The sequence below is a fragment of the Strigops habroptila genome, chromosome 4 (genome assembly GCF_004027225.2).
Source record: "Strigops habroptila isolate Jane chromosome 4, bStrHab1.2.pri, whole genome shotgun sequence".
NCBI lineage: Eukaryota > Metazoa > Chordata > Aves > Psittaciformes > Psittacidae > Strigops > Strigops habroptila.
This window is the reverse complement of record NC_046358.1, coordinates 11,817,153-11,956,556: the sequence shown is the minus strand read 5'-3', so window position 1 is coordinate 11,956,556 and position 139,404 is coordinate 11,817,153. Positions and strand designations below refer to the sequence as shown.

At 51.8% G+C, this 139,404-nt stretch overlaps 4 protein-coding genes across 13 annotated transcripts; 3 read left to right on the top strand and 1 right to left on the bottom strand.

The window, feature by feature from the left end:
- The first annotated feature begins 56,463 nt into the window (after positions 1-56,463).
- On the top strand, positions 56,464-75,710 carry FRMD6 (FERM domain containing 6). Of its 4 annotated transcripts, none has more exons than XM_030484883.1 (14): positions 56,464-56,548; positions 64,774-64,949; positions 65,707-65,797; positions 66,055-66,197; positions 66,892-66,968; positions 67,624-67,810; positions 68,980-69,135; positions 69,936-70,001; positions 70,098-70,166; positions 70,353-70,527; positions 71,286-71,621; positions 71,737-71,862; positions 72,575-72,666; positions 72,786-75,710. In XM_030484883.1, the coding sequence occupies exons 2-14, from the start codon at positions 64,851-64,853 to the stop codon at positions 73,068-73,070; spliced, it is 1,902 nt and encodes a 633-aa protein (XP_030340743.1). In that variant the 5' UTR covers positions 56,464-56,548; positions 64,774-64,850; the 3' UTR covers positions 73,071-75,710. The 4 variants fall into 4 exon arrangements, with proteins under 4 accessions (XP_030340743.1, XP_030340744.1, XP_030340739.1 ...); XM_030484884.1 differs by lacking the exon at positions 56,464-56,548 and adding an exon at positions 56,720-56,801 and having other exon boundaries at positions 66,055-66,134; XM_030484879.1 differs by lacking the exon at positions 56,464-56,548 and adding an exon at positions 56,720-56,801.
- Positions 75,711-79,490: 3,780 nt separating this feature from the next.
- On the top strand, positions 79,491-104,303 carry GNG2 (G protein subunit gamma 2). 4 transcript variants are annotated; one of them, XM_030484897.1, is made up of 4 exons: positions 79,491-79,770; positions 98,774-98,840; positions 100,413-100,528; positions 101,622-104,303. In XM_030484897.1, exons 3-4 carry the CDS (start codon positions 100,442-100,444, stop codon positions 101,748-101,750), a joined length of 216 nt encoding a protein of 71 aa, XP_030340757.1. In that variant the 5' UTR covers positions 79,491-79,770; positions 98,774-98,840; positions 100,413-100,441; the 3' UTR covers positions 101,751-104,303. The 4 variants fall into 4 exon arrangements, with proteins under 4 accessions (XP_030340757.1, XP_030340755.1, XP_030340758.1 ...); XM_030484895.1 differs by having other exon boundaries at positions 100,358-100,528; XM_030484898.1 differs by having other exon boundaries at positions 98,774-98,847.
- A 3,121-nt stretch (positions 104,304-107,424) lies between these two features.
- On the top strand, positions 107,425-122,783 carry RTRAF (RNA transcription, translation and transport factor). Its single transcript, XM_030484860.1, has 8 exons — positions 107,425-107,592; positions 109,488-109,612; positions 111,120-111,219; positions 112,418-112,504; positions 113,611-113,699; positions 116,764-116,832; positions 120,991-121,039; positions 121,784-122,783. The coding sequence occupies exons 1-8, from the start codon at positions 107,532-107,534 to the stop codon at positions 121,936-121,938; spliced, it is 735 nt and encodes a 244-aa protein (XP_030340720.1). The 5' UTR covers positions 107,425-107,531; the 3' UTR covers positions 121,939-122,783.
- On the bottom strand, positions 122,330-137,054 carry NID2 (nidogen 2). 4 transcript variants are annotated; one of them, XM_030484855.1, is made up of 22 exons: positions 136,738-137,054; positions 135,776-136,084; positions 132,664-132,896; positions 131,982-132,394; positions 131,185-131,334; positions 130,863-131,108; positions 130,371-130,571; positions 129,980-130,201; positions 129,541-129,684; positions 129,068-129,196; positions 128,833-128,976; positions 128,623-128,742; positions 128,284-128,520; positions 127,393-127,632; positions 127,015-127,236; positions 126,693-126,862; positions 125,736-125,865; positions 125,398-125,569; positions 124,722-124,879; positions 124,053-124,176; positions 123,153-123,265; positions 122,330-123,063 (listed from the first exon to the last, which is right to left on the bottom strand). In XM_030484855.1, the coding sequence occupies exons 1-22, from the start codon at positions 136,924-136,926 to the stop codon at positions 123,053-123,055; spliced, it is 4,077 nt and encodes a 1,358-aa protein (XP_030340715.1). In that variant the 5' UTR covers positions 136,927-137,054; the 3' UTR covers positions 122,330-123,052. The 4 variants fall into 4 exon arrangements, with proteins under 4 accessions (XP_030340715.1, XP_030340716.1, XP_030340717.1 ...); XM_030484856.1 differs by having other exon boundaries at positions 127,393-127,629; XM_030484857.1 differs by having other exon boundaries at positions 129,980-130,198.
- Positions 137,055-139,404: the final 2,350 nt, after the last annotated feature.

Below are 139,404 nucleotides of genomic sequence, written 5' to 3'. Positions count from 1 at the left end.
GTTCATTTATAAGTTAAATTATGCCTCCTGTATCAAGGATTTTAATGCTGGATGAGAAACCATTAATGCAAGATCATCATTAAAGATAACATTTTTGTAGCTGTGCTTTCACTTCCCAAGTCTTTATGCTTTGCTGAGCCTGGATCTCAATGTCCCTGTTCCCCTCCACCTTGTTTGCCTGATATTTCTTAGAAAGGTATGTCTCTGAATCTTCCTTTAAACTCCCTGGCATGCGGGATGGTTACTTCCCTCTGAATGCTGGCTGTATTAAGACTATCAACTGAAGGGAAAGTCAGGTGTTCGAAGTAGAGATTTCTTCTTGCCAGTGGCTGAAATTGCAGGGATACACGATGCCATTTCCACAGGTCAAGTTCAGCTGGTGTGTCCCTTCCCTGTCCTACTCCCAGCAGGAAGTGTTGGCACTGCAGTGACAAGGAAAGGCTGCTCACCCTGTTAGTGTTACTGCACAAAGCTTGTTCTGTTTCAGTGCAGCTCAGACCTGCTATTAGCACTATTTATGTAAATCTCTTGCACCTGACATCTTGGAGTAGCCAAGATCTTGTCCCCTGACAGACCACAGCAGTGTGGATTTGTCTTGGAATTGCAGTTTGATCTCTTTAAAAACAAACAAACAAAAAACACCCATGGAGGCCAAGTCTGGTTTTGGATGGCCTGAATTCCCTTGGTTTTCTGCATCAATGGGGAGAGCCTGGAGCCACTGGAGGTGGTGGGCATGAAGAAATGGGCAGGATATAGACTGAACATGGTCTGCAGCCGTACCACAGGAATAAGAGAGGTGCGAGGACTTGTTTGGCTCCCAAGGGGGTGTGTTGTTACTCCCCAGTAAGAACTGATGGCCAAGCAAAGCCTTTCCTACCTGTGCCTGCAGAGCCTGGCTAGTTTCTTTACATAGGCTATCTCAGTCCCCCAGGAAAATATCACACATTTCTCTTGTGGAATCTTCTTGGCTGATTACTGGACTGCAGAGCTGATCTCTTAGATGTTCGGATAAGTGGTTCTCCAAGGGTAAGTAACTGTTTCCTCCTCTTCTCCCCATCCCTTGTCAAGTATTTGGGAAGGACAGGAAGTGTGGTCTTATATGGGGCTGCTATTATTAATAATAATAATATTTCAACAGGAACTTGTTAATAACTTGAGATCAAATACTTGGTATTAAGCAGGTTTTGGTGTGGGCTCTGTGCATGCCCAGCTGATCAGAAATAGAAATTACATCTGACATGTCCCCCTTAAGCTAGAGCTTGTGCCTGCGGCCAAACTTCCCAAAGGTTTTGAGTTGCTGAAGGATCTGTTGTGAGTGGTGATGCCATAACGCAAGAGCCCATCAATGAAATCCTGTGCGAAGATGAATAAAAGCAAAATGTTTCTGAAATAGCTTTTGTTCTGGGAAAATAATCTGTGTGTAATCTCTGCGATGGTATATTTTTAAACACAGTAGTTCATAGCCAGTTTGATGTGCGTGGTAGGCGTCATCATGACAGGTTTCTAAAGGAACTGTCTGGTTTGATGCATCAGTTGTCAGAGCCCTAGACAAGGATGATCCATCCCCTTCCCGATCTGTCGAGGCTACAGCCAGTCACCAGCCCAGCGAGGAGGGTGAAGCGATCGCTGAAGCCAGGATCCCGTCTGAGTGGGATCTGAGGGTTTGGAAGTTTCTGTATGTTTTCTTAAGCACAAGAGATGGCAAGAACAAACCCCGCCAGAAGCAGTCAGCTCCCGGGGGAAGAGCTGTTTGCCTTGATGCTCTGCTGAAATTCTGCAGCAACGACTAAACTCCAAACCACCACGGGGTGGTGTAGCGAGACCTTGCTGTGCTGGAGGAGCCTTGCCGGCACAGCACCATATCAGAAGCATAATAAAAATGTCTTTTATTATTATTTTTGCAAGACATGCTGGCTGAAGTCCCTCGGCTTGCCCATGGTACCCTGAGGTACTGTTTGAAAATATCCCATTTGTCTTCTGCAGGCCCAAGAACCAAGAACCCGGCAGTAGCCTGCTGCAGGGGTTTCAGCCCTTGGTGAGGCTAGGGCTGCATGGGGAGGGGCAGTTGGGACTGCCCCGCATCAGGAGGAGTTCAAGGATATTGCTCTGCATTTGTCTGTTGTAATTAGGTAGTTGACCAAGAGCTAACACTCCTCACACTCTAAGAACTTCAAAGGCTCCAAACTGAGATCTGCTCCATTCTGGGTATACAGATTTTTTAAGTTTATTTACTTTCTTTTCTTCTTTTTTTTTTTTTTTTTTTTTTTTTTTTAAGGGCTTTGGAGCACATCTCTCAAAGGGCTGCTCTAACTTTAATCCAGAGAGTTGTGGAAGGAGTTGTGTGGCCAAAAGGCGAGCAAGCAAAAGGAGCCATCTGACCATGTGGTGGCAACATGGAGATATCACAGAAAGATTGCTTGGACCTGTGTTGCCCTTGGAGGAAATGTTACTTCTACAGAGAGATGTGAAGTAATTTCATCGCTTAAAAGAGGATGGCAAAAGCACGAAATGTAAATCTTTTCAGTTGTTCTAAAGGAGACAATAGGTATGGGAGCAATACGTACCTATGAGTAAGCTGTGTTACGTTATGCTATGAATGCCTGGAGTGTAGCTACATGGTATGGACCAAACAAATGCAAAAGGCAGGTTACAGCTCAGTGAGAACTTTCTGAATGAACAGACATTAGGAAATGAATAATTAAGACTGAGCTAGAGGAGGCGCAGCAGGAAGTCACCATGCAGCAGGATGGGGATTGGCTGGAGGTAACAATAGCAAAGGAAAATGTCTAACTCCTGCTTTGTGCTTTCGATGGATGGATTTATTTTGTGGCGATTGGGATCATCACTTGAACTTCCGGTTCTGGGAGTAAACATGAATAGGGCAGAGAATGAACTCTTTCTCCTGTGTATTTATAGGATGCTGTGAACTCTTTCTGGGTTGGTTCTGTTTTCATGCAAGACTTCCTCTTTCAGAATAAGGTGTCATGTATGTGAGCTGTATGTACCCAGCCTTTGAGTGACATCCCCTGTGTGTCAGTGTTTCACTGGGGGGATCTGCTCCTTCATAGGCAGATGGGTTGCAGCACGCTCAGAACATCCCCAGTGTTGAGGCATGTCTTGTAGCTGGCCAGAGCATGCTGTCTTCAATGGCAGGTTATATGTAAGTAAGCATATCCTGAAAAGCTGTTGCCGTTTGCCTTGCCCGGCTTTTGTTGTGCTCCTTGCTTCTTTTTCCACTGCATATTGTGCTTGGCCAAAAAGATGGAGCTGGTGGAGTAGGCAGCCTGGGAAGGTGGTGGCTGGCAGCAGCAAAGGCGGTTGGTGCCATAGCTGGGCTTCTGCAGGGCAGGCGATAGGGGAACCCCAGAGCAGGAACAGTGATTTGGCTGCTATGGAGAGAACCAGGCTCATCTCTGTGTGCCCCTCACTGGGGCTCTACGTCTGCCAGCGATGCAGGACTTGGAGGGGAAGAAAGTCCCTGGAAAGGGCAGATGGTGAGCAGAGCCACAGCCCTGCCCCAGGGTTCCTGCTGCAGCTGTGTAGCTGTTCTGCCCCATGAATGAGGACAAAACCCAGTTTTGTCTTCAGGGCAGCAAATGTCAGGGGTTTTCCCCTCTGTTTGCTGTGATGCCGTAAGCCAAATCGGCTCTGTGCCTACACCTGGTGTGCATGTCCCAGCAGTACCCCTGCTGGAGCTGCCAGCGAGGCAGGGTTCTGCTGTGGAGATGATGGAGAACATCAACTGGATCATGCCCAGCCTGTGCCAAAGGGAAGGTGTGATCCATGGGGCTGCCCTCCTGGAAAGTGTAATCCCCACTGCTGAAAGCACTGCAGAAAATGCATGCACAGTTTAAATTGCCCGATTTAGGATAAGGAGCATACAGAATAATCCTGCCCCCAAAGAAGAGTATGGGAACTTAAATTTAAATTCAGTAACTTGTTACTTAAATCCATAATTGCCAAGTTGTGAGGTAAGACCTGCTCCATAGTATGTTTTGCTTACATTAAATATATTGATAATCTGTTTGCTCCAATAATGGTGCATAGGTTGAGCAATATAACAAACCAGTTCAGCACTGCTTCCCATGAGGAACAAAAAGACATGTTTTAGGAGACTTTTCTAGCATCCTGAGGGCTGCGAGAGGAGGTTGCTGGTCCCGGCAGGCAGAGTGGCTCTGGCACGGAGCTGTTTCCAGATCCTGCTTCATCCAGGAGCAACAACTGCAGTGGAGGCACAGATGCAGGATCCTGTTTTGGAGTTTTCCCCATTCTAGTATCATTAACCCTTCACTGGCCTCTGGGTTATTTTGCCAGCTGCACTGATTAGTCACTCCCTGTCCCCTTATTTGCTTTGCTGTCTCTCCTCAATCCCTTCAATCCCAACATGTATTTCTATTAATCAAGCCCTTTCCCTGTCTGTTTTTTCTGGCTGGATTTGCAGAAGTGGTTTATTTACAAATCTTTCCAGAATTGGCCTCTTATGGTTAAAAGCGATGTGGGTGCTGGTTGAAGGAAAGCTGATTTTTGACAAACTCAGCATGAGAATGAGAACAGATGGGGGCTTTGAATTAGATTTTGCTAAATGTTGTCCTCCTGCAAATCAGCTTGGTTTTCCCTATTAGCATAAGAAGCAGGAAAAAGGATTTAATTTCTCTAAACATTTCCCCTTAATGATCTACCTCTCCAGCTTAGAGATTTGCTGCTTATCAGCAAAGCAGCTGAATCTCTTCCACAGAGAATCAACTGCAGTTTCGAGTTGATTTCTGGCACTTCTGCCTCCCTGGGCAGAACTATGCCTAGGAGAGGTGCTTACTGTTTTTAAATGGTATCAATTCAGGTTTTATATGTTTTTAGGTTGATTTAACTGAGGTTTGGTTTTGTTTTTTGGTTTAGTTTTTAGTTTGTTTGTTTGGTTATTATTTTTTAAAGGACCAAGAGGAGGCACCAGCACATTCTGGGGAGGTTTTAGGCAATTTGCTCCTGCCTGGCAGCGCTGCCACCAATCCTGTGCCATGGTGTCACAGCCTGCAGGGTCCCCGAGCAGGGTGGAGGGTATCACTCCTCCCTGCCCCTGTGCTCAGGGGCCCAACCCATGGCACCACACCTGCACCCACTGCATCCCACACCAATGCAGGACATCACTTGCAAGGCTGCTAGAGCTGATGGGCACTGTGGTAGGTATTGTCCCATCTGTGCTAAGGGCTGCCCCTCTCTCTTGCTTTTCCCAGGTGGTCCCTGCTCCTGGTGTGGATGTTACAAGATATGAACAGTAGTGTGGTTCCCGTGCTTGCACTGTTTCACCCTCAACCTGGGGGCTATGCAGAGGCACAGGGCTCTGCCACGCTTGGGGATGGATGAAGGCTGTTTTAGGTGCTCTGGGATTGATCTGCTGTGTAGTTGGGTGGTTGAGACAAAGATGGAGCAGGGGCAGCCGCTGAAGCTTTGCCAGGGCTGCTCACTGCATGGAGCTTTGCAGGGTTTGACTGCAGGCTGTGGGCAAAGGATGGAGCACATGGTGGGTGCTCTACTGCTTGATGTTGAATGCTGTTGTGTACTCCCTCCAGCTCAAAGGTTGGCAAACAACGTTTTGCCTTTCTACTTCCACGTCTGACCTTCTTGCCCCTCCTCCTGCCCTGTCTGCCACCCAAGGGCCAAAGAGATGCTGCTTTGTGGATGCCAGATACAGGTGCTGGGTTTGCCAGTGACACTGGGGATGGCAGAAATTACTCTGTTTAACTTTTTTGCAAGAAGGACTCTGGAGTCCTGAGGGAACAGGATCCTGTGCTGTTTCACAGTCCCCTTCAGAGGGACAGAGTCTGCAGGGAGGGTTTTTTAACAGTTCAGCTTTGATTATCCCTTCTGCCACTTGTAAGACCGAGCCTGGATGGTGATAAGGCATCCACTCGCTGATCCCCTGAAGGAAACTGCTTTGCGGGTTAGAAGCACTGCAGGGGTGATGCGATTAGTGGAGCACTTGCACACACTGTGAGTGATGGCTTGTGTGTGGGGGCAGGGCTCCAGGGCCAGGAGGTCTCCTTCTGTCCCATGGGACTGCAAGCAGGGAGCACCTGGGGGCTCAGCCTTTCCAAGAAGGACACTGCCTTTCCTTTGAGTGCTGGGGCTAAAAGCTATAAGCCTTGATTTTTATTCCCCCCCTTCTCTGTTCTCCTGAAGCTGCACAGCTCTGATTCATCACGTTGGTCACGCTGTCTTTAGCGTTGTCCATTAGTTTGAAACTACTGTCATCTTCTGCAGAGTATTAGGTACCGCATCTTCTCCCTCTATATTAGCCTGTCTTACCATGTCTGAATTGCTGGATAAATGGAGACTGAAGCAAAGCCTCTGCAGCCAGCTGTCTGGTAGGCATTTTAATTTCCCATGCTTCTGAGCACAAAAAGCATGTTGGGGATGTGAAGAGCTGGCAGAGCCCTGGGAGGGAGCAGAAACTTTCCCCACCTGAATGTCACCATGGATTGGTGTAAGCCCTTGACATCTCCCATCCTGCCTTCCTATGGCACCCTTGTGGTGGGGCTGGTGAGGACTCAGCACGTCATCCCTAGTTGGTGCGTGGGCAAAGGTTCCCTCCATGCTTTGGTCTTCTGCTCCCCAGGCTGCTGCAAAGCGTGAGACAGCACTGCCCGTGGAGACCCCACTTGCCCAAACCTGTGCCTTCCTCTGTGTCAGAGTGAGAGGGCCTGCTGTTGCAGTCTCTCCAGCCAAGGTTAGTGGCAGCAGCCCCTCTGGACGCTCAGCCCTGTGAGGGTAGTTCCATGTGAGGGTCTGTAATGTGGTGGCTGCTCGATTCCCAGGGGAAGGCATCTCTTTATGCTGTGAAATACTGAGTTTTGGTGGCTCCAGAAAACAGCTGGGCAGCAAAGTCCCATTTGGAGGCTGGTGTGTCACAGCTGCACCAGCAGCAAATCCCCGCTGGAGCTCAGCCTGCTGCAGCCACAGCTGAGGCTGGAGAGGGAGGGAGCCAGGGGCTGCTAATCCCGTCAGACCTGTTAACAGCTCCAAAAAGTGACTCCAAAGATCACTCAGTGTTAGACAAGACCTTCTTAATTGAATTTCTTTTCCATTTAATTTCACCCAGCTACAAGTAATAGGAAAGGGTCCAAACACAGACTAATTGGTGTTGGTGCCCAGGGCTGCATGTGCGCTTGCAGAGGCATGAGTCACAACTTTGCATGAGGATGGGTTATCCACAGGCCTGGGGGTGCAGAGACTTTGCTTTGCTGTTGCCTAAGAGCCCCCATGAGGCTCTGGCCCCAGTTGTTCTCCTCCAAAGGAACAAAAGCCTGGCTCTGGAGGTCTGATGTCTCCAGCACAACTTGTCTCTAATGATGGCCACGCCATCCCCAAGACTGATCTTGACACCCGGCTGCCTCATCACAGAGCAATATTCCCAGGCTCTCATTGCTGCTGTGGATGGGGTATTGCAGACTGGTACTGAAGATGCTCAGAGGCAGATAAATCAGCCTGGAAAGTTGAAAAGCCAACCTCTTCAGTTTTGTATTTTCAGCTTTACCTATGTGTGCTGATGACACTGGCCATGCAACGGGGAATTGCCCTCAAGAAGTCTTCTCCAAACTGCCATAGTCCTGCTGTTGCCCTCTGCTTTGCTCAAACCATCCTGAAGAGCATCCTGCTGTCCCACAGAGGGATGTTTCCCACTCTGATGAGGAAGGATTTGGGAAGCAATGTGTTGAAACATGCCGGTAAATAGAGAAAAAGGAGTCACATCTGGGAAGAGACATGCCAATAAATCCATGGGCTGGATTGAGGAGCACTCCACTGCTGTTTGGCTTGGTTGTCTGGCAGGGTGTTTCGAAGAAAAGCAGCCTGCAAGATTAAAAGTTTGGTCAAGGACTGCGCAGATGTCTTGGGCATCAGAGATGGTTCACCCAAGCTGTGGCTGTGGAGCTTCTCAGTGACAGCTGGGAAAGGGGTAGATTTCATCTCTCACACCGTGCCTAATTTAGTCACAAAGGACACTTGTGCATCTTCAGAACCATAAATCACTCTAATGGTTAGGTTTTAATCAGAGATGGCAGGCTTGTGTGCTGAGATTGCATCACATATGCTGATGATCATCTATCTCTACAATGGGAAATGAGGCATTTCTGCATGTGTATTGTGTGTTTACAGGATGAATGAGTCAAATGGGCTCTTGCTAAGAAATGGTGCTGTTTTAATCTTGAGCTTTGTGCAACACAGTTGTTATTCTGTGAGAGATAAATGAGAACAGCAACAAGCTTGTACTTCTAACGGGGGAGTGAGTGAGTCTCGTTCAAGACTTCAGTGTGCGATCTGTATTCACAATGGCTTGTCTGGCCTCTCCTCCTTGGGTTTTATGTCTGCTTTTCTGTTTTAATCATTTAATTGTATTGGATTTTCTGGAAGGAAAAAAGAGTCCCTTTAAATGAACTCCTCCTATAAGATTGAAATATGGAGTTTAATTATCTCCCATTTATTTATTTAAATGCCAAGGGCTTGCAGTCCTTAGCAGGTGCTTCTGCAAAGCTGCTCTCCTCGATTGGATGCTAAAACGAGAAGCTTCCAGAGGACATGACTCATTTGCAGTGCGAGTTACTTGTTCTGCTTCGCTGAGAGCATAAGCAATATCAGAGGAGATGCGATTACTCACGGCTGCACTTCCAGTCAGTAGTGAGCTTAGAAACTACGCAGGCAGCACAGGCGCGATCTGGAGTGTGGCTGCACGGTGAATTATTGATAAGGGAATAATAGCAACTGGAGATAATCGCTCTTGCAGAATAGGGGGAGTGAATCTCTGCTGTAGAGGCAAGTAGGTCTCCTGGTTAGAAGAACACTTCCCAGCCAGGAGAATAATGGCGGCAGGAGGGTTTCCTTGGATGAAGACCATAGAAAGAGGCCCTGGGAAACTACATGGAGCATTGCAGGGAAGGGACTTAGCTGTGAGAGAGACTGTTTTACTCACAGACCTCAATCTTCATTTGGGAACTTCAATATACTTACTAAGAGCCTCAGGTCTTCCAGGAGAATGAGGTAATTTAAACTTTGGAAATAAAACAGGCACCCCCTTACCTGTCAGGGCAGGCAGAGAGGAATGGGTGCCCAAATTAAAACTGAATAAATTGTGACTCCCTTGTCTGAGCTGGTGGGTCAGATGGCCCAGGGTTAGCCTGGTGGTGTGCTTCCAGGAGCAACCATCAGCCATCCCAGAGACCTGGCGTGTGCAAAGCCTGGTGCTTTGCATTGAGTGCTCTGCCACAGCAGATGGACAAAGAGCAGCGTGTTTGGTGGCCGAGGCAGTGTCCCAACACTCCCACTTTGCTTCCCAGCCCTGCTGCATGGAAGTGGGGAGGGGGAAACTGTCCCCTGCCCTGTGCAGCGTCTGATGGCCAGGGACTTGTGATGGGGCATCACAGCACCCAAGTGTCTGCACCACTGCTGGGGCACATCTCACTGGGAATTTTACTGAAGTGAAACTCAGCTCTTCCTGGATGGATGGGAGAGGCATCCACTGGCCCATTTTAGTGGCTGTTTGAGATATAAGGAATACACGTGTGGTGTCTGCGCCGTCGGAGCAGAGCTGCAATGTTGGGCCATCAGCGGCTGGCCAGGGAGGCAGGAGGGCTGCAGTGCAAGCCTGGCTGCCAGGTCATGGTTTTGCTGCCAACTTAAACCAAGCATGTCTGCTGGTTTCAGTAAGTTCTTCTCCCAAAGTGGTTCACTGTTCACAGTGAGGAGAGGGGAATGTCTCCTTATGCCCTGTAAAGGATGAGAGAAATGCCTCAGGAATCCACAGCTGGAGCTGCCATGTTTCAGGTACCCCATGGGCTGGCGTGAAGTTTGTGGATAAGCAGACCAATCTGTCTGCAGAAAACACATGGGAAGGGCAAGGCTGGGCAAATACTCTTGGCACAAGGACCATCTGTCAGAAATATGTGATTTGCATCAACCCGATGGTGTTTGGAGAACCAGCCTAGCTTCACTGGTTAGCCATCTGGTTTTCACAGGCTGTTTGCAACTGAGGGGAGGGAGATTTTTCTCCTAACCCCAGGGTAATGTTCTTCATGTTTGATATTGGAGAATAAAACACAGGCTGTGGTTTGGGGATGGTGCATTCATTTCCCCACTTCTGTATGGATCTCTAGCTCTCCCCATGGCAGACCACAGCCTGCCTGGTGGGCTTGCTCTGACCTCTAAGGGCAGCCAAGACTCAGCTGGAAGGGATGCAAGGTTTCTCAGTGTCCCCATCATTTTCATTTCCTCGGCCTGAGAACAGGGAGGGGTACATTGGCTTTGCTGCTGCTTCCAGCTCAGCTTCTCTGCTAGGAGGGAACCTGTCGCAAAGGTGGTGTGAATTGGTGGCCGGGGAAAACCAAGCAAGCATGAGATAGCTGCCTCAGCTGGGGAAGGGAAGAAGTACCTGCTGTAGTGATAGGACAAGGGGTAATGGTTTTAAACTGAAAGAGGATAGAATCAGACAAGATATGAGGGAAAATAATTTCTGCTGAGTGTGGTGAAACAGTGGAACAGGTTGCCCAGAGAACCAGGGTAGATGCCCCATCCCTGGAAGTGCTCAAGGCCAGGTTGGAGAGGGGTCTGTTGAAGATGTCCCTGATCATTGTAGGGGGGTTGGAACTAGATGACATTTAAAGGTCCTTTCCAACCCAACCCATTTGATGATTCTAAGTAAACAAAGTGGCAAGCCCGAGGTTTCACAAGGCACCTGTGACAGAGCTGGAAAGATAACTTGGATCTAACAGGCTTCGTGCTGGGAGTCGTAACCAAAATATATTTCTCACTTCTGCAGGCGGTGTTTTCTGCTTGGCTCTTCTCCCAGGGTAATCAAGCAGTCTTGTGCGCTCCTCTGCCTGGTGAGTCTTTGCTCTCTGTGTTGGTGCCTGGGCCCCAGAAAGATGGGCTAACTGCTCGATGCATCTTGACGTTGTGCTCAATAGCTGGATTGGAAGATTGCAGCCCAATTGAAACGAGTGGAGTGGTTTGGGTGTTGTTTGGGGTTTTTTTTTTAAGTCTTAAGCACTCTGCTCCCACATGGTAGATTGTTACTGCTTCTGAGCTTCTCGCTGCTGTCACTAGGAGCTGAGGGATCACTGCAGACCCACTGTGCCATTGCAACTACTCTAAAGGGTGTCAGGCACTGAGGGTGTAAGCTAGGTGGGCCTCTGTGGGCCCCTGAACACTTCTAGTTAGTGTATGCTGAGTATTTGACCATAAATAAAATAAAACAATGATGCCCAAGAGTTCCAGCTGTGGTCCGTGCACCCGCAGTCTCATAGGTGCTTATTGCCCCCTTTACGAACATGATGGATGGAGAACAAGGTCTTGTATAAATGGATAACCTGGAGGTACTATAAGGGCAAAACTTTCTGGCATGGAAAAGCTGAAGACAGACTCACTGGAGCCATTATTGACCCTCCTGTTGCCTTTAGCTGTGCTGGGCTTTCCCCATACACATGCTGATGTACCTGCAATCACACTCCTTTGCTGTGTGCGTGGCTGCTGTTGGTGCACGCTCCCACCTCAGTGTGGTGTGTGCAATGTTGCCCCTTCCCTAGCTATGTCCTGGGGGAAGGACAGCCTGAGGATGGCCAGCCCTGAGAGCTGCTCCTGCAATGGGACAGGTGACAGTAGGGCTCAGACCCGGACAATGACTGCAGCAGAAGATTGCTGCAAAACCCATGTGTATTCCCAGTTTCCCGTGGTTTGCAGGCAGTCAGAATTTAAGTGAGCCATAGAAGATCGTTTTCAAGCTTGGTTGTGTGCACAGGTAAGAAATCTGGGCTTTGTGTGGGTCAAATGAGTTTGCTTCCAGTATTCCTGCCACAGAACTTCAATGTTAGGGACTGGTAGGTCCCCTCCAGGCTCTTCCGCCAACCCTGTGTTTTCTCAAGCTTTTGGCCGGGTGTTGTTTGGGGCATCATCTCTTGCTGTGTGTGGCCGGAAGGGGGGAGCTGGGGAAGTTTCCCAGTCTTAGGGATAGTCATTTTGGGAGTTGTGGCTTGGCTGTGCCACTGTGGAGAACCACATCTGGACTGTATTTCTGGGAACCTATAGAGCTGAGCTCTGTGTTCTCACTCAATTACAGTGGGACACTTGTCAGCAATTTCTTGGTTTTATTTCCTGTGACTTTCCAAACTTGATTGCTTAAAAAAATCCAAACACCAAACGGGGGGGGGGGGGGGGGGGGCGAAAAAACCCACAAAAAACCAACAAAAACTCCAAAGCATGTGACATGGGTCTGAAGCGTACCAGGAATGGACTTTTTTCTGGGCAGGAATGACTACACTTCTGCTGCAGTGGTGTGTGTGCAGGGAGAAAAGGCTTCCTAGAGAGGTGGTTGATGCCCCAACCCTAACATTGTGGAAGAGGCATTTGGACAATGCCCTTAATAATTTGCTTTAACTTTTGGTCAGCTCTAAAGCGAATGGTCAGGCAGTTGGACTAGATGACGGCAGTGGGTCCCTTCCAACTGAAATATCTATTCTATGCCTGCTGTGGTTAAGAGATGCTCAGTGACCTGTTTGTGTGGCAGAGCCCAGGAGCATCTTCAGAGCTTTCAGGGCCAAAGTGGCCATAGAGTGATGTAGAATCTGCTCCCCAATACCCTGGTCCCTGCCTGTGTAGCCCTGCATCACCCTGTTGGTATGGACACTGGAGATGGGAGAATCCTTTCGCCAGACCTCTGCAACACAAAATGACTGTCCTTTTCCAGTAATCTCTGCCTAAAAGCACATAATTAATTCTGATACACTGAGATGAGAACTTTAAATTGATTTACTGGCAGGTGTAAAAGAAGAATACTCGGGTTGCCAGCATCTGCAGTTTTCAGCACCCTGATATACATAGGAGCTTTTAAATGATTACATTTGTTATTAACGCTGTCAACGACACATACATTTGAAGCAGACTAGTGCTGAATTGGTTTTTTTAAAAAAATTAATTTTTTGATTCAAAGACATCACACTTGGAGATTTCCTTATTTTGGAAAGAAACTGTTGAACCAACTGAGCTTGTTCTGTTGTCTCTCATCTCATAAGGCTTTGTTTCATCACCTTCTCCAAAACGAGACCTACTTGTAGGGCATAGCATTAACAGACCTCATAAATGTTGCAGAGCAATTACTGTCAGTGTTGGACCTTAATTTTCCCCCAACTTCAACACTTGTTGATGCACTCTGTTGGAACGAGTGCTGCAGAGTCATTGAATCTGGCTTTTGCCAGCACATTATCTTTGTGTGTGGGCATTGGGTTAAACCCCATTTATCAATGCAGTATCACAATCGCTTGGCTCCAAATGAGAGAAAATCCCTCCTGTCCTGAAAACCTTGGCAGCAGGTTGGCATAGTGGGCAGCTGGGCAGCTTTCAGCCCTCCTCTTGCATTGAAGCTTGGCTCTGCTGCCATCAGTCTTTCACTGGAAACTTCTTGCCTGGTTGGTGGGGTCAGCCAAAACAGCCACGTGCCCTGATTTCTAGGGCTTTTTCTAAGCATTTGGCACAAATGTGCATCCTGCTGAAATCTCTCGGGTATCTTTTTCTCTGTTTCTACAGAAAGGAGCATCTTCAGTGCAGACCTGGATTGGTGATCCTCTTCCTCAGGAAGACTGGCAGGAGACCAAGATGTTTCCCAGGCCCTCTGAACAGGTACAAGAAGCATTTTTCTTTGCCTGGGAGGACAGTTGGAGCAAACCTTGCTGGCAAGAAAAGTCTAGTCTGCTGCTGTAACCAGATCATTAGGGAATATTCCTTTGGGTGGTGCTACTCAAGGCCATCATAGGCTGGTCAGTGTCTGTGTCCTGCCAGCTGGTGGGATGGAGACAACTGCTATTTTCCCTTTCTTATTGGGATAGCTGCAAATCGGCATATCCCAACCTTATTCCCAAAGTTTTGTCTTGCCTGGAGCACCATCACCAACAGAGCTGGCTTTTTGTTTGAGGCTAACCATGTCATGCATCAGATAAAAAGCCTCTGTAGGTGACCATCTTCTCTCTGGCAGCAAGGGATGCAGCAAACAGCTAGGAGACTCCCATGTTCACAGCCTGGCCATGGACAGGTCAGTGGTGTCAGGATCTCCAGGGCTGCAGAAGCTGCACCAGGAATCTCATGCTTAAAGACTACTGGTAGAGCATTCATTTGTGAGCCTGTCTATTCTATTTTTGAATTTATGAACATTTTTGGTCTCCACAGTATCCTGCCCAGCAAATTCCACAGTTCAGTGATGGGTCTGTCCTTCAGTCAGTTTTAAATCAGACACCTCATAACTGCTCCAGCTGCTTCTTAGTTCTTGCCTTGTAAGAAATCCCAAATCACTTTCTCCACTCCTCCAGCGTCCCCTCACTGGTCTCTGCTGTGTGCTAGTCCTGGTCTTTAAAGCATCTCCTGCCTGCACATCTCTGTGCTTTGACCATCTTCAAACCACATGCGGACTATTTCACTGTGAGCCCTGCTCCCAAGTTGTGGAGAGAGATCTGCAAAATAAAATCCAGGCTTTCCTGCAATATTTATCACACAGGAAGGTTCAGCATCTGTTGCCTCCTCTGAAGCTCCCCAGGACCAGTGTTCAGCCGCTTTTCCAGGTCACTTCTGTGACTTCAGAGCTGGTGCTCTGCTGAGCTCCACAGCTGCCCAGAGGGTGATGCCAGCAGCTCTGAGAGCTGCTCTGCATCCTGGGGCTGTCCCATGGTACAACATAGTGTCGTAATAGCACAAAAAAGTGCTGATGGGGGTAGACTTCTGTACTGTGATTTATTATTCTTCATTTGCTTCACAAAAATCCCCATCCAAACCCCTCACAATTCTGGATTTTGAGCCTTCATGTCTCTTCTTTCCTGTTTGTGGTTTCTGCTCGAGACTAGCTTTTCACTGCTCGTATGTCTCTGGGGAGCATAAGCATTGGCAATCTCTTCTGGTATTTGGATAAAAACTTGGCTTAGATCTCTCACTGGTGGGTCTATTTGTCATTTCCCTCACACTTGAGATAGTCAATACTTTTAACCTCGTTCTCACCTCATTAGAGTTTGCCCCTCGTACTTTATCTCCCAAGTCAATCTGTCCTGTGCCATCTGCTCACTCTTGCCAGGCACTTATTTTCTTCTAGGCTGAGGAAGAAGAACCTGATATGAATGCTTTCCCATCGGGGTACCTGCAGACCTTCACCAGTAAACCCAAAAAAGTGGTGTTAGATGGAGCTTCTGGACCCTTGTTTAATCAGAAGGGTTTTCTGGCTTGCAAGTGCTGCTGACTCTAACCCCCTACATCCACCCAAATGCTTCAGTATCCCATGGGATTGCTCAACAGGGCTGGAGCTTGACCTCAGAGGTGGTCTCTCACCCTTGTGCATCCCACCCAGCTCTGCAGCATCCCATGGGGCACCCACACCCACCACGGGGATGAGTGGGGTGCCCCGTGGCTGGATGAGGCTTTGATGGGGTGCTCACCGCTTCCCGTCCAATTGGTTGAGCACCCAAGGGTGTGTTTATTTTTGGTGCTGACTGGCTGCATCTCAGGTTTTGCCCTCTCCTATTTGCTTGTCTCAGATGTCTCATTCAGACTTGGGGCTGCTCTGAATTGCAGATCCCTGAGTCCCTGATCCTGGCTTGTGCATTGCTATAATTCATGGCCCTGGATAATGGGTTCAAATACAGTCTAGGAGGAGAGTCATGGCATGGGGAGAGGAGAATGGCAAACCTCTCTGGGAACGTAACACTTTGCTTTTAGCTGATAAACCATGGCCATGATTTGAGCTGTGTGTGATGTATCACCACCTCCCTCTGCAGCTGGATGTGATTTAAGACAGCATTCTGCTTAAAAATGCAGTGCCAAGCAGGGGTCTCAGAGGTGGGAGGCACGGCCTGGCAGGGCAATGTCCCATCTGCTGCAGCCAGAACAGCCACTGCAGGCTCCTCACCCAAAACATTGGCACTGTCAGGCTTTGGGGACAATTTTCAAAGTCTGAGGATACTTCGCTAGAAGAGGCTGCTACCAGCCCTGGGGAAGTTGCCTTAGAAATGATGGATAAATGGGGAGGTAAGAGGAGAAAGGGCCTCCCTTCCCATGCAGCCCAAGATACAGTACTCCTCCATTCCCAGTTTAAGAGTGGTGTGCACCCTGTGTGGGGGATGCTCTTTCAGGATGCTCTCCTCGCTGGCTGGCTGGGGGCTGGACATCATGCAAGCACAGCTCAGTGTCACCTGCAGCAGAGTGAAGGTGTGGGAGGAATCAGCTTTGGCCCTATAAATTTTCTTCTTCTGTAGGCAGTGCCGCCCTGGGGCTGGTGGGTTGCAACAGCTGGACAGCCAGGCTGTAAATCACTGCTGTCCCATGGTTTTAGGCTGTCCCCCCCCTTCCAGGTCTGTCAGCATTGTCAGAGAGGCTGCAGGTGACACTGCTCTGGTTACTCACCATCTGTGTTTCCAGGATTGACAAGTGCAAGGGTCAGAGTTTGAGTAAAGAACTGAATGGAGACCAACTGCTCTGCTAACTTCGGAGGCTGCAGCTCTGGGAGGCACTCGGGGAGACGGGGACATGGTGTGTCCTACACTGCAGGTGCCTCTGCACAGGGACTGGGCACAGCTTTGCTCTGAAGGAACCAAGTGAAATGGAGATGTGCGTTTGAAAAAAAGAGTGGGAGAAAATAACATATTCTTTCCTTTTGTCCTGTTCTCTTTGCCTCTTTGTACTCCCAGACACGTGGGATGCAGAGGTCCCATGGGCCTGAGCAGTCTTTGCTTTGAGAAAGAAGAATTCATGATAAGGACAGAAGCCCAGAGAGGGGAGATCCCACTATAGACTCCGAGGGGATTGATTCAGCTGTTCTCTCTCTGCCTGTAAAACAGGCACAACAGGACGGTTTGGGCTTCCTGGTGTTTCGCAAGGATAAATTCTCTACACACAATTAAGTTTTCACTGACTTTACTAATTGTCGGTGCAGAGAGTTTGTACTTGCTGCAGTAAACAGGGTGAGGAGCATCTCTGCTGGTGCTGGATCAGGTCCTGCAGGTGGTCTTCGGGGGTGGCTGGTGCCCTTCTGAGCTCACAGACCTTGCCTGGGGACCCACAGCTCTTCCATCATACCACCTCTCCTCTCCAAGGTTGAGCTATTTGGCAGACATGTTGGGCAGGGATGCAAAGGGGATTGAGAAAGCAGCCTCCCCGCAGGACAGAGGGGTTTGGCATGGACCAGGCTGCGCAGAGCTGGGGGCAAGGAGGAGGCAGGCGGCAGCAGACCCTGGATCCAGCCCACCCCTTCTCCAGCAGCAGCTCACGTGTTCCAAGCTGCTGCCCAGGAGGTGCAGGGCTGGACGCCACTTGCCCTGCCAGACCCGGGCTTATCTGCAGGATGACTGGGGGTCATCGTAAGCCCATCTGATTTACCCATACGTTCCAGGGAGGGAAGCAGGGCCATGCCGGTCTGCAAACAAGATGCAGCAAGTCTCACACCAAAGTCTTAAAAATCCTCTGATCTATATCGGGGCGAGAATCATGGAGGACAGCAGAGAAGGGCTGCTCCAGGCCAGGAGAAGCGAGAGCCTGTTGGTGCTGGGATGCTCTGCAGGACCAGAGGTTGACCTGGGCTGGGAGGAGAGGAGATGTAAAGATGGAGACATGGGGGGTTCCCATGCTGTTGTTTGAAAAAGCCCAGAAGAGGCAGAGCTGAAATCTCATTTGAGGCTCTGCTTCATGCTTCCCCCCCCACCCCTTTCTTTTCCACCTCCCTCCCTTTCCCCTGCTTTTGTTATCTATCTGCAGCATCAAATTCTTCCCTTGTCTCTTGTTTATACCTCAGTTTGAAAGGCCCTAAGAGCACAAGGCAAGACTCCAGGCTTTAGAAAGGCAGAGCCAGACTAGTGGGGCAAGAATCATACCAACCTGGGGGTCAGATCAAGGGATGTCTGGCTCATCCTGGGATGGGGAGCTCTCGCAGCCCAGTATGGGGCAGCGGCAAGGGGGATGTGTTTGCGTCTGGTGATGTCAGGCTGCTGCGTGTCCTCCCTACAGTTATTAGTAAAGTTCATAAACGCATCAAGATCAATCCCTGTGCCAGCTTGGCTCATCAATACTGCAGTGCTCTTTCTTCACCAGTCTCCTTGAAGGGATTATTTTAACATGCACATTGCTCCCCAGACAAGTGTGATGAGGGACCAAGCCGGATCCTGCATGCTTTTTGTCTGCAAATAACCTGTCTGTAGCCATGCTTCTCCCTCCTTGTGGGTTTGGCAGAAGATCTCTCTGTAGCTTCCCAGCTCCCGGACACCTGTGGTGCATCCCCACCTCATGCTGTGTCAGCTGCTGTCACTGGAAAAAGCCATGCACTGAGGACAACAACTGTGTCCTGGGGCTGTGGGGCCAGCAAAGGCTCCAGACTATCTCCCCCATACGTAAGTGCCCCATTTCCTAATGGGCAGGATGCTCTCAGGGAAGGTGAGGATGAACCTTTCTGGTTTGGTCCAAGACAGCTGCTGGATTCAGTTCAGATTGGGATGACAGTGAATATTTGTGCTGCTTTTTTTGGAAACATTCTCTGCTGAGAAGGTCTCTCTTCCTCCATCTATTCCCATGGAGGATGCACCCATCCCGCTGCCAAACCGGAGCTTGCCCCAAGCCGCCTGCTCACCCCGTGCCAGCCCCACAGGACACCAGGCGTGGGGCAAGCAGATTTTGCAATGGAGTCCTATGGCAGCAAGGCTTCTGCAAGAGCTGAAGTTACTGGTGGTGTGCTGCACCTCAGCAGAGCTGGGTGTGGGCTCAAGGCGGGTCTGGGATGGTGGCCACAGGCCACAGCAAGTAGCTCTTTTCCTTCTTTCTATGACAAGCTGGAGGGCTGGGGCTTGGTTTTGTTTGTTTTTCTCATCCTTGTTTAAAAACTTATTTACTGCAATAATAGCTCTGCTGATGTTTGAAAGGTTTCCACTTTCTGAGCGACTGCTCATCACAAGAAGCAGACTCAATGGTTCAGGAAGAGGAGGGAACCCCATGTGATTTATTTTATTTTATTTTATTTTATTTTATTTTATTTTTTATTTTATTTTATCCCCCACCCCCACAGACATCCTCTTCAGCCCATACCTGCTCATTGCAGAGGGGCTAGAGCAGCCTGGCTGCAGGAAATCCCCCTGGCACCATAATTCTGTGCAAATGGCTATGTCGCTCCTGTACAACACCTTGGGAAAAGATGGTATCTCATGGAGAGCTCATCAAAGGTACTCCATGGCATGATGGGGAAGCATGACCCGGCTTTGGCGCACGTGATGCAGTGAGTGTTGGTGCACAGGAGTTGCAGGGAGCTGATATCAAAGCTGCAGCCACGCCAAGCTTTCCTGGCCAGATGTGGTTTCTGATAAAGGAACTGGGCAATTATTGCTCCATGGCTCCACGGAGTGTGTGCAAATCATTATTAAGTGATTAGTAAATCATTATTAAACGTGAAATCTAAGAAGGTGTGAGGAAGAAGTCACTCCAGCCCCAGCACCAAGGATGTTACACCTTGATGTGCAAGAGACTTTGGATGGTTCAGCCCACCTTGCAGGGGGGCATCACAAACAGAAGGGCTGTTTGTGCTCCAGGGCATCCACTGCTTTTGAGTAAGACTGTCTTTGAGAAGATGCTTGCCCTGCTAGTGTGCAAAATAGGATGTGATGAATCACAGAAGACCATCCCTATGTCCTTGACTACTGTCCCATTATTGCCAGCTCACTGGAGAAGCTGTGAGAAGGGTCTGGCAGGAGCCAGTGACAGCCCTCTGCAGTGGCGGCAGCTGTAGGGTGACAGCCAACCGTGGCTGCCCCAGCCTTTATCCAGTTTCTGCTCCAATCCAATGCACTAACCCTGTAGTGAGGGTGTCAGTGGTAACCCCATCCTGCTTTTCTGTTTTTCTCCAAAAAAGACTGCAATAGTAAGGTCAATAAATAAGCCACAATATCCTCGAGCAAATGTAGTACAGGCTGTGGAGTGGGGCGTGTGCTCCAGCTTTCCCTCCTGGCTGTGGTCTTCACCTTGACCAGACTCCCTAAGGGTGCACAACCCACCAGTGGAGAATTAATTGGGCAAACTACAAAGTGTTTTTGTTGCTCTAAGCAAATTACGGCTCAAGGAAAATTTTCCAGAAACTCCTTTCCCACAGCACTTCTGTAGGGGTGGTTGACGTGTGGCTGGGCTGTGAGCTGAGAGCTGGGGCATTATCTAAAGCATACTTTGGGGGACCCTCCTGTTAAAGATGGGGTTGAGGTCAGCCCTCCTGGTGTGCTGCTTTGAGCATGGACCAGGGGCTCTTGTGGCCCCTTGGGATGAGACCCAGCGGAGGAGATGTCTGTCCTCCATGGAGGGGACCACGGAGTGGGTCTGCAAGCCAGAGGACTAACCCCGCTCCAGCGCCGCGGGGCCGGGAAGCGCCATCTGCGGGGCGGAGCGGCTGCGGGACAGGAGCGGTGCCGCTGGCAGCAGGGCAGGGACAGGCAGAGCCGGCTGAGCCGCTTCCCACGCCCGCACGCAGAGACGCCCTCCGCGGCGGCTGCGGGCTGGAGGCAGCAGTGAGGAGCCGTGGCGGCTTCCCTCCGGCTTCTTTCTCTGCGTTCACCCCGTGCTGGGGAGGCGGGGATATGGTGTGTGTGGGGTGTCTGGCTGCTCAGAGACACCCCCACGGCTGGCAGAGGATGCCGGTGCTCTGTGGGTGTTTGCAGCTCCCCTCCAGCTCTTCTGCCAACGCTTTCTACTTCCCTCCCCCTCCTCCTTCCTCCTCACTCTCCTGCCTAATTTAAGGATAAAAGAGACCGCACAGACAGCCCTGTCTCCTGTTACCCACCCTCCCAAACACTTGGAGTCCTCCTTCCCTCTATCTTTGTGCAGAGCCTGGCACATGGTCCCTGCTCCAAAGGAGGAGAGAGGGTCCCGTGACTAAGGGAGGTGGCACTGCCCATGAGATGGTATCTGCTAGGAGGATGCTGGAGCTAGTAGCATCATGGCCCTAGGTGCTGATCCAGAGGCAATGGCATGGTGCTCTCCACTCCAGCTTTCCCCTGGCTCCACTCTGGCTCTGCTCACCTTCAGTCCCTGACATGGAGCTGCAGGGAAGGTGGCTGATGTCAGGGAATCACGGCTAATATGGTTCTCCCCAGTGCCCCAAACTCTCTTCCTCCACATGGACAAAACTAGCTCATTTTCTTCCAGAAGACCAAAAAAAAAAAAAAAAAAAACAAAAAAAAAACAAAAAGGCAAAGCAAACACCTCGGCCTTTGTTCGGGGAGACAAGGGCCGCAGCCTGCTCAGATGGAATTTATTTTGTGCTCAGTAATTCAATCCATTCGGGCTCAGGATGTGGCCAGGAGAGTTGAGCCAAAAAATGCAAATTTAAAGCAACTAAATTTTATGCTGTGTATACAGTTAAGTTTGGGGTTGGCTGAGACAAGCAGTTTCCATGGTTTTTGCAATTTCTGTTGTAGCAACAAGCTCCTTTTGCAATGGAAGGGCTGGGAAGCATGTGGTCCTCCTGTGAGCCCTGGCCAGAGAGCGGCACGAGGGGAGCCAGGGCAGCCTGGATGGAGGACAGGGCTCCTCACAAGGTGATTAATACTGGCCTGTCTGTGTGACCCTCGCTGGGGACAACATGCTTGGCAAGGGCGAGTACATCCCTGTGGTCTGGCCCAGAAAGGGCTGGATGGAGTCCTCTAAGTTTGTTCCCCCAACCTCCAAATGCCTCCAGCGCCATGCAGAGCTGCTCCCGGTGCCAGGATGCAGCTGCTGAGGTGTCCCTCTCCCTAACGTTAACATTTTTCAGCGTCACTGTAAAGCGAGGGCTGGAAAAGCTGAGCAATGCCGAGCCATAGCCCAGCAGCTGGGTTGCAGATGTGTGGAGAAGCCCACACCAGACTGCAGTGCATGTCCCCTTCCCCTCCGGCCTCATCTGCCCTCTGCACACAGGGGATGGCGCATCCTTGAACAGGGCTCATCCTTAACTTTGCACAGCACCTTGCACCTCTGCGTCCCTCTATGAGGCTGCAGAGCCGCTTTGCGATAAAAGCATGAGATCTAAACCAGACAAAATCCCAGAGCTCTTAGAAATAACACACATTCTTTTTCCCCTTGATCGGGGAATTATTATTTCAGCTTGCCAGCTTGCTGGGACCAGCTGTGCTCATCCTCTGGCCGCGCTTTTGACAGCAAGAGCTTTGTGTGCTGCCTGGTGGGTAAGAGACATCCCCTTCCCCACAGCAGGGAGGGTCATTCAGCACCCCACTGCTTGGAAGGCCATCAGGGCTTGAGCAGAGCAAACATCTGTAAGGAGGTTTTCTTGTTAAATGGCATCAAGTGGCCTTTTTTGTTTGGTGATTGTTCCCATGAAATTGCTGCTCTTTCAAGAAGCTAATCCCAGTGTCCCAAATGAGCCTAAGGCACAGCCAGCATCTTGGCTATGATTTATCCCCATTCCAGTGGTGGGCTGGATGGGATTCCCCTCCAGTTACACCCTGTGTCTTGTTTGTTACCGTAACCAGGGCCAGTTTACAAAAAGTTATCAGTTCATCAGGCTAGCCACTTCTGCAACATGCCTGCCAGCAACCCACAGGCTTGAAAGCAGTTCTCCAAATGTTTCTCATAGGCTTTGCACTTTTGACTGCAGAACAGTGCATTGTTCTGTTGAAGTTAGTCTTCCCAGCCTGTCCTCTCCCACTGCCAATGGTTCATGAGAGCCATTCAGCGCTGGATACTTCATCGTACATGTCCAGCTCAAGGGCTTCCTGGTGGGGCTCTTGTGACCTTAGCAACCCCGTGGACTTCTATCCCATGAACTTCTCCCATATCCTCTTGAACTCATGTAACCATTGCCATCTTTGGCATCCTGTGGTGGGGAGCTCAGCAAGTTACATACATGTTGTTTGGGGAACCACCTTCTTTTGGGTGCTATGAACAGGGCTCCTGCTGGCATTGTTTGACACCTGCCTGATCCTGCATCAGCAAAGACTGGGCACAGCCACTCCTTCCCAAGGCCACTGAGATTTCATAGCCCTTTTCTTGCCTTATCTTGCAGACCCAAGGCACCCCAAGCAAACAGCTCTTTCTGAAATGTCCATCCTTGCCCAGCTCTCCTTGCCTTCCCTGCACTGTGCCTCCCTGCCCTGCTTGTCCCCGAGCTTCTCTTCCTAATATAACCCCAACTTTGGGGTCCTATCTGCTCCCATGATGTTCCATGTCCACCCCAATACCCGGCACTGTTGTTGGGATGCTCCTCCAGGAAACAAGAGATCTGCAGCTTTGCTCGGCCTCAAAAGATTCACACTGTGTCAAAAGTGCCTGGTGTCACTTTGGAGGCTGTGGTTGGCCATATGTCATGAAACAATATTAGGATGCTGGTGTGTCACTTCAGCCTCTGGCAAAACCTAGCCTGCCTGTTTCCCTCCCTGCTTTTCCACCTCAGAGGGCTGGCCTGCCATACTGGCTTGCTCAGCCCCTTTGCTGCTCCCCAACCACTGCTGATCCCCATACCCTGATCACAAGAGCATTTTGCATCCCCCTTTCTGCCCACAGGTTGGAGGTGGAGGGGACTGTGCCCTGGACTCATCTGTGTGCCTGACCCATGCCTGCCTCCTCTGCTTCCTCCCCCATTGCTTCCAGCAGAGATCTGAGATGAATGTCATCTTGAGAGATGCTTGGATGTCCTGGTCCTGCAAGTGGTCAGTGCATGCCTGAAAGACCTGCATCCATCCAGCATCACCTCAAGGGTGCTTGTGTCTTACCAATGAGATACACGCCACTGCGGAGGTGACACGTGAGGTGTATGGAGACCTTCTTGGGATTGCCATGTTTGGGATAGCCTCTGCATGCATGTATATCTGTGTGTGTGGCAGGGCTGTTTACGCAAGGACAGCTTGTAGACCCACAGAGCTGCTGAGTAACAGATTTCCAGAGGCTGGCCCATAAACTGTTAACACATTAATTAAAAGAAGAAAAAGGAGTTGGTCCCATTAAGCTCACCATCTGTTTTAATTATCCACTAAAGCTCACAGAAAGCTTTGTACACACTGTAATTGCATAATTAAAACGAACTGTTGGGAGATAGATGGTACAGAGATGACTGGGGAGAGAAAAGTTCTTGCTCTTACTCCGCTGTCACTCAGGAACATCGTAATTAAGAGGGAGCAGGAGAACAACTCCTTCTGGGGCTGATCTTAGCATTGCACAGGCCCCCTTGACTTGTGATAGCTTTATGAGGCCGTTTGTGCAGTCTCCAGACTGAGCAGAAGCAACAGCATTGTTAAACCCCACTTTGCTGATAGCTGGGACGAAAGGCACATGTGCTGGTCCAGGATGAGTGATCATTTCTGCTCATTGCAAGCAAATTATGCTAATCTTGAGTTTCCAGCCCAAATCACCACCTGGATTCACCTCACTCCATTGCAGATACAACCCACTCTGCTGCAGCTCCTCTCCTGCCTTGTGCCCAGCAAAGCCAAGGAAGTTTGTTCAGCAGCTCCAAAAACAAGGTTGACAGTTCATTCAAAGGGAGCATGTCGAAAGCCTGGCTGGTTGCTCTTGGGCATGGAGCACACTGACCTATTCTCATGGCAGGGGTTTTAAAATCAAAATATAGGTCTTAAAAGATTTAAAAAAAGAGCAAAACAAACTTTGTGTGAATAGCAGTGGGAATTATTCACATTTTCTGCTGTTTTGCTTTTGTTTTTGTTTCGTGGGGTTTTTTGTTTGCGTTTTTTTTTTTATGCTTGTGCTATTGAACTGATATTCTCATGTCTTCTTGTACCTTGTTTTCCCAGATCACTGCTTTTTCACATTCCCTGCAAACCTAATCTTTTGATTAATACTTCTTTTTCTTTTTTGCCATTAAACTTCTGATCTGCACTGAGAAAACACAATGAAGTCATTGCAAGTCCTGAAAACTGGAAAAAGTCCTTCTTGTCTGAAGCCCTCCTGGGTTAAGTCTCTGACAAGAAGGAGGTCCAATATTAAAGTGTTTGTGGACAAAATATGACACAATCTGCCCACACTGGATCAGGCTAGTAATGAGTTCATGACAAGCAACACACTGGAACGTAATTAGAGAAGAACTCTGCAGCCAGCCAGAATCTCCCAACATTCTAAATGTCAGCTCAGAAACACATGACTTGCTTGGAAGGTCTTCTAGAGCCAAGGTAAACTTTGGGGAATTGGGGTGATCTGCCAGCACGCCTTTGGAGCAGTGAGGTCCTGGTACCGGATGGTCAGCTCACTGCAGCAGCTCTTCCTTGGCATGGTTGTGATGGATGATTTCTGCACATCCCATCTCCTGTGGGGTGGTATTTTGTTATAAAGCAATTTTCCTGGCAGAAAACGATGGTTTTGTCAAGACCGATGTGTTTTGCGGGAACATGGCTGACCCTCCTCACAAGGGTATGTTCTGACTTTTCCTTTAGGGACAAATTTCCTCTCCATGACAAGATGGGTTATCTTTTTTAATCAGGTCTGGAAGAAAAGATCCATCACAATGTGCAGTTCCTCTTTGGAAATGTGTTTCCTGGGAAATTTCAAAATGTTTTTGAAACAAGTTTGCAAACATGAAGCACGTTCCAGGCAATCCTGGCAGGCAGCAGCTCCGAACACCCAACAGCAGGGCAACCAAAGGACAGAGAAAACCCCTCCATCTACAATGGTTCATTCAAACAGATGATGCTGAATTAAAGTGATGCTTTTCTCTCTTTTTCTCTTCCTGATTTTTTTTTCAGACAAAAGGCTGACACTGGTTCCTCAGCTCTGCAAATAACCCTGGGGAATGGGAGATTAGGGTTGGGAAGACCGTGGCTGTTTGGGGTCCCAAGCCTGGATTTCAGTGAGGTAGGTGGCTGAAGGGGCTGTGTGGATGTGGGTGACCCATGCACAGATTTGAAGACCCAGCTGAGATTTACACAATCACATGGTCGAGACAATGCTCTGTGAGCCAGCCCCACAGCTGCTGCCTGCAGACACCCATTTCTGTTCCCACTTTTCCAGCCTGGGATGGGAGTCTGGGATTTAACACCCGGAATCAGAAATAAAGTCCAAGCAGGTGCCATTGCCAGCCAGCACAACTGATTCTGCTGTGATCCTGAAGACAAGAGCATCCTTTAACATACCCACTGGGGAGCACACAGGAGAACCAAAGACAGCAGCTTGCAATCCAAATTGTGCCAAAGGGAGTATTTTGACACTCACCACACCACTGGGCTGTGCAGCTCATCACTATGGGATGCTGCTGGGACTGATAAAACAGCCAGGCTCAGAAAGCACCTGGATGCTATGCTTGTGAGTGCCTTTTGCCCTGCTCCCAGCCCCAGGAGGTTGTGGTGGCTTTGGGCAGGCTGGATGGGTGCAGGGGCTTTACCTTCTCCCTCTCACACTGCCCAAGGTCCAGCTGCCTCTTGGTGTTTTATTAACATAAAACATTTTGCCTGTGAATTTTGGCTGAACACCACATCCTGTATTTTACCATCAGGCTCCGAGGCAGCTCAGCTGAGTCCCAGGAGACAGGTTATTAGGGGAGGCTGTAACAAGATCATTTGTTGCTAGAGTGATACACTGGATCATCAGTGCATAACAGCACCCAACCCTGCCCAGGCTTTCCTCTATTTCTTGTCTGTAAAGAGACTTAGAGAGCTCTATGGGCATTTTTACCTCGTTCAAGTATAGATAGCATTGATACCTAGTGGAAGATGCAGGAATTTGTGTCTTCCCAGAGTCATGCAAAACAGGATGAATTAAAGTAATGAAGTGGGGTCATAACAGAGCATGGTGGCAACCAGAGTCAGAAATGCCCAGTCCTGCATGCAGCAACACACATTTCACGATGGGGTCCTGAGCACCCAGAGGGCAGAAAATCACATATTTGGCATTTTCTTGGAAATCCCCCATGTGCATCCCTGTCTGCCATATCTGGACCTTTGCACGGATTGCCAGCATGAGCAGTGACCCTATTAGATGCCAGGTTTGGGGCCCCAGGGAAGTGCTTGGAAGGGAGTCAGAGACCATAACCATGCCAAGCACCAGGGTCTGGTGAGGGATGCTCACTGGAGCATCCAAACTGATGGATGCTGCAGCTGAACCCCCAAACCACCAGTTTAACTCCCAAATGGAAGCCTCCAAATGATCTTGGAGACACCCTGAACCTCAGTTGTCTTCCCAGGCTGGGTTTTCTTGCCTATGTGTCCCTTGGAAAAGTCCCAGCCTGGGACTGGGAAGGAAATCTCATGTATGGCTTAGCTCAGATGTGTTCTGGCACGGGCCCAATACTATGGAAAATTGGGGTGCAGGTTTCATCTTCTCTCCCTTCTCCTCTTAATTATATTTTAAAGTTAATTGACCTATGTATTGGCTTCGGGGGGAGGGGGGGGAAATATCCAGACAAATTTTTCATTAGAACATGCAGAAATGGGACTTTTTTGCTAGTCCAAAACTCTGAGACATTTTGAGTGTGCAGTTTGCCAAGCCATGGCTCAGTTTTGACAGCTGTCGTAATGGCAAATCTGCTTGCAATCGCCACATCCTGTGCCTCTCCTACCACTGATGTGCTCCGTGGTGGCCTTCCCTGGAGAGCAAAACATGGCAATTCACCCTGAATTGATTGCTCATGGGTCAGAATAGTAAAGCATCTTCTGGGTAACATCTCCTCCTTCTGGAGAAGGTCTTATTGGGAAAGTCCATAAGCAGCCACCAAAATGCTACTGCTCCCCTGGGCAGCACATTTGTTTTTAATGTAATTAAAATACATTGGGGTCCTCCAGCCATGCATGCCCAACATGCAGGTGGACTCATGAAGTCCAGGACCCCTGCATGGGCAGAGAGGCCAAACCATCAGCCTTTGTGCAGACCAGGTGAATGGGCTCTCTGCAATGAATAAAAACAGGAATATAAACTGCAGTGATCTCCACAGCCAGGATGTAGAGGCAATAATGCAGAAAGAGGGATAAAACCGGACTAGTGCTCTGAGAGTTGATGAGACACTCAGGATTTCAGCAGCTCTTGCAGGATTTATTAATTGGGGTGATGTTTTTCTATTAACATGTATGAACGAAAGGATCTCAGAAACAATGGAAGTAACAGGGCAGATGTGGATGCTTTCGGTGTAGGGACCAAACCAGAAAACGGGGATGGTGCTGGCATAGGGGTTCAAACCAACTGTGCTTTGGAGTTCTCAAAAAAAACCAGATTTTTGAGGGCTTTTTATTTCACTATTTTTAACAAAAGCTCTGAAAAAATGCCTTGTCTGGACCCGCCCAGGACTGCTCATGGGACGAGTGCCGAGTTTATGCTTCTGGCGTCAGGCCAGTTGTCCCTTTTGTGCAGCAATTCTTCTTCCCACTCAGGTCAGCCACTGAACAGAAAGCACTGGTTGTTTTGGAGCAGAAAGCTTCATGTAGAAAAACATACAAATGAAATGTTTCAACGCTGGGAAACCTTCCCTCCCACCCTGGCCTCGATGGGTTCTCTGCGTGGTGCAGCTCTGCTGCTCCCCAGCCTGCTCCCATTCCAAACCCGCAGCTCATCCCTGTCCCCCTGCTCCACTTGGGACATGAGGCACCTTCCCACTGCATATCCCTCTTACTGAGCATTTGTCATGCCCCATTCCTACTACCCAGCACTTTAGTGATGAGCACAGCCATGGAATGCCTCCCATCACGGAGATACTGTGTGTGTTTGGTCGTGGGTCAGCTCACCGGGAAGCCTAATGAGGTTTTTTTTTGGAAGTGAAGGCAACACCTTGGTTTTCCTTCCCAAGCAGAAAGCAGGCATCTGTCATGCTTGGCAGGTGTTACAGAGGAAAACAAAACTATAGGGCTGGAATTGCAGTGGCTCAGGTAACACTGCACAGAAATTGTCCATCCCTGTGGAATAATACAGGGAAAACAATTCCCTGTTTGCTGGATGGAGATGAGCAGTGAGGAGCATGGGCTGCCAGTGGGCTAACTGTCATACTGGAGACATCCCAACAAGCTGTGTGCTCCTCATCCTCCACTTGGCCACGAGAAACAGTGTGCAGAGCCCCTCTCCGGACACCTCCTTGGTCTGGAGCCTGTTGCAGGTGCAGAGGGAGCTGGTTTCCCACCTCCGCATCACTTTGAAGTTGTTCTTCTTGGGTTGCACTTGTAGGTCACTGCCCAGTCTGGCGCAATCCTCCTGAACCGGTCTTGCTCTTTCTCCGCTAGGACAGTCCCAGTGGATTGCACTGGTAGAGCTGAGTGTAGATTCCATCAAAGACCTCCTGGCTTCCTTCTCTCCAAATGCCAGCAAGCCATGGGCAGGACAAACCTTCAGTGCATTGGCATGCACAATCCTTTGTCCTCCCTTGATGCTCCCAAAACCAGGGACGCTTTTCTGCCCCACACCTGCTGCTTCACATAGCATATTCCTCTCTTGCCTCCTTCTCCTTGTCCATGTTGTCCACAAGAAAACAAAGGGAGATGTCTTTTGGATGCATTAGCACCCTGCAGTGATTTGGACATTGCAGGGCCACCAGCAGTCGAGATGGCTCAACTGGGATGTGTGGGACAATGCCCATGGGAATGAGCATGCTGGCAGCTCTGAAGCCAGTGCAGACCCCACCAAGAGCGAGAGGAGAGGCTACAACAGTAAAATTGGAGGCTGCCCCTACACCTTCTGTGGTGCCCCATCAGCCAGGGCTGCTGGTGCAAACCCCAAGTGGTGCAGGTTGTTGCTGGTGGGCTCCTGGCAGCACTAGGGCTCTCAGGCTTGGAAGAAGCTCTGGAGCAACAGAGAAAAACACAGCATTAATGATGCTTTCCATGCAAATGGCAGCTTCAATCCCAAAGAGCAACTCCAGCCTCCCGCATAGAATCATAGAATCACAGATTGGTTTGGGTTGGAAGAGACCTTCAAGACCATCCAGTTCCAACCTCCCTGCCATGGGCAGGGACACCTTCCACTAGAGCAGGTTGCTCAAACCGTGGCATGGCCCTGCCCAGCTGTGTTTCCCAGACCGCATGCTGCTTGGCATTTTTGTGGTCCTCTTTAATTTGGTGTTTTGTTGTTGTTTGGTTTGTTTTTTTTCTTTTTAGCTACGGCCTTTATAAGCCCATTTCAGCGTTGCAGCTTTCCCACGCTGAAACATTCAGCGCTGCCTCTGCTCCCCATCACAGCGGGAGCCACTGACCCTCTGTGAGAAGGATGGGTCCCCCTGTCCTATGTGCCTTTGCTCCATCACAAGCCAGAGCTGTCCTGCAGAGGCTGCTGGGGCTCTCAGAATGCTGGGACTCTTGTGAGTCTCTGCTGATCTCCTGAACAAAAACAAACTGGGGAGCTCATCCTTCCTCTAGCCCTCCACCTCCATCCTGTGGCATGTGCCATGTCCCGTAGCACATCTCTTCTGCAAAATACATGCCAAGATCTCTCAAGGAAACCTCAAAACCAGACAGAAAAATTTAGGGAAAAACTACATTGGAATGATCTCCTTGATTGCATTTCCATAATCCTCCCATACCAGCTGCAACCCAAAGGAGGGGAGATGTAATAAATTGTTTAAAAAGTCATGTTTCAAGTTAACAAACCTTTTCTGATGCTCCAGAACAGCCTGTGCTGGGCTGAGCTAGAGTCTTGGAAGAAAAGTGAAGGGTTGTTCTTGCTTGGTCTGAACTGGTTCGTTGAGTCATCCTCTTAGTTAATACCTGGCATCGGCACAGCACACAGTCCTGCTGGCAGGGAAAAACTCACTCAGGGAAAGTTCAAGCCATTTGTGCTCCTCTGAATGGGGGGAGCAGACAAAGACTTCTTGTTTCGCAGGCAGGGGAGAGGAGTGAGGAAGAGGCAGGCAAAGGCAGGCTAGGTATGGTGGGAAGGCGCTGTCGTCCCAGGCTGGAGAAGAGGCGGATTTGGGATGCCTGCCCGTGGTGTGCTGCTCACCAGCTGGGACACATTTTTGCAATGCTTGAGCTGTGTCAGGAAGAGGCATTCCCCATGCCAGAGGGCTGAGTGCCTCAATGGAGCAAGATGAGAAAAAGTGCAGGTCTCAGTGGGATGGGAAGAGCAGGGGTTTGGGAGGGACATCGGGTCCCTGGAGAAGTGGCGCTGTAAGCGGGAAGAACTTGGGATGGAAAGAGGGTGCCTGGTGCATTGGAAGTGGTCAGGCTTTCCTGGGCAGCCAGGTTGATGGATGCTCTATTGGTACAATGACTCAGAGGCAAGCAGAGGCTGGAGTGTCCCCACAGAGCAGACACAGAGCATTTCACTTGGGAAAATACTGCAGGGCCCTGTGTACAAGGCTCCCACCATCCCTGCTTGCCTCAGGAGCCCCTTCCACCTGATCAAGCTGCCCTGTCCCATGCAAAAAGAGGTGGTGGAAAAGGAGCAGCCAGCGAAGGACCCGTGTCCGCAGCCACACAGCATACATGGCCACGCTGACCCAAGCTCAGGCACCACAGGAGGTCTCAGCAGACTGGGAGGTAATGAGATGTGTGGCACAGCGTCAGGCAAGCCAGCCTCCTCCTCACCTCCACTCCTGTCACTAAAATCACCAAAGGGTGGCAGCTCTGTAAACGCCTCCTGCTCTTCTGGCTGACTTCTAGGGCCCAATTAGAAAGGCAAAACTGGTTTAATTAGGGATGTCTTCAAGCTGGCCATCGAGCAAGATGCTGGTGGGTCCCCAGGGAAGATTTATTAGCTCATACTGTGGAGTATCACAGAATCTATTAGCTAAATGTGATCTAATAAGCAAATAAATAATGTGCAAATCAACTGCAGCACTGACAAGTTCCTGCATTTACCCATTGCCCTGGAACTGCTCATGGCAGTGAGGTTGGGTAATTTCTCTTGCCTCAAATTCAAAGCCATGTTGCTATATGAGAAGCAAATCTGCAAAAGCCATGGAAGGAAGGGGAATGGCTCTGTGAACAGTGTCATGCCAGCAGTTCTCCTGGTCACCCTGTGCTGCTGTCCCTCATGCTCCTGGATAAGGGCATGATGTTGACCAGCTCTCGTCCTCTGCTCCAGCCCATCCTCTTCAGCATGACTGTACCCTATGGAATGAACTCTGGCTAGGCAGCGGCTAATATAACTTAGCCCGTAAAATCATGCCATTGCACCTTATATTATCTTTACGTCTACATTGTCCCTCTCATCTCAATGCCGCTGGTCACCTGAGTCAAAGTCTGCAATAACTTCTAGATCAGGTTGGAGACAGAGTGAATCATAGAAGTCATTTTGCATTGGCTTACTCCTTGCATATTACTAACCTTAAATCCTTACTCAGCTTTAAGCAAGGTTTCCACATTTAAAAGGGGTGTTCTTTTTTTATCCCAGTATGCTTCCATAGTAAGCCTTCCCCAGTTGTCTCTGTTGTGTACCTGTGAGTGCGTACCCAAATTGTCTTCACAACAGATTTTGGATTTAACAGCTGATAGAAAAAGAAACAACAAAGCAAAAACTGTTTTCTTGGAAAATGGAAAGTCAGTGCCAAGGCAATCCAGAGAATGAACAATGTGGTGGAAAGATAAAATGACCATGAAGCCATCAGAGCTGCACAGGGGCAGCCAGCTTTGATTGCCTGGCAGAAACAGTCTGCCTGGTGCATCTTGGTGTCTCTGCTGGGGAGGGACAGGCAGTAACAGGGATTTTCCCTTTATGGAGATTAGTTACAGCCTGATCAGAGTGCCCTGCATTTCGGAATGGGCACCGTCTTGGCGGAGAGATTGTTATCCCTGAGGCAGGAGGGCTGTGCTGGGAGGACGCGCTGTGATGTGCTGTGACTGTTATCCTGCAATTAAGAAGTTAAGATTTTGTAAAGGAACACGTATGTGAAAGCTTGAAAATCCTGAGTTTAGAATTGTATGTAGCAAGGAAAAACAATGTTTCCTTGCAAGCTCACAGACCTTGAGGAGAGGTAGGAGACTGATAAATGAAGCATCTGGATCAGAAGAAGAGTTACAACTAACTTCAGAAAGATTAGGAAGGCAGAAGGAATTTTGAAAAGCCTAGCAAAACAGAAGATAACTGTGTTCCTAAGGAACATAGTTCATTACCATTCTAATAATCACACCCCCTAAGACTAGATACCCTTGCTCACAGAGACCCTTGCTCATGGAACATGTGTAGTGAAATAAATATATACTGTGTCTTTAAATAGAGACAAGAGAATGTAAGAGCCAATGATTGTAGATACAAACTGTCATGGTACAGAAAACACTGCTTTTCACTGTTTTACATGTATAAAAGTGGATTAGCTGGCAGACTGAGGGCGTGCTGGCTTTGCGGAGTTACCACCTAGCACCCATTTCTGCGCAGACATGGAATAAACAAGCATCTTGACTCTGTGTGTTAATTGTCTCTCCGCACACCAGGTGAAGAACCCTGATTTTGGGACAACAGGACCACCGGGCTTGACTTCCAGCTTTGGGACTGCTGTGGGGTGATGCTGGACATGTCGCTTAAGGCTCAACCAGTTGATGTTGTGTATAGGGGGAATGTTGCCCTACCAAATAACCCCTCTTTGCAGCCAGCTGGATGGATGAGAGATCTCCCATTTAATCCATTATTTTCTTTAAGTTTGTATTATTTCTAAGCTCCCTATAAAAGAAAATAAAACTCAAAGTGCTCTCTCTGGTTTGGGACACTTTCTCCACAGTGATTTTACAGTGATTACAGATTTGGGATGGAAAGGCTGTCTGGGGCTGGCTCGGTGCCTGGCCTGGTAAACCCCTCCAGGAGCAATGCCCCATTTCATGGAGGCTTTTTAGTGGACAACTGCCTCCTGGGATCTCCTCACCAGTTTTTAATCCTTTAATGTGGGCTTTATTGATGCTATATAGAGATTAGGTTTTAACGTCGCATAGAGGAGCGTGTCCCTGCTTTTGTTAAGGCAATGTTCCACCTGGTGCTGGCAGGTGGGATCAGCGGTTGGCTTCTCTTTCCCTGCCCACCAGACCTTACGTCCTTCTTGCTTGTGCCCATTTTCTCTTTTCTTGTGGTCACTGGCTGGCTCTGTGAAATGGTCCAGCTGGACAAAACCCCATAAAAAGGGGAAGACATTATCCAGCATCTCTCACCTGCAAGGCATTGGGTTTCTTGGGGCCTTTTGCATAGCTAAAGACAAGACTCCAACATACTTCACAGCAAGGAGTGATATGAAGCAGGTTCCTCTGGTTAATTAAATGGGTGCTTTCCTGGGCTTTCTCTGAAGTGAAAACTGCAACCTGCCGCACTGCAATGCTCAGTCACCTATGGTGCGAGGCTCTGGCAGACTGTGGTGGTATTCGCAAGAATTTCTAGGCCTTCAGCTTCCTTCTGCCTTTTGGGACAGCCCTTCCTGGAGTCTGTGGCTGCCCAGGCTGTCCCTTGGTTTTTGGAGCAATTCAGCAGTAAAACAGGTATAAGGAGCTCTTGACATGTTTGTGTCACCGTCCTTGCACTGGGATCCTCTCCTTGTATGCAAGGGAGCGAAGAAGCTGGCAGTGAAGTGTGACTGGCTTGCAAAGGAAGGTTTTGCTCTCTGATTTTTAGACCATGGTCAGCACAAAGCAGGCACAATCCCCATGAGCTGTGAAACAGGAGATCCTGCTATGGCCACGAAAGCCCCCGGGGAGGGTGGCAGAGGGCACCACCTAAGTGACGGAGCCACAGAGGGAGATCAGCCAGCCCTGGGAGAAACTCTCTCCCTCTTGCCCCAGGGTGGCTTAATTATAACCTCACTTTAGTAGCTATGTGGCCCTTTGATGTGGTGAGCGCCCAGACCTCATGCAGGTATCTTTGAGAGGAGATGTCTCGGCATCAGCCAGCCGTCTAGACTCCCTGTGCAGAGAGGACCAGCTGGGAGGGTGTGATTCAGCTCGGCTCGCAGCCCATGTCTGCATCCCACCCAAGGTGACTCTTAATAAAGTAAGTGGCAGTGAAATTGCAGCCCTGAATGGAAGCCACGGGGCTGCAAGACGCACCCAGGAACCTGTCTGTGCCCTGGGCTCAGGGCAAGCTGCTCTGTGCAGGCAGGGTTGGCAGGTTGCTCAGCCTCCGATGACTGCTCCTGCTCCGTGAATGCTTCCACAGGCTTCCAAATTCACTGCATGGGTCATTTCCCCTATATCCCTTTGCATCATATGCAATGGTCAGCGATACCACCCAAGTGCTGGCCAAGGGGACATTGGTCCCCCAATTCCCCAGGCTGAACGTGGCCTTTGAGCTCTGCCAGCACTACCTCGGGCGTTTCTCTGCACCACCAGCCAGGGACAAGCTGTGCCTGGGTTCTGAACAATGTGGGGCAAAACCAAGACTTAATTGGAGCATGGGTGTCACCAGAATAGCTGTTGGCAGGCAATCAGACTAATTAAAGTCCATTTAGGGGAAGGAGCTGCCTTTTCCATGGCAGGAAGCAGCAGCATCGTGCCCTCAAAGTCAGAGAAGACGACATAGACATGGTCACGGATATGGGGACACAGCTTGTTAAGCACCTTTTGGGGGAGAAACAATTTTTTGTTCAATTAACTGGGAATAAAGGACTGTTTCCTGGCTCACACCAGGGAGATGTGAGCTGATGGCATCACTGGTCTGTAAGGACATCGGCTGTACAGTCAGCAGAGCTCCTCCAGCAGTGAGCAGAGTACTGCTGGCACCAGTGAGGATATCCAACACAGGGACATGATGGCAAATACAAAACGAATAAACTCTGGCCTGGGCGAGCTCCCTGTTAGGGCATACATTTTCTGTGTGTGCTGCTGTGGCCCCAGCACACTGCAGCCTTGCAAGGCCTCCCATGACCTGAGAGAGTGGCACTGCACTCTCGGGTACCTCCTTTTCAGCCTTCCCAGCTCCCTAAACCCCTGGCTTTTGGCACCTCTGCTGGTATTTGGCAGCCATGGTATTTCTGGGCTGGGGATGTGCCATGCAAATTGCTGGCCCATTTGGGTGCTGCTCCCCTGAAACAACCAACAGGCAGGATGGGACACCCCACCAAGCTTCTGGGTGCGAGGGAGAGGGGTTTGCAAAGGGCACAGGGCTACCAAGGCTTAGCTGCTTTCTTGATATTCTCCCGGCTCTCTGGATGAGTGTCCAGGAGCTTCTTCCAGACTTTGGTGACGTGGAGAGATGGTGTGTGGGGCAGCCGCAGACCTCACTGGTGCCAGCCTGGGTTTCCTGGAGATAGGGTCCCTGGGGACATCTCAGTATCCAGAAGATGAAGCTCAATTTGGAGGGTCGAAGGGCAAAGGAGGTGGAGGACCCTTGGTGGTCTTGCTCTATTCTGTCTCACCCTGCACCCAAACCCTCATGCCTGTTCCTGGACATAAAAAATGCACCTGACTTAGGTGTCATGTTGATGGGGTCCTCTGCAGAATCTCAGACTGATGCAGCAACCCCTGCATAGCCACCACCATGCCAGGGCATGCTTTGGAGGCCCCCATTTCTCAGTGGAGCCTGCTGCACTGTCTGCAGAGCCTTGTTTTCCTGCCCTTTGCCAAGGTGTTGCGGTAGGAGGACATGATACGCTGGGGGCTCTTCCACTCCAACAGTGTTTCTGCAACTATCTGAGGCCACCTGAGAGATTCCATGGATCCACAGGATGGAGGGATGTGGGACCATGAGTTCTGCAAAGCCAGGGAGGAGAAGCAGAGGAAGGACTGATAATTTGACCAGTGGCAAACAACATGCTTCGTAAATCCGGAAAAGAGGCAGACCAGAGTCTCTCTACAGCTAGCTCCTGCCCTTGGCAGCACCTTCCCCACTTGCTTGGTGTTTTTCCCACTTTTGATCTTAAGAGACAAATAGAAACACCCAACAAACAAATGACACCATTCCCTCCCACCAGCAGCACAGCGGGGGCATGTCACTGCTCCTCTCCAGGTCCTGCACCCATGACCTCCGGGAAGCTGCTGCTGCCAGAGGCAAAGACCAAAGCTGAGCAGCAATTTCTTCCTCCAGTCTTGGTAGGCATTGGGTCTGGTGTCCCTCAGTCACGTGCCCTCTGCAGACCTGCCTTGCAGGAGAGACCAAAACAAAGCAAACTCTGGCTTTCCATGATCACCAGTCTTTTCCTGCGGAAAAGGCTCCATTTTCCCCCCAGTCAGCCCTCAAAGTGTTTGCTTAACCCAGATCCTGATCTCTGTCTCCCACCACTCACTGCTCCCCCAATAAAGAACCACGTGCAATTTATCTCGCCATCTTTCATTAAAATAAACCAATTAAGCAATGCTCAGGAAGCTCTGATCTGGGCCAGCTCGGTCAGTTGGCATATCCGTGTTTCCAAAGCATCTTCTCATTCTGCTTACCCTCACATCAAAGCAAGCCAGGGAGCAGCCCCATCCTTGGAGCGCTTCGGCAAAGTGTGTCAAGAGATTTGGGAAACAGCTGATTTAATGCTGAGGAAATTAGTAACCAAATGAGTTCTTAGCCAAATGGCTCCTCTTCTTGATCTTGGGAAAAGTGGTGTTTAAATTCTCTATCTCATGGTTTAGACTCAGGAAATGTGATTACACATCTGTCATTATTTTACTCTTCTGTGTTGATGGCTCATATTAAACAAACCACATTCCTTCATTGCTTAGTAATCTGTGCTGTTCCCTTTCCTCGCCGAGGAGACAAGTCCCAGCTTGACATCAATATACCTGTTGATCAGAGCTCCACTGTTAACCAACCGGCAGAGCTGTGTAGACACCAGCTGCGGGGAGCGTTCGCATCACCGGCCTCTTTTCTCCAGTTTGCTGCAACTTTGCACCCCTTTTTTTCCTAACCGTCATTTGTCAGAAGAGCAGGAGGAGCTGAGAGAGATCCACACCCTCTCGAGACCCATGAGTTTCTCAGAAAGGTGGTCGAGCCTTCCCCCGTCTTCCACCAAGCAGGTAAGAACATGCGCTTTGGGGTTGGACACCAGTCAAAAAAGGGTAGGTCCTTCCAAGTGGAGCACAGTTCCCAGGGATTCTGGTGCTTCACCAGCCCAGGAGGACGTGGAGAGCCCCACGATCCCACCAGCTCCCAGGGATGGGCTCCCATGAGCTGCGCAGGAGGACCCTGCCTTGAAGTGTCCCACCTCTGCAGGGACACTCAGCTTTTCTCTTGGTGGCTTTATCTTCCAGGTCTGCTGAGATAACCCCCAGCTCGCCATGGAGCTGCTGGAGGAACCCGACTTGTAGATGTTCCCAGGACCAGGTAGGAAAATGGGTGCCTGTTTTTAATGGCGTTGGGCTGTGGAAGGGAAAGGGAAGGTGGTGCAGATGGTGACCTGGTGCTGGAGGGGCCATCTTAGCTGGCTCCCAGCTGAGATGTGGGACTGTGGCATTCACTGAGAAGTGTCTGTCCACATGTTACCCGTGTTCTGTGAATGGTTGTAAATGCTTTCCTGCTGCTGGAAACTCAGCAGAGGATCTCGGGGCGATTTTGGTGTTGCAAGCTTTGTCTTCTCTTGGTGAGGACATGGTCGGCCAAGCATTGGCAGCCATGCTCCTTGGGGACGTGTCTGCCTTTATCATGGCATTTTGGCACAAGACCTTTGCAAGGAATAATGGAGATCCCTAGAGATGCTTGTGGAGGACGACGCTGTCATAGGAAAACCCCAAGCTCCTGGTGTGCTGCTGTTCAGCTGGATCCACTCAGTTTTCCCTTGGTTTTGTTTGCATGTTCTCTGGTGGTTGCCTGCACCAAGTTCCAAATTTCTCCTGTCCTGGCAGCTGCAGAGGGGGAAGGACTGGGGTGGAGGGGATGTGCTCCCCTGTCACAAGCCCACTGTATTTGAGCCAGGACTGATTTCTGTGGGAAAATCAAGGCTGGTGCAGTGTTGCCCAAGGTGCCTCAGAGATGAATGCATTTGGCTTAGAATAACTCCTTTTGTGCTCTGCCATGGGAGATCCCAGAATGTTGTTCACAATTAACCCCTACAGGACAAGTAGGGAAGGTCCTGGTAAAGGCGGACTGAAACAAAATGGTGGTGGGAGTGGGAGACCAAGGGTCGGCGTGGGCAATGAGACTACTCCTTGCTGAGGGAGGCTGGGCGGAGGGCCTGAGGCCACCAGAGGATTGCCATCCCTGGGCACCTCTGAGGGTTGCCATTCCTGGCAAACCTCTGCTCCCCCTGCTGCACCCCAGCAGCCAGGAGGAAGCCTGTTTCGTTGGCACAGGGCACTGAGGGCTCACTCTTAATCACCCACCCATCCAAGGGTGCTTTGGGGAGTGGATGCAGTGCTCTGCCTTAAGGCCAAGGTGGGAACGATGGCAGGTCTTGGTGCCGGTTATTGCAAACATGCATGTGCCATATTAAACTGCTTGTAGCTTTGGGCTTTTTTTACATATACAGCAGCCGTGCCTTAGGTGGTTTTGGCAGGCATCCCCTCTGGATTGCCCAGACCATCGTGACATGGAGAGCTGATGCTCAAGCTTCCTTCTGGCCATGGGCATCAGCAGACTGGGTGTCTTGCTGATCATGCCATTGTGGTTTCAATCCCAACTTGAAAGTCCGAAGTCCAGTGGCAATGGGGGATTCGCTCAACTGCCCCATAGGGACCCTGTTTCCCTGGGCAGAAGGCTTGCCTGGACATGGTACTGGGGCCAGGGCAAAGGATGGGGTACCCATGGTGATCCAGTGATGGCAGTGAGGGATACCCACAGTGCAGACCTGTCCCACTGTCTGCTTGTGGCTGCCCAGGAGCTAGTGCCACATCACGCTGGATCCAGGGCAGGATGAGGTCTTCCTTGAGCTCTTGGGACATCTAGAAATAGTCTGCATGAGGGAGGTGTTATTTCTTCTGCACTGGTTTCACCCAGGGTCCTCACACATCCTCCCACAGAGACCCGCTTGCTCTCCGGGGAGGAGGCAGCAGCGTGGTGTTGAGTGAGCTGGGTCACCTGGTTTGGGGACAGGGGCTTAGGAGCACGGCTTGCATGGAAATGGCTTGCTGCTGACGCTGGTTCTTTGAAAGCATCTTCAAGGTGCGAGGTCGTCACCAAAGCCATCAAGCTCCTGCAGACCCAAGAAAAAAGGGGTCTGGATGCTCTCAGCAGGCAGAGCAGCTCAGGAGGAATGCCTGTAGGATGGCTCTTTTTAAACAATTAAGAGCTTCTCCAGCTCATTTCCTTCCATGCCCTCGCAGAGGAAATCAGCTTAATTAGCAGTCTTAGTGAATAATTAATTTTCTGATTTTTTTTTTTTATAACTTCTTTAAAGCAAGAGGAGGGCCCGATCGGCTCTGGTAAGGCACAAACTGGTGCCGTGCATCCCCAGCACTGCTACGGCTCCGCCCATTACGTGGCGCCTGCAGACCTTGAGACACATTTGCTCCATGAGAGTGGTGGAAATGACCGAAAGAATGATGTGAGAAGGGACCAGTGGCATGAAGGTGTTTTCCAAGCGGTTTTCCACCCCCAGCATCCCATGGAGATAAATGCAGTGTATTTGATGCCATAGCAGAGCACGGACATATGTCCCTAAATCCTACTGCCCCCCTTGATTAGCCAACTTAGGAGAGGGGTTTGAGGCTCCATAGACATAAAAATCAGGTTTATTTCAGCTTTGCCTCTCTGCTTTTCATAACAGGAGGGTCTGCTGTTGTTTAGACCTGAGCAGGCAGACTTTAATTACTAGTTCTCTGCTGAGAAGGATGTAAATATGGACTCGGGGAAGCAGCGAGGGTTATTAAAGCAAAAAGGCTGTAATTGCTGTGCCCCTCCCTCTCCATCAGATTTTCCTCTCTCTCTGGTTTGGAGAGGACCGGCTGATCCAGTCATACTGTCTCTGGCCATGGGTTGCAGGCTCTCCCCAGGGAACCTGCCGGCAGGGAGGGGATGTATCCAGCCAGCATCCACCCGAGTTAGGACTTCATCAGTCCAGCCCACAGCAAGGAGGGAATTGCCTTTATCCGAGCAGAAGAATGCTGTAGGATGCCCGTGTTTTGGCATGGTCACCTGGAGATATTTGCAGTTGAGGAGCAGGGCAAGTGTTTTGGGTGGGTTTTCCCCAGGGAGATCCTTCTGCAGTTAAAGAAACTCCCAGCCTAGCTGCAAACAGCCTCTCTTGGATGCAAACAGTCCCATGGTTGTTTGTTTTTTTTTAACTTATATCTTTGATTTCATTTAATAATGGATGAATTATCAGAAATATGTGCTGGCAGGAAGCCTGGGTTTTGTCAGGAGGCGAAAGACTTCAGTAACGCATTAGTTGAAAATATTTAATTAAAAAAACAGAGACAGAGAATTAAAAAAAAAAAAAGAGAAGAAAGTAAGTTTGTGCTAAAGCCTCCGGGGGTGGGAAAAAACCAACTCGACTGCAGAAACTATTTTTTCTCTCTCTTTTTCTCCATGTCTGTGCAGAGGGCAGGACTCCTCTCACCTAACTCTGCCATCTCAAACAGCACAGCGTCAGCTAAGTGCAGTCCCCGGCGGGTTGGAGTGGGAAGATGGGAGCTGTGTCCCCCATGGAGAGGCCCCACACCTCCAAAACCTCAGTCACAGCCTCTTGGGAATGGGGGTGCAGAGAGGTGACAAGACCCAGCCTTGGGTGATGCTCTCAACCATGTCTAAAGCTGCGCCCCTCTCCTTGCCACACATCCAAATAGTGCATCCCCCTGTCATGCCCCTGTCCCCTGGGTGGTGAAGGGACCTTTGCCCCATGGCCAGAGCTTCTGGGGTGAAGCAATCACACCCAGTCACTGAGCAGGAACGATGTGAAGCCGGGGTGTGCAGGAGCAGAGGGGAAGGCAGCACCTCCTCTTGGCATGCACCAACACGCCGGGCAGCATGGCTGGCGGCACCAGTGCTGCCTCCCTGCTGGGGTCCCTGCTCAGTAGGGTGGGCAGGGTTCAATCTATCCCTTCAAAGCCATGCCTTTGGTTACCCCACTGATTCTGGATTTGCTTCCCAGCTCCAGGGTTAGTGTTTGGAAACCCCGCACTGGAGGTAATGTCTTCTCCCACTACCGTGGTGGCTTTGGCTGCGTGGAGGAGGATTTCCCACCTTCCCTGCTCTTGGATGGTTTTAAGGTGAAAATAGGGAGACCGGGAATTGCATCCCAAAGGCCTGGCTTCATCCGAGCTGCTTGCTCCTGCTGGCAAATCTGGCTTTGTTTCCCTCGAGAAAGCTGTTTCCCTCCTGCAGTGGAAGCATCTCCTGCACAAGGCAGGACCCCGCGGGGATGCTCGGGCCCCGGCAGGTCTGGGTTTGGTGCCTGCAGCCCGGCTGCGTGGCCGGGGCAGGAGATGCGCCCGCTCCGGATTTCAACCCACTCTTCACAGACTGAGTCAGAGTGAGTCAGCCCTCTGGATTGCTCTGCTGCTGCCCCCGAGCCAACCCAGCACATTCATTAGTTAATTAGCTTTCATTTCCTCCTCCTCTATTTCCTTCCCTTTGCAGCCAGCCCTCTCCCCAGTCTCACCTGCCCCTCTCTCAAAGCAAAGAGGCAAAGCAAACTCCCATGCTCTGGGGACCTCAACCCCATAAGAATCCCCAGTACCCTCTCCCGAAAGCACCACCCCTGGGCTTGGCTTCCCACAGAGGCCTCAGGAGGTCAAATCTTGGTCTTGTGCCGATGTGGTGAGTGGCAGGAGGGACCCACGCTGCTTCCTGCATCTCTGCCAGCTTCCCCCACTCCCGCCAAGACCCACTTTCAGCCCTTCAAAGGACCCCAGTAACGTCAGGTTTTATTTTCTGGCCCTTCTCAGCATGCCCATTTTGCAGCACAAGGATGCCGAGGAGCCGGTGTGCCCCATGACGCAGGATGGGTGCAGGCTGTTATTTTGGTGTCCCGACAAGTTATTAGTGGAGACAGATGGACGTGTGTTAAGGATTGCAGGGAAGAAGAGGAATGCTCAGTGGCTTTGCAAACAGCTTGTCCCCAGGGCTAGTTTTGCTCCATTTCCATGCCCTTCTCTGCTTCCAAGAGGTTTTATCCCTGGGGAAGTGGCCAAGCAGGGCTGTCACCCATGGGCTGAATCCCACAGACAGAGCAGGTACCTGGCTGAGCCCTGCACATGAGCCAGCCTCCTGCTCCTTGCAAAAACCTGGGCTTTAGCTAAAAACCTGATTAAAACCAGGGTTGGTTAAAAAATAACAGCAGACTCACTGTGGCTGCTGGGGGAGAGAGTCTGTCCTGCACAGGGAAGGGGATGAGGAAGAGAATGGGTGTAGGGATGGGGATGGAAATGGGAATGGGGATAGGGAAAGGGAGCACTCTCCTGCCAGCAGTCCTGCCTGTGTGCTGGCTCATCCAGCTCAGCTAATAAGCAGGTTAGCTGCGCCTCTGCTTCCCCGCCTGGGTGGGGAGAATTTTTCCAGCACCGAGGGTTTGCAACTGAGGCATAAGAAAGCAGATGGAAACAAGCAGGTAATTTTTATCCCCATGAACTAAGCGATCTCATTTCACTTGGAGAATGCATGAATTTTCCTGCTGTTTCTCTGCACCCTTCATTCTTCACAGAACCATAGAATCACAGAATGGTTTGGGTTGGAAGGGAGCTTAAAGCTCATCCAGTTCTAACCCCCTGCCATGGGCAGGGACACCTTCCCCTAGACCAGGTTGCTCCAAGCCCTGTTCAATCTGGCCTTGAACACTGCCAGGGATGGGGCATCCTCATCTTGTTTCACACAAAAGGGAAGGAGAAACCTGCAGGAGCTGGGCAGTTTTAATGGGGTATGTTAGGTCTGAAAGGTAATCAGGTCCATCTCTATACCATCTCTGCTGGGGAAAAAAAATCTCATTTTCTTTGGCTTTGCTGATTGAAGTTTAATTATCTTGAACGCAAAGCATTTATCAAAGGAGCACTGATTATTTTTTTCTAATAAATTCATGCATAGCTTAGGAAGCAAAGTGTTTATCAAGGTGTTCTCTGAGGAGGGTCTGCTCAGTGTAAGGCAAAGCGTTTCAGCAGAGGCAGGGAAAAAAGCACCTTTCCTTTTCTCCTAAATAGCTTCCCCCTACTGTGAAAGATCTCCCCGAGCACTTGACAGCATCATGCAGCCAATTTTACAAGTGACTTACATTTTCCTCAACTCTAGGCTTGCAAACCTGGGAATTGCCCAGACTTGGAAAAAATGGGGCCTTTGCTGGTTTTCCATGTTCTTTGCGTAAGTTCATACGCTGGGAGAACTGATTGCAAAACCAGTTCCAGAGTCAGGGAGACAAAAGCGCAGGCATGCCTCTTCTTTTTTTTTGGGGGGGTGGTGGTTTAATTTCTTTATCTTGGTTATCTTTCTTAAAGATGCCTCTTTAAGCCCTGAGCAAGACTTGCTGGGCAGCTAGCAGCATTAGCAGGGCTGATGCAAACTACCTGCTGCCCCAAAATTAAAGGAAATGGCAATGTGGGAACTCAACTTTGGACAGAAGAAAGCAACCTGTGCTACAAAAGAGCACCTCAGCTTTGCATCCCAATGAATTTAGAGCAGCTAAATGGCTGAGCATTGCTGAGCAGAGGTCATTACCACCATGGCTTTTATTTAAAGCAGGCCCATGGGACCCCAGTGCTATGGCTGGTCCTACTGGGACGAGGCTTTGAAGATGGAGGGGAAAGAACCACTCCACACAGTGCTCCCCATTAATGGCCCTGGAAACAGAAAACAAAATAAATGATGCTTCCCAAAAACCCCATGCGCAGCATTTCCAAAGATGCCAGAAAACCATGGGTTGACCCTGTACTGGTTGTCCAACTTCTGCCCAGCCTCTTGCAGACGAGCACAGGTACGAGGTGCTCCGGGGCAGCCAAACCTCGCTGCTAACCCCAATCTGGGGAACATGGGCCGTGGATGTGGGCCACCCCCAGCACCAGCACAAGAGTGCTGCTTACTGCATGGCGCAGCACCAACAGGGTAAGGGGCAGCCTGCCCCAAGGAACCAGATGCTCCCAACAGCAGATAAAAGGGATGGCACTGGCTGCCTGCCTCTGGAAAGTCCCAGCTCACTCTTCCTCGACGTCCAATTTCTCACCTCGAGCTGTTTGCAGTCTTCTCCCCAATTAACATAACCAAAGCTAAGATGCCTGGATGCTGTCTGCAAGCTCTTCTTCAATTTTTAATCTAAGCTGCTGCTCCTGTTGGTATTTGAGGCTATTTTTAATGCTCTTTCCTACTCCACTGTGCCCCTAAAGCATTACTAGCAGTGACAAGGCCATGTCTTGGCCACCTGCATGGGCAGACAGACAAGTCCCAGTGGCCCTTCATCCGCCGGGCAGTGTAAGCAGCAGCAGCAGCATTGCTGCCAGCAGGCTTGGCCCTGCCTTGCAGCCATCACCCAGCTCTGGTGACTTGTGCTCGGTGCTGCAGGAAGGATTACTGCTTTTGCATCCCCGAACACCCACTTTTCTATCTCATAGCAAAAAAGAAAAAAAAAATCCAAAACACCACTGTACATAGAAACAAAAGCAAAGGCATTTAAAAAAATGGATCTGCAGAACATTCATAACCCTTTTGCATAATGAAAGATATTATTAATTGCCAATTAGTTGTCAAACAGGACTAATGGCACCCGACACAGATAGAGCAAATGCAGCTGGCCCTCTGCAACTGGATAAACACTCAGTGCTGTGTAATTACATGTCTCCTCCACACTTACCCCACCTGGCTGGGCTGGGCACTGCTGCACGAAGCTTCCCATGCCGCCAGGATGGGTCAGCAGGGATGGGATGCTGCAGGTCCCACAGATGCTCCTGTCCTGGTGTCGCTAGGATGGCTGGGGATGAATGCATCTCTCCACGGTGTGTGGTGAGTGAGCTGGTGTGAGTCAGGAAGAGCAGCACAAGCCCCGGTGCTGGAAGGAGAGCTCTGAGTCATTACTGCAGAGGGTAATTGGGGTGTCTGATGGACAGGGGCAGGAGGAGGTGTCATATCGGCTTAGGCTGGGTGTGAAGCCCAATGCAAAAGAGGGCAGGCCTAGTGTTTTTCATGCAACAGCTTAAGATCCAGCCCTGCCATAAACACAAACAGAGGAATGCGATAAAGGATCCGATCCTGCTCTACAGGTAGGGTTGTTTGCTAAACTCAGTGATGGAGAAATGGAAAAGGCCTTTTCTGCCTTGGAGACTGGCCTGATTATACCTGCAAAAATAGGGACTTACACTTGGAAAAATATATTGCAAGCATTATCTTCTCTGCCTTGTTTGCCTGATCACCCAGTAGGATCACTGGCTGGGCAGGTATACATCTGCAGCAGCATCTCATAGCCCTGAGGAGCTAAGAAAGCCTCAGCCAAGGGACATTTTGCTTCTCAGTCATGCTGTAAAAAGGGAAAAATCCCTACCATGGGGGAGGGCTGCTCTTCTCCAGGCTGGGTGCAGCACCCAGAGGGTCCACCGCAGAAGGGACTGTCCTGTCCCAGCCCCCTGCACCAGTACCAGCATGAAAAGGCTCTTCTTGAAACCTGACATCTGGTGCGGGGGCTCTGATGGAGCTCATGGAGCCCATGGAGCCCTGCTGGTGGGCTTTTGTTTTCATGAGTAGTGGGCCAGAGTTGCTGGTGTCAGGATAGCCCTGGGGACCCCCAGGCTCGCCAGAGCACTGTGGTGCTGGTGCCCCGCTCTCACAGGCCAAATCCTTCCCTTCTTCAAGGTTAGTCATGGAAAAGGGTGGGGAAGGCAGAGCTGTGGAGAGGAGCTGTGCGCAGGACAGCAATCCTTTAGCCCCGGGCTGCGCCGAGGGAGGAGGGTCCATCCCAGCAATGATGTTCAGGAGGAGCTGGACCCTGCTGTATCCTGCTGTGAAGAATCAGTGGCTATCCCATCAAGCTAGCAAGGACTAGCCTAAACCACAGCCCAAAGGAGATGCCGTTTCACGTAATGCGGCCGCAAGCTGCTGTCTGGGCTCTGGGATGCTTGGGTGCATGCAGGCTACCAGCCCAGCTCCAGCCCTTCACACCAGCACTGCTGCCTGATACTGTGGGGCCAAGGGAGTGCAAAGCCACGTGCCGACAGCCAGATCCAGGGCTTGCAGACAGCCTGCTGCTACTCCAGCTCTGTGGATGCAAAATGCTAGGTCAGCACAGAGCTCCCATTATTAATTTGGCTACAGGGCAATGCAGCATCAACTCTGTCACAGGCGACATAAGGAGCTGCTCAGCCAGCCACGAGTGTGAGGGGAGTGGGGTACACTGCCTTGCCAAATGTGATGTCAGGAGGAGTGTGAAGCAGGGGGAGATGGCGTGGGGGGATCAGTTAGCCTGGATGGCTGAGCTTGGGGGCAACCCCTTCTCCTGCAAAGCACCAAAATGAGTGAACCCCATAAGACTGAGGGGTCTGAGAGCTGCGTTTGCACAAGGGAGGGTGCAGAAAGGTTCAAAGTGAGTGCTTTGCACCAGAGACAAGTGTGGCTGGAGATGAAGGAGGCAGGAGCTTTGGAGCAGGATAAGGTGTTGGGGGCAGCTGGGATGTGGGTTATTGGGTGGGATAATGCAACAGGACCCCAGTCCCTCTGCCCTGCGCTGGAGGGGACAGTGCCAAGATCATGGAGGGCAAGCAAGGGGAGAGATGGCTCCAGGGATGTGGCTTTAGCCACCAGCCACCCCTACCCCAGAGTAGCCGCGTTATCCCACACTGGCTGGTCATGCTCTGATCTTAACTTTCCCCTCCTGCTCGCAGCTCCAAAGCTGAGCATGCTTCTCCAAAAGCCAAAAAGAGCAATAATTAATTAATCCTAAATACAGCAAGTGCTGACAAAGCAATCGGAGCCAACAACAGTGCTGAAAGCAAGGTTTCGATGAGGGTGACAGTAGTATTTCCCAGCTTTTTGCTGTGATGCCCACAGCATCCTTCACCCCTTCGCCTTTGTTTGGGTAAGTCCTTGGGCAAGAAAGTGTTGGCACAGGGCAGTTTCATGCAAACAGAGCAGGGGCAGGGCTGAACAAGAAACACCTGGGATTTCTCCCCCATTGCCCATCATCAGCTTCCAGGCACTTTATTTTTAGTATTCCCTTAAAAAAATAAAGTCCATTGGAAATAAGTGCCCTGGGGTGCAGAGACTCTGTGCATGCTGGCACAGTGGCAACCACTGTAATCCCCATCCATGCCTCTAGTCCCTAGGATGGATGAGAGTCAGGGCACTGCATTTCATGCCATTGTGTTAACGGGTGTCAGGGCTCTACTCTAAACCTGTATTTCCCAGGGCTTTATATCTGGATCATAAAAATGCAGGAGGGGGTAAAGGAAAAAAAAAATCACATAAAAGGAGGTAGTAGCCACAGCTGCTTTGGCTTTATTGTGCTCATATAGCTCATAAACAGCTTGGGTTTGCAAAGTGGAGAGCGCCCGGGCAGCCACATGGTGCTGGCTCCTGCCACTGCTGTGGGGTGTTTGTGGTGGGAACATGGCTGCCTCAGCACCCCCAAAACCTCCAGGACAGGTTTATGGTGTCATGAAAACATGCACGTGGGAGAACGGGTCAGGGATTTGCTGACTGGGACATTCGCCAGTAATGCCGTGCCCAGGGGCATAGGTGCTGTGGAGCAAATACCCCCTCCACCAGGCACGTAGGCAAGGGTTGCAGCACCCTCTATAGGGATGGGACCCAAAAGAAGGGCTAGGGGGGCTGCCGGGGTGGTGAGAGGCATTTTTGGGGTGGCCTTGCTGGGTCCCCAAAGCCGTGGTTCCTCCCTCCTGCCCTGCAACAGCTCCCAGACACAGCCTTGAGGAATGGTGAGCTGGCTCTTTGCCTCCAGTTTGCTTTAATGAAACCAGAGCTGGTCTCCTGCCGAGCACCCCAGCTTCCTCCAGCCCAGGGGCAACCAGGCACCCGGGCAGGGAGGAAGGGAGATGGGTTCTCAGGGGTGTGAAAACCAAGCAGACACCCTCCTGGCAATGTAGGACCCTGGGCTGTGGTCAGTGCTGGGTCTGCTTCTCCATCTGTGGGATGCCAGGGCACTGACAGCACCCAGCAGTGGGTGGCCTGGATAGTGTGTTCACCCCACGGCCTCCCATCCATGTCAACTGAAGGAATTCAGGATGGAAACCATCTGGTTCTCCCTGAGCAGGCTGGTCTCTGTCACATCCCCAGTCCTGACCCAGCCTCGGTGTCCCCTTGACTCAGCCTCGGTGTCCCCTTGACCCAGCTTCAGTGTCCCCTTGACCCAGCCGGGTACCCCACACATCCCAGACACGAGGGGAGATGATGTCGCTTCAGAGCCGTATTTTCCAGCAAGTTTCAATCTGGTGGTGATCTGCCCGAGCCCTGCCTGCCTGCCCTGCTTGCCCACCCCTCACTGGGGGGGGGCTTCACTGCCTTCCCAAGGGGTACGTGCTCTTCAGAGCAGAATAACCACACTGGGTGGAAAGCTGGGGCTGATCATCTTGGCTCAGGGCCATGCCTGTGCCTGACTCACCATTAAAACACGTTCTTTTCTTTGTGCAATTAACTGGGAGTTGCATGTGCGAGCTGGCAGGGGAAACCCACAACCAGCCGGAGACTGCACAGCTGCTGCTTCCCGGGGAAATGGCGCATCTAGGGAATGTTTCCACTGAAAATCGGCCTTAGCACCAAAACAAACCGGTGTGTTTCTCTGCTTCAGAACAAGGGAGGAACAGCAGCGGGTGCCGGAAGCACTGCTCTGATCTCAGGCACCCTCTGCCTTTGCACTGGGTGATGGTTGGGCGGCAGTATCACACTGAGAACTTTGGCAGAGGGTAATGAAAGGAGCGAGGCTGCTGTCCTCCAGCCATGCTCCTTACCTCTGCCAGGCTGGTGACCCCCCCCTTACATCCTAAAGTAGCCCTTTGTGCTGCAGGGGTGCCCAAAGCTGGGGACTTGGGGAATCTGGGAGAGCTCGACTGGAGGTGGCAGGGATCCCAGGATGCTGGCACAAGCTGTCTGCATTGGCAGGGGAGATGGCAGCTGTAGGGAAATGCCGAGTTCACTGGGCTTTATATATATGTGTGCACACATATAGGTGTATTTACACGTCTAGCACGTACACTCCCTGCAAAAGGAGTGACCCAAAATACTGCCTTGGCAAATACACTGAAATAATGCCCACAGTTTTGCAATCCTTCAAATGCATTTGCTCACTTGTCATGGGTTTAGGTTTACAGGGATGCTCTAGAGCCTCCAATATTAATTCACGGCTTAGTAAGTAAATAAAAAGATTAATGAAGTGCTTGCCACAACAGCGGTGAGATGTTTGCAATTGGTGCCTAAAGGTTTCAAGCCTTTCCTGGGTGGGGACAGACATGGTGCCCCTCTCCAACCACCCCCATGGGTGCCAGAGGACTTGGTGGTGACACGTCTCCGGTGGGATGTTCCAGGGAAGTGGAGTAGGGTGGAGCTCAGCCAAAGCCCACTGTTGTTTCTGAGCTTGTTCCTGGCACTGGTTTGCCATGCAGGCACAAAAATGGGGTTTTTTTGGCCCCAGGGAACAATGGAGCAGAGAGGGATCTCCTTGGGGTGCAGGTGGGGGTGGGATGGAGCAAGGGAAATAGGAAGGAGACACACAGGGTGGAGGGGGCAGAAAAAAGGAGTTGGTTGTAGGGAAGGGATGCGGGGATGTGAGGACCTTGGCAACATGGCTGGGGAGCTTGGCTGCAGCAGGCTGGGTCCTGTGTGCCATTAATTAAATACAAAGGGATTAACAAGCTATTTGTGGAGCCCATTAGACAACTATTAGCCAAGATATGGATCCTTGTGGAGGCCTGCTCAGTCCATTTCTTAAAAATAAATTTGCATTTGGTCTGGCATTTAAAGGATGCTGTGGCTGCTTCGAAAAGCAGAGCAACTGCAGAAATCCTGCCCTGTACCACCAACACCTTTGGAATGCTTTGTGCAAGGTGCCTGCTACAGACCAGTCCCAGCAGCCCAGCACCTCGCAGCTGACGGTGCTCACAGGGTGGTTTTAGGCTGTGATAGTGTCCCTGGCCAGGAATGGTTCCCAGCCCTGGCTCTAGCAGCCACTGCCTCAAAGGGGGTTTTCAGCCCCCTCCCTGATGCAGAGCCCCGGGAAGAGCTGTTTACACCAGCCCTGTAACCCCTCAGGTGTAACCCCTCAGGTGTAAGAGCAGGGATAGGTGGATGTCCCCGGCTGCCCTGGGGTCCTCAAGCACGGCAGGAGGAGGGATGCTCGGGATGAGCCCATCGCTCTGGCAGCGTGCAAGGGGGCTTTGCTTTGCCCCTTCCTCATGCCCACCAGCACCGCACGGGCTCTCAGCCCCTCTCTCCCTTGGCATCCATCTTTCCCCCCGCCTAACAGAGCACTGACCTTGGCTGGAGCTGCTGGGAAGCCCCGGCAGCACAAACAGCGCTTCACAGCGGCAGTAAATCATTGATAGATGGGTAATGGATACATTGAGCCATGGCCAAGCTCCTCACCACCTTGGGCTTCCCAGGGTGCTTTGTCCCTGGGGCTGCCAGGGGGACACGGGTGGCCTGGACTGGCTTTTCCCTGTTGCAGTCCTTTGTATTTACAAAGCATGAGGCCAGAGTCCCCTTTCTCTGGGGAAAGAGGTGCCTGCTTGCACCCCTCAGCTGCCTACCCTCCCTGGGAATACAAACAGCATCATCCCCTTGCAAAGCATGACCGAAACCTCTAGCAACAGGCAGCTGCAGGTTGTTTTAAACTGTGGTGCACAAAGAAAAGCATCTCCCCAGTGTGCTGGGGAAGCCCCAGGGCACAGCATGGGGATGGAGGTGATGCTGAGCCCTTGCTGCCCCATGCAGTGGAGCCTTTCATGTCCACCTGCACTGGACTTGTGGTTTAAATGTATTTGTGGTGAGAGCCTAATCTAACTGGCTTAGGGCACGAGAGCCTAATTGGAGTCACGCCAGCAGAGGAAGCACATTGGAGAATCTCCAGTTCCCCCAGTGTGAATGGGAGGCTGGTCCATGACCCCTAGTGCACAATTCATTCCTGATGTCATTGCAGTTTGCACAGGGACAGAGCAAATCCATTCCTGCTCCACACTGGCCCCTTATCCCAGCTTTATCCCAGAGCAACGCTTCCCCCTTTCCTCTGCTCCTGGATCAGTGGAGCAGATCCACACAACATGTGGCTTCATAACTCCATTCCCAGAGTTCGCCCTGTGGGGAGGTTTGCTGGCTTCTGCAGGCTTGTAATCAAAACCCGCTGGCCAAGGGCTGTGATGGAAAGCATGTGAGTGCCAGCGAGTGCAGAGCGAGGAGCTGCATCTCCGAGCTGCTGGGGTGGGATCCACATTCCACACCCCCTGCCTCTGCAGGACCTACTGCACCCCAGGGTGCAGTGATGGGTGCCCTAGGCCTCTGCAGGCTTTCACCAAATTGCACAAATTGCAATTATTTTTCAGCAGAGAAATTCACAGTCTGGTTTTCCTCCCACCCCAACACACAGGTGTGGATTCTCTGACGTCTTGTAGCATTGGGGCTGCTAGTGACCCCCCTGGGGATGCCCTTGATGGGGTTTCTCTCTTGTTTCGGCAGGATGGGAGCATGTCTGCCCCTGAGACGTCTGCCCCTCTGTCAGATATGACTGAAGCGAGCTGAGTGGCTCTGCAGCTTGCCGAGGGCAGCAGGCAAGCACATAGACAGGCTAAAAATATTCCCCTGCTCCTGTGATCTTTCCTGCCTGTCTGCCCCTCCCTGCCGGCCGCTGCCTTTCCTGCTTTCTAACACATTTCCACGGGCTTTTCAGCATCTCAGGCAGACTGAAAGCAAACCGTGGGACCAACCCCCCAGCCCAAAGCCCCCCCAAAACCCTTTAGGGCCCCAGGAAAGGGAACAAGAGGGCACAGGCTTTTCTACCAGGGGCTGCAGAGATGCTGAGTGCAGACTATGTTTTGCTGTGCAATGGGCTGGGGGGGGCTGCAGCAAAGCCAGTCCCTGCCCATCTTGCCCCAGTTTATCAATAACTTGTTAATAAACCCCAGCTTAGGGTCCCAGGTCGGGCGAGGAGCCGTGGGTCTGGTGGGGAAGGCAATTCCGCCTTTTCATCCAGCCGTCCCAAGGAATCTCACAGGCTCTAATCGCATCCGGCTGCTGCGACTTGGTGTTAAAGAGGATCCTGGGTTATGGGCAGCTGTAAATACCGGTGGGTAGATTAGCAGAATATACTGTATCAGCACTACCAACCGAATGGCAAGCAGGGGGGCATACCTCCCTGCTGGGACGCACACTTAGATTTTCTTAATGTTTCTAGTACTTGTGTACTCAGCCTGGATTTTCTCTCTTTCCAGCTCCATTTAACTTAGATCTCATGAAACCCCTTTTTATTTTCATCCTTGCTGACTTCCCAGGCAAGGAGAGAGGATAGCAGGGTAAATAGAGAAGGAGATTTGGAATTCCAGTTAAATATACTTATACCTCCCCCCAGCCAAAACCTGATGGCAGCACCCCCTCTGTGAGCATCCCCCGAGTCCCGGGGAGCTGGGGGTGGTTCTGCATTGCTGGCATTCTTGCTCCGGCTCCGATGGCTGTGTGCCACTCTCAGCCGCTCAGCACGCTCGATGGGACATCCTGCTCCTGGCCACCACACGAGTACTGAGCCGGGGTGTCCCCAGACCACCCCCGGAAGCTTCCCCTTTCCCTGGGGGCCGCTGGGGATGCTTAGCACCATCCAGGGCTGGCTCCTGCACACTGGGTACCAGCTTTCCCAGCTCACTGGCTGTTCAGCTGGAATGGACTGGGATGGATAGAGTTGGGGCTGTGAGAGGGTCTCTGCCTCAGTGCAGTACATGCAGGTAAACAGCAGAGTGGGGCAGCATTGGGGAAAGAACCCTGAGGAAGGGTCCTGATATGTGCCCAGGCATTTAATCATAAACCCAATTAAAGCAGAGGCTTGATTATTTCTCTGTGAAGTGGGTATTTCTGGCAAAAAATGCAATGGCATTCTCCTAAAAGGCTCAGAAAACGCTGAAGGAAGCACCTCTTCCCAGCACACAGCTCAGGTCTCTCCCTCCCGGGTGCTCCCATGCCAGGGTAGATGCATCTGCCCCAGCCTGGATGAGGAGGGAGAGAGATCTTCCTTGGAAATCCCCTGTGAAATGCCAGGAACGGAGGAAGGTCCAGCTCCGTGCTGGAGTTTATAGCAACGTGCCGGCTGTTGTGGCTCTGTGATGGGGTTTCTTTATTTATTTTCTTCCCCTTATGGGCTCAGAAACCATCCGCAGCCCAAGCACAGCCCATTCACAGTAGCTGGGATTTGTTCTCCTATCTGGTCCAGGGAAGAGCTTCTAAATCTCAGCTGCAGCCAGAGCCGGGGCCCTCATGCCTTGCCAGGCATGGTCAAACAGCAGTGATACCCATCCCCAGATGCACCCCACAGGGCTTGCTGGCTGCCCTACCAAAACCCAAGCATCACATGCTGAGGTCCCCATGCTGCTGGTCTGGGTTAAGTTTTCCTATCAGGACATCCTAAAAATCACCTGGGTGGATGCCAAGCAATACAGCAGAACACCATGGGTCAGCACAGCCGCGGGGGGTGGGAAATAGTCCCTGTAGAAGCATCAGCCCTTGGGAAAGCGAGCTGGGTGCTGAGACCCGACTGGATGTAGTTGTTACTCTGTTGCTTTGTTTATAATTTTTAGCCCATTAGCAAAATCATAGGGAAACTATGTATGAGATAAGAGGGCTGACACATTTGTGCGACTGTCCCTGCCAGTAACAATGCTGTTACTGAAATGCTGGGACGGAGGATATTCGGCTGGTGATAATGCAGGATCACAGTGTACAGCTGCTATTTCCTGTCCTCTTAATATAAATCTATCTAGTACAAGAAAAATCTGTATATTTTATGTGAATGGTATTTTCAGTCATAACCACAACATCATCTTCCTTTATTTTTATTTTTTGAGATATGCCTAGCAATGCAGTTAGCTCAGTTAAACCTTGTCCAAAAGAAGAAGAGAAGAAAAAGAGTTCCATTTATTACATTTTCCATCTGTGTTTCCGTTTCTTGGGACTTTGAGCAAGATTAATTCCAGAATTGTTAAAGAGAAATGTCACTGGAGTCTTTGGGCTTTTCCTTTCACAAAGAGGAGAAGCAGACCGGACACTGGCTAATGTCCATCTTTCCGAGCTCTCCCCACATCGGAGCCTGGGGCAACTCATGCCGAGCGCGGTTTTTCCTGGAGACTCTCCTCTGGCCATGAGAGCATCTCACATCGATATGAGACACAGCATTTCTCTTAGGCTATATAACAGCATTAGCATACATGCCATCCACGCACATGTTTATATATTGCCTTGCTGGTATTCAAGAGCTCTTCCTGCTGCTTTATTTAGCCTCTGCGGCAAGGCTGTGTTACTGTATCACTGTATTGGAGGAGGCCAGGGGGGTGCAAGCGATGGGGCAGGGGCCGTGAAGGACATGCTCAGCAGGGCTGACTCATCGTCCTCAGCAATGCACAAAGCAGTGGGGCCGCGTCCTGCTTGTGCTCTCCTCAACCCCTAAAATGTTTTATGAGTTGGACTAAATGAACCCAACGGCAACTCTGCCATGTGCCTGGCCCCTACCTGGATATCCCCACCATGTTATCTGCAGGAGGGGTGTTTCCAGAGTAATTTTTTGGTGAAAAAATAGGCATTTCTGGCTGGGGTGATGGTCTCTGCTCAGCCAGTGCCCTCAGCTGCGCTTTGAAGGCGAGGTGGCTTTGAAGGCGAGGACACAGCACAACACAAGTAGGAGTGAGCTGCTGGGTGGGAATGCTCTCTGACTTTCACATGGCATGGGTAAGAGCACAAGAGTGAGCCCAAAGATGAGGGTTTTCCAGCCTTGGCTCTGCCGAAAGCCAGGCTGGTTTTTTCCATGAGGAGAGCAGCATGTTGGATTCCCACTGCTGGTACCGCGCACTCACATAATGTAATTACCCAGCACGATCTGTTGAGCTGCAAACAGATTTCAGAAATAAGTGTCAGGGTATTCGCAGCAGAGCTGCTCTTTATTTAGGTCTGGGAACAAGCGGCTGTTCTCTCCCGGAGCCTCGTAGAGACTGCGGGGGCAGAGCCGGCCTCGCAGGTCATCCTCAAAAATGCCTATAGACGCTTAAAAGTGATGAATAAATAACTACTCCAAAAACAATCTCACCAGATGGCACTTCTGAAGAAGCAGCGACTCAGAGATGCTTTGCTGCTAATTTATGGTGGTGGTGCTGCTGCTATTCCTGTCCTGGGTCACCTATGGAGCGACCTGTGTGTGCGCTAGCTCTGTTACATGTGCCGAGCAAGCACTGGCCCTCACGTGAATGTGCCCGACTGACTTTTAACTCAGCTGCCAGACCGTCAGCAGGGGCCTTAATGGGAACAGGGTTTGGCCCTACTTCTGCTCCTGCCTCCACCCAACTCCAAAGTACTAGCTTAATATGTCAGCGGCACAGCCAGGGCTGGGGATATTGGGCTGGGTGCAGCGGGTGCTTGGGCCCCCCTCTCCAGGGATGCTTGGGTCCCCAGTGGGGACACGTGAATCCCTTTCCTGGGAGATACCCAGGTTGCCCCAGGAGGATGCTCAGCTCCTCTCTCCGGGTATGTCTGGGTGGGTAAGTTCTCTGGAGAGGCTTGGCCCCCCCCCCCGGAAATGCTCAGATCCCCCAGGACCGGTGCCCTCCCCAGGGGATGCTCTGGTCTCTTGCGAGCAGTGTTCCCCCACGGGAACCCGAGCCTCCCGGGACCGGAGGTGGGGTGCGTGTGCCCGACTACCCGCGCCACCTCCAGGGCAGATGCTCGAGTCCCCTCCCGGGGGCCGGGGGTAGGTGCTCCGTTCCCTGCGGGGCTGCTCGCGTCCCTTCGCCGGGGCCACCCGGTTCCCCCTCGCTGTCCCGGGAACCGCGCTGAGGCGGGAGGCGGTGCCGGTGCGCTCGGGGCGGTGCGGCCCGGGAAGGGGCGGGGGCGGCGGCGGGTTGGGCTGGGTACGGCTCCGCTAGGCTCGGCTCGGCACGGCACGGCTCAGCACGGCACGGCTCGGTTCTGCTCGGCAGGCAGCGCGGTCCCCGGAGCCGCAGGTAGGTGCGTGCCCGGCGCCCCGCAACGCGCTCCCGGCCCGGCTTAGCCCGGCCCGGCTCGGCTTAACTCGGCCCGGCTCGGCTCGGCGGGGCTACCGCGTCCCGGTGCGGCCCCCCCCCCGGTGCTGCCGCGGGTGGGCCCGGCGTGGGGTGTCGTGGGGCCGGCGCGGCTGCTTGTTGCGCTTGGGGGATGAGTTGGAGCCGTAGAAGTGCGAGAGGCTCCGGCTGCAGGAATGCGAGTCATTTCCTCTGCCCGCCGCCCGCGGGGAGGTGAAGGCGAACGCACAGCGGCCGGGCTGCCCCGCGGACCCCCGCCCGCCGCCGCCTCGCCACGGCCCCGGCTCCGCCGGACCCTCACCCGCGGCCTCTGCACGCCCCGGGGTCGCGCTCGTCCGCGGGTCCCCTCGTCTGCGGGACGCCTCATCCCAGGGACCCCTTGGTCATGGCTCACACTCACCCAACCGTCCTGTCGCCCGTGGGACGTCTTGCCCCTGGGTTGCGCTTACCCACTGGTCCCCTCGCCCCTGGGACCCTCTTACATCTGGGACCCCCTCACCCACAGATCTCCTTGCCCCTGCGACCTCTTGCTTATGGGTCACACTTGCCAAAGCATCTTGTCACCCATGGGACCCCTCACCCCTGGGTCGCACTCACCCATGGATCCCTTTGTTGACACTTGCCCGTGTGTCCCTTCATCCACAGGTCCCGTCACCCATGGGTCACACTCACCAGTGGGTCCCCTTGCCCATGGGTTACACTCACCCATGGTTGCCTTGCCCATGGGTCCGTTTGCCTGTGGATACACTTGCCCACAAGTCATACTCGCCCACAGATCACCTCACGCCTGGGTCACACTTGCCCGTGGGTCCCCTTGCCTGCAGGGCTCTCCACCCCTGCGTCACACTCACCCACACATCCTCTTGTCTGTGTAACCCCTTGCTCATGGGTTACACTCACCCGTGGGCCACACTCACCGTTGGGTTCCCTCACCTGCAGGTCCTCTTTTTATGTGAGACCTCTTTTCTGTGGGTCCCCTTGCCCATGGGTTGCACTTACCCATGGGACCCCTCACCCATGGGTCCTGTTATCTGTTGGTCCCCTCACCCATGGATCCTCTCACCCGTGGATCCTCCTGTTTCTGGGTCACAGTCACCTGTGGGACCCGGTTGTCCATGGGCCCCACTCACCCATGGGTCAGCCATGGGGGTGCTGTGGCTCGGTGTGCAAGCCAGTACCTGATAGTGGCACTAATGGTCTTCTCTGAGTGTCCCACTGGGGATGCGAGTCCCTACCAGGTTCTGGAAGTGGCGAGGATAAACCCACACAGCTCTTCAATTGGGCTTTAGCTGACATCGTGCCCTTGTGGCAGCAAGGAAATTGGGGCTGAGGTTTCCCAGGACCACGCATGGTGTTCCCATGTCCTTTGACTTGCACGTGGGAGTAAGGCAGTGCCCGGCCCCGCGTGCCCCCAGCCCCCACCACCTTTGCTGTCGTTGCTTTTTTCTGCTCGTGGCTGATGCATTTCTGGTCATGAGGATGTTTTTATCTCTAAGCCAAACTCTGCTTTTCCAGTGATGCTTCGGTGTGGCGCTGGTGGAGCTGGGCATGCGGAGCTTTGCCGCTCTGCCTAATTCCCGGGCTGGTTTGTGTTGGTGTTTTTCCATGGGGCTCACTTGCCCTCTCTGATTCTTGGATGGAGCAGGGATTAATTTGAGCTCTCTTGCTTGAAAGCGATGTTGTTTCGTTTAAAACTCCCAGTCCCGAAGGCATGTTGGGGTTTGGTTATAGGTACTGGCTTTTTACTATAGTTTTGTAGGGGCATTTCTTTTTTTAAACTGGGTTTATTCAGGCTCTTTAAACCCCGAGTCTGTAAGCAATTATTCCATTACATGAAAGTCAGTATGCTGAAACAGATTAATTCAGACCAGATGTAAAAATAAATGTGAATTTCAAATTAAGATGATGTCAGCTCCCTCCTGCTAAAAAAAAAAAAAGGCAGCCTTTGGACTCCAGATGGAGTATACAAATGATGGTGGTGGTTAAAATATCTGCCTGCTTCTTAATTGAGTTTTATGCTTTTTTTTGGCCTTGTCTGAAAAAGCAGGCTTAGGATATTTCTCAAACAACAACAACAAAAAAGCTTTTTCCCCCTTGCTGCTGGGGCAGGGAAGTTTATGGAGGCTCCGGAGTGGCTGAGGGGCTCTCCCAGCCAGAGAAGCAGAGAGCGGCACTGCCGGGGGAGAGCAAATCCCCTTCTGCCTGCTCCAGGGTTAAAAAAGAAAGTAATTTGGTTTTGGCTTGGTTTTGCGGGATATGGAGCTGGAGGCGAGGACGCTGCGGGGCTCTGGATGGTCCAGGCACGGTTATGTGCCTTTCAGCATAAAATGGAGCTGGTTTTCGGGCTCTTAGCTCAGTGCAGAGTGCTTTGCATCTTTTTTTTTATAACCCCTCCCCATGTGCACAAAGCACTGCATGTTCCCCAGAGTGGGGATGGGTTTGGGCACTGATCCCATGTATGGGAGTGTGCCTGGGAGCGGGGTGTCAGGGATGAGGCTACCCAAAAGTGCTTTCCCCTGGGAAGGAAGGGTTTGCCCAGGGCCAGAGCATCTTGGGTGGGGGTTATTAAATAGGGAGGTCCATGGTTTGGAAACTCGGGGATGTGGGATGGTGACACTGGCCCTTAGGCTGATTGGTGGTCCAGGGATCCCACAGCCAAGGCCGAGGGCCAAATCCCCAAGGATTTATGGATGCTGCTGGTAGTGTGGGCTGCAGCCTGGCCAAGGAGAGGGGAGCAAAGGCAATGCTTCACGTGCATCCTTTGGAGGGATGCCTGCAGTCCCGGAGTGGCACCTGAGCACTGGGGGGTTTGGGTTTGTTACTGGTGCTGCTGGGGAACGGTTCATAAAGCCCTCGGGAACATGGCAGGGACAGGATCTGGACCCAGACTGGGGAGAACAGTCGCTCCCCAACCCAGTCGTGATGCCGCGGATGCTCTTAGCAGATAATACTCTAGTCCTGAAGGCTCAGGCGAAGTTTGCCGGAAGGAAATAAAATGGAAGGGGCTGGTTCCATAGCAGAAGAGGGAAGAGGAAGAGCAGGCGCCGTCCCTCCCTCGCTGGAGCCTGTGCCAGGCGAAATCCATTTCTGTATGCATCCTCGCGGAGGTCGGGCGGCTTTATTTATATTTTAGTGCACCAAAGTAAGGGAACCAAGAGGCCTGTGGTGGCTCTGCTGTAAGTCACAGTCAGATGGCAAATCAGCACTTCCAGGCCGGATCCTGCTCAGAGCATGGCAAAAGGATGGGCTGGGGGAGCGGTTTCCCGAGCTGCTGTGGCTCAGCCCATGTTTCCCCATGTGCTGATGTGATGTCCCACGGGGCTCGTCCCCAGTGCTGGCTGTGATTGCAGCTGCAGCACAAACAGGAGAGGACAGAGGGGCCATTATCCCAGTTTGGGGATGATGCACTTGTCTTGGCCTTTTGTGGCTGTCCCTCGGGTGTCCCCAGCACCCACTCATCTTGTTGCTGTTGTCCCATTGCAGCAGCTGAAGGGGAGGAAGAGAAAGAGGGGGAAGAGAAGGACTGTTGCAGAGGTGGAGAGAGGCAAGCTCCTGGGGGAACCTTCCTTGCAGAGGCTTTTTGGATACCTCCAGCACTTAGGGGCATCTGCTGGGGCTGGTGGGGCTGGCCCCTGGCTGCCCAGGCTGAGTTTCCAACATCCAAATAGCTTTTGTGGCGGATGAAGTAATGTAATATTTATAACCGAGTCCTTTTTCCCAGTGAAGGTCTCTTTCATCTGCCTCTCTTCATTAGGAGGAAACTGTTGAGTTCATGAAGAATTGGAGACAATTTTAATTACGGGGCAACCACAAGCAGGAATTAATCTAGCTTTTGGGTTAGTAGAAGCTGCATTAAGTGACGGCCTTAAAACTTGTAATAACAGCTCATGCATACCTGCGCCCTGTGATGTGGAGTAAAACCGACTCTAAACTCTTAAAAACAAGAAATTCCTGCCCTGTGAATTCATCTTCCCATCTTGCTCTGCACTTCGGGCAGCCTCTTGCTGCGGGACGGCCTGTGCCTACGTGTGGGTCCCATGCGGAATCCCTTCCCTCACCCCTATTGTGACTTGGGAGGGCTGGAACAAAAGCCTGGTAATGGGTTAGAGACCTGACAGGGCAGAATTTTTTATTTAAAAAATTATTTTGTTTATTTTGGCAAGGGGGTGAATTTGAGTTACAGAGAAATGGGCTGGATCTGCTTGGGGGCTGGAGATCGTGGCTGGGTTGAGCAGTTGGCACCGTAGTGGTCTGGTGGGTAACACGGGGGTACAAACCTGACCCAAATCCACAGGCTTCTTTTAGATGCGATTAAATGTGTGGAAGTGGGGGAGAAATGCTGCACATGCAAACCAGCCTGGCTTCACGTGCACAGAAGCTGCGCACTTGCTTCTTTGGAAGAAAACTCCACCTCAGCCGGCAAGTTCAAGCGATGTTAAATCCCCAACCCTGGAATTGCATCCAAATTTATATTTCCTATGAGAGAGCCTGGCACGCTGCTCCAGCACCTCCATCTGAACTGGGCCCAGCCTCTGCCTGCCCTTGGCCGTGTTTGCAGGACCCCGTACTGAATAAATCCCCCGCCGAGTCAGCAGCGGCAGCCCGAGCTGCTTTTCCAGGCCTGCAGGTTTATTGCATGATGTTTTCTTTACAGCAGAGCTTTGCGACGGGATTTATCCCATGGCAAAAGTACAAGGGAGGGAGATGGTACTGCAGCAACCTGGGCTGAAAACCACGGTGGATTGAGGAATTTTCTCTGCATCGTCCTGGAGTTACAAAGCACATAAGGCATTTGCAATGCCTTCCTATGCTTCCTTAATGCTCTTTTCCCTGTAGCAGGGAAAATGCAGCTGGAAGACCTGGATCTCTGGGCACTGTGGAGGCTCATCTGTGCCCGGGTCCTCATTCCTAGTGTTTTCTCCAGTCAACTTTGCTCCAGTCAACTTTGCAAAACTGCCCAGGGTGGAGGTTCTCGCTCTGGCTGTGGGGTGACCTGTGGCACCACCCCAGCGTGGCGTTCCAGGGGGGCTCTCCCTGCAATCCAGGGTCTTTCCAGCTTGGAGCCGGATATGTTTGTGCCTCATGACAGCGCTTGCGCTGGAGCGACTTGCTGAGGGCAGCGGCACGGGGTCCCAGGGAGTCAAAGCTGACATTGTAGGAATGAGCAGCAGATGCTCGGAAAGAATTTGCCGGCGTCTGGCTGAGGCTGCTGGAGGCACATCACCCTGGCTGGGGCTTTTTGTGCCCACTTACTAAATCTGCCACAGCTCCAGCTCGCAGAGAGCTGGCAGAGCCCCAGGGGGAGCTCCTGGAGATGAGAGGGTCTCACAAAGCCACTGTCCTCCCCTGTGGTACCCTATGTGGTCGTCTCATGGGGTGTTCTCATTCAGCAGCAGCATTTTCTACACAAATAACAAAATATATGGTTCTTTCTCTCCTGTGTTTCACTTGCTGTTGGAGGTAGGGTTCTGCAGAGCTGCTGCTGAGGGAGTATTTTCTTTGGCTCTGGCAGTGCTGTCCCCACCAAGGTGCACGATGCCCATGCTCTGCTGATGCCAACTCATGTGTTTTAATTCCCAATGCTCAGGGACCAATTCATGCTGCAGGAGGAGGAATAAATGTATTGATTGGCATGGGGATGAACAGTCCCGGGAGTGCCAAGAGCAGTGTGGTGTTGTGGGGAAGCTCTCCCGAGGGACCCGTGAGCTGCACAGTGGGGCCTGATGCCCAGCTCCTGCCTGACGTTTAAAGGCAGTTTGGAGGCAGTGAGGTGATGAGCTGTGACACTGGGGTTTTTGCCAGCACCCTGAAGACTTAGTTTCATTTCCACATACTCTTAAGAAGGTGTTTTCCTCAGGGATCCCACTGTGAGCAGACCTTGGTGCAGAGGCAGTGGTGGAGGAGGCACCCATTCCCAAACAGCTGCTTGTTCCCGCTGCAGGGATGCTGCGGGGCCCCAGGTGTGCGGGGTGATGCCGTGATGTTGGCAGCAGAGAATAACCTCCTGGTGATGGGTTTACCAGTAAATCAAGGGTGGGCTGTGCCTCTGGCTGTAGTCGTGAGCCCATGATGCTGTCCTGCACCCATTGGGGCTGCAAGAGACCTTTGGGTGGGAGCAGGGTGCGGAGGGTGCTGGAGGGTGCTGCAGGGCACAGCTGCTTTGGGCACTCCCTACCATGGCCCATGCAGGTTGCTTCACGCCCAGCCCCGTGTTGGTGCACAAGAGCTGCCGGGCGCCCGGCTGCAGCCAGGATGTTTGCCAAATACCTTCAGCCCCATTTTGTTCACCGCTGTGATTTTTAATGAACCTTGAAACCAACCCGTCTGCTGCGCTGTTTGCTCCCAGTTGGGATCAATCGTGTCTGGGCACAGTGGCGATGAACGGATGCAGCGCACAAATGCAACGCATGGATGCAGTACATGGCCACAGTGCATAGATGCAATGCACAGCTGCAAGGCACAGCCATTCTGCACTGCCACAATGCATGGATGCAGTGCATGGCCACGATGCACATCTGTGATGCATGGATTAAATGCATGGCCACAATGCATTGCTACAATGCATTAATGCCGTGCATGGCCATGATGCATGGATGCAATGCAGAGACGCAGCATATGGTCATAGTGCATGAATGCAATGCACAAATACAATGCGTGGATGCAATACACATCCATGATGCATGGTGCCATGCACAGCAGCAATGTATAGATGCAATGCGTAGATGCAACATATGGCCCTGATGCATGTCTGTGGTGCATGGATGCAGTACACGGCCATAATGCATGGCTGCAATGCACAGATGCAATACATGGCCACGAAACGCAGATGCAATGCACAGCCATGAAGCATGGCTGCTGCGTGGATGCAGTGCAGGGCCACCATGCACAAGTGCAATGCACAGATGCAATACATGGCCATGACACGTGGGTGCAATGCACAGCTACTCTGCACAGCTGCACAAAGCCTCAGTGGTGCAAACCCAGAGGCACAGCAAGAGAGCATCACCTCTGGATTTCCCAACTTCTGCAAAACCCCAGTAACTACCAAACAAAAAGTCACCTCAGGGCACGTTTTTCCCTGCTGTACAAATATGCAAGTTAAACTGTTTTGGAAGCCAAAGGCATTTTCATTTAGACCAAAGCAAATATTTGGTGGAGAGGGAGACACTATACTGTCCTCGGTGCCAGCATAAATCTATGGGTTAGGAAAAGGGTGAACTAGTTTAGAGTTTAAAAATCCTTGCTCATGGTGTCGTGTGCGTGCTTGTGTCCCTGGGAATAGTAGTGGGGTAAAAAATGCTTAAGGAGTATTTGCCCTTGAAAATAAGACTTGCCTGGGGTTGGTGCTAGGACAGATTCACCCCCTCGGCCCCAGTACAGATTTAGGCGAATGCTGGGAAATGGCAAGAGACAGCAATTCCCATCTGCAAATCACCATTAGTATTTGTTTTATTTAACCCCCGTAAAGAGCTGGAGGTGGGGGGAATGATGCTGGAGGGGAGACAGGGGTCCTGCTGTGAGACCCGGCAGTGGCCCCTTGCCTTTCTGCTGCTGGCAGCAAAACCTCCCATGCTGCCGTGCTGCTCCTCTCCGGCAGAGCCGGGTTTGTTCCCAGCAGATAGGCTTCTATTTTTTTTAATTATGCCAGGAAAGCCTTTTCTGAGGTTTATCTGAATTCGAGCCGGGAGAGTAAAACTGCTGGGTCAGGTTTTTTGGGCACGGCTGTGATCCTGCTCTGCCCTAACCGCAGCGCCGGGGTTGGGATGCAGGGTGGCCATGGTGGGGTGCATGCAGGGGTTTTGGGGGACGCCCCAATTCCAGAGGATCATGATGATGGGTGGGAAGGATGCCTGCCTCGGGGTGTGGGAAGCTGGGGGTGCCATGCACAAGGCTCAGCCCCCCATCTCGCCTGCAGGGATGGCGCCCGCGGGGACCGAGGCCACCCCGGCCCACTGGTGAGGTGCCCACTGCCTGCCCAGAGCCCGGACCACAATGAACAAACTGACCTTCCACAACAACAGAGTCATGCAGGACCGCCGCAGCGTTTGCATCTTCCTCCCCAACGACGACTCCCTCAACATCATCATCAATGTAAGGCAGCACAAGGACCAGGGAAACCCTGAGCACCGATGTTTTCATCACACCTGGGGGCTTGCAACCGGGTGCATTTGCAAGCTCTGGTTTTGCTTCTGGTTTTAATTTGGAGCCTGCCTGCTCTTGCCATGCCAGAGAAATGCACACGAGTTATTCTCCCTGAAGACTATGGCTGCGTTTTACGCTCTCCTGCTTCCTCTCGACTCGGTGTGCTGCTGGCAGAGCTGTGATTTTGGGTGGGTGACCTGCTGCATGTCATCCCACCAGGCAGCATGATGTGGAGCGGGCAGTCTTTCCTCCCTCTGTCCTCACCCCACATGTCCATTGTGGATGGCAGTTCAGCCTCTCATAACCCAGCGAATAAACAGAGGGGGTTTGGCTCTGATTTGGATGTAGTATGAAATGTGAAATTCCCCGTTTTAATTTTTTTTTAATTCACCACCACCAATATTCTGTTTTCTGCCCCAAAGCCATCTCCCTGGTGCCGGGCTGGTTGCAGTGAGTTCTCCACCACACCCTACTGCTCTCAGGCTGCCCCATGCATCTGCCCTGTGCATCTCATCTCAGGGAGAGCTCTGGTCCTGCACCCCAGGATGGGACCCTGCTTTTGGGGACTTCCATGTTGGCCCCATGGAATAATGAGCCCCACAGCCCAGCCTGTCACCCCCCTGCTCCTGCTTGAGGACCCTGCAGGAGGTTTGGTGCCTGCCTGGCTCAGACGCAGATGCAGCAGGGACCATGTGGGTTTTTGCAGGTGAAGATTTTGTGCCACGAATTGCTGGTGCAGGTGTGTGACCTCCTGAGGCTGAAGGACTGTCACCTCTTCGGGCTCAGCGTCATCCAGAGTAAGTCAAGGGCTTATGCCATGGGTTCAGTGCCCATGGCTGGTCCAGCCCAGTGCCATCACGGCTCGTCAAGGCACGATGCCCACGGGTAAGGGGTGCATGTTTGTCCAAATGTGGGTACAAATTTACCCAGCCCTTTGGTGGCTTCTTGTTAGGTGACAGGGAGGTTATGGACCACCCACTGATGGGTCAGGGCAGGGCTTGGCGGGATGCGGGGGCGACACTGGGGATGCTGATGCCACCTCTGTCCCACTCAGACAATGAGCACGTGTACATGGACCTGGCCCAGAAACTCTACAAGTACTGCCCTAAGGAGTGGAAGAAGGAGGCCAGCAAGGTCAGCGGTGAGGTCTTGCATGGAGAGCTGACGGCAGTAAGGCCACCTCTGTCCCCGTCGCAGGTCACTTCCAGGAGATGGGAATGCAGCCGAGGGGTGGGAGGGGGCACTTGGCTGTTAGCCTGCACGGGGTGGGAGGACGGGCATGCAAAGTGAGTGAAACCTGGATAATGCTTGATGACTGTCACTGCAAGTGCCACTGTGTGCCCCCACTGGGGACGCGTCCTCCATGCTCCCCACCCTGGAGCTGTGAGTTTTTCCTCCCTTACTTCCTTATACTTCAGCAGAAATTTTAAGCTGTCCTTTCTTCCGGTTTCTAAAATCGAGTGTTTGAGGTTTTTCCTCCCAAAGCACCTTTTAATTATTTCAAGGCAATGTGCCGATTGGGTTGGTGCGAAGGCTTCTGTGCTGGCACTGGGGCTGGGGCTGGTGGGTGATGGGCTAGGAGGGGTGGAAGAGGGCCAGCAGCAGCAGTTGGGGGCTGCAGCCCCCCCAGAGGTCTCAAACCCAGCCTCCTGCTTCTTTAAATCCAAATCCCCTTTGTGCTTCAGCATGCTGGGAGAAAAGAAAAAGGGTTTTAAACTCTAATTCAGGAAAAAAATGTGAGCAGTGTTAGCAAGTGAACTCTTCCCTGTGGCTTTTTTTGTGGGGGGCAGAAGGGTGGCCATGACGGACCTGGCCCTGGGCGAGCCAAGGCGAGGGGCTGGGGCACGATGCTGGGGTCTGCACAGGAGCCCTGAAAATCTCCTCCTTCCAGGGGATAGACCAGTTTGGCCCTCCAATGATCATCCACTTCCGAGTGCAGTACTACGTGGAAAACGGCAGGCTGATCAGGTAGCGTGCACCCAGCCATCCCACCGTGGTGGGCACCCACCCGGGCTCAGTGGGGTCAGCTGCTGGCGGGGGGGCACCCAGAGATGCTGCTGGCATCCCAAAAGCTGAGGCTGTTCATGGCTGGGTGCCGAGCGGCTGCTTCTGCCGCCTGCCATGCAAGAGCACATGGGGACACTGCTCCCAGCCAGCCATGATGGAGCCTTTTGCGGGGCTGGGGACTTCGTGCTTAGGGTTTTATCAGAGCTTAACCCAGGACACAGCCTGATTTTAATTCACACATGTGCCTGTGGCCAGGTGGGAGCTTCACATCCTGTTTTGGGGAAAAAACAATTTTAAGGGTCTTGGGTGCGTGGGGACACGGTGGCATCTGCAGCGCCGTGGGGATGGTTTTGGTGGGATATTCACCTGCAGGAGCCACTGGCTGAAAATTTGAGCACAGCAAAATAGCTGTGGTTTTGCACCACCTAATGGGATCCAGCTTTAATGAATGGGGGAAAGGGAGCAAGTGACTGAGCAGCCAGCCCTGCTCTCCCTCTGTAAGATCTTCCCACTGGGAGGAAGGTGCCAGAGTTGTCTCCCACCTCCTGGTCTTGGTCATGAGTGGGTGTCCTGCTGGCTCCCCTCTCCTCTCCTCTATCCTCTGCTGTCCCCACAGTGACCGGACCGCACGCTACTACTACTACTGGCACCTGCGGAAGCAAGTGCTGCACTCGCAGTGTGTGCTGCGCGAGGAAGCCTATTTCCTCCTCACTGCCTTCGCCCTCCAAGCTGACCTGGGTGACTTCAAGCGCAACAAGCACTACGGGAAGTACTTCGAGCCCGAAGCCTATTTCCCTGCCTGGGTAAGTGAGCCATGATGGGGTCCCCGCTCTGAGCTCATGTGAATCCCCATGAGGCTGCTGATGCTGGGCTGCTGAGAGGCTTCCCAGGCAGCCAGCGTTCCTGCTACCTCCCTATCTCTGGCTTAGTCCCAGTTATTAATAACCTCTGACAACTGCGGGGCTGCAAATAGCTGTGGGCAGGGAGGGTTGGGGTTGGTGTGGTGGCTGGGGCAGCTCATTCCGCTGGTGGGGATTTCCCTGTGCACTGCAGGGATGCTCACAAGGGCTTCCCTGCATGCTATGTGCCATCACGGCATTGTCCCACCATCAACAGGTGCAGCCCTTTAGGAGCTGCTGTCCTCCATGCCAGCAGCAGCCACGGCAGCTCTTGGGGTAGTTCTGGAGGGAAACTGAGGCAGAGCACAGGGTGACACGCAGCCTCACATCACCTCCAACCACCAGGCAGAGCTGGGTGCTGGGGCGATGCTATCCCAATGATTCTGTGCAGGAGAGGAGTAGAGAGTGGTCCTGTCCTATATGGCACAGTAGTGGCACGCAGCTCCCATCTGGGACCCCACAGCAAGGACATGGTGCCCGCCAGTGCAGGGTACCCAAAACCAAGTCTGTTCATTACCAGACAGATAATAAACTGGTTAGAGAGGACTGGTGAAGAGCTTCACAGCTGCATGGGATGTGCCCTTGGACCCCAAACAGCTGAACATCCCCTGTGGTTCCGCACAGCCAGGGCTACCAGCGGATGCTGGCAAGCGGAAGGTTAATAAAGTTCTAGATACCACTGCCTGCTTTATGTGCTTTCTGGGTTTTTACCCCAAATCTGCCAGCTTCTCTTTTTTTCACATGTGTCACTGAGGAGCGATGGCCCAGGGCCATGTTCCTAAGGGGAACATGCATGGGGTCTGTGCATGGCTCTCCCTGCCCTGGCGTTGGTGTCACCAGTGATGTGAGCTCCAGGGGCAGGCACGCAGCGCTAATGTGCATTTCCCAGTGGGAACTCCTGCTGGCAGAAGTTGCTGGCTCCTGTATCTATTTTATTTTTGCTTGCAGGTCTCTATAATGAAGCCTATTGCTCCAATTTCCCTTTTCCCTTGAAATTGCCACTGTCCAGGAGTGCCAGGGCTGGTATCCGGCCCCAGGCAGCTCCCCTGAACAAGAGTCTCTTCTCCAAACAGGTGGTTTCAAAGAGGGGCAAGGACTACATCTTGAAGCATGTCCCAAACATGCACAAAGATCAGTTTGCTCTGACAGCATCTGAAGCCCACCTCAAGTACATCAAGGAGGCTGTCCGGCTGGATGATGTGGCTGTGCACTACTACAGGTTGTACAAGGTAAGGCCCGGCCATGAGCTGAGGCTGGGGATTGCATTTGGGGCTGCTTTTTACTGAAAGGAGCAACTGCCAAACGATTTCTAAGGTATTTTGGGAAGAGCTGCATTTGAGTTAGCACTCGCTGGCTTTAGCAGGGCAGTCATGAGGGCAGTGTTTTGCTCCAACAGGCAGGGAGATGCAGCTTTATATAGTCCTGCCATTTTCTACAAGTTATGGAGAGGCGAGAGGTGGCCAGGATGTGGGAAAGCAGCTCAAGGGTTTCTGGGATTTTATTTTTTGGTATCCCCTCCTTCAGAAATATATGGTGGGGTTTTCTCCTGGGAACAGAGCGATTTTTTTTGCTGGGTGCTGGGAGCTAGTGCTTCGCAAACCGTTCTATAACATCCTTAAGTTAGAGAAAAGAAACCTTTGGGAGAGCAAAGTGTGCTGGTGTAGGAGCAGATTGGGCTCAAGCATAAAAGTGCCCCAGCTCTGTTTCTGAAGGTCCTTCCAAGTGTTCTGAGGTTAAACTGCTTTTCCAGAGCCTTAAGATGGGGTGGCAAGTGCAAGTTCCCAGTGCAAGACTGGGAACTTGTGAGAGGATGCGACCAGGCGGTGTGTGTGCATCATTAATTAAACAGTTGGACTTGATGATCTTAAAGGTCTTTTCCAACCTAAATGATTCTATGATTAATGTGGAACCTACCACATATGGCTGTTGCTGCTGGATGGGAGGTGGGGTGATTATAGGAGGATAACTTGCTTGGAGGGGAGCAGCAGATTTCTCCATGCTGCAAATGATTTATTTTTTCCTCCTTTAGGACAAAAGGGAGGTTGAGGCCTCCCTGACACTGGGGCTGACGACACGGGGCATCCAGATCTTCCAGGTAGGCAGCTGAGGGAGGGCGATGGCTCAGCCCCCTCCCTGCGTGGGCAGCCCCTGCCAGCATCTTCAGCCGGGCCTGCCTGTTCTCTTGTTGCAGAACTTGGATGAAGAAAAGCAGCTGCTCTATGACTTCCCCTGGACAAACGTGGGAAAACTGGTGTTCGTGGTGAGTGCCACCATCCTCAGGCAGAGCATCTCTGCCCGTGTCACTCCTGGGCTCTGATTTGGACATGGGCTGTTGATACACAACGCCTCAAGTGGCGTGATTGCAGTCGGGGTGAAGGGGTTGATATGTGGGCTGCAGCAGGAGTATTTTCCTCTCTGGGGCTGACATCCTCTCTCTCCCACACAGGGCAAGAAGTTTGAGATCCTGCCGGATGGGCTGCCCTCGGCCAGGAAGCTCATCTACTACACGGGCTGCCCCCTGCGCTCCCGCCACCTCCTGCAGCTGCTCAGCAGCAGCCACCGGCTCTACATGAACCTGCAGCCCATCCTGCGCCAGGTCCGCAAGCTGGAGGAGAATGAGGGTAGGTGCCCCCGGGGTGTGAATCCCACCAGCACCAGCTCCTGTCTGTATGAGGTCCTTGTGCCAGCCCCATGGCTGGGAGCAGGTCAGGGGTTGGCTGTCCCCACGTTGTCCCCCTCAGCTATGCGTCAGCACGCCCTGGCCCTGACCGGCCTCTCCTGGCTGGCTGGGTGCCCAAAGACCCTCAAGCCCTGCTGTGGTCCCTGATGGCCCAGTTCCTTCCACTGCCTCAGTGCAGCACTTCCCAGTGCCCCATGTCTCATCTCCAAGCTCAGAAAGCCCTTGTGCAAGTGTAAGATCTTCTTCTTCTGCCTTTTCTTTCCACCCCTCCTCATCCTCTTCCCCTTCTCTTCCTCTTCTTCTTCCTTCTCCTTGTCCTCATCTTGTTTCTCCTTGTCCTCTTCATCTTCTTCTTGTCCTTGTCCTCCTCATCTTCTTCCTCCTCCTCCTCACCTTCATCCTCATTTTCCTCTTTTTTCTCCACCTTCTCCTCATTTTCTTTCTCCTCCTCTTCTTCCTCTTCCTGCTGCTCCTCTTCTTCCTCTTTCTCCTCCTCCTACTTTGGAGGGACAGCACAGCACAGAGCACAGCAAGTTTGAGGCTCCCCACCCCACCATCCCCAAGTGCTACCGGGACAGGACTGGCTCCTGGTGTGCCACCCTGCTGGGCTTGGGTGACAGTGCCCCTGGGGACCAGGGTGCCCCAGGGGGTTGTGGTGCAGGCACATGTGGTGCTGACAGCATGTCACTGGCCTTGCAGAGAAGAAGCAGTACCGCGAGTCGTACATCAGCGACACCCTCGACCTGGACATGGAGCAGCTGGAGAAGCGCTCGCGGGCCAGCGGCAGCAGCGCCGGCAGCGTCCGGCACAAGCGCCTGTCCCGGCACTCCACTGCCAGCCACAGCAGCTCCCACACCTCAGGCATCGAGACCGATCCCAAACCCAGGGAGATGGGGCCCGAGGATGGCTTCTCGGGCGCTGGCGCCCACCGCAAGCTGAAGACCTGCAGCTCCATGACCAGCCATGGCAGCTCCCACACCTCTGGGGTGGAGAGCGGTGGGAAGGACCGGCTGGAGGAGGACTCCCAGGATGATGGTGAGACACCAGCTAAGCATGGGCTTTCCAGCTTGGGTCTCACCAGGTAACTGGGATTGGAGGGTGCTCTGAAGGTGCACATCAGTGACTCGTCCCATCTTATCCTTGCCTGCAGAGATCGAGATGCTGGTGGATGACCCCCGGGAGCTGGAGCAGGCTGGTGAGATGGATGTGAGCCCTGACATGTGCGTCTACATCACGGAGGACATGCTGCTGTCACGCAAGTTCAATGGGCACTCAGGTAAGGCAGTGTCCGCTTTTATTTTCCAATTCCCCAATGCAAGTCACAGCTTTGGTTTTCAGCACAGCAAATAAGCCCGAGCCGTCCATTTGGGACACCGGGAAAAGCCGTTTGCTCTGCGGGTTGAAGGAGAGATGGAGTAAATTTGGTGAAACTACAAAAAAAAGGGGTTGCATGGGAAAGGTGCAGGTTCGACTCGGAGCAGGACTGATGCTCCGTGCTGCCGCCCCGTGGCACAGGGGTGTGTGCCCAGGCTCGACGGGTGGTTTGGAGACGGCAGGAGCTGCCCACAGATGATGGGCATAATTTCATTGGGGTTCTCAATTGATGGCCCCACTCTCGTTTTTATGACAACTCCTCACTTGTTCCCATGAGCATGGGCACTGTCATCACATATGTGAGCCTGGTTTCTCCAGAGCTGTGCCCAGAGAGTTGCCTGCATTTCCAGTTCTGTGCTGGGAGCTCCTGGGAGGTCTCTGGGGTGCCAGGCTCCCTGGGGACAGCTTTGGATGCCATTTTCTTGCAAATTAGGGATGCTTTGTAGGTAACATTGGTTACAAGTGGAGCTGTTGGGGTGAAGCATCCCATCAAGCTGAGGGTGCCTTTGTCACAAAGCAAGGGCCAGCCCCCGGGGGTAGCAGGCACGGATCCCAAGAGAGCTGAGAAGCCTTGAGATAAATAACCTTTGCATCCTTTTCTCTCCACTGTGCAGGGCTTATTGTGAAAGAGATCAGCTCCTCCACCTCCAGCTCCTCGGAGACAGTGGTGAAGCTGCGGGGACAGAGCACTGACTCCTTACCCCAGGTACGTGGTGCTGGCGAGGCTTTGGGAAGACCTGAAGCCCTGCTGGCACTGGGGTCTTGGGTTTCCCTGACCCCCTTGGCTCCCCATGAGGTCCTGAGCTTCCTCTCTGCTTTGCGCAGACAACATGCAGGAAACCGAAGACATCAACGGACCGACACAGCCTGAGCCTGGATGACATTCGGCTTTACCAGAAGGACTTCTTACAACTGGCCAACCTCTGCCAGGACACAGCCCAGAGCTACACCTTCGGCTGTGCCCATGGGCTGGAGGAGGAAGGGCTCTACTGCAATGGCTGCTTGGCCCAGCAGTGCATCAATATCCAGGAGACCTTCCCCGTCAAAAGAACCAGCAAATACCTCTCGTTGGATCTCACCCATGATGAAGTCCCTGAGTTTGTCGTCTGAGCACCACAGGGGGCAGGACCAGCTGCCCGCCCCCTGAGGGGAGGCTGGGGCTCCCTGCCCTGCATTGGGGCCATCAATGTCGCCTTTCCCCCACCCCACACCTCTCCCTGCAAGCCGAGGCCGTGGAAACTCGGAGAATCGCCCCAGCAGTGGGTGGGATGGAGTCCCCCAGGCATGGCAGAGTCCCACTGGCAGTCCCCCAGCATCCTTTCTCCTCTGGATGAGTTTGTGCCAAACACAAGTTGTTTTATTTCGACTGGGAGAAGCACGACTTGTTTGAGCTAGCAGAAGCCAACCCGTGTTTTCTCATTGCCTCGTGGCGAGGTGGCCTCTTCTCTTTGCCCCCATCCATCCTCAGTGCTGCCGGTGGCTCTGGTGGTGGCTTGGTGGCAGCCGATGCTGGAGAGAAAGTGCCAGACTGTTGCGTTCAAGTCAAGCCAAAGAAATGTAAATACCCTAAAGGCCAGTATGGGGAGGGAGAATCAAGCAATAACCAGCTGGGGATTCCTGGGCACGGGTGACGAACCGTGGAGGAAGGCATGGCCAGTGGCATCAACCAGAGCATCAACCCAGTTCTTCCAAAACCACGTGCTGGAGGTGAGGCCAGAGCTGTCCCAGCAAGGTGGCTGGGAGCTCTCAGAGCCATTTGCAGCTTCATTTTTGTTCTTTTTTATTTTGAGGAAAAAAACCCAAAACCCAAAAAAACTCACACAAGAAAACCAAAAGCAAAGGAGGATGGAAATGAATAGGTCATCTGTAAAAATATTGCAATGATGCATCCCAGACTTTGAATATATAGAGATTACATATATAAATATATCAAGGTATGTATGTTTATATATGTCTGGATCTTATAGACCCATTTGCATTTTACTTCTGCCCTAAAATACCTTTTATACAAAAGATCTGCCTCTCTTCTTTAATGAACCATATAAATAATCATATTTTTTTCTAAGCACTAAGGTGAGAAAGTAGACTTTCATCTTGAGAAAAATATGTATGCAACCGCATTGTAATTGTGGCTCTTCCTGGCGCAGTCTCCGTTGTATTTTACCAAGGCTTTTCATGCATCTTTAAGTTTCTTACAGTTCAAATAGTTCTGCTAAAGGATGTTGGTGATGTGCTAGAAAAACCCAAGGGCGGCTTCTGAGTGTGTCCTAGGGAAGCCAGCCTGCCCAGATGTAATATTTACTATCGGTACCGGAGGGTGAAGCGTTACAGCAGCTAATACTCACAGCACAATGCCTTTTTAGTCGATATTTTTAATTAGAGTTTAGTGATTGACAGCCAAAGTTTTGCCATATTTTGATATACCACCCTTTTTTAACTGGAAACTTTTCTTAACGGAAAAAATACTATTTTATAAATAAGCACAATCTTATTTTTATAAAAAATGTTGGGGGAGGGAGCCAAGAAGGGAGAACTGGTACCAAAAGAAATGGAGCATGGCTATTGGCACAGTGCAAAACCCCTCAGTGTTACTGTGATACAGGAGCTGGTAGGGGAGAGCTTCAGGTGCTGCTGTGGCCCTGCACTTTGGGGCTGTAGCACAGGCACAGCATGTCCCTATCCTGGCACTTGATGTCACCTGGCACAAGGGATATTATTGGAAATAATAGACAGCCAAATGCTGGCAGGGCAAGCAGGCAGATGGTGGCCCCAAAAGCTGGTTTTTATATCCCCTAAAGCTGCCCAGGGCAGCTGATGGGATGCTGCCTAGGGGGCTCAGGGCTATGTGCTCTGTTCTGGTTTTGGGGGGACCCCAGCAAACACCCCAAAAGCCTCATTTGTGGGTACCACATCTCAGTGTGGGATGCCTGGATTTGCTAGCAGCAGCCCCACTCCAGACCCCTGTCCACATCTGGTTTTGTGGTTGCCGGGTGGTTGTGTCTGCCATGCATGGGCTGGTATGGTCAGGAAAATCCCCTAAATTCATCCCCAGCCTCTTTTTTTCCCATCTACCAGCCCTTGTGAGGCAGTGGGGCTGCAGCACCCAGCTGGGGAGTCCTGCTGGCACCCCTCCACCAGCGAGCCTGGGGTGCCCTCCATGGGACACTCGCCCGCTGCTCTGCAAAACACATAGCTGGAGGGAGAAAAAGGGTAAATTGTGTAAAGAAATGCTCAATGCTGTTCAGAAAGCACTGGGAGGGAGCGGGGGGAGAGCAGCTAAACCAGGGGTTCTCCATTTCTTCTCCTGCTCCATTATCCCGTAGCTGAACCTGGAACAAAGTGTCCCAGCGGGATTTGGGGTGATAAGGAGGGCAGCAATGGAGCTCATCCCCGGGCAAATGGGAGCGGGGCCATGCGAGGGAGCAGGGGGACACAGAGGTGACATTTATTCCGCAGGTGGCCAGGGTGGCTGCAGGGTCCTGCGGGGGACAGGGTGGCCATGTCCGCCTGCCCTTCGTGCCGCTCCCCCTGCAGTAATGAGCTATCTGTCTGCACGAACGAAATAGTCCTTTCTGTGAAAGGATCTTCCCATCAGGGCGATGGGAGAGCCAGTGACTGTGTTGCAAAAGGGAAACACAGGGAAAACTACACGAAAACCCCGCAGTGAAATTATTTTGTACCAATGAAGTTTGTTGTGTGCCTTTTGCGGTACAGCTGGAAATGACAATAAAGTGACAGTTGTTTGCATTACTTTGACTGTTGGTGATTTAAAATGCTGCCAGGCTGAAGTGAGTGATGAAACAATGGATGAATTTAACGAATGCAGTACTCTGCTCCAGCATCACCTGGCTCTGCAGAACAGGTAAAGGCAGCAGCCTCTGGTGGGGGAATTGATGGGCTGATCCTTTCAATCCTGGTTTTTGGTGATTTCTAGGAAAGGGAAGACCAGTTCCAGCCTGTCCCCAGGCCCCCCAAGCTCTGGTCCTCCCCAACCCAGCCTGCTGGGGCTTGGCTCCCCACCTCGGGCAGTGGGAGAGAGAGTAGTCACCAGTGCGCTGAGGGAGGTGGTCCTCTGCCCTGCTGCGCTCCAGCTCTTTAATCCCCTCTTTTCCCTCCTCTGCGTGGAGCAGGCTCTGCTTAGGGAGGATGGGATGGGTGTTTGGGAGCAGCACCCAGGTGAGTTTCCACAAGGGAGGAAGCTTCACCATGTTAAAGATGTGATCCTGACCAGGATCCTGCCCAAGAGCCCGGGATGGCATCGGTCCTTGGGCTGAGCATGAGGATGCTGTCAGAGCTTCCACCTCCTCTTGAGGCACATGGTGGGGATTACCCAAGGCCCCACGCTCTGTGAGTGCCTGGGCAGGGGAGACTCTTCATTTTCTCTTTCTGATTCGATGTTTTTGGGTGAAGTGTGTGGATTCTCCAGTGGGGATTCTGATAGAGGGTTTGTGCTGCAGCCTTCCCCTTCCAACACGCAGGGCCACCCTCCTATTTCCCATGCCACTAGTGCTAATTAAACTTCTCAGAACATAATTAGCCAGCTCTTTTCTTCTTCATTTTGCCAGGTTTGCTGATCCTGGCACCTACTTCCTCCAGCCAAGGAAAGCTGTTGTGTAAGGTACTAACAGAATCATAGAATCATAGAATAGTTAGGGTAGGAAAGAACCTTTCCACATCCTCTTTCCCAGTTTCCTGAGCATCTCTTGATCCTCAGCATATTTATCCCCTCACACCCAGCCCACTCCTAATTGCTAAGATGCAAGTGGTAGCGAAGATAAAGGCTGCCTGATGTGAGGAGTTCACCGTTACTAGGAGCAAAATCCTGATTTTCTGCAGAGGATGAAGATCCAGTTCTCCCTTGGGGAAGCAGCACCAGTAAAGCTTCCTGACTGGTTTCTCCCAGCATGCTGCAGACCTGGATGTGACCCTGTGCCACCCTAATGCTGGTACCATGGGGGCTACCACCACCCACAGGAATCTGGGGCACCCGTGGGACCTGCGCTGGAGCCTGCCTGCCTTTGCCATCCATCCCTCCTCCAAGCACCCTGGGAGAGGGATGGGGATGGAGATTTGGGACTGTGCACCTCTGCTGTGGGGTATATCCACTGCCTCCCTCCCCTGACACCCTCAGCGTACACGGTGGAGCATCCTGTGCCTTTTCTTTGGGCTCCGAAAATAACTGCATATTACCAGTGATTTCCCTTTGTCCTCTAAAACTAGCCCTCATCCTCAGCGAGGCGGGTGCTGACTGTGGGGCGGCCACGGGTCTTGGTGCCCAATTGTTGATAACACCAGACGTTGTTGGGGCAGCTGATTGCCTCACGCAGGAGGGAGGAGTACGAGGGAGCAAGTGACTTCTGGGATGGGGACTGCATTGTCTGCTACTAAGTATAGCCTCCAGATTTCATCCTTGGCCTATAAAACCCTTCAATTTTCCTAAAACCAGATGTTGAATGTTTTTTTGCATGAGCCAGCCCTGCTGCTCAGGAGGGAGGGAGGGGAGGGGGCTCTCTCCTCCCCATAGACTGTCTTTAGCAAAGGCTAGTACCCTCAGCTAGGCCTTGAATGAATTCCCCTCCGGCGTTTGGTGGCTTGGCCTCTGTTTCTCCTCCTTCATCCCACTAAGGGAGAGGTCCCCAGGGGGGAAAGGTCCTCCAGTTCCCATCCCGGCGGTGTGTCCCTAGGCAGCCTTGCACCCATGCTGGCCTTTTCCCTCGGATGCTCCCTGGTGCTGGCAGCCCTTCTGCTGCTCTGCCTTAACCATTTCATGAGTTTAAGCTCTCACACGAAGGCTGCGCTTGGGCCATTTTATCTCCAGTCACTCCACTTCCAGATTTTGCATCTCCTGTCACCATTTCATGGCAGCTCGAGTGGTCAAAGACTTGGGATTTGTAGGGTGACAACGTTCAAATGCCACTTTTATGGAGCCAAGTGCAAAATGCGCTTTAAAAGGGGAATATTGCAATAGTATCCTTTTTTGGTTTTAAGTTTTGCTACCAGATGACAACAGGCGGTGCTCTCTCCAGCATTACACAGTGATGGCTCTCCCCAGGCAGGTACCTCACAGAGCATCCTCCTTTTATCAGCCCTTCCAAGCCAGCAGTGCTGGACACACCCTTCAACATCACCCCAATCATACACCAATGACTAATTGGTGATAATTACAGAAATACCCCGTGTGCTCGCGCCTCTTTAGCCTGGGGACCTTCTGCAACCTGAAATCATCATTGGGTGCAACACCTCCTTTAGTGCAGCATCGCATGTACCCTGCATAGTGTTTGGGGTCCACGTGTCTGAGGTGGGAGGACTCTGCCATCGCTGGCCCCATGCTGGGTGCTGCCCAGAGTGTGTGGGGGGGTGCCAGGGCGCCGGGGGCAGCTGGGGTGGGCTCTGCAGGGCTGAGCTCCTGTGCCCTGCAAGGAAACCAGACATCAGTGTTGCTGTGGAAACCGGACGGGAAACCCAGCCATGGCAGCCAGCGCCTCCCTGCCGGGAACCCTGCGGGGCCTGGCCAGCGGGGGGGTGACACGCAGCCCCTCTCACCCACCGCTGCGGCCCCGGGGAGCTGCTGCTGTCACCCTTTGCGGGATGCCCGTGCCCTCGGGGAGCTGCATCCCAGTGCTGCTGCTGCGGTGTGCACTGGCACAGCTTGCAGTGCCCTGTTTTGGGGGCCTGTGCTGCACCCCAGCTCTGCTGTGCCCCCTGCCCAGGGGCACATGAGACTACTTTCAATGTATATATGTGTAACGTGGGGCTGTTGAGCACTCCAGAGAGCAGACTTGAAGGTACAGCCACGGTACAGCCAAGGTACAGCTGGGCTGGCTACAGATGTTTCCGGCTGCAGATGGAGGAAAGGAAAAGGCTGCCTTACACAAAACCCAACCAGCACTCACCAACTCCCTTGTGCTTTCAAAATCTTCCACATGAAATCCTAAAAGACGGGCATGCAGGCTCACCTGGATTAAAAAGAAAATACAAACTATGCCGTGATGGGTGTTCCCAAAGCCATGCCTTGGAGAGGCAGGTAGGGAATTATTGAGCTAGGACGGTCTCAAGGGGCATGAAGGGGTCTGGGTGTGACAGGGATTTGGGCTGTGTGGTCGGGGCAGAGGTGTGAGTGCCAGATGGCTTAGGGGGCTCAGGGGATAGAAGAGGGGACCCCCAAACATGGGGTATTCAGAGATGGGGGGGAGGAGGGGAGAGGGAAGGGATGGGTGGGGGGAGTGTGGGGTTCAGGGTGCGTGATGAGGGGTGTATAGAGTGTGGGTGAAGGATATGTGATGGGTACAGGGGGTGAGTGAGGTGGTTGTGGGGTTGGTGTGTAGCATGTCTGGGGTTCAGGGTTGGGAGAATGTTGGAGCGGGCCGAAGAGGAACAAGGGGCCGTGAAAAGGACTGAGGCAGAAATAGGCAGGGATGGGAACAGAGACCAGGACAGGGACATGGGCATAGGCAGAGAAAGGGAGAGGGACTGAGGCAGGGTGAGGGGCAGGGGCCGGAGGCAGCGGTGTCTGGAGAAAAGCGATCTGCAAAACCCGGGGCATCGGAGAGGAGAGCAGCAGCCAGAGTAGCAGGACCAGGAGAAGAAGGAGGAGGAGAAGAAGGAGGAGGAGGAAGTCGGGGCCGAGCCGCTTCCTGTAGGCAGAGGGATGAGCGCAGACAAAGCTGGGTGGGGACTCGCTGCTCGGGGCTGCTGCTGACCACCCTCCTCCTGCCTCCGGCCCTCCATCCCTCCCTCCCTTCAGCTCTCCATCCATCCATCCCTCCGTCCCGTCGCCGCCCGCCCCGCGGGGCAGCACCGCCGCCTCCAGGTACCGCCGGGCAGACGCGGGGAGCCGGGGCGGGGGGCACTGGGAGGACTGGGACTGGCAGCACTGGGGCACACTGGGGCTGGGCAAGCCGGTCCCCAGCCCCGGCCGCCCGCTGCCGGTGCCCTCCGTGGGGCCCCGAACCGCTCCAAAATCAGCAGAAAATCCCCCCAAATCCCTCAGGGCGCCGATTTCCGCATCACCCCACGGGGACCCCGCAGGCTCGGGTGGCGATGGCACCTGCGGCGGGGGGGGCGAGGGTCTCCATCCCGCCAGGGACTGATGGAAAGGGGAGAGGGGCCACTCTCTCCAACAAAGGTTTGGATTCAGAGGGTTTGATCCTCAGTTAATCGACTGATTTGCATCACAGGAAAGGCTTTTTCCGCTAATGAATGAGACATAGTGTTCTTTCTTTCTATTTTTTTTTCTTTTCTTCCTGGGAAAGAAGGGTGAGACTTTCCCAGCCCCAAATCCCTGCAGCAACCTCAGCTGGCATGGATCTGCCCCAGCCTGGCTTGGGGGGGATTTGGGAGTGATGGTCACCCTGTGCCCCACCCCGCCATCTCCACAGCGGCGGCCCTCTCCCCATCATTTCAATCCAAATCCTTATTCTTCTCAGTGATGGTTCATGGGGTGCCCGTTTCGAGTAAAGTAACCCTGGGAAAATCAGCGGTCAAGTGGGAAGTGTGCTCCGGTAAACCTGGTCCAGGGCTCACTTGCCCCAGTGGGAGGGGAATCCAGCATAAAACTTTTGCCTTCTTGCCTCCTCGGTGGAAAATGAATATATTTTTAAGGAAAATCTTGAAGCACAGCGATTCCTGATTACTAACTAATGAGTTACTAATGATCTTAAAGCATGCTACCCTAAAGGGTGGACTCTCAGCACATATTATCTGCCACTGCTGTACCTGCTGCCTGCAGGGCAAGGGATCGTTGCAGGTCTGGTTTGTTATTTATTTCCCTGTTTCCCTCTGGCCCCACAAATTACCGAATAATGATTGCCCCACCAGTGAGCCTGTGCTCCCCAGCCACGAGAGGGAAAGGGGCCGGGGCTGTGCGCGTGGCAGCAGCATGTACCCTGGCATCAGGCTGGGGCCAGGCACGGAGGATTTTTCCTTGTAACTGGATTTCCCTGAATGCAGCTGGAGCATGCGATTTTAATCCTCTTTTCTACCATATGGCCCCTGGCTGGATTGAAATATGACTCAATTAATTATTGCCAGGAAAGCCCCGGGGCGAAGCCTTTCTCCAGGAGGATGTTTTGAGGCGCTCTGGAGGTTACGATGGGGTTCTTCTCACCCCATGCTTCGGGGCCCAGGCCACATGGCTCAGCGCCATCCTGTCCCAGCTCTCATGCTGGCCCTGCGAGGCTGGGCATCAACCATGCTGCTCCCTTGGCACCAGTTTTGGGGCTTTTTTTTTGGCTTTTTCAGCCTAGCATTTACTTCCAAGAGGAAGCAGGTGCTGCTGCTTGCTGCTGCTGGCACAGCGTGCTGCTGGCTGCTCACCTGTGACACAAGTTGGGTAGTCTCAGCATCACCTGCATGTCAGCTGGAGTCAGCCTCACATCTGAAATGGGGTATCCCGAGCTTGTGGGGGACACACAGCTAGCACAGTGCTTGCACATGCCCATCCTTTCTCCCAGATTCCCTGGGAGCTGCCAGCTTTGTTCCCGGTGGTGTACATATCGGCATTAAGGATGCTCATTGCATTTTCTCTGTGCTCTTTGCAGTCATGAGCCAGTGGTGACCCCCGGGGGAGACGATAACTGATGTGCATCGGGGCCTGGCACCAGTTTGCCTTACAGCATGGGGTTATCGAGACCAGGAGGAGGCAATCACAGGGTCTCCTGATGGGATTCCTGTGGGTAGATGGCTGCGAGCCGGTGACGAAGCTCAATTATTAGCATTATTTTTATCCTCAAGGCAGCCTGCTGCTTTGCCACCCTTTGCTAGGATGGCTGTGAGTGGAAAACGCGATAAAGAGGCAAACTTTGCAAGGGTGGACCATGCCTTCCCACCTGGTGGCCCCGCAGGTGCAGACGTGCCCGCTGGGCTTCCAGTGCTTTGGTTCCAACCAGTGGTGGCCGAGGCTTCACTTCTCCTTTTGAAACCCAGTGAGTCACCAGAGGAGGACAGCCAGGCGCCGGCGCAGGCTGTTACCATAGTAATTAGGGCTGGTGAGCCAGCACTGGAGCCCTGTGTACCCCCAAAAAGTGCTTCCGCAGGGCAGCCATGCCTCCCCATCCCGCGTTTCAATGACGGGGTGCTCGAGGCCAGCAAGCTTGAGATGCGTGTGCTGCCGCTAAGGACCACGGAGCTGCACTGCCTGCTCCCTACTGCTGACCTGCTGCCCCATTTTGGGTTGAGAATAAGGCATTTGCCCCAGAAAAAGCACTGTTGTTGGCACAAGTTGTGTCAGTTCTCAGTGTGACTTCTCCAAGTGTGTCATTCCTGCGCCCAGAGTGGGATGCAGGAGCAGGATATAGCTGTGCGCGTTCACAGCCAGCGCGGAAGCAGGAGGAATGAGCAAAGGGATTAGGGTGGGTTTTCAATTTTTCTTGCTTTTCAGCCTCTTTTCTCGCTGTTTCTTCCTCTCTGCTTTCTTGCTCAGCTGCTTTATGGGGTTGCAGTGGCTCCTGGGAGGATGGATGGGGTGAAAGGCAGAGGGAGATGGTACCCCATGCTGCAGGGCAGGGCATGGGGTACAGAGTGGTTCATTGGCAAGGGGATTTTTGTGCTTGCCCTTGACAGTTTTATGGCCTGCTCACTTCCATTGGGACTTCAGCCCTTCCTCATGCATTTTTTTTTCTTCCGTATGTCACATACATGGTGCAAACACCTCCAAAATTGGTCCCTTTAAAGCGCAGGAGCAGATTTGTTCCCCCAAACTCATGGGGAGAATTGAAGGGGGGGCTCCTGCTTCTGCTTGTGGGGGAGCATGTGATGGCTGCGGGGGAACGCAGGCTCTCTCCCAGCTTTCTGCACACACTTGGCACGGGCTGTTGGGCATGAGCCACGTTTAGAGGCAGGTCTGAGCTGGGGAGAAGGACGGGATGGGCTCCAGCTGCTGGGAAGGCACAGATTTGGCATTGTGAAGAAGTAGGACTTGCTGAAAAACCCATCCAAAGTCGCTGGGATGGTGTCTGTAGAGCCTGGGCTTTGGATCAGGTCAGTGGTTAATTAATGATGTCTTCGATCAGAGTGGTGCAAGCAAATCACCAGTGCTTTGTGGGCCAGGAGGCAGCTGGAGCTGGATGCAGCCAGTCCCCGGGCTGGGCGAGGATGCAACCATGCTGAGGCCAAAGTCTAAAATTATGCATCTCCTGCATTTCCTGCAGGTATGATGGACTTCAAACACCAAACAAATTTTCACAGGCTCAGTGGAAAAAAAGTAATAATCCCTGAAATGGCATAGTACCAAACCTTAAAAAATCACCACCTCGCTATTCATATACAGTTGAGAAACCCTCGACAATTCCTGGGCAGCAACTGTACTAGGACCTGCTTATCCTACCAAACCCAATTGGTTTTCACCTTAGCTGGTCCTTCCTTTGCTCTTCATGCAGCAGTGCTCTTCTTCTTTTGTCTGTTGTCATCATTGTAATTTGGGCTAATTAGTTTATCCAAGGAAAGGTCCAGGCATTGCTGGATTGTGGTCAGTGGGTATCAGCAGCACAGGGAGGTCTCCAGTCGTGGGTGATGCTTTTGCCTAGCATCCAAAAGCCAGCTGAGCTGCAGGTTGGTTATTCTCAGGGGTGCTGCTGTGAACCCCAAAGTGCTGTACCTGGTATAGCAGAGCACCCCAGGAGCTGGCGTGGGGCAGAGGTGCTGCTGTGGTGAATAAGATCCTTTAGCTGAGTTGGTGTCTTGGTTTACAGGTTTATTGTCCTGCTCTTGCTTGCTCTCCCAAGGGCTTTAGGAAGGAAAGTTGACTAAGTTGGCCCTGTCCCTCCCGTGATGCTCTCAACGAGTGCCTTTCCCAGCCGGGTAGGGCCTGGCTGAGCGTCTGGGTTTGTAAGAGGGAGCAACTTGGGTGGGAAAGAGCAGCCTCGCCGGAGCCTTGGAGCTCATCAGAGATTCAAGCATCAGTGCTCCTTCCTGGATCATGTGAGATCCCACCAAAGGACAAAAATCCCTGGCACAGCATGGGATTTTCCCGCTGCAAGCTCCTCTGTGTTGCTGGTTTTACCCCACGCCATGCTGCTTGGCATCCCTCCTCCTGCTGCCTACAGCATCCTCCAGACTGGGACAGCTAAACCCCAGCCCTGAAGCCTGGCTGCTGCCTGCTGTGGTCTGAGCTGCCTGTGCCCAGAGCCACCAGCTGCAGCAGGGGACCGCAGACACATCGGTGCCCCATGCCACCACTGGTGCCTCTATGCAGAGACACAGCACTGATTATGTGAGATGCCCAGAGTAAGTCGGTGCCGAGTAACCCCTTTCCTCTGTCTGCCTGCATGGGAGCAGCTCAGCAGCCCCAGCACTTCCCTGGCTGGCACCTCGGGGAAAACAGTGACACTGTTTGGGCGGCTTTGTGTGCTAATTGTTATAGGGTCATTGCAGTGCTGTAGTGCCTCTCTGTGTCAGCCCTGCTGTGTTAGGAAACCTCCAGTCCTCTGATGACAGCACAGCTGGATCAGTCCCTGCAGCTGGATGCACCCTGCAGCATCCCTGGCACAGTGGCCAAGAGGGCTATGCAGGCTCTGCACCTCCCTGAGGCTCTGAAACCACCATAGTGTGAAGACTGGCGAGGAGTTCAACAGTGGTTTGGGTTTTATGCCAAGTTGTGGCGAACGCCAGCATTGCTCCAGCCCTGGGCTTGTGCAAGAGGGGGATTTGTGCTAACACTGACACCCGGACTTGCTGATTCTCTTTCAATAAAAACTTTTCTTGGCTTATTGGCCAATAAACAAATGTGGCATTAAGTCTTTGCAGCCAGGGAAAAGCAGCAGTTGTGATGGAACCGGAGCACTTATTGCTGCTGCAGCCTAGGGACCTGAGGACAAGGCCGGGTGTCCCTGTGCACCCGTCAGCATCCACAGGGATGTGGAGAAGCATGTTTTCTCTCTTGCCTGCTCCCGTCTGGGCTGTGTCCCAGAGGACAGACCGGGACCTGAAGCTGGATGAAGTGCAGGAGCGTTTAACCTGTTGCAGCATCCCTCTAAGACATGATGGCATGGGAAGCACTGCCAGGTGTCCGAGAGCCACAAGCCCGAGGCGTGAGTCCCTTAAGGGGGATGCTGAAGGGATGCTTCAGACTTTGATCGCCTTAAAATCCTTCCCATAGCTGTGAATTCCTGCAGACGGAGTGCATTGTTCTAAGCGGGTTTGGAGGAGTTGTACTTTTTGGGCATTTTGGGCTAGAAACTGCCAGCTGCTGGTAGATGTGAGATGCTTGGTGCTGATTTCATTCCTTTTTGGTCCCGGTGTCTTTGGTTTTTCATCAGAGTAGGTGCGCAAAGGGAGAGAAGCAGGATAAAGAAAGTGTTGAGAGTCAGGGAACAGATCTCTAACATGATAGGGGTGCCAGAAACGTGTCTTCACAATGCTGCTGTCACCAGGGAATGCTGGGACAGTGCCAGGATGTCTCTGCAGGTATCAGGAGTCATCATTAGGGCTTTGTCAGGTTTGGGGAGGGGCTGGGGTGAGGAGCACCCACAAGATGAGCTTTGGGCTTCATTGATTTGTCCCTCTCCTTCCTTGACAGTGTCTGGTGGGTTTGGGTTTTCTAGAGGGCTGAACCCAAACTGAAGATCCGTGTCATGGCTGCCTTGGCCACGCCATGTGCTGGGCTGGATTGCCTCAAACCCTCTGTGGTGGGTTGTTATCACCAATGGGTCATAACCAAGGGAGGCCTGAGAAGAGTGGGATTGCCACCCAAGTTGGGGTTCCAGCTTGCTCTCCCCACTGCTGTCAGCAGGAGGAAGGAAACGTGGTTTGTTGGCGTTTCAAGGCAGAAATCACCTTGCAAGAGTTTATTCTCCATTTCAATGTGTTCCTCCTCAGGAAGACCTTGGGAGGAACAAGATGTGGAAGAGTAATAAGTATCCATCATCTGCTCATGGGGTTGGGGCTGTGCCCTGTGGAGAGCCCCGGGTCATGCATGCAGGGGACACCGTGGGGCAGAAGTATGGGGGATGAGTTGAGGACTCATCCCCTGCTGTTTCTTTTGCTTTCATATCTGCCAGCACCATTCTGATAGGGATTAGTGTGTCCCCCAGTTTCTGCAGACATCTTCTCAGGTTAATATGGTGTTAGTGGCTCCTTATGTATGGGCTGAGGTTTATGGCTTTGGGGGAAGGTGAAATGTCCCTGGAGATGTGTTTACACTTACGGAGCCCAGGGGTGTTGCCTCCTCGCTGTATCACTGCTCCCAAACCCTCCTGCCAGATCCTCGCTGCCTTTTGCCTCTTGAAAGGGTCATCTCAGATGGAAGGACACCAAGACCTTGGTCTGAGTTTCCTGAGGATCAAAGCAACAGGAGAATTTCTCAGTGCCCAGAGCAAGTCCAGAGGAGGCCACAAAAATGCTCAAAGGGCTGAGGTACCTCTTCTATGGCGACAGGCTGAGAAAGTTGGGCTTGTTCAGCCTGGAGAAGAGAAGGCTCTGGGGAGACCTTAGAGCATGTTCTTGTGAGCCCTGAGCTGATGCAGAACAGCAGATTCTTTGTGGGACGTGTCCTGCTTTACAGGGTCCCAGCATGTGTGCAGAAAGCATCTGACCATTGTGTTTGCATGGTGGAGACTTCCTCACCCATGGCTGCTTGCACATAAGGAGGTTGGGGTTTGTCCTCATGGTTGGCTTTTGGCTCCCTTACCTGCTCTGGAGGATGTTCCATCAGCTTGTCATTTAGTTTTATCTAATTGCATTATGGTTGCATTGGTTCTATGAGCTCTTTTGCTTGTATTACCGCTTCAATTTGACCCATTTTGGCAGAAGCTGTCCCCAGAGTGTCATGCAGAAATATGGCCAGGTCTTCTCCATGTGGCTTGGTCTTCTCCACATCTCTACATGTCTTCTTGGGGACTTCCTACCTGCTTGCTGGGTCTGCAGTGGTTTGGGGTCCTTAGCAGAGGTCATCAGCCAGCTACAACCTGTAAACCTCTGTGGACCTCTTCTAATTAGCCTTCAGGACTCTGTCTGCTGCTGGAGCAGCTCTGCTCATGCTGGAAAGTGTCCAAGTAGAGCTCTCTCACCTTGGATGGGAAAGTGTTGTATGCTGACCAGGTCTGGTGGAGTCCATCACTCCATGTAGGACCTTATGAAGGGGCAATGGTTTGTGACTCTGCCATGGGGCAAGAGCTCCAGCGTGCCCCAGGGACAGCATTTCAGAAGGGCTTTGGTCTCAATTATTCAAGTCGCGCCAACCTGATTGCACTTCATCTCCTGTATTTTTCATATCGTGGAGACATGATGGTGTTTGTGCGGCGCTTGCAGGGCTGGTACCATCAAAATACGTTGCATTATTTATCAGCTGATTTAATATAATTGCTGCTCAGCCTCCCAGCCCCACTTGGGGGGTTTGTATTCGTGTTCGGTGCTTCCCTCGCTCCCCAGCCAATGCTGGTGGGGGGGGACCCTGCCTCCTCCCTCCACACTGTGCGAGCAGGGAATAAGAAGATGATTTTAATGCAGCAACCCAGGCTCATGGAGAGGTGTAAGCAGCAAATAAGGGAGGCACTGATTCTTAAATTATTATTTTTTTAAAGCCTAAATCTAAGCCCTGTGTAATTTTTTCCATTAATGCGTGTAAAAGTTAGGCTGGCTTTGAATCAATACTGCTCCTCCATCCTACCCAGAACCAGCCCCCCAAAGAGCAGCTGCCTTCATTGATTTTCATAGCCCATGCTGGGAAAAATACAGGAATCAGGCACACAGCCCCGCGCTGAGGTTTCCCAGCAGCCAGGTAGGCAGGGAAAGGCGCTTGCCCTTGGGAAAGCAGCTCGCAGAGCACCAGGGCCCAAGCACAGTGGCTCCAGCTCATTTGGCAGAAGGATTAAAGCTCTGGGAGCAGGCACGGGGGGATAAATGAAGCACGTGGTGCCCGTGGCACGGCCAGGATGGACTGATCTCCAGCACAGGAGGTACCGATGCATGGGAGGGGAGGGCAAGCCAGCACGGGCAACACTGTCTCGTGCTGCTTAATGCGGGGCTTGCACGGTTTCTTTGGCTTTAAATTTTTTGCCTTTATTATTTTAGCAATGCTTGATATTACAAGTGTAAAACCACCACCCAGGCTAGCAGCTCTGGGGTGGCTTTCTCCTCCCGCCTGCGTAATACCAATGTTTGCTGAGCATGTGTCATTTCAAGATATAGCCAGAATAATGTGTGGTGGTAAAAGCAGGGCCGTTGACTCAGCAGGAAGCATGGCAGGGAGGCTTTACCTCCCTTTTTTAAGGGGAAAATGGGCTGGTTCAGGGGTTTTGGACTCCATGGGAAAACCAAGATGTTGTATGTGGAGGTTAGTTAGCGATGAGCACACTGGAGAGGGGGTGAGGATGCAGACAGGCTTATCAAGCTGGGAGAAAGGCTTGGGAAAGCATGGGAAAGGCTATTTTGCAGGAGCACTGTGGTCAGGAGAAATGCAGGTCGGTCAGGTCTTGAGCAAGAGAAGCTGCCTCTTGATCCCCCTCCACATCCCTGTCCCAATTCTGTCGTGATGGCCATGCCCTCCTCTCCTCATTGCATCAGGAAGGACCCAGGTGTACTCACTGCCTCCGTTATCGGGTCCTACTTTAGACTGAAATGCATTAGGTTACAGGAAAAAAAAAAAGGCAGCAGCAGGCCATAGAAGTTAAATTTAATTGAGATAATATGGGTCAGCTCACCGACCGAGGATGGAGGAGCAACCTACTTCTCCCCAGCCAGCCCCAGCTAACCTGGTTTGCAGCACCGCCAGGGCTCTGCATCCCTGCCCACATCCCTGCCGTGGACTGTCAGCTTGGAGGATGCCGAAGCCAGTGCAAGCCACAATGAATTACTTTTCAAAGTTATTGATTGTGAAAATACAGAATAGCAAGTGGTATTTTTCTTTTCTTCTCCCTTCTCCCTCTTCTTTCACCCAGAAACCTGCTAAGATCACCCATGTTTAGTGGTGATCCTCCACCTGCAACTTCGGATCTGGCCATCAGCAAATGCTTTACTCATTTAACAGGTATCTTAGTGCTGTTGTAATGCAACGGCTTTGTAGTGAAGCCTTTGCAGAGTAACTGTAGCTGCAAGAGACAAGATTTTACCCCATAACCTGTGCCTAAAGCACACCAAATCTCAGAAAGTAAGTACAAAGCTCTCCCACCTCCATGCAGTGCATCCACTATTGGAGTAGTGGCTCTAAAGGCACCAGGTCTGGATGCTGTGAAAAAAATGAAAAAGAAATAAGGAAGGGGAAAAAAGCTCCCAGCCCTGTTGCTTTGATGGCAGGGATGGGAAGTGAAATACCAGGCAGCAGCACTAGGGCTTTGCTCTACTACAGCAGATAGGCTGTGACCTGTTTGCTGTATTTGAAGCTTGAAATAGAGCCTTATGAGTAATGTGGTTCAGGTGCTTATCACTAATTAATTAATTCTTTTGTATGGTGGATACCTAATTAAAGCAGTCTAAGGTAATTCCTGGGGGGGCTTAAAACTAATGGGGTGCTTACGGGGTTGTTTCTTTGCTGATGCAACTTGGTAGGTGATTCCCAGCGGCTGGAAAGGGTTATTAGGCTTTGTGTGTTACTTAAAATAAAATTCTAATAAAGGTTTGATCCGGGTGAAATCATCAGAGAATGATTTCTCATTGCAATGATTTCTGCAGCTGAGAGCTTCACGTACTGCAGAAGTTACTTGGGCGGAAAGGCAAGGCACTTGCATTGTAGGCAAAAGGAGCCGGTTGGGCTTATTTTAGCTGGGCTGAAAAACGCCTTGTGGAAGGATGAGCCCAGCAGCCTGGTGCCATGGCAGCAGCTACTACAAAATCCACGTGCTCCTTCCCATTTCCTGGTGTCACAGGGAGGTTGCCCTCTAAAAATGTGACGGTTTAGCCAAATCAGGGCTTTCCCCAATTCCTTTGGGGTGGCTGTGCCCCCGTGCTGGCAGGCAGGCAATTGGTAAGTCACTGTGGCCTTGAATTCAGGGTGACTTTGTGTGACATTCAGGGTGGGTTTGTCCCTTTGGGAATGGTTGCTGACACAGCCAAATACCCAAATCCTTTTCCAAAGGGGATGCTGTGTGAAATGCCTCTGCCTTGACGACTCCCTTCTTCTTCCCTTTGCTTTCAAACCTCATTTCACACCTTTCCCTAAAGGTCTTTATCTTGACCATGGCAAATACTTAAGAGCAGGATGTTAAAAACTGAAGCCCAAGAATGGATCAGTTAATTAACATGAAATAATAGCTCTTGGCTGCTTCTCTTAATTAAGGGTCAGGAGTTCAGAGCTGTGTGAACAGATGTTGAACTCCTTTTCCTGGTACAGGAGCTCATTGCTTCATTGGCAGCTTTAACCATCTCTGTTTTTTCCTGGGACAAGCAGCACAGAACTGGGATTTGTGAGCAAGGTATGTACAAAGAGTTTATTTCAGGGTCAATTTGAGTTGTTTTGGGGAAGAAATCAAGAAATGAACCAATTGAGAAGTCATAAGTGTGATGATGCTTCTAATTAAAGGATGATTTTGTTTTTTCAGAAGTCTCCCCATGGGGAAAAAAAAAATAGCTTTTTTTGGTGAGTTTCTGCTCCTTTCTTGTCCAGCTGTGAGGTGGTGTGTGTTTCCTAGACCTAGAGTCTCCTTTGCAGCAGAAACTTCTGCTCTGAAGTAAGGGATACCCACCCTGCTGCCACTTCATCGGTTGGAAACAGGTTTCGGAGGGAGGATTTTGGTAGTCAAGAGACGATTGAGGTTTCAACAGGAATTTTTTATTTGGTCAATTCATTCATACTTTTACTGTATAGCTGTTGCCTCATGGGTGCATGGCTGTTGGTAGTGCTGGTTACCACCAGCTGCCCCTGACATGGTTATATCGGCATCACTCCAGCCTGGGAACAGTCATGCCAGGCTGAGAATAATCCTAAAGAAAGGGTTTGCTGCATTATGTAGCATAGGTACAGCGCATTATGGGAGAGGAACTTGGCTTTTACTGGCTATTGATGCAGTAGAAATGCAAAATAATAATCTCAATTATTTTCGAGGATATCTGCACAGTATTTTAACCGATGTTAAAAGGTGCATTGGCCAGGGCTACACATAGTGCCATTGACCTCCAGCCTGGGCTGACCCCCATACGGGGAGCAATCAATGAAAAAACGCAACCCTGAAATCACTTTCATTTTTGGTGAAGTGCAGCAGTGGTGTTGCTCAGCCCTGGTGAGGGCCACAGAAGTGGAACCTTTGCTTAAACCCTCTGCTGCAGGAGAACCCGAAAGGCAGTGCTGGGGATGGTATGACAGGATGCATGCCCTTATCTGTTCCTTCTGGTGTATCACACTGAAATATGACAGCTGAGGCCTTTTTCTTTCTGTGCCGTAGTATAAGCAGCTTTGCTTTCTTGGACTGCTGGACCACATATTTGGGCATCCTTATTCCACGGTATTTGACCAAGCTCCAAGGGCGTCCATCCTCCCAGTGCCTGATGTGCACACACTGCTGGGTTTGTCCCTTGTGCATGAAGACCAAACACTTTCTCCCCAGGGTTTTCCCCCAGATGATGGTGGGATGGCTTTTCCTTTTCAGAAGAACATCCCCAAAGGCCCTGGGGCAGGGCCAGGGGTCACATGGCTTTTTGACTTGCTGGAAATACCCACCTTTGTCACCTGGGGAAACAATGCTGATGCTAAATCCCTGACCTTCAGCACAGGGATTGGCAACCCTGGTGGCATTCCCATGGTGCTAGAGCCTTGTGCTGATCCTGGAGCAGGTCGACAAATGGTGAGCAGACTCACCATTTCCTATGAATAGTGGCAGGAGGGACGGGTACAGATGTCCCAGGCTGTGCTGTCTGCTCCTTCACCCGAAAAAATTCTTAACACCCCGCTCCCCCCACAAAACAAAACTCAAAAACCAACCAAACAGAAAAAGGAAGTTGAGGTTGGTTTCTGTTTGCCTCTGTTTTGAGCCGTTAGGACACCCGTGAGAAAATACAAAGCTGAGATTCTCACTTTCGCATGACACCCATGGCACAGTGACTTCTCCAGGCTAAAAGACAGCCCTGTGAGACCCAAAATGTCCCCATGGGACCAGAGCCACTTGGCCCCATCGCAGCTGCTCCCTGCTCCTCTCCGGAGCTGTGTGTGCTTCTTGGGAAGGCGGTTTCTCCTGGAGAGTCAGTCCTGGTGGGATGCACTGGGACATGCTCAGCTTTCCAAATGGATGGGACCCCCAGCGTATGAAGAACAGGGACCTGATGGTGGCCATGTAGATGATGAGAGGGCTGGAGCACCTCTGCTATGGAGACGGGCTGAGAGAGCTGGCCTTGTTCAGCCTGGAGAAGAAGTGGCTCTGGGGAGACCTTAGAGCAGCTTCCAGCGCCTTAAGGGGCCGACAAGAAATCTGGAGAGGGGCTTTTGATAAGGGCCTGTAGAGACAGGACAAGGGGGATGGCTTTAAACTGACAGAGGGGAGATTTAGAGTGGGTCTTAGGAAGAAGTTCTTCCCTGTGAAGGTGGTGAGACATTGTCACAGGTTGCGCAGAGAAGCTGTGTGTGCCCCATCCCTGGCAGTGTTCAAGGCCAGGTTGGACGGGGCTTGGAGCAACCTGGTCTAGTGGAAGGTGTCCCTGCCCATGGCAGGGGGTTGGAACTGGGTCATCTTGAGGGACCCTTCAAACCCAAACAATTCTATGATTCTATGATGTTGCTAAACCTTTAGTGCTTGCAGACTTCGTGGAAAAGCATGCATTCTACTGTAGATATTAATGAGATCTGGGCTGCAGTAGTGGTTGGCTCTGGCAGCACAAGGTGGATGGAGGGGGCACCCCAAGCCAGGCTCCCTGCAAAGCCAGCTCCAGTGTGAGTTCTTTATTTAGTGCCTCAGCAAAATTAGGGAAGAGAAAAATCTTTGCTGCAGCTCCCTCTCACTCTATTTGCTTTGCATTGCTTTGATAACAAGATTTGCTGGGGGAGCCAGGGCTGGCTGAGCCAGCAGCGGGCTGGGGTCTGACTCCAGTGCTGCTTTTGGGGTGAAATAGGGCTGCACAAGTCTAAGATGGGCAACGGATCTTGCACTCTTCCCAACTGCTGCGGAAGCAGTGAGAGGCCAGGCACTGAAACCCACTGACACAGGCAAAACACCAGCATTGGGCCCGAAACAGGCACCCATCCCACCTCGCCCCTGTTTGGCGGGAGGGATCCAATGCTGGTGTGATAACGAAGCCGCTTCCATGGAAACAGGCTTGTCTTCCACCCGGATGCTGTTTAATTTATTTATTTATTTGCCAGCATGTCTCTGATCTGCGAGCTGCTTTATCGTTGATTTAAGCACTATATTGGACATCAGGTGTAAAAAATGGATGTTGAAAAGGGGAATAAAATCCTTGTGGATGGGGGCTGGGAGCTGTGGCTGAAACCACTGCCAAGGATAAGGTCCTTTTCCCCAGTGAAGCGGTGTGATGGGAGCCTACGGGCACAGATCTAGCCCATGATGTTTTCTTTGGTTAAGGAAATAATGAAATACATGTCGTTTGGGCGTATTAAGGCTCCTTTCCCAGCCAGGTCTGCAACTGCTGCCGAGATCAACGTGACTACACCGGCTTCCGCCCCCTGGAAACATGGCTCTGCTATTTTCTTTTTGTCTGTAATATTTTCGTATTTTTCTGTATATATTTAGTAATTATTTTTCAGGCGAGCCACATATTTTTAGCGATGGCTTTTAGCAAAAGCAACAGGATGGCTTGAAAAGCCAGCCAGCCCTGTGCGAGGGATTCCCACGCTCCAGCCGGCCGGTGACCACCAGTGCTGGCTGCAGGGGGGTGACAGCGCAGCCATACGCTCTGCTATCTGTTCTGGGTGCTGTGTCACACCTGGGTTTTGGGGAGGAAAAGGCAGTTTTCAGGAGAGCCTGCTTGCCTCAGTAGGGACCGCATTGGCCCTATGCCTGGCTGTACCCCTGGGATGCAATGAGCTGGGCTGGCCTCAGCTGCTGGGATGCGTAGGGGCCAGGAGCAATCCCAGCACAAATGGGAGCTGGAACAAATCCGTCTGTTACAATACTCAGCATGGCACCTTTTCTGGACCAAAAAAAAAGCCCTAGGTGATGACTGCCTGGTAGGAACAAGCCTGAGCCCTGTGCTCCCAAAAATCCTGGCTGCCCAATGGGGTTCGCCTGCTTTGCCACTAACTGTGTGGAAAATACCAGTACACGAGTGATGGAAACTATGACTTTAGAACTGAAACCAAGAAGTAGGGAGGCTCCAGCTTTCACTCTGAAAAGGAGCTGTTCTCAGAGGTGGGTGATGCTGTGTGGTGCTCTGGGGAGCTGCTTTCAGTCTCAATGGCAGAGAAATGGTGAGGTGTTTGCCCTGGCAGATGTCAGCGCTTTCAGTTTCATTCCTGCAGGCCACCACTTTTCCTTTTGGTTCAGCTGGCAGCTGTGGGGAGAACGGTTTTATGCAAAGTAGAGAAAAACCCACTGGGAGGTGAAAAAAATCTGGAAAATTGGGCAACAGAAGAGGATGTGATCCACAGGTTTAAAAACACAGAGGACTGCAGTTGGGTGCACAAAGGCTGCAGACCCCTAAAGATGCAGGAGGTGTCTCGTGACACCTGTGAAATCTTACTCAATGCCTGTTTGTACCCTCAAGAATGTAAGAAAACACTTTGCAAGGATGCCAGCGTCCCAGCTAGGGTCAGCACTGCCTTTGAACAGTGACAGACCCGATCCAGTGCAAAATGCGCTTCAGGATACCCCTTCTGTAGTGACAGCTGCATATTTAGTCCAATTACCTTCAATAATCACCTTAAAATGCATTATTTTAAACACGGAGGAGAATTCTGGTCTCCATCCACATGCAACTTGCGACAAAACCCAAGCAAAAGGGGGAGAAAAGTTAGAGGGAAGGTTGGGCTCAGAACTGTGGGTTTGGGGCTGGCGATGGAGCTGGTGCAAGGTGCGCACAGCTCTGTGCAAAGGAGGCAGCAGCTTGTGCCGATGAGGAGCTGGCAAACGAAGGCTGATTTACTCTTGCAAGCAGGGCTGGCAGCTGGGGGATGCCAGGGCCTCACAGGAGCGCAGTTTGGGAAGGAGGCAGCTTAGCAGGAGGGCTTGATTGCTCTGGCATCAGGAAATGCTCCTTTTGCAGTGGCTTTTTCGGGTTGTACATGGCATTTTGCCTTGCTCCTCGGTCGAGGTGGTGCCATGGCGAGGCAGCTTGTGCCAGGCTGTGCCAGGAGGCAGCGCTGGCGGCTCACCAGGCTGGAGCTGGATGGGGAGCAGCAGGAAACTTGGCAAATTAATTTACCGCTGACTTAAACGAGTCTCTAGTGGCTGGGCTGTGTGCTGGCAGGAGGGATGGGGCCAGTGCCTCTGAGACGATATGCTCAGGGCCAAGGGCATGGGAGCAGCACCAACGTTCTCCCCTGGATCAGGAGAATATCTAAAAGGGGTGCGTAAATGTGCTGGGAGAGAGAAATGCATCCAGAAAGCAAGGTAGATGTGATTATGGATGGAGGAGGGCTGTTTGGCTGTTTGTCCTTTGGCCTGGAGCAATGGTGGCTTTTAATGTGGAGCAAATTAAACCCCAGTCTCATCCTGTTGTGCAGCAGCTCGTTGTGTGCATGATGAAGCAGTGACGGTGGGCAGCTCATGGGCTGGGTTTTGTTGCTCCATATCCTGGGTAAACTCTGAAGACCGAGCAGAGCAAAAGCAGACGCAGCCATAAATGCTGGATCAAGTGCGCTGATGTCAGGAACGTCCCTCACCCTTTGCCCAGCTAAATCCCAATTTTTGGTCTCTGTTTTGGCTGGGTGCCGCTGATGAAAGAAGGAAATGTCATTCAGATATGTCAGTGGCTCTTCATTAAACAGTCAACAACAAATTAGGTGCTTTTTAGGGCATAGGTACCAGCTAGCAAAAATCAGCAGCAAAATTTCTGAGTCCAGACATTCATTGAAAGCACATTTGCATCCTTTTAAATGAATGAAATCTCTTGCCACATACAGTAAACAACCCATGATGCCTCTGCACAACAGGCAAGTATCAAAACAACTTGGCAAAATCCTGAGTGGTGATTACAGTGCAGAGCCCAAAAGAGACAATATCCATGTACTGTACATGCTCAACATCATTAGCATGAAAATAGAATAGCATCCTTACTCATTAACCTGTGGTCAGGAATCATATTATCCAGGTACATGTGCCATTAAATGGATGAAATAAGGCGCCATGCATATTCCCTTGTGAGTGCCATTAAACCTGTACAAACCTGCTGTGTCCAATGGCTGATATCACCCGCTGTGCTGGGAATATCTAGATTCCCCAATGGGGTCAGGTGGGCTCACTGCATCCACCAGGTCCCCAGCCTCAGCTCTGAAAGCTCCGCTCCCAGTGCCTGCCCATGGAGGGATGATGACACTGCTAGGAAATAAGCTGACTGGAAAGAATCATAGAATGGTTTGGGTTGGAAAGGTCCTTAAGATTATCTAGTTCCAACCCCCCTAGACCATGTCGCCCAAGGCTCTTTCCAACCCAGCCCATCCCAACTGCCAGGGATGGGGCATTTACCACTTCTTTGGGCAACCTGTTCCAGTGCCTCACCATCCTCACAGTAAAGAACTTCTTCCTTACACCTAACCTGAACTTCCCTTGTTAACGTTTGAACCCATTACCCCTTGTCCTATCTCTACAGCCCCTGACGAAGAGAGTCCCCCTCCAGCATTCTTGTAGGCCCCCTTCAGATACTGGAAGGCTGCTATGAGGTCTCCACGCACCCTTCTCTTCTCCAGGCTGAACAGCCCCAACTTTCTCAGCCTGTCTTTGTATGGGAGATGTTCAAGACCCCTTATCATCCTCGTGGTCCTTTTCTGGACTTGCCCCAACAGAGAAATAATAATTTCCTTCTAACAGCCACTCAAATATTTCAGCATTTTTCCTCTAGTCTGAGGATTTATATATTTTCCAGGGTGGTTTTAATTTGTCTGAAGTCTAATGCTCTCGGCATCTACCCACTATCTACTTAAACACATATTTTCTCGTTCAGCATGGAGTCCAGCAGCAGTCCAAGCACCCCCTTGGGTCCTGGGGAAGAGAAATAAATACACATATTGCTTTGGTGTAGGCAGTGTTGCTCCTGGGTGAGGGCAGCAGGCAGCTGCCTGCAAGCATCTTAGTCACCATGGTGCTGCAGAGGCACCTACCAGGGTGTAGTTTGGATGACTACAATTAGTAATAAAGAGGCACTAGGGGTAGAAGGAGAGGAGGATGCTCTAGCAGCTTGGCTTGGCTTTGCGTAAGTCAAATCCAAATGAAAAGGCTTTGGGTTTACTCCTGGTGGCTCCACACCCTCCTGGGGGTATGGTGGGATGTCTTCATGATGGAATTAAAACAGCTTTTGTGGCTGTGCTGTTTGAACAGCCTCGCCGCTGCCCAAGCGATGCCTGCGCTGTTGCAGGGGTTGGGTTTTGGTGGGAGATATTCACGAGCTCACTTCGAAGTGCCACCTGCTATTTTTCTGCATTCATTTTGAAGGAAGCCCGCCCAGTTGCTCGCAGTGTGGAAACACTGCAAATCCATCACTGGCCCCAAACTGGTTCAAGTTCATACATGAAGTATCTGCAGAGGGGCCAAGCATGGCCAGCTGCTGGTGTCACCAGGGTCCTGTGAGCTGGCTGAGCATTGGCCAGGTCCTCAGTATCATCCAAGCAGACCTGCACACAGCGGGGTGCTTGCACAGATGTCCCTCCCCTGTCCCAGCAGGGTCTCAGTCTTCTCTGGCCTTATTTTTGGGCCTGTCTTTTCCTCCTTACTGCCTCTAGGGCTAGACGTAGTAAGAGCATGGGAGAGTTTCCTTGCAGAAGGCTGGTAGCAGGGTTGGATACATATACTTTTTAAAAGATCAGGGCTGTAGTAGCCGTACAGAAGCTCTCAGCAGTTGTTCCCACTCCCATGCCCCTTTCCATGACATTAAAATTCAGTCCCTAAGTGACTCCCTGCCACCGGAGCACTGACAGACCATGGTCCTCTGTATGAAATGGCACAACATCACTGAGAATAACATTTGCTGCATTAGAAAAGTCTCTACAGCATTCAGACCATGCAATGGCGTGTTAGTTGATGAACACCTCTATGGCCACCAGCTTTCCCACCAGCCCAGCACCAGCTCCTGCACCACAGATATGGTGGCATTGCCACCACCATCCACTTCGTGGCTTTGCAGGGAGAACTGAAAGCAAAAGCAGGAGAGAAGCACCCTGCTGCTCCAACACCTCTTCAGCAAAAAAAAAATGGGGGAGAGCTGAGAAAAACCAGCACAGAAACAGTGCACATGCTTGAGCTAAACCTCAAGTGATGGCACAGAGCTTTGCCCAACGAGAGCAGGCATGGGCAGGAGCTTGGGCTGTTGGGGGTGCATGGTGGGAGCTGGGCTGTGGCACAGCGGGGGAGGATTTTGGCAGCCTTCCCCAGGAGATGCTCTTTCTGCCCTGCCACATGCTCTGTGCACCAGACAGTTAAATTGCATCCCCTCTCGCTGTGCATCCTACAGTGTGCTGGGATGTGCTGTGGGGCTGCTGGAGAGCAGCTACAAGCCTGGCTGCCAACAGCCCTCGGATAGTTGCCCACTGGCTTGAAACCTCTTCCTGTGCTGAAAATCTCACTGAATGTGAACAAATAATGTCACTGGGGGATGTGCTTGGAGGGCCCAGGGAGGTGGGGGGGATACAGAAGGAAACCCACAGCCTTTCTGCCTTCCTGGCAGGGTATGGGACTTGGCATCTGCGAGGGCTCTGGGTTTCCTGATGCCAGAAATAATGGTCTCGTGTTGACTGGCACCACAGCAACCTAACCTGGCTCCTTTTTTCCTTTTTATATTCTCTTTATTCAAAGGTAGTGAACGGCCAAGAGGAGCAGATCTTCCCCTAGAGGCACACATCACCGGAGAGATCTGCTTCTGGTAAAAAGTAACTCCTCCTCATGCTCCCCATGGGGTAGGGGGTGGCTGGGGAGCAGCCTCATCTGAAACCCCAGCTCCCCTGGCATGACTTGCTCTCCAGTCACCTTCAAGGATGGGCACCTTTCTCAGTGCCAGGTTGTTTCTTTCTGTAGATCCCAGGATTAGCCTCTGTCCTCCTCTGTATCCTCCGAGATGGGCTTGAGCTGAACGCGCTCACAGCTCTTCAGTGTCCTCCCTAAAAAGCCCCTCATTTTAGGGCTATGCCATCCTTGTCCTATCGCCTGAGGGGCTGGCAGGAGGCTCCCTGCTATTGCAGGACACCCCCGAAAGCCCTGTTTTCAAGCTCGCAGGCAGCCCCAGCCAGGCAGGGGCCAGCACGGCGTGGCTGTGCCCACGCTGTAAAATACTTGCTGCTTGCAAAAGCGTCGGCTGCTGGAGGAGCTGAATGCTGGGTTCTGGCCACCGGAGCTTGTGGCTGTTATAAAGCAGCGGAAAAACATCCGTGCTCGAGATGGCGTGGACTTAATGAGCCTGCCCGGTGTAGAAATCTTGAGAAACAGGAAACTCAGCATCCTGTTTAGCATCTCAATGTGCAAGCTGACAGCAGGGACAAAACAAGGGAGGCCAAGGGTCACAGGATGAAGGCTGGGCATGGGCACTGGTGTGGGGCTGGATGATGTGCCTGGTTTGGGGCAGGGTAATGAGCCTGGTACTGCAGTTCCAGGCAGCCCAGGGCTGCCCAGGGGGAGCCCGTTCTCTGATTCTTTCTGCCTTGTTGCCACCACAGCCTTTCACGTAACAGCAAAAGACAGAATACAGCTCAGCTGGGGTCCTGATATGCTCTAGACGGTTGCAGTGTCACCTAAGCATGGCTCATGGGGTATTCCCTGCTCTGGGAACGATGGGGAGGGCACAGGAGGGTACCACTGGTGGCGTGTGACTACCCGCCTTCCCACAAAAGCTGGTGGCTCACTGTCCTTATATAAACACAGGATTAAACCCTGGCTGAAATGCCTGGGTCTGCATCTCTCATCTTCACACCCGCGTTCACACAGCTCAGCTCTAACAGCTACACACAGAGGACTGGAGCACAGGCTGAGAGAGCTGGGAGTGTTCAGTCTGGAGAAGAGAAGGCTCTAAGGTCTCCCCGGGAGACTTTAGAGCAGCCTTTCAGTGCCTAAGGGCGCCGGGAAGAAAGCTGGAGAGGAACTTCTGACAACGGCACATAGGGATAGGACAAGGGGGAATGGCTTTAAACTGACAGAGGGGAGATTTAGATTAGATATTAGGAAGAAGTTCTTCCCTGTGAGGGTGGTGAGGCAGTGGCACAGGTTGCCCAGAGAAGCTGTGGCTGCCCCATCCCTGGCAGTGTTCAAGGCCAGGTTGGATGGGGCTTGGAACAACCTGGTCTAGCGGAAGGTGTCCCTGCCCATGGCAGGGGCTTGGAACTGGATGAGCTTTAAGGTCCCTTCCAACCCAAACCATTCCATGACTCTATGATTTGGGGTGTTTTTCAGCGCTGGGAGCAGCTCTCTGGCCAGCCCAGCAGTTCACTCGTGTTTGCACCCACAGCCTGTCTGGAGAGTGTGCCTGGCCTGCCCATGGCTAGCAACAACACTGCTAGCATAGCACAAGCCCGCAAGCTGGTGGAGCAGCTTAAGATGGAGGCAAACATCGACAGGATAAAGGTATGAGAGTTTGTCTCTGTTCATCTGCTCCAGGCTTTTCTATCACTTGACACCAGCTCAGGAGTTGGCTGTCAGCTCAGAGTTATGCTGCGAGGTGGTGTCTGCTGCTGAGCAGCTGCCAAAAGCACGTTATGGGAGCTGGGATGCGGTGGAGGGCGGTGTTTATGGAGGATGCTCATCTTAAGTGATCCCTATGGCCGTGGCTGAAGGCAGCAGGAGATGCTTGCCTGTGGAAAGCCACTGGAAGCATTGCCTGGAGCTCTGCCAGAGGAACAAGTGACTCTCCATGAGGCATCTCACCTTCTTGGGAACAGGTTAAACCCACGCTGTTTGTTGCACTTGCTGATTAAAAGTGTCCTTTGAGCAGTGCTCAGTGCTCAGCCTTGAGGTTAGCAGGGCAACTCTGAAAGCCTGTTTCCTATGGAAAGCCAAATCCTTTCCGGGAGGTGTTTCCTCTGCTTTGACCACTTCTGCTCCACCCCCGTGGAATTGCTGCTTCTGGGCATGCAAAAACTTATTGGCTTCAAGCTTGAGATCCCAGAGGGTTCATCTTCTCCACTGAGGTGGTTTTGGATGACAGTCCTGAGGAGAGTGGTGCCCTGGGGCTGGCTGCTGGCTGCAGGCACCTCTGGGTGCTTGCAAGCAAAACCTCACCTCTCAGGTCTGGAGTGAGGTAGGGCAGCTCCAGAGCTGCCGCTGTGTCCTGAATAAACAGTAAGGTTGGTGGCTGAGGGCAGCAAATGTTGCTGTAGCAGCTGTGGATGTCCCTGCCAAGGGATGGGGGGCAGAGCTGTCAGGGATGTGGTGCCTGCTGAAGTCGGTCTGTGCTACACTCAAGTCAGGTGAAGGATGCAAATGGGTGAAGGGTGTGAACATGCTCATGGGAGTGCATGTTGACAAGCAAGCTTAGAGCCCAGATGTGAAAAATCAGCTCCACCAGGGACGTGCTGTTGGCTCATTGGTAGGTCTTTGGCTAGAGTATGGTGTTACCTGCCCAGGGATGCTGTAAGCCCAGCCTCATGGGACATCCCATCTCTCAGGTGGGATGTCCCCAGCACAGCCTGTCCCTAATACAGGGCTCCTTCTATTCCAGGTGTCAAAAGCAGCAGCAGACCTGATGGCGTACTGTGAAGCCCACGCCAAGGAGGACCCTCTATTGACCCCTGTCCCGGCCTCAGAAAACCCCTTTAGAGAGAAGAAGTTCTTCTGTGTTATCCTGTAAACCCTCAAGGAGCCTGACCAGCACTCAGGCCACCCGGAACACTGATGTAGAGTTTTTAGGAATGGGGACAACCTGCTAGTCCGCAGAATTTAAACAAAAATAAGTAAAATACACGGCCTGGAAGCTACAGAGATGTGCATGTTTAAAGAACCTGGCTACCTTTGGGGGAATAAGATGATCTGCATTGCAAGGCAAAAGATCTGAAGTCTGTAGAGTTGCCTAGAAAGAAAAAAAAAAAAATGTAAAGAATAAATCTGTGTCACTCTTCTGCTCACGAAATTGTTTGATTGTTCCATATTTAAAAGCACCAGAGCTGTGCTGAGCAAAGTAACTGCTAAGGATGTGTATAGCCTTCTTGGAATGATATTGTTGGTTTCTTTCCAAAATATTATTTTTTATTTAAGTTGTCAGATATATAGCGACAGGTTAGATGAACTATGATGTTACTCAATGTTTGGTCTTGTGCATTTTAGTTTCTGGCAGTAGCATAGCACAGGGAGGGGTTGAGCGGCCCCGCGGTGGGTTAGCGAGGACACGGCAGCTCCTGCCTGCCCCCCGCGTGCTGGCAACTCCATGTTTCCAGAGAACCCCACTTGCTAACATTTTGTATATGGTAGCTTCAGCTCTGCAAGTAAAAGTGAATCATGTGTCGTGGTTAGTGCTTCATACTCCTGTGACGACGTTCAGTGGTAGTGCATGAGAGTTTATCTCTGTTCATCCGCTCCAGACTTTTCTTTTCTATCATTTGACACCACGTGCTGGTGGAAAAAGCTGTAGGGAGGAAACCAAGGCGATTCTGAAAGCAAAGGCAACTCCTGCAATGCCTTAGACGTGCCTGAAATACCTCCTGCGTTAGGGTACCCCTGGGCGTTGGGGGTAGCTAGAAATCCGAAAATCAAAGTCGACCACTTCTTTCCGGGTCTTTCCTCTTTTCCTACACCTCTGTGCCTCTGCCCTCCTCCTTTGTTGTGTCCTGCTCTTTTGGCTTCTCAGCAGCATCTCCTCTCCTTGGGGCGGGATCGGGATGCTGCCCCATGGTGGGATGTTGGCCCACAGTGGGATGTTTCTTCTCCTTCCCACACACTCCGCTGCTGCCCCACTGCGATGGGTAGGGATGGGGGAGCAGCCTGGGGAGCGTGGGGCCACCCCTTCACGGAGGTGCCTGATACCTTGTTTACACGCAGCCTGAAATCCATATCAGGCTGGAGAATTATTCCCAGGTCCGGTTCATTCGCCTCCAGCGTTCTGGGGACACACGCCACCTTTTTTGGCTCCGCTTTGGGTTTCATACTTTTGCGGACGTGGCTTGCCTCTCCTTTCCGCTGCTAAACAGCTCACGGCTCTCCCCACTCATCTACACTCCTAGGAAACTTTGGGAATCACAACTTGGGGATTTGCATACAAAATTAGGTGGGTGCCACATAGGGGTTTTGGGGGTCTGCAGTGACCTGGCTAAACTGTAGTTCTGAATCAGGTATCAGCTTAAAAATCCCTGTGGATCCAAGAGGGCAATAGTCTTTATGTACCTTTCGGTGAATCTTTCTAGCCCGTAACAAGTGCATTTTTGGTTTTTCTACCTTTTCATACTCTTTTTCTAGTCTTCTACAGAGAAGACCAGTTTTTCTTACACTAGGCTCCAAACTTTTGGCATCTGGGAACATTTATAGGACATGAGTAGCCTAGATGGTCCCAGTCCTCCCACCGTGGCTTTCAGCCCCCCCCAACCTCCCCGTTTTGATCTTTTTACTACAGCTTACAGCTTTAGGATGAAGGATGGATGAAGTAATTTGTTCTGCAGCTGGTTTCACTCTTGGTGTTGCAAGGCAGATGTGTAAATACCCCGTCCCGGGTTTGTCTTTTGTTTTTAATGCTGATTTACTGTCACAGAGAGTGAAGCGCAGCTGGTCTGACCCGGGGCTCACACCCCAACCCTTCTCCAATGCTGTCACGAAGTGGTTTGTAATAATTTTTTTAACGACTTACGTATTTTACAACTCAAATTCTTAATATATAAATGAAGAAATAAAGATGCATGAAGGGTGTCGGGGGGGAGGGGGGAGTGTTGAATTAGCCTAAACTACTCATTGAAGGTGTTTTACATTGCTGGTCTTTATTTCATGTCGGTAGTGGTGTTGACATTGGTGTGCTGCCAGGTATTTCACCCCAGTATTTATATTTGCACAGATACGCCTTTGTTAGCCAAGTAGAGATCGCCTGCCAAGATCGTTTCCCCCTTCGCAACAGAAATACCAGCCATCTCTCCATCCCGATGCTGTATTTCCAGCATGGTTTCAAATGACATCCAACTCTAGCCCCAGGCTTTTAAAGAAAAAATATCTGGAGTACTGGAAAAGGACTTTTTATTTTCTGCCAAGGTTGCTGGTGGCGGGGCCAAGTCCGTCCCTCTGGTGCCAACCTGCCGCTGCCAGGCTTTTGGGGAGGGGGTAGTGGTAACCGAAAGCCAGTGCGGGGAGGTTGGCGTTGTGATGTAGCGCATCCCCATCCCGTGTGGTCTGTGTACTCGTTGGAAATAAAATTTTGGATTTGTTTCAAGCCTTTGGAGATGATGCTCTGTGCCCGCCGGCCTCTGGGGAGGTGGGTTTCCATTCTGGTTGCGGCTGGATCCTCTTCCCAGTGGGTTTAGAGGGTCCCCCCGACAGGGTGTGGGGTTTGGCAGGAGCTTTGTGCCCATTGGTGAGGGAAAGGGAAGCCTCTCAGGGTTTCAGCCACTGCCAAGCCACAGCTTTCTATTCCTGCAGGATAAGCCAGCTCAGGGAGGATCAGGCTCATTCAGGGTGCAACACTGCTCAAAATCAGAGTCATTCAGAGACTGAGATGCACCTAAAGCTCTAGCTTCATTGTCCATCCCTTCTCCCTCTGCTTTCCTTCTTCTTCCATCCCTGGCAGTGAGTACAGGCTCTACCCAGTGCCACCTCCAGCACACCCAGCACAGAATCTGGCCTGCTGTGGTCCAGCCCATAGCCCAGAGCAGGAATGGCCTCATTTGGGGCTGTTTTGGGGAGACTATGAGGGTCTGAGTCCTGTCCTTGCTGTGGTGTGAGGCTGGGAAAAGCGTTGCACCCAGGCTGCACCAAAGCATCCCCCTTGCACCCACCTCCTTTCCCCAGTGCTTCCAGAAAGATGCTCTGCTCCTACCGAATCTAAAGTCCTGAATTTTTGCTCTGGTTTCGAACGGTCCTCCTAGGCAAATGATTTCCCAGCTAGGCAGCCAGCCGCAGCTTGAGGCTGCTTAGCCTCAGGTCATCTCTGGGCCAGGAGGAAGGTGGCAGTGTGGGTTTTGCAGTGAAACCCGCCGCCACTGAGCTCAGTGTGGATGCTGCATAGGTATTTCAGTTTTCTGTGCATGTTAAGAGCACCTCAGCGAGTGGCAAATGTTGCCCACCCATGGGCAACAGATGGAAGAAGCATGCCCTGACTTTTCTGCGCTGGCAGGCTTGACTCCCAGCTCCCCATCCATTGCTGCGTCCATCGGGCCAGCTTAAAAGAAAAAACATTGGTGTCACCGCGAAGGAGCAAACCAACTGTCGCTCCTGCAACACCTCGGCTGCTTGGTGTGCCAAGCCAGGCAGTGTTCAGCTGTTGCCATACCTCGCTGGCTCTCCTCCATTTCCCAGGCTTGTTCTGTTTCATCTTCACCTCCCCAGGCTTCGGCTCCGGAGCAGCGGCAGCACTGCCGAGCCAGCAGCATCTGCTGAGCCGGAGGAGGTGTGGAGCACCCGGGGAAAGCGGAGGTGAGATGTTGCTCCCTGCACACCACACTGCTGCCTACCCCAGTGCCAGCGCCAGGCCCTGTACGGCTTGCTAATGAGAATAAACCCATTTGCACTGATTGTGTTCATTAGATGCGAGAACATTAGGTTTGCAGCATGGGAGGGGAGGGGAAAACCAGGATGGGCAAGGGCTATCCTGAGGGCGATGAAGGCAGGAGAGGAGGAGGAGGAGGAAGGGTGGAGAGCCCCATCCCACTGCTGGCATGGGAGCATGCTGGCGCTGGCTGTATATTTGTCTCCCCACACCTATGCAGAGGTTTCATGACCTCCATTGCTGGTCACCCTTGCTGGGATGGACAACGTGTGACATTCATGCAGCTGAGGGCACGTGCCCTCAGATGGCCACACACCCCAGGGACAGTCCCAAGCTCCTTTTAGCTATGCTGGAGACTTTGTGCCTTTGCTGCTCACTTGCATGTCACCCTCTGTGCGTGTGTCAGCGACACGCTAAAGCGCTCATGGGCCATGGCTGTGAAAGCCGAAGGAGGCAGAGCTGGCTCTCTGTGAGGAGCCCCTGCCCTTGGTTAAACCACTCCAGGAACAAGCCAGAGGAGATACAATGAATTGGAGAGGAATGGTCCTAAAGGGGAAGGGAGGCAGAAGCCTGCACGGTTCCCCCCGGGTCTCAAGGCGGCCGTGGGGAGGGGGACCCTGCCATTGCAGCGCTGCACCGGTGGCTGTGCCGGCTGCCAGCTGGAGCGCTGGGAAGGGCTGGCGCGGAGAGAAATGCCAGGATGAATATTGCATTGGCTCGTCGTGCTGTCAGCACCACGTCTGCAAAGTGCCACCCAAGCCTGGGAGGGGTGGGGGGGTGAGGGTGGTCTCACTCCCATGCCAGGCTCATCGCCTTCTCCAGGAAAACCACCCAAAAAATCCTTAAACACGGATCCTTCACCTGCTAGCTGGCTCGTAGGGCAGAGCCCTTCTGCAAGATGCCACCAGAGCAGAAACTTTTCTTGGCCATAAACTACATAACCCACCCCCGCCAAGAGATGACTGAAATATATCTGTGAGCAAAACCTGCAGCAGCAGCGTTTGCAAGGAAAACGGTTTAATCCCAAGCTGGAAGTGGCAAGGAAGGGAGGGCAGAGGGAGGTTCAGGCTCATCTCCTGCCCATCCCTGCGCAGAACCCCCTTTCGCTGCTGCCCAGGAGGATGCTGGAGCTGCTGAGCCAGCTCCAGGCTGGGGAGGATCTGTGTGAAACAAGGATGACTCACGCGTGGTTTGAAGACTATAAAGGAGGGCTGGGCTTCTAAACCCTGCAGAGCACACCGAGAAGAGAAAATAAGTGCCCCTTCTCTGGTGGGTAGGCTTTTCCGCCTCCTGAAAGGTCAATTTAGCTCTTGCCTAACTTCATGAGGGACTCCCTGGCATCTGCGGTGGTGTTGGTGCATGTTAGGGTGACTAGGAACCACAACGCCCCCCGAGGCCAGCAGCAAAGCCCTTATTCATGGCCAACCTGTCACCCAGCAGCAAAGCCCTTATTCATGGCCAACCTGTCACCCCTCATTCCCCACAGCTCTTGCTGTGGGGCCAAGGCATGGCTCAGCGCTGTGGCTGAGAATAAGTGCCCGTGCCCCCCAGCCACACATGCAGCTCTGGACAGTGCAGCACCCCACTGCTCCCCCGTACAGCCCAGTGCTCCCCACCGCCCCCAGCGCACCGCGCATCACAGACCCGCCCCCCGGCGCCCTGCTCACCGCCCCTCTCCCGCCCCAGAACCCGCCCCCTGCCCTAGGCCCCGCCCCCTGCCGCTGTCCGCCTGCCTTCGTGTCAATAAAGCTGAATGAAGGGCCACTTCCCCTCCCGGCAGCACCCGCCGCGCTATGATTGGTTGCAGAGGCTGCCGCTCGGCGCGCCCTGGCCAATTGGCAGGCAGTAGAGCGGGGCAGGGGGTGTTCCTTCCCGTACGGCCCGTCGGCTCTGCCTGAGCGCGGCGAACGGCGGGGCCTGGCTGTCAGCGGAGGCGCCGGTGGCGGTAGCGGCGCCATGTTCCGCCGCAAGCTCTCGGCGCTCGACTACCACAACCCGGCCGGCTTCAACTGCAGGGGTGAGGGGCGGCGGCGGGCTCCGGGGCACCGCGACTTCCCCCCCAGCCCCCGTTCCCGCCGCTCTCCTCACGCACCACGGCCCTGCCGCAAGGCCCCGCTCCGCGGCCGGGGGCTGCTGGGGCGGCTCATCCTTCCCGTTGATATCCCCTCGCCTCAAGGCGGGGGAGACCTCCCGCCCTCAGCCCCACGGTGTCTCCGTATCTCCCGTGGAGGGGAAGGGAGGTGGAGGCGGGGAGAGTCTGCCGGGCTCCGAGCCCTAATGCAGCGCTCGGCGTTTAGAGTCCAGCCGCAGCGCGGTGATCAGGGGAAAATCTCGAGTTTAGGCCGGGAGAACCGGGTACCCCAGGCGTTACAGTGGTGTGCGCAGTGCAGGTGTCTCTTTAAGCCTCGTTGAAGGGTAGAGTGGAAGGAGAGATGCAGTGCAGGGGTAGACGATGTTCTGCTGTTCTTAGCCTCCTCTTATGAAGAGTCTTAGTTTATGTAACGCGAGGGGCAGGAGTCACGCAGAACGCTCCCTCAGCTGCTGTGTTAACCTGCCTTTAGCCCTGGGACCTGGCCTGCCCTGAGGCAGAAGTAGTGTGGTGAATCACAGTAGTCTGGTAACATAGAACAGGGTGCCCAGAGGAGCTGTGGCTGCCCCATCCCTGGCAGTGTTCAAGGCCAGGTTGGATGGGGCTTGCAGCAACCTAGTATAGTGGAAGGTGTCCCTGCCTGTGGCAGGGGGTTGGAACTGGATGAGCTTTAAGGTCCATTCCAACCCAAACCATTCCACTATTCTATGGTTAGAGCTATTTTCTAATCCTAACAATACAAACCAATGCTTTGATGTTTGATTTTTGGCAATGCTTTTTTTTTTGCTTGAAAGCACTGTAATGAACATATTTATCCAGCGCAATTAGTTGTAACGTTCAGGTCATCTGTTTAATAGGTTATTTTTCTTTCAGTGCTTCTGGTAGACTTGCTTCTCATTCAAGAGATGTTGGCTACTGGCATCTTTTTTCATTGTGTGTCTGAAGTTCGTTAACATTTTATTTTTTTTTTTTTTTTTTGCTTAAGGTTCATTTTTATGACATTGAAGTTGTGACCATGTTTCTGTTTCTTAGAACACATGTGATGGAAATAGGGTGCTTATTGCTTAGAGAATGTTTTTGAGAAGCAAATGTATCATTCTTGTCCCTGATGGGCAAAAATTCTGTGTTTACTCTACTCTGAGATGCAGGAGAATATTAAATTCATTAACTTGGTATATTAAATCTCGTCCAAAGCCAAAATATTCCAGCTGGTTTTTGAGGGGCCGGTGATATCCCAGAGCTCTGATGTGCTGTGTCCATCCATGAATTCTGTCACTGAAGTGCAGGTCCTGGCTAATTGCTTTGTCCAGTATGAATATCTTTGGACCACATTCTTTGTATTGTGAATACCAGCTCCAAAACGAGATGTTGGATCAATGACCAAGAAGAGTTGAGTCAGCAGTGAAGGAAGAAAATTTCTTTGCGTAGTCATGAAATTCATGTGTTGGTCTTCAGAAGAGACACAGGGTTACTGCTACATATAACGTGTGTCCAGCTAACACTGTTAGGAACCGAGTTTATCATTGTTTCACCTTTCCTTCACTTAAGTTATAACTATGTTCCCAATAAAAACAATCTGTTGGCTCATGCCTTTTAGTGTAGTCAGTCAGCCACAGCCAGTTGGAAGGGACTTGAAAAATAAAAACGACTCATTGTTGAGTTTTGATCAGAGGTTATCCTGGAGTACATGATTTCAATGTTAGATACATATATATATAAAAGTGGTAAAATATGAAAGTGCTCAGGGGCATCAGTATTTTTACAAACCAGTTCTTGCCCTTAAGGTATTGGTTAAATTTTGCTTTGTTTACTTCTCCCAACAGATGAAACAGAATTCAGAAATTTTATTGTCTGGCTCGAAGACCAGAAAATCAGACACTACAAGATTGAAGACCGAGGGAACCTGAGAAACATACACAGCGATGACTGGCCCAAATCATTTGAAAAGGTATGTCATTGTTTCAAACGCAATTCCAAATGATGATGTAAATGACATGTAACAACTGCTGTAGTTGTGGAATGTAAGTGACTCTGACTGTTTGTCCTGTCTCTGAACTTCCGCATTTCTAGGAATTTAAATGTATTATTGAAGCCAAACTGTAGGAGTTAAGATGGTAGAACTTTCTGTACAAAATATTCATTTAGCTTTGTTTTGCAGTAGGTGGGGTATCCATTCTAATTTTTTTTTTTTTTTTTGCCTGATTTGATTCAGTTCTTGAAGTAGAAGGAAGATTGACTACAAATAAACAGCTTTTCTACATTAATGATTCTTATGTGCCAAAAGGAAAATGGATTAGGCTGAAGTATTAGTAGGCTTTGCAAACGTGTGGAAGAAAGCTACTGCTGCTCATTTCTGCACCTCTTGTTATTTCAGATAGATGGTTTTCCTCTGCTAAGCACTCAGTGTGGCAAGCAGCCATCGTTTAGTGAGTGGTCTCCTGAGTGCTCATGAGCATTCCAAGTCACCACAAGGCTGTTGAGTGTTCTCTCTTGGTTCCCATTTGCTTTCTCTCAACACAGCCCTGCACGGAGCTGGAAATGCTGCTCAATAATGCTCAGTGCTCATTCATCTCACTTTTTTTAACCCTGGAACTGTGTATTTTGCTCACTGCCCAGGAAGATGGGGTTTGCAGTGCTTGTGCTTTTCAGGGAGGAGCCTGAAGTGTTCTAATATCACATGCATAAATGTACATGTTGTTAGAATTACTGGCAGCTGGTACTGTTGTGGTATCAGTGATATATTTCCTAGCTTGGCCAGACTCTTCTCTATGTGCCTGCCTGGGGATCCCTGCCCGCTAGTGCTCTTCGGCCCCTGGTGCTTTTCATTCTGTGCTGCCAAAGTAGAGGCTGTGTGGCCCTTCTCTCCTTCCAGCAAAGGGGCACAGCAGAATGTTGCTGTATCCTAGATTTTGTTAGTCTTGGCAGCAGGTTGGGCTGGGTCCTGTGTTCTGGGCTCAGAAGAATGGAGACAGTGTCCCAGCCACGTTCTGCCCTCCTGTTGTACACAATCTGTAAGAAAGTGACTTCTGTTGCCCCCAGAATCCTCTTATATCAACATTGTGACAGTCTAAGGTAGCATTATTCCTCCTTCCTGCTTTAGATGGTAAATTTTTGCTGCAATTAGTTCTCTGTCATTTCCTTTGCCTCCACTTACTGTGTAAAATGAATAGAGAGCAAAGAAAGGGGCATTTTGGTTTCTCTGGTTGCCGGCTGACAATGAATAACATTCATTAAAAAGCAGGTGCCACCAAATGGCAGACTCAAGTTAGTGGTGGATTAGAGCGCTCAAAAATGAGAGAGATCAGATGCCACAGCAGGACATTTCACAATGATGCTTCTTGTTAACAACTGTAAGGTCTGTGAGAAAGTGACTATTGACAAAACAGTTCTGTGCTCCTCCCTAATTCATGCAGGTCCATAACAGCTATTTGTTTTCTCCTCTTTCTGCTCCTCAGTATATGAAAGATGTAAACTGTCCTTTCAAAATACAAGAACGACAAGAAACAGTGGACTGGCTGCTCGGCTTAGCAGTTAGACTCGAGTATGGAGATAATGGTATGAGTGAATTTATTTAATACTTCAAAATGATAGGGAAATGGGGTTTTTCTGTTTCATTTTGGGAAGTATTTGTCAGATTAAGACAATGTCAAAAGTATATATTTTCTTAAAAAAAAAAATACGTAATTTCATCTGCTTAGTTTTGCACCATGTTCAGATGTGAACTGTTTCTCTTCAGCTCCTGTGGGAGAGGGCAGTAGTGTACTTGCATTTAATACTTTATTTCTGGATATAGCAAAACCCATTGTATATATTTATACCCTTCTTCCCATGGGATTGCCTTTATGAGAACTTGCTCTAAAGTATATTAAATGCATCTTCTGTAATACTACATTTATTCAAATAAGTTATTCTTAGAGCCTTGTTTTACAGGGAGTAAATGCAGAACCCTTGGGAAGTAGGGCAAGGTTATGAAGAAGTTGAGTTAAATGTCAACAGTCAGCAGCAGCTCATTTCCTTATAGTGAAAGTGCAGATAAAAATGTAATTACTGGTGGCAAACATAACAGCCAAAGTACTGTTTTCCATTACCTTTAATTCCTGCAGGGCTGAGCTCTGCCCAAGACAGGGATGGGATTTAAATATCTGCAATCTGTAGAACTGTTTCTCATTTTCTCATGATGGAGAAAGTGAGCTGCTTGTGACTCAGGCTTACATGAAGGTGGAGGAGCCAGGAGGTCTTGGAAAACCCCCGTGTGGGTTGTACATGAATGCTGCAGTCTATAAAACAAAGCCTTCACTGGAAATGCTGTACTCACTGATCAGAACCAGCTTCAGACTGTAGCTCTTGAGCCCTCCTTACGCTGCTGATTGAGGCAGAGGGCCAATGCTAGTTGAACTGATGGATTTTCAAAGTGGTAGAATTGTCAGTGCAGCTTGTTCAGCCTTCTGGGATGAAGACTGTAGGAAGAGCCTTAATCAAGAGCAGAATGTCCTACATAAGTGTGGAGCCTGCTCTGGTGCTGCTCTTGGATAGCACATAAGCTCTCTACAGATGAGAGCTCATTAGTATGGCAGCCTTTGGACACATTAGGAGGGAGCTCCAGAATGTCAGTGAATGAGCCCAGAAGGCTCCTGGGCAATTGCCACACCCCAAAAATACAGCTGTAGCAAACTACAGCTTGGTGCTAAACTTTTAACTAGTTATTTTTGTTGTTAGCTCTAATGGTGCTCATGTTTGCTTCTTAATTTAACAGCTGATAAGTACAAGGATTCTACCCCAGATGGTGCTAAAAATACTGATAATACAGCAAAAATTGCAGAACCGCTGATTAACTTGGATGGTAAGTGTGCATCAATCTACTGGACGGGTACATCATGTGGGAATGTGTTCCATGGCCTATGTGGTGTTCTTCAGACTTCAAGTTCTAATACTGTGATAGATCCAATTCTTTAAAGCCCCATTTAAAGCTTTAGGAATGCAGAGTTCATATATTCTTTTACTGCTGGCCGAAATTGCTTGTGAACAGTGTTTTGAGAGTTACTTGGACTTGTTTCCGCTTGTCTGTGTTCCTGCTTAAGGGAAGAGGAACTGCTCCATGTGAATCCCATTGCACTGATGCAGAGCTTCTGTTGGGGAAAAAGGAGAAGGGCAAAGGGGAGAATCTTTCCTAGCAGTATGAGGTGCCCAGAGACTTGATTAGATATGATTAAGTTGGGAGGGCTCTTCTCAGGCAATGAGAAAGCAGCTGAGGGGTGTTTATCTTAACAGCTTTGCGGAGAGCCAATGAGTGTTTGCTCTGGGTTAGGGTGAAATAGCAAGATTCCTTTTGACTATAGACAGTAACAGCTCTTTAAAACAAACAAACAAAACTAAGGAAATGTGATAGCAAACTGTTTACTTCAATACTGTCAGCATATTACAGGTTGGCTTGGTCTTCCCCAGCTGTACCTCTCATCATTTTAATTATTTTGACTGCTAGATGCATTCACAATAAATGGAAGTGGTGGAAAATAGCTACTAAAATTAGCCCTATATCCCCTGTGCCTTCTCCCATTGCTCCTTCTACAAAAGGACAGCTAGGAATTGGTCGTACCCTCACCCAGCACAGTTCTGCTCTGCAGTGAAAGATACATAAAAGAGTATCTTTGTGTAATTTGCTTTATTTTCAAAGGCTTAACACCAGTTTATTGTGCTGTAGAACATATGCAGTGCATTTGGTGTTGAAAACAATGCTGCTTGTGTTTGGATGATGTTCTGCAACCTGATTGTGAAGCCTGGCACATCCTTTGGTTGCTTTATAGCTAGACTAAGTTGTTGCTCACTGTTCTTTATCCATGGCTTTGCCCATCCTTGAGAACAATCCCATATCGGGCAGTCAGGAAGCCAGTTGTGCCTTTTGGAGCCACTTAAACTAGTGTATATTTTTAATGATTATTATTTTTACAGTGAATAATCCCGATTTCAAGGCTGGAGTGATGGCTTTAGCTAATCTCCTTCAAATTCAGCGACACGATGATTACTTGGTAATGCTCAAGGTAAGTTTCACAGTTTTATACCTCCTTTCTTCCTTCTTTTCTCCAGTGGCTGATATGTGTGTAATAGCTTGTGTGCAGAGTTAAATTATGACTTTTTAAGCACAAATAGAAAGTAAAATTCATCCTGTATGTGTCTTTTCAAGAACATAAGAACACAATATAAATCATGGAAATTAATGTATAATTATCTTGGTAAACAGTTCATTTGTAGCTGAGTTACTGGAGTTCCAACATTGAGAACTGTTGTTCCAAATTCGAAGTACTCTGTGTTTTTAATGATCCTCAAATGTGTCAAGGAACATGCTCAAAAGAGAAGATTGTATTCTAGTGCTAGAAATCAAGAGAAACTTGAAGACCTAGAGGCTAAGTGATGCAAAGGCTGGTTTAAAACAAACATCCTAGGGAGGAACCACAGTTAAAGGCTTCTTTCTCCTCTTTTTGTCCTATGAACTGTTGACTCTTTGTGGTTACTGAAGTCAATTTAATTTAGTCTTGACGACTAATCATGGCTTTTAAATGTGGTAAATAGGCCAATTAATTTTCTAAAGCATCTTTTTTATGACTTTGAGAAAATTTGTAACTTACTGGTGGAACTCCATAGTTAGCTGTAAATTTTGGGTTGAACCTGTACTGTATTTTTGAAGTACTGTATTTACTGAGACTGTAGCAATCCTGAGTTCCTGCCATAATACGGAAATAAGCTTAGTTTTGTTTGGCATCACAATAAACTCATTTCAGTGGAAAACCCCAATAAGATCAGTTCATTATAGTAGCAGTGATATTTGCTAAACTCTTTTTTGAGCAACTAAATGCCATGGATATTGAAGCTTATATAGTGTGTTTAAGTCTGTAACAGGTATACTTAATGGTATTATCACCCTAGCCTGGTTTCTTAATGAAATGACAGTCTGCAGTTATCCCATCAACCGCTTTCTCATTCTCTCCAGTCTGGTATACTCCTTTGCTTTCCCAGACTAGCCTTTGAACTCTTCATCAATCTTCAGAGAGCAGTGGAGATCTCATATATCAACACCCTACCAAAAAAACCTCCAAACCTAAACCCCTGCAAAAATCAGTGAAAAGGGATATCGGGTAGAGAGAGAGAAGAGACCCTGTGAATGGTGAAATTGAGGATCTGCAGGCATGAGCTCAGCCCTTAATAGACAGAGTTGCTTCAGGTGGTCTTACAGGATTGTCTCAAGGCTAGCAAACTTTATCTCTGTAGGACCACCTAGTACCATCTAATTTGGTACTAGCAGCTTGAAGTGAGAAGAATTGGGTTTCTGCTATTTACATTTCTGTCATTACATATCTAGTCTCACTTTTTTCAGACAGAAGTGGTTGAGCAAAACCACCAGCCTGAAATTTTCTTGCTTTTAATTACAGTGGGAACAGATTTCTGCTATGGCAGTTCATATTACATGGGCAATAGCAATGCTAGTTTTCAGGGTTTGTTGGTGTTAGGATGTGACAGTGAAACCTTTTAATTCTATACTACAGTAAGCACATTTGTGGAGAATTTATGGTCCCAGTTCAGGCTTGGGCACTGGGGAGTGGATGTTTAGGGGAGGCCAGAGGGTGCAAGCATGCACCCTCTGGATCTGCCAGACCTTGGCCAGAGTGGGCAGAGAGATATCTGGAGTCCCATTTTGTTAATTTAAATCTGGGAAGTTCATCAGAAAGCATGTGTGTTAACACAGTTGGATATCCTTTTCTAATGCAAAAGGCACTCAAAATTCTTACAGAAGGTCTGGTTTCACTGCTGGAATTTAAAGTTAAACTCCTCATTAAATCACTCATGTCCATGCTACTCCCTGCAGTTAGAAAGATTTCTGGAAGTATTCAGTGGCATCTTTCTAGTATCATTTCAACTTTAATCATGACCAAAACCAGGAGAAATCTTGGGGGAGAAGCATGAAGCAGTAAGACTGCTTCTGTCACATTTGGCTACTCATCAGGGAAAGTTTGAGGAATGTGTTTGACAGACCCAGTTCCTTCTGGTGGAAGTCTGCCTGCATGGTATTCCTTCAGTTATTTTTAGAAGCATTTGCAGCTGTAGGTATCAGTAACTGATAGCTCCGATACGATTTCATGCTATGTACTGGAGCCAGTAAAAACAGATGAGCAGCAGGATTGTTAAAATCAAGGCTGTTCTTGTTCCTGTGTCTAAAAATAATTGCTGTCTGCTCTCAGTATTTTTTTAAAACCTGGGTGTGTAGCCTTGCTCCAGGTTTCTCTGCATGTGGAAGATGGTTCAGCACCTGCTAAAAGATGCTGATAGCAGGATTTGCTTCCTGGAGAAGCTGTATTGCTGCAGCATTAAAGGTGTGTGATCTTGGAAAAATAAAGATGGTGCTGCTGCTTTGAGATTGTGATTAGCTCATTCTGTAATCATGGAATCATTGAGGTTGGAAAAGACAGTTAAGATCATCAAATCCAACCATTAACCCAGCGTTGCCAAGTCCACCATGTCCCTAAGTGCCACATCTACACCTCTTAAATCCCTCCGGGGTTGGTGACTCCACCACTTCCCTGGGCAGCCTGTTCCAGTGCTTAACAACCCTTTTGGTGAAGACATTTTTCCTAATATCCAGCCTAAACCTTATCTGGTGCAACTTGAGGCCATTTCCTCTCATCCTATTGCTTGTTATTTGTGAGAAGCGACCAACCCCCCATCTCACTACAACCTCCTTCCAGGTAGTTGTAGAGAGCGATAACATCTCCCCTGAGCCTCCTATTCTCCATTCTAAAAAATCTCAAGCTTTCTGACTGTTCCTAGTACCTTGCAGTTTCTGGCCCACCAGTGGCTGACATTAATAGTGTGATGTCCTTGTCTCTTCTGGTTAAGCTGCTTCCCACAGCCAAAGAAACTACACCTGTGTAAGACACTACTTGCAAAGGACAGTGCTATTTAAAAAGGTTTAAGATCTGAAAGAGTTTTCCAAGAAGTTTTTCACAGAATCATGGGTTTGAGGTGATGCTGGGTTATAATGTTTACCTTGGAATTGCGGAGAAATGCATCAAGACATAAATAAATGATTCTCACCTTCAATGTTTTTCCTAGGCAATTCGCATTTTGGTTCAAGAGCGCTTGACGCAGGACGCCATAGCAAAGGCCAGTCAGTCCAAGGAGGTTTGTATATACACTGCATGAGTCTAGTGCTAATTGTTCCATATTGAGTGAGGAAGTGTAAGCATAAATGTCTGTCATCTCAGTCAAAACCAATTCTGTTTAAACACTTTGTTTAGGAGGGTGGTGGAACCTTGCTTTATCTTTGCCATCCTGATTCGAAAAGACCTAGAGGATTATGGAGAGTAGTATGCAAAGCTTTTTTTGTTTCAGTTGAATACAAAAAGGTGTACCTGTATGATATATCAGTAACTAGGTGTTCCCTGTCTAGTTACTTGCTGGAGGATTACCCTTACTGTTCAGTGCAGCAGGCCAACAGCATGTGAACAAATGTATGACCTGGCTTTTCTTCAGAATCGGCAGCATTGGCTGCATAAACAGGTTGAAACGTTCCTTCTGTGGAGTGTTTTGTCTCATATGTACACCTTGTGTGTGTTTGAGGGATGTGATGTTGCATGTCCAACTCCTCCCTCCCCCCCTTCCCCAAAAAGAGGTGGGGAAAAGAAACTTAAGCACTTAAACCTCAGATTTTGCAGAATTATTTTCTAACCACAAGCTGTCTGTCTGCAGGATCTTCTAGGAGATGACTGTGGTTTTTCAGACTGTCATTTCTTAAGCATTCCAGTTCTCCAGCTTTCCTCTCTGGCATTTGGCACAGCAGCTGCTGCATTAGTTCTTGGGTGCAGCCAGGGAAGGTGGCCTCTCTTGCTCTGCAGGTGTACATTTAGAAGTGTCCCTGCTAAAGAAACTGGATCTGGTCAAAGAGTGCAAGTCCCTTCATCTTTTCTGGCAGCTGCTCAGAACAGTTCATGCTTTATTTATTATCATCATATTGCTTTTGTACTAAGTAGCGATCCCAGGTGCTCTAAGTTGTAGTGCAGTAATTTCCAGAAGCATTGGAACATCAAATCAAAGCTTTGGTTTTGTATATCCATAAAACCATTAAATGAGCAGGAAAATATGAAAGCAGCTGAGACTGCTGTGTTCATTTTGCGTTTTATAACAAAGGTTAATAAAAAGCTGCTTTTATTCGTTGTTTACATAGCTGCACAGCTGACATGCAGGGATCAGAATGGCATTTTCTGTGTTTGCCAGAGCTAGCTGCTTTGAGGAACAGTGAATTTTTTTTCATGACAAAGAATTGTTCAGATTCGATAGGTGTTCAGAGCATCGTCAGGTCTTAGGCTGAAATGTCACTGGCACTGAATGTAATATGTGTCACTGGGAGAGTATTCTCATTAGAAATGCTAAACTTCAGGTGGGCCGGAGAAAAGGCAGAGGATTGGAGACAGGAAAACAGCTTTGTGTGCCAGCAGCAATCATGAACATTGTAATGTACCAGATGAATGAAGAAAATACCTTAAAAGCAGAGGGGATAGCTGGGTTGCAGGATAGAAGGAGAGGAAGAATAAACCTCTGCTTCTGTTTTTGGCTGGCTTGTTAATGCCAAAATACTAGCCAGTGACACTGTATATTAAGCCTTGCTCCTGGAAGCAGGTGATAAATGTCTGACTGCTGCATGGCAGACAGCTTTATATACAAAATGTCATGAGTAGCACACCTGGCAATATCAAGATAGAGTGGGGAAAAGATAAAATAGATAGACAAATATTCTCTGACTGAAGGATATATATGAGGACTCTGGTGAGGAAACTTAAACTGCTGTTCTTGTGGCTGAAATGCACCAAGTAAAATGAGATTTATCTTGTTTGGTTGTGAAGGTATGGTTTTCAAGGTAAAACATAACACTTATGGTTGGGTTTTTGTTGGGTTTTGGGTTGGTTTGTTTTTTTTTTTAGATTGTATTTTGAATGGCTGGTAATTCAATGTACTTGATGTCTAGACAGGATTCAGATTTATACTGGCAGGCTTGTAGTGTGTCCTAGGTAGTATCAAGTACAAAAATGTCCTTCAGGATCACTTTAAGGATGCTCCCAAAGGCTATACCTGGGGCATATTTGAAAACACAACAAAGTGGGTAATTTTTACCCCCCACTCTGAAATCTGGAAACCACCCCAGAGAATCTAGTTTTGCTGTTGATACTTCCAGTTACAGGGCAGGTGGCTGTGGTGGTTAGGCCTATTGCAAGTGTTTTATGCAGCATTTTTAAATTAAATTTTTGGGGAATGTGGCTGTGAAATTAAGTAGTCTGTGTAGTTACAGATTTAAAGGTGATCTTCATTTCTCTCTGAAGCTGCTGTGCAAATGAGCATGTGCTGCTTGTAGTTGTAGCACCAGGGGGTGCCTGTACAGCTCAGTGCCTGCTATAAGACCACTGCTATGGGGCTTGGGAAAGGCCAGTCTAGGGCTCAAAGACACCTTCCACCAGCTGAAAAGGAGCTAATGTATGTAGTGGTGGGAGTAAGGCAGATTAAGTAAAGCTGTGCTACCAGGGCGTCTCAGAAGACCACCTCTGAAGGTGCCTCTGTGGTCACTTGGTGTTGGAGGTACCTGCAGTGGCCCTGGGGAATTTGTCACACAAAGAACTGACTGAATCAATGCTTTGCTGCTCGTGTGGCTTTGAGAACACACCAGGGTAGCAAGGAGCAATTTGCAGCCTTACGTTTAAAACTATTTTCTTGAAACATTTATGTGTGAATTTGTGTCTGATATTGCAAGAATCTGTCCGAAGTGGTGAATCCAGAGGCCACGAAGATGCTCTGAGGGTTGGAGCATCTCTGCTATGGAGACAGGCTGAGAGAGCTGGGGATGTTCAGCATAGAGAAGAAAAGGCTCTGGGGAGACCTTAGAGCAGCTTCCAGTGCCTAAAGGGGCTGACAAGAAACCTGGAGAGGGGTTTTTGACAGAGGCATGTAGGGACAGGACAAGGGGGAATGGCTTTAAACTGACAGAGGGGAGATTTAGAGTAGATCTTAGGAAGAAGTTCTTTACCGTGACAGTAGTGAGACACTGGCACAGGTTGCCCAGAGAAGCTGTGGCTGCCCCATCCCTGGCAGTGTTCAAGGCCAGGTTGGACGGGGCTTGGAGCAAGCTGGTCTAGTGGAAGGTGTCCCTGCCCGTGGCAGGGGGTTGGAACTGGATGAGCTTTAAGGTCCCTTCCAACCCAAACTGTTCTGTGATTAGTGGTGTTCTTATCAACTAGTGGGTTAAATTTTTAAGATAGCAGTTGAACATCCATTTTATTGAAGAGGCCATGAAAAAGAACCACTCTTTGAAAATGGGGTAACTCCAGTGAGTTATGGTTACCATTTTGGATTTAGTGTGTGTTTGATCAACTCGAATTTTTTTTTTTTTACATGTCTATAAAGCCTTTAAAATAAATCTTCACTGTTTAGAAGCTTTAGAACCCCATCATTGTAGAAACTAATAGTATTGGACTTGAATGTTTTGTTGTGCCAAATGCAAGACATTTGGCAAATGCTCAGAAGCAAATGTTGGAAATGGAAGTTTCAGAGGTAGTAAAAGCAAATTATAAGGCTTGCATTGTTGAAATCTTATTTGGTGTGCATGTTGAAACATGGTGAGTGATTGTTTAGCGTGACTGCTCCTCCCAAGCTGGAGAGGGCAAAGAAAAGAGAGCAATACTTAGAAATGACCACTAATGAAACTTTTCCTTGTGCTGTCTTAATAGAGCAAGTGTTTAGAAAATGGAACGTTTAGCTTTATTCCTAAGCTTAACACTTGAGAAAATGCTTCTGGGGATGTTGATAGAGGTTGCAAGTTCAGTGCTTGAGAAACTCACTTGATTACAGAGAATTTTTACAGTTCTTTCAAATCAGGCAGTGCTTTGAGAGCTGGAAGCTGTTTGAAGGCACTAGCTCCTCAGAAAGCCTGGTTTGTGCGTGCTTTTTGTTTGTCTGGGTAGCGATGTTGCTGGATTGGGTGTTCTCTCACAGTACTGCTGTTGGCCTTTTAAGGATTGAATGTGGGCAGCGTGTATCCAATGGGGTTCGCTTGACAAGTCAGCGCATTATAAAGCATGAAGATTTTTCTTTACAAATACTCTGGGTTTGATGTTTCAGGACACACAGGCACTCGTGTGTAATCAAGCACGATGACTTTTCAAAGTTTTCACACACATCTATACAAGCAAAACTCAAGTGTCCTCGAGAGCTACCCACTGTAGTACTTGATTTTATTTTCCAGACATGCAAAATGACATTTCTAACAGTACTTGAACATGCTTTTTCTTTTTGAAGGGTTTGCCTGTTGCTTTAGAAAAGCACATTCTTGGTTTTGATACAGGAGGTAAGCAATTCTCTTAATGTTACTTCTAAATAGTCTCTTAATGTTACTTCTAAATAGTGATGTTTGCCTTTGACGATGTATATTACTGTCAAATATGTAGCTGATGTGTACCGTAAAAAACCCTGTAGTGGAAAGAATTGCTCCCTCCCAGCTTCTTATTTACGAGCACCCCTGAGCATTTTGTTTTGGAACAGAGAAGCATAAATCTTAACTGTGGAATATGTTGTTTCAGAGTAATGTTTAAATAACAACTTTTAACTGCAGCCACGTTTGCAAGTGGGAGGAATGCAGCTCACTACTGGTGTATATCATGCTTCTACCAGCAGAGGACCCCTGTGCTGCTTCCCTGTGGTTTAGTTCCATAATTTACCTCAAATCTAAGCCTAGGCAGCACAAGTCGGTATGACCTGATTGATAGATTATTTTGTAAGCAATAGCCAGATGACCTGGGACACCTCTAGCTTGCCTTCACTTTTGCCCCCAGTACAGCTGAATTACTACTCGGAATGTTTCATACTGACCCAGCTTGGCTGTGGCTTTACTGCGAGAGCTGCAGGGAGCTGAGCAAGGTTTTGCAGAGCACGCTGTCCCTCTCTAGCAGTAGGGAAAGTTGCTTCCTATTTCAAGTATGAAAACCACAAGCATGAACGAAGTGCAGAGCGTTAACTTTGCTTAAGCTTTTCTTAAGTCCTTCACATCAGATGAAAATGCTTGATACGACTTCTCTTTCTGCGACTCACCCAGATGCTGTTCTCAATGAAGCTGCCCAGATTCTCCGACTGCTGCATATAGAGGAGCTCCGAGAGCTGCAAACAAAAATTAATGAAGCAATTGTAGCAGTTCAGGCGATTATTGCTGATCCCAAGACGGACCACAGACTGGGGAAAGTCGGGAGATGAACAGATAAAAGCTTTTAGTCTCTTGTGTACTTAGTACAATTAGGAACTATGTACAACTCTGTACAAGCCTGGCATGCAGTTTGAAATGGTATTATTTTACTGTTTTGAAAGAAAACAGGAAATTGAATTCTGACTTCTAAGGAATTATCATTTTTCTTTAAATAAATGAGGTTGGGGAAAATAAATAGACAAATTGTTCTGAATAGCTCTGAGTTGGCAAATACGCCTTTTTCATTGTGTTTGGCTTTGTGTTGAGATGGGAGTGTTGCACAGTCTCCGCAGATTCCTCTTTTGTTGAGGTCCTGCCATATGAACAGCTTGCCCCTGGCTTGCTTGCTGCTTCTTCACTCTCTACCCTACAACTGAAATACTTACAAACTAAATCCAAAGGGAAACTTAAACCAACCATTTTATTCAATTATTGTAGTAACCTAGAAAAAGTGAAGCATTACATCGTAAATGGTATTTCTGAACATGTATTGGTCTACATTGGGTAGGTCTATGAAGGCACTTAGAAGAACCAACAAGCATGAACAGATCAATTCTAGCATATTCTTCTAATATAAATACTAAAATACATGCATTGAGGCAGTGGTGAAAATAGAGTTGTCTTCTGGAAAAATTCCATGCCTTTGCCACATCACGTAACTGTTCCGCACACTGTTAGAGCACACACGGTCTCTCTCTTCAGGGCTGTACATAACTTAGACCCAGCAAATACTGCATCCAAAGCTTCCCCACAGGCGCTTATTTTTTTGGCTAAAAGGACCTGTTGGTCAGATTGTCAAACCTATTAAAAATGAATCCACTCTTCTTCTAATAAAATAAATCATTTGAATAAGAAACTACATTTTAAGTTTGCTTGCCTAAGATCCACAGGACCATTTTTATTCTTTTGGTAATATATTGATGTTTTCCACTTTAAAAAAAAAAATACAGTAGTAAAGACTTGAGGTATCATTTCAAAAAATACTAAATAATCTTTTGTAGAAAAGTAGGTTGCTTCATTGGCCTTGGTTAAGGGTTTCTCCCCTCTTAGCTGTGTGCAGTGATAGTTTTCTGGGTCTGAAGTTCTTTTGGGTGCCAAGATGGTTGTTTCTCGAAATAGCAGTTACTATTTCCTTGCTGCAGAGAGAAATGGATATCTTTAGCACGTCAAGCACAGAGCAGCTGTTAGACAATCAAGGGTGGGTGGGTTTTGTGGTGGGTTTTACCTCCAGGGCAGTAGGGATAAACTGCCGTTATTCCATAGAGATGTGATCGCTGCTCTGGAAGATACTCATCAGTAAAGGAGCCAGTTTCCTTATCGATAGCTATCACACCATCCCTGGTGATAAGGGGGAGAAGTGCTTTACTCATCTGTGAAACTTGGAGTTTTTTCCCCCCATCTATATGCATTTAGGAACGGAGGCAGCTCAAAAGATTGGTCTGAACACTTGTGGAAAAATGGGAAAGAAATTTCCCCCATAAAATCTACATCCAGTTTGTTCACTGTGTTTCTCTTTGGTGATCCAGTCACAGAGATGGCCTTCCAAGGAGAGATTATCTCCCTGAGAGTCTCCTCCAAGCATGACAAGCACTTAAGCAGTTTCTTGTAATCTGCTATGGTTGGATCGAAGTTTTGAGAGCTTCCAGCTGGAGTGGGAATAGAGGCAAGTTCCTGATGCCGAGGACCTTAGGTGGTGGGGGGGAAGGGAACAGCCGAGGACAGAATATTTTCTTTGACTTAATCTAGATTCAGAAACTTGTGCCAAGTTTTAGTTTAAAAAAAAACCCTCAACAAACCCAACCACTATTTCTGTCCCTCCCAGGAAGCTGGGGTTGTTCCTAAACAACTTCTGCACTGAGATTTACAAGCGGGTGTTGCTGAACGTGGCACTGCAGGAGACCCCAGGGAGTGATCTGGGTGAGGTTCCAGGTCTTGGGGACCAAGGAGCAAGCTGGGGATGTGTTTCGTTTCCCCCCGCTCTGACTCAAAGGCCCTCCAAGCTGCTGGCTAGCATGACTCCACAGGGAGTGCAGAGCCTGGCTCCTGGCTGCTTAGGGGAGCAGAGCCCCAGGAAATGCTCCTCAGCGTTGCCAGACGCAGGAGGGAGTGGGTTTTCTTTCCTTACCGTCTCCAGTCTGTGTGGTAGAAGTGATCGGCGTAACTGGTGATGCTGAAGGGGTAGTTGAGGTTGTTCTGTATGACACGCCGGCCTGTGCCATCAGGGAATGTGCACTCCAGGTACTTTGTTCCTTTTCAAACACAAGATGATAGTTATTGGGCCAGAAACCCAGCCCCCGCCAAGCGTGTTCTTTGTATTCACTGAATTTTGAAACAGCTTCTCAGCCTAAGGGTGTAGAAGCAACTTATGCTGTGAGCCCCCTTGTCCCTGTCACACAAAGCCCTTTGGGGCAGGACAGTGGAAGGGGGCAGAGAAGCCCACAGGTAGCAATAGGCTGAAGACATACATAGAATTACAGAACAGTTCAAGATCATCCAGTTCCAACCCCCTGCCATGGGCAGGGACACCTTCCACTAGAGCAGGTTGTTCCAAGCCCCGTCCAACCTGGCCTTGGACACTGCCAGGGATGGGGCAGCCACAGCATCTCTGGGCAACCCGTGCCAGCGCCTCATCACCCTCACAGGGAAGAGCTTCTTCTTAATACCTAATCTAAATCTCCCCTCTGTCAGTTTAAAGTCATTCCTACTTGTCCTACCCCTACTTGTGCTTATACATAGCTGGATTTCCCTTTGAGGCTTGATATGTCTCGTTCTGATCGATCCTGGGTGAAGTTACCTGCGTCTGCCCAACAGAGGAGCTTGGAGAAGGGGTTGAAGGTCAGGCCATTGGGCAAGCCGATGTCCTTATTCACCAGGACCCTCCTGTTGGCTCCATTGACAGTGGATGTTTCAATTTTGGGTGCCTCGCGATTCCAGTCTGTCCAGTAAAGATTGCTTGGGAAAAAAATGTATAATGAACAATCAGGACACACAACAGGAGTGGTAGGAGATGAGGAGCTTTCTCTTTGTTACTGGCTCTCTCAGATAGAGGCCAAGTTTTCCCCTTAACAGTGCCTGAAATCTTTATGTGATTTGAAAAAATCTCTAAAAGAAAACCAGAATAATGTCAAACATGTTTATGGCCCAAACTGTAGCTCCTAGATGAGGGTGAGCCTTAGGAGTAGCACATTTTGTATTGCAACAGCACCCTAGAGGCACAGCTTGCGTTTTTGAACAGCAGGCGTGTTTCAAAGCTTTCACAAATAATGTACATCCTGATGCTGAAACAGCACGTTTAGCCAGATCCTGAATTAGTCAATGAAAGAGGAGGTGGGACACAGAGCCAATCCCTCCTGTGGGTGTGCAGTGTAGGAGAGCTGCTCCCGCGGTCAGGATGGGTCCTTGGCACGCCACCATGTGTCCAGCTCTTGCACCTTGCAAAGCCCTGCGTGCAAATCCCCACTGCTGCTCACCCGCGGACAGGGTCCACCGCGATGGCCCGGGGATTGACGAGGTCTGTGTCAAAGAGCACCCGCCGCTCGGCGCCGTCCAGCCGGGCTCTCTCGATCTTATCCAGGCCACTGTCAGTCCAGAACACGGCTCGGCGCAGGTGGTCCACCGCCAGCCCCTCGGGGCTGATGAGTCCTGCCGGAGGGATGGGCATGGTCAGAAGCTGCTCCTGGACCCATTGCAGCATCCCCAAAGCCAAGGGGTGTGAGGGCGCAATGGAGGACCCCAAACCTGTGATGGGCACAGGCAGGCATGGACCCACTGCTGTGGCTTTGGGCAGGTTTGGGTGATGGGAGCACACCTGAGTTGATAATGGTCTCTGGTTCAGCACCTGGCTCCAGACTCGCCCGGCTTATGGTCCGTCCAGCCACATCAGTCCAATAGATAGTCTTCTCCCGGCAGTCATAGTCGATCCCCACCACGATGGAGCCCTGCCAGGGTTGGGAGTGGGACACAGGGTGAAATCCTGCCTGGGCCACAGCCAAGAGCCTCATCCTTATCCCACCAGCCAGCATTGAGAGCTGCCCAGGGCACTCTGCAAGATGGAGCAATAGGGAATGACACTCAGATCCCTCTTCCCTGGGAAACCCAACACTGACAGGCTTCTACTGCGCACCCCCGGCTGAATGCGGCAGCAGAGGTTTTTAGGCCAGCTGTGGCAGGCACACACCCACATCCCGATGGGTTTGAAACCCTTCGGCTCAAGGAGAGACTGCTCCAACAGTGAAGCCAGCCCCCAGCATGACCTTTAGGATGGGGAAAGGGAAGACTTGGCAAGGTGTTTCAGTTCCCCAGGGTGCAGGGAGGGTCATGGCCCAGCTTCCAGTGTTCCTCTCCCTCGGTCTGGCTGGGATGGAGATGCACATGGCCATGCTCCAAGAGGAGTCCAAGAAAGGGAAAAGGCAACTTTGCAGTAGAGATGTGCTGATGGCAGCCCGCGACCCATAACCAACAAACAGCCAGGGAACCTCTGCAAGCACCCATGCTCCTTCCCTGTGCAGGCACACCAGGTGTGTGACCTGTCCCTCTGCTCAGGGATGGCTGGAGGAAGAGGTGAGAGCACTCCTGCTCCCTCTCAGTGCCACAGCAGCCAGCACAGCCGATGTCCCACAAACCAACATCAACCTTCAAGAGGTGACCCCTCAGACCATCAGAGTGCAGACAAAAGTGGTCCAGAGAGATGTGAAACACACATCAGCCTGTTCCTAACTCCTGACGGTGGTCCTGCACCCTAGACCCGATGCTGGAGATACTGTACATGCAGGGAGAGCAGGGTCTTCGCCGCCTCCTTCTGCAGCCGCGTGCCGTTGAGCGGGAGGTAGCCGATTTGCTGTCCCTGAGCGTAAAGCAGAAACGTCCCTGTGGCTGGTGGGGACACGTCAGGCCGGGGCGAGGGCCAGATGCTGGGCGGCGCAACGCTGGGGAGACCTGGCACATAAACAGGGGGTGACAGGGAGAGAGATGGCTCGGGAAGCATTGGCCCCTTGGCTCCGTACCTGAGCAGGAACGGGGTGCAGCACTGAGAGCCTGTGCTCTGATACGCAGGGAAGGGGGTCACACTTGGGGTACTTAGCTCTTACATGGAGGGGTGCTGCCGGGCTCTGAGCGCGTACCCTGGATCTCCCTGCCGCTCTCGTCCACGCACCAGCAGTACCCGCTGTCCCCGTGGCACTGCAGCGGGCTGAAGTTGCCCTGCATGTCGCACTGCGGCACATACTGGTCGCTGCGGGGGCTGCCCCCGTAGTGCTCCAGCAAGCTCTGCCGCCAGCGCTCACACATGGTGTGGGGCCGCTCTGTGGGCTCTGGCACAGGGAGGGCGACAGTCACCCCCCTGCGATGGACCCCATGTGCAAGCCTGGGGGGACTCAGGGCTTTGCCAGAGCCCCTGGTCCCCCCCTCCTTGCTGGGTGTCCCTCCATACTAGGGTGCTGGGGTGCTGCAGGGAGGGAAGCACTGACCTGGGGTCCCGCAGTGAGGCGGTGTGCTGCCCGGTGCCGTCCGCGTGCCCGCAATCTCCTGCCCTGACGTATCCACGCACCAGCAGTGCCCGGTGCTGCTGTGGCACTGCAGGGGCCGGTACCGACCCTCCTCATCACACTGGGGCACATGCCCATTGCCCACGGGTGAGGGTCCTGGTGGCACCTCCCGTGGGTACAGCCGCTCATGTTCACAGGGGGTCAGCTGCTGGACGGACTCTGCTGGCAGCAAACACCCCCCCCCAGGCTCAGGGGGTGCCACGCAGCTCCCCTGCACCCACTTGGCACTCAGGTTTGGCTCTGCTTCTCCCATGGCTGCAGGTTCTGGGTGATGCTCTGCTGGCACCATTTGGCCTCCCTCCTTGGGCTGGGGCTGCCCCTCTCCAGTCCCCTCTACACCCCATGGCTGTCACCTCCATTGCAAGATGACACAGCAGGTGCCCCAATGGCCACTGCTACTATAACCTTCGCCAGGTTATAGTAGCAGGGGCCAGGATGCCCTAAAGACCTAAGAGCCCCCTGATATGCCCAACCACCCATTCAGCAGCACCCTGCACCCAGGCCATGGCAGTGAAGCCCCCAGCTCGGTGGTTGGGCAGAGGGTCCCCCCCTCTGTCTGCAGCCCCACTGTCCCCACTCTGCAGGTGGCTGGGGCCAAAGTTCTGCACCCATGTAGGATGGGCAGGGACAGGCAGGGCTCTGTCTGCTCCAGCACCTTCCCAACACCTTCTCTTACAGAGCACAACAGCAGCCAGTGCTGCAAGATGCTTCCCCCAACTGGGCGCCCACTGATCCCATTGGGATGCCAACAAGATGCAGAAGGACCTGACCGTCCTCCCCTCACCGCCTTGAGCACCGCGGGGCAGCACTGACCTGGGGTCCCACAGCGAGGCGGCATGCTGCCCGGTGCCGTCCGCGTGCCTGCGATCTCCTGCCCCGCGGCATCCACACACCAGCAGTGCCCGGTGCTGCTGTGGCACTGCAGGGGACGGTACCGACCCTCCTCATCACACTGGGGCACATGTCCATTGCTCACAGGTGAGGGTCCTGGTGGCACCTCCCGTGGGTACAGCTGCTCGTGCTGGCAGGGTGTCAGCCGCTGCGTGCTCCCTTCCGATGCCGGGACAGCCAAAGCAACAGCAGAGTGAGGACAGGAGAAGCTGCCTGGGGTAGACAGAGCTGGAGGTATGGGGGTGAGCTGGACAGCCTTACCTTGCATGCACTGGAAGCCATCGCCCTCATAGCCAGGATGGCACCGGCAGGAGAAGGAGCCCGGCGTGTTGTAGCAGACAGCGGCTGGGTGACACAGGTTTTCAGCACACTCATCCACGTCTGTGCACGGGGAAGATGAGGATCACCCGGGGCAGGGCACCCGGACAGCTGTGCGGCTTGGGCACCCTGCGGTCCCTCCGCACCCCATACCAGAGCAGTTGATGCCATCACCAGTGTAACCAGGGAGGCACTCGCAGGCAGGGCGGCCGCCAGCGCGGGGCAGGCAGCGCGCACGGTCCCCTGGCGCACACGGGTGGCTCCCGTCCTCGCAGGGGTTGCTCACTGGTGCCAGCGCTGCAGGGACAGGAGGGTGAGGAGGTGGCTGGGGCAAGGCCCGTGGGGCACAGAGGTGGGGGAAACCCCAAACCATGGGGCTGGCACTTACACACACACCCCTGCCCGTCCTCTGCTGGCCGGTACCCACTGCGGCACTCACACCGGTAGCTGCCTGGCCCATTCAGGCAGACAGTGAAGGGGCCGCACTGGCTCAGGCCCTCCGCGCACTCATCCACATCTAGAAAAAGGGGGAGACACCACCAGTGGTGGTGGGACACCCCCATTTTGGGGTCTGGTTGCTCCTGGCCTGGGGCAGGATGACCTCCCCAAGCTGCCCATCTCACATCTGCCACTTCCTCCATCCCCACAACACTCCTGGAGCGCTTCCCCAGGTGCCCCCTGCAGCCTCCGGGCACCCTATCTCAGTTTCCCCCCATGATTCATCCATACCCTTGGTGCAGCTCTTGAGACTGCGGGTGCTGTGGCACCTCCTGCCACCCCCAATGGCAGTGGCCATCACGGTGTCCCCTGGGGGACAGGATGCACCAGCCACCCCTTGCACCCACCCAGAGCCCTGCTCACCTCGGCAACCCCGTCCATCCCTGCGGTACCCAGCTGCACACTCGCATGTGTACTCCATCCCTGTGCCGGGCTGGCAGCGTGCTGTTGCCTCGCATGTGTGTGTGCTGTCGTGGCATGGGTTCACTGGGGAATTCTCAGCATTGTCTGCAGGCAAGATGGGTGTTAGTGGGGCAGGAAAAAGATCTGGGAGACATGGGGTTCCCACTCATATCTGACATAGGCATCACTGCTGCACTACAGCACCCTTGTCCCATGCAGGGACCTGTGGCTGTGCCACCCACGCTGCAGGCTCCCAATGCCAAAAAAATCCCCTCTCTTTTGGCTGTTTAAGGGCAAAGTGAGCATGCTGCAGCTCTGGGAGCAGGCATGAGATAGCAGCATCCCCTGGCAGGGGCTGGCACCCTGGGGTCAGCACCGCGGGGTTGGTGCTGGAGCTCACCTCCTGCCGAGCCGATGTGGGCAGCGAGCGCGTAGCGCAGGACGTGCTCCTGGCTGTCATAGAGGGTGAAGGCGCGCGCTACGCTCAGGCGCTGCCGGGCGAGCAGGCGGGTGTGCGGGCAGCCGGAGAAGGTGATGTTCTGCCGCAGGCGGTAGGACAAAGTCCGGTTGGCGGTCCCCGCCATCAGGACGTACTCCCGCTGAGCAGAAGATGTCACAGCTGCTGGACAGCAAGGGAAACCCCAGTGGATGAGGGAGAGCTGGCTTTGGCAGAGATGTCTCTTGGATGTTGGGAACCGCAGCGGGGACAGGGTGTTTTGGGGTTGCTCCAAGCAGGGCACACAGGGATGGCGCATGAGAAACTGAACCTGGGGTTGAGCACGGGCTCTTACCTGAGCTGGAGTAGTGGTAGAGCTCCTTGTAGGGAGCAATGTGGACAGCGATGTTCTCGGGGAGAAATGGCACCTGGCCCTGGATGCGTGTCTTAAGGCTTAAGTAATTGTCTGCCCCCAGGCCCTCGGCTGTCTGAGTGATGTGGACTGTCTCCTCCCCAGGGTAGAAGGTCACCTCCAGGTTCTGGGTGAACTCAGCACCTGGGCAGGAAAAGGGAACAGGCAGCGTTCAGCTGTAGGATTTTTAGGGGATACATGGCCAAAGCTTCCCCACCTCTCCGGCACACCTGTGAGGGCTCACAGCAGGGAGGTGGCAGCCAGCTGAACCTGGGGAGGTGATCAGAGGAGCCATGGGGCTGCCCTGAACCCACACCCCTCACCACCTGCCCCAAGCCACATGTCACCCCACATCTGACCAACCCACCCCACCAGGAGCCATGAGGGGTGTGGGGGACTCTAAGGGACTCTAGTGCATCCCGGGTCCCCACTCACCAGTGATGCTGAAGCCATTCTCAGAGCCGGGTTCCTCCGGGGCAAAAAGCCATGCGAAGAGCCCGCCAATGGGCAGGAGGGGCAGGAGGGCGCGGGCAGCGGGCTGGGGCACCCCGCTGATGGCCGTGTAGGCTCGGCCGTCACTGCCCACAATGTATGCATGTAGGTCAACGTCCTGGAAGCGGATGGACGCCTGTCCCACCATCAGGCTCCCGCTCACTTTCCCGTTGAGGCGATGCACAGCCCCTGGGTAGGGAGACGGGCACCCCTGGCAGCGGCCACCCAGACACGGGATGCCCGTCCCCACAACCGCCCCACGTACCTTCAGGCAGGCACTGCCGGCCATTGCCGTAGTAGGTGGCCCGGCAGTGGCAGCAGATGCCGGTGGCATAGTCAGTGCAGAAGGCGTGCGGGGAGCAGCGCTCATGGTGCTGGGCACATGTCTCTCTGCTGGCCGCGCTGTAGGTGAACACTGGGACCAAGGGGAAAGGTTTGGGGACACAGTGACAAAGCCACACCTCATAAGGGTTGAGCACCTTGCCTTCTTAACCCAAAACCATTGTCAACAGTGTCGGGAGACAGGCCAGCTGGCAGTGGTGGTTCCCAACAAAGCTTCCTGGGATGCATAGGGGAGGCTGAGGGGTTTGAACCTGTTGCCTGATTTCAGGCAGCTCTGACAGAGGGTGAGAGATCGAGTTCCTGCTTATTTCTGGGAGACGGCTGTCCAGGGACAGGGCTTTGCTCCTGCAGGCACATGCCACAGTGGCTCTGCAGCCTGCTCGGTAGCAGGGGGGGCACAGGGCCAGCCCTGGCCCCGTGCTGGGACCTGTCCCCTGAGCTTCCCATCCTCCAAGCTTCCCTCCTCGCAATGCGGGGCAGAGCAGCAGCAAACCTGGCAGGCAGGGACGTATGGCGGGCAGGGACATACGGCTCCGGCAGCCCCTTGGCAGCAGGATTTGGCTGGGAGGAAAGGAGCTGGAAGGGCAGCAGCTCTGCAGGAGCAATGCCAGCCCGCACTTGCTTGGGAAGAGATGAGCTTGTAGCAAAGAGGCCTTTTTTAGGGAGCCACCCACCATGAGACATCCCCACTCAGTCATCGGAGGGACTGTGGCCACTCACCATCAGGGTTAAAATGCACGTCTTCCTCCACGCCGACACCGTGATGCCCAGAGCTGTAGAAAGAGGGGTTGGCAGAGTAGCTCTGCCGGGCACTGCCATCCCCATCAGGGTGCAGCCGGCGGCTCCGCTCCTGCCCCAGGGATGCAGGCAGCCCCTTGGGGACAATGCCCTGCAGTGCTGGGGAGCGGGGTCCATGGTCAGGATGCGTGGTCTCCGAGCCGTGCTGTGCCGGCAGCTCCGTGGATGCATGGTCAGCATGGCTGTAGTGGTTGGCACGGCTGTAGAGCGTGCGGGTGTAGTCGGCACTGCCGGAGGCATGACGTACGGGCCCAGCTCCCGGCTCCACGTGCTCTAAGGGCGCCACACTGCCCACGTGGAAGACCCACACACCTGGTACCCCCGTGTTGCTCTCCCTGCAGGACAGCGGCACACAAACATATCCATCACAGCCATGGTGGAAAACCCACCCCAAAGGTACTGGCCCCGCTCCACACCACCCCTCCTGAGACCTCAAATACAGCTCCCGAACAGCTCCTGTGCACATGGAGCTAAGCCCCCCAACTCAGCCCATCACCCTCAGACCACTTCCGTCCTTCTTCCAGCTTTTGAAAGACTCTGAGGGCTGGGAGAAGGTGACCCTGGTCCCCCTGCCCACCCCACATGGCCCCCAGACACCACGCACCGCTCCAGGTTCCTCAGAGCCGGCTCACTGCTGGCCAGGCTGTGGAAGAGCCCGTCCCTCTTCGGGTCATCGCCGTCCCCCCAGCTGAAGCCCACTCTGGCCGGCAGCTCCAGCTGGACGTTGTACGACTCCTTGGGCCGCGTCCCCAGGAACTGGAGGCTGCCCTCAGGGTAGAAGAAGATGACATAGGTGTCCTCATTGTTGTAGGCCATGGCTGCCTGGAAGGTGTTGAGCTGCCAAAGGGAGAGCAGGACAGACAGACGTCATGGAGGGGCAGGATGCCAGCAGAGGACTGAGACAGGGAAAGGGACCAGGAATGTGACAGCCAGTTCCCCACACACCACATTGCATACAAGTGTCCCAAAAGAGCCCGCTATCAGCCTGCAGAGAGACCTCCTGGGGAAGGGCAGGAGCAGGGGCTGCTTGTGCATGGCCAAACGCCAGTGCAATGTGCTGGGAAGGACACCTATCATCCTCCACAAGAGCCCATGACACAGCCAGGCCACCCCCTCTCAGCTGCATCGGTGCAGGGGTGTCTCTTGGAGCTGTCACCAGGGAAGTGACAGCCCTGTACCGTGCCCAGGAGCATCCCTGGCCATGTAACCCATGCACCAGGCTGGTGCACTGCAGCTTCCTTGCTTCTGTCCTCCTCCTCCTATCCTGCCCCTGACACCAGCAGCCCCTCTCTATCCCATCAGCACCAGAGGAAAACCTGCATCCCGCCCCCCGCTTCCCCCGAGAACAATTTTAGCTTGGTTTCCTCAGGAAAAAACATGCATGTGCTCCCGCCTTCCCCACACCCATACGTCCTGCTATAGGCATGCTGGCTGCCTGCCGTGCCAGCCCTGCGAGCCCTGGGGCCACACCAGCCCCGAGCGAGGCTGCGCCAGGGAGTGGGACCACAGCAATAACCTACGGATGGGCAGGCTGCAGAGTGAGCACAACCCTTATGAGCCACCAGAGAATACACACGCACGTCGTGGTCACCCCAAATGAGGGGAAACCAATGCTTACAGCATTTGGACCAACCCCCTACCCCACATCAGTCCTACTCTCTGAATCAATAAATATAAGTGCGCAGCAGCAGCAGCCCTTCCCCATGAGCTGCACGGAGCAGCAAGCGGAGAATGGTGCCTGAGTAAAGGAAAAATGATTAAAATCCCATTTTCACCCCCGGAGCCGCAGGTAGGGAGTGGGGGCTCCCCCCACACCACCCCCCAGCCCAACCCTGCCTGTCCCTGCAGCACCAGCCCCAGTTATGGGGCACGGGGCCCCTGGGGCATCGCAAGGCTTCCTGGCAGCCCCGCGGGATATAAAGAGCCTTGTTGTGTGCATCGCACACTCGGGCATTCAGAGACCCCGTGCAAAGTCGGCCAAGAGCTGGGGGGGGATAACCCCCCCCCCGGGGCTGGATTCCTCCCCCACGCAGCCAAATTGCAGCAGCAGCTGCAGGACTCATTTATTGCCTTGTGGCGGGCAGCGAGGGGGGAACCGAGGGGTGACACTGATGTTCTGGCACTGTGGGATGCAGGGCAAAGTGAGAGGGGCTTCAGCCCCCAGCTTGTGGCCGACTGCTCCCAGCAAAGAGCTGCAAAGGGCAAATTCCAGCCCAAAGGGCAAGTTTTGCTCCTGCAGAAGTGGGGTCAGCCCTTGCCCTGCTCCCGCAGCCCTGGGAAGTGTCACTGCAGGGACTAGGAGCATGATCTTAAGGTCCTTTTCAACCCTAACCATTCTATGATTCAATGCCCCAAGGCAGGGCACTGGGGAGCCTCTAAGCCCCCAGTCTTAACCCAGGTTTCTGCTTGTGAGGCTCAAAAAAGGGTGAGTGGCTACTTTCCAAAGGAAGGGGTAAAGGCTTCGAGGTCAGTCCTGGTTCTGAGCAGCAGGAGGGCATCTTTCCAATAAATGGCATGTTGCGTAAGAAAAAAGTGGTGTTAGAGGATCTTTTTAGCAGTTTTTTAGCTTTTTAGCTAAGAGGGGGTTCAGCAAAGCATGGGCACAAGCTGCATTTCAGTGGGTCTTGAATGAAGCCTTCCCTGGAGCTTCTTGTTTCTAAGCAAGACCGGTTTCATTTTAAAACCTGATCCAAATTCTCAGAGAAGAAAAACAACAATCGAGAAGAGAAGAGGAGGCTGCATTTTTGATGGCTGCGAGGTCGCTGCAAGGCCCCTGATGGCATCTCTTCAGCTGCTTTCCCAAGTTTTAAATTAGAGGAAAAAATGTGCGTTGTTTCCTTCCAAACCTCGTTTTCTTCCCTGCTTGGCTTCACTCTCAGCAACCCGCTACCAAAGGGCCCCGGAGCAGGGGGTGATGGCGGCAGGGACAGCTCCCAGTGCCCTGTGGGGACACAGTGGCTGTTGATCAGCTTTGGGTTCAGCCCAAAGTGGCGAGAGCCCATCACCCATAGCACAGCTCTGGGTGTTCATCACGAGAGTTTTCCTCTTCCAGCTCTTCATACTCAGCTTGTTTTGAGAAGCCCATCCTGCCGGTGGAGCATCACTGTCACCTCTTCAGCACGTCATCAGCCTAAGGTGACAGTTCATACCCCAGCAGCAGCCCCAGGGTTTTCAGGGAAAGGCAGTGCCGTAGGTCCTCCCATCGAGAGGTTTATCAGCCCATGAGTGAGAACACAGGTCATCTCCCGACCTGGTGACCACATACGAGCTTGTTTTCCAGGCACAAGATCAACCCACACTGGAAACTCTGAAGCCGGTTCCTCACCAGCAGTGTTATCAACCTGCAGGCAGAACGAAGGACGAGCCCCAAGCCATGAGAAGCAAGACGGGTGACCCATCAGCTGCCCCTAGCCCAACTCTGCCGTGCAAATCCAGAGCCACCAGCACTGTAAGCAGGAAAAAGCCTCAGCACTTCCAACCATGGAGTTGACAGCAACCTCTAAATCTCTTCTGCCCATCAGCAAAGCCAATAGACCCACCACCGCTGCAGCTCTGAACAGAGAGGAGCGGTGTCTTCCTCAGTGCTCATCCAAGGCTGGATCCATCATCCAGCTGCCCAAAAAGATGTGACTGAGCGTTTTGGGTGCTACACAAGGAAGACTCATCTTCCCATGGCATGTAAGGATGGGTGTCCAACCTGAGCCTATTGACCTCACCTTCCTGGAGGGCCCAGTGTCCTGTGAAAGCTCCTGGTAGGCGCCCACATCCTCCCAGGTGGCGATGAATGCATTGGTGGGCACGAAGGAGCTGGCGGTGCGGGGAAACCCAGCCTGGATATAGCCCGCAGCCTGGTCCAGCACATCCGGAGAGTTGTCTTGTCGGTAGTAGATGTTCCCTCTGTCACCAGAGGTGTCGAGGTCGGCCAGGAAGGGTGCGATGACAGGGAAGTCTGTGGGGAAATCGTCATCCACGTACTGTGTCTCCCTGGGGAAATCCTGGGTGGAGATGACCCCGTTGGTCCCCACCTGCAGAGAGAGCGATGCAGGGTGCTCAGGAGCTGCAGAGGCACCTCAGCCACTGTCCCACTGCCATGTCCCCCCCTCCCCGCTGGAGCGGGGCACAGGGTTGAGAGCCCTGAGGCCGCGTGGCCCCATCCGGCCAGGGAGAAAACAAAGACCTTGGGCTTTTCCATCCCCCAGAGAGCTGCAGCTCAGGGGCTGTCCCAGCTGCAGCCGCTGCTGGCCGGGAACAGCTGCAAAGGAGAAAGCCCTCTTGTTCCTTTGCAGCCAGAGACACCAGGCATGAGGCGGTGGGAGCAGGGTGGAGAGGGAAATGGTTGGAGAAAAGGGATGCATGGAGGAAAGACACGTGCAGTGGTAGAGACAGCAAAGACACATACGGAAGGGTGGGGAGAAGCAGTAAGGGGAGATGGGTGTCAAGGCTGGAGATGAAGGGGGTGAGCGGGAAGAGGGATGGAAAGACAGGGGTGAAGAGATGGGAGGAGGGAGAGATGGTGGGCCAGGGGGATGGAGAGGAGTGTGGGAATATGGAGAGGCAAGGAGGGATGGAAGGAGGGAGGGACAGGGATGGAAAGTATGAGAAGATGGAGGGCAGAGGGAGATGATGGAGAGGAGGAAGGGGTCCAGGGGTAAGGAGGGCCGGGCCAGCAGGGACTCACGTAGAGGCGGCGGGCAGCGCGGCCGTAGAGGCGCGGGGCAGGGCGGAGCGGCACCCCGGGCGAGCTCTCGTCGTCGCCGGACCGCAGCCGCGCATCGCCGCGGGCCGGGCCGTGCGGCAGCAGCCCCGGGCGGGGCAGGGCTGCCCCCACCGCCAGCGCCGCCGCCAGCACGGCCGCCACCGCCCGCATCCCGCCGCCGGCCCACGGGACACCCCCGACGGCGCCGACCGCACCCGACGGGGCGAACCGGAGCCGAGCGAGGGAGCAGCGCAGAGCGGACCCGACGGGGCAGCCCCGACCCGGCGGAGGGAACCGGAGCCGGCGGGGCCGGACGGGGCGCGCCGCCGGCGGGGCGGGTCCAGACCGCGGCCGCGCCGCCATTGGATCCCCCGGCCCTGGCCCGGGCCAATCGGGTCTTTCCCCAAAATGCGCCCCGGGCTGTAGCCCCCCTCCCATTGGCCCCCCCGGGTTGGGTACCACGGTGGCATCCCGGGGGATGAGGAAACCTTCGTCCCCGGGGCCCTGCATCCTCCCCTCCGGCTGCGGCGTCCCCGGAGCCAGGCCCGCAGCCAGCGGGGCCGGGGCCGGGACGTGGGCGAGAGGCCCTGGCCGCTCCTCGCTCGCTCTCCTCGGATCCCCCTCCCTGGAGCCGGGCAGAAACGTGATTCCTTATCCCCAGGGGACGGAGAGGGGGAGACGGGGGACACGACGACTGGAACAGCCACCCGGCCAAAATATGTCATGCAGCTCAACTGGCAAGTTGTCAGCGAGCGGAGCCGGCCGCGGGCTCCCCACGCATGCACGACAGCCTGGGCACAGGGTTGATGCAGTCTATCCTTTCTCAGACCATCATCCCTACCCAGAAAGGTCGAGGACAGGCAGGAGGGGTTCCCTGCCTTTGGGTTGGGGTGTTGGGGTGGGAGCCCCCCCAGTGGTGGAGGAAAGGACAAGCGCAGATCCAGGCAGCTGGACTCGCTGAGTGCTCCTGGAAATCCAGACTGGGAGCAGCCAAAACCTCTGCTCCATCTTCCTGGAGCACTTCCCGCTTCCCTGGCTCCAGGCCAGTGTTAGTATCACATCTGTCCCAAAATGTATACATGCCCGAGGAATGCCAGATAACAAGGAGAGAAGTGTCAAACCCTGTAGGCTGATGAGAGAAATAAATCAGGGACACATTCATGGCATTCCCGGTAGGAATCCTCACAGGGGAAGCAGCTGGATGCCCAATGCCCCATCCCTGTTGCGGTGACAGGGATTTGTCACTGTGGCCCCTGTCCCCTTCATGCAAGCCGCCGCATCCCAGGCATCCTATAAAGCAGCTCCCACCCGTGCCGGGGATGAGCTGGTTTGGAATTCTGTCTGTCCTGGTGAGTGTGGCTGCGGGGGCTGCATTTGAATTGGCTGCACCCCCTTGGCTGCAGTCAGCTGGCCGGCTTGGCCCTTAGAGAGAGACGCCTTGCCTGGCCACAGAAAACCATTAGGGCTTCGAGCAGGGTTCAGGCCAGCTGGATGTGGTCTGCAGCCTTCGAGGAGTTCCCCGTGCCAAGAAAATGGCTTTCATTTGAAGCTCAAACACCTCCAGGGATCTCCAGGATAATCGGGCACTGCAAGGAGCCAGCAGCCCCTCTGCCCGCTGAGACCCCAGCTGGAATGTCCCTCCCATGGGGAACAGAGGCATTTGGTGGCACCTGGAAGGTGGGGAGGACCAACAGACACAGCCTTGCTGCCCTGTGGGATGCTCAGGGGCTACTGAAAATACAAACTGAGGCATCCCTGCAGGGATGGAAATGTTACAGTTATAAAATGCTTTGCTGCTGCAAGGGAAAGACTCGGGGGGATGATTTGCAAGCTGCTGTGGCTGTTGTCCTGAGATGTTTCTTTAACACACTTATCTTCTAGTATATTTTTTAAGGGGTAAATTAACTTGGGTTTTCAAGGAAGGAGCTGCTAACCCCACAAGTTCCTCACACCGGGTCCAGCCAGTGCTGCCCCATGCCTGGGAGAAAAGGGCCCTGTGGGGCCCAAGGACCCTTTGCCATATGGAAGGGGCAACTGCCAGGATTTTGCCACAGGCTTTAAGGTGCTAAAAAATGCTTTTTACCACCTCTTCAGCAAGACTGGCACCAGTCAGTTAAAAAAGAGGCAGCTGGGAAGAGCTGGAGTCATGCGCTGGCCTTGGGAGCAGAGCCTCTGGAGAGAGTGGCTGGGACCCTCGCTAGGTGTGAGGATGGGGATGGAGATGAGGACAGAGGTGGAGATGAGGATAGGGATGGGGATGAGGATGAGATCAGGGATGGGGATAGGGATGGGGACAGGGATGGGGGTGGGAATGGTTACAGGGGTGCGGATGCAGATGAGGATGGGGATGTTAATGAGGATAGGGATGGGAATGGGTATAGGGATGGGAACAGGGATGGGGATGAGGATGAAGATGGGGACAGAAATAAAGATGGGAATAGGAATGAGGATGGGGATATGGATGGGAACAGGGATATGGATGAGGACAGGCTATGCTTGCCCACACCATGTGCTGGGAAAGGAGGTGCTTGCAGGGACTGATCCCTGTAATCACTTCCATGTGCTTCAGCAGAGCCTTTGCCTGGGGGGGGGAGGGGGGGGTTTAGCCCTTCTCATAGCTTGGGCATTAAAAAAAATCAATAGGCATTT

Bases quoted from the DNA above. Each gene is read 5' to 3' on its own strand.
- RTRAF (XM_030484860.1), top strand. From the start codon at position 107,532: ATGTTCCGCCGCAAGCTCTCGGCGCTCGACTACCACAACCCGGCCGGC. The intron at 116,833-120,990 runs GTTTGTATATAC...TTCTTTTTGAAG, and splicing joins AGGCCAGTCAGTCCAAGGAG to GGTTTGCCTGTTGCTTTAGA. The intron at 121,040-121,783 runs GTAAGCAATTCT...CGACTCACCCAG, and splicing joins TCTTGGTTTTGATACAGGAG to ATGCTGTTCTCAATGAAGCT.
- GNG2 (XM_030484897.1), top strand. From the start codon at position 100,442: ATGGCTAGCAACAACACTGCTAGCATAGCACAAGCCCGCAAGCTGGTG. The intron at 100,529-101,621 runs GTATGAGAGTTT...CTTCTATTCCAG, and splicing joins CAAACATCGACAGGATAAAG to GTGTCAAAAGCAGCAGCAGA.
- NID2 (XM_030484855.1), bottom strand. From the start codon at position 136,926: ATGCGGGCGGTGGCGGCCGTGCTGGCGGCGGCGCTGGCGGTGGGGGCA. The intron at 129,197-129,540 runs GTGAGCAGGGCT...CCCTTTTTCTAG, and splicing joins GGATGGACGGGGTTGCCGAG to ATGTGGATGAGTGCGCGGAG. The intron at 126,863-127,014 runs GTAAGAGCTAAG...TTTATGTGCCAG, and splicing joins GCCCGGCAGCACCCCTCCAT to GTCTCCCCAGCGTTGCGCCG.
- FRMD6 (XM_030484883.1), top strand. From the start codon at position 64,851: ATGAACAAACTGACCTTCCACAACAACAGAGTCATGCAGGACCGCCGC. The intron at 65,798-66,054 runs GTAAGTCAAGGG...TGTCCCACTCAG, and splicing joins CGGGCTCAGCGTCATCCAGA to ACAATGAGCACGTGTACATG. The intron at 70,167-70,352 runs GTGAGTGCCACC...TCTCCCACACAG, and splicing joins TGGGAAAACTGGTGTTCGTG to GGCAAGAAGTTTGAGATCCT.